This window comes from Chiroxiphia lanceolata, chromosome 5, assembly GCF_009829145.1.
Source record: "Chiroxiphia lanceolata isolate bChiLan1 chromosome 5, bChiLan1.pri, whole genome shotgun sequence".
NCBI classification, from domain to species: Eukaryota; Metazoa; Chordata; class Aves; order Passeriformes; family Pipridae; genus Chiroxiphia; species Chiroxiphia lanceolata.
The window spans coordinates 26,006,326-26,150,504 of record NC_045641.1 but is presented as its reverse complement, the minus strand read 5'-3'; the positions used below and the strand labels follow the sequence as shown (position 1 = coordinate 26,150,504).

The window sequence follows — 144,179 nt, the reverse complement described above, 5'->3', positions numbered from 1 at the left end:
ACTGAAAGGGATACTAAGCAAGTTTGCGGATAACACAAAACTCAGAGGAGCTGTTGACTCCCTCAAAGGCAGGGAGGCCCTTCAAAGTGACCTCAACAAATTAGAGAAATGGGCAATCACCAACCATGTGAAGTTTCTACAAGGGAAAGTGCCAGATTCTGCACCTGGGATGGGGCAACTCTGGATGTATGTACAGAGGGGAATGAGATGCTGGAAAGCAATGCCATAGAACAGAACCTGAGGATCCTGGTGGATGGCAAGTTGAAGATGAGTCATCAGTGCTCTGGCAGCCAGGAGGGCCAACCGTGTCCTGGGGAGCATCAGGCACAGCATCACCAGCTCTTCTCTGCACTGGTGTGGCCTCACCTTGAATATTGTGTGCAGTTTTGGGTACCACAATATAAGAAAGATATTAAGCACTTATAGAGTGTCCAAAGGAGGGCAATGAAGACAGTGAAGACCTTGAGGGAAAGCCATATGAGAAGCAGCTAAGGTCATTTGGTCTGTTCATCCTGGAGAAGAAAAGACTGAGATGAGACCTCATTGCAGTCTTCTTCATGAGGGGAAGAGGATGGGCAGACACTGATCTCTTCTTTGTGGTGACCACCGACAGAACCTGAGGGAATGACCTGAAGTTGCGTCAAGGGAGGTTTAGACCTCAGAAAGAGGTTCTTCACCCAGAGGGTTGTTTGGTGCTGGAACAGGCTTCCCAGGGAAGTGATCAGAGCACCAAGCATGAGAGAGTTCAAGAAGCATTTAGACAATACTCTTGGGCACATAGTGTGACTCTTGGAGATGGGCTAAGAGTTGGACTTGATAATCCTTTTGAGTCCCTTCCAACTCAGCATATTCTGTGATTCTGTGAAATGCTAACTGTTTACTGACAAAGTGATTATCACAGAAATTGCCATTTTTTATTTCACATTTGCAGAAGTGTCATTTCTCTATGAATAAAAGACAGTTTCGTTCCTTGGAGATATTTTGTTACTTTTATCAAATATTTTAATAAAAAGTAAAAATATTTTCTCTTAGAAAACTCCACAGATGAGGCCTAAAACATTCTGTTAGACAAAAAATTCTATTGAAAGGGGGAGAAAGTGGAAACAGTAAGTGTATTGTTTAAAGATAGCCCTGTAAAACTATTTTCTCAACATATATTTCCCAGAAAATAAATGGCATTCATGAATATTGTTGTTTCAGTATTCATATATAATAATATCATGTGCCCATAAGCTATTCATATTCAGCAACCTGTTTAAAATGCATGAACCAATCTTAGGCCAGCTATCAAAAGGTAAAAACTCGCTGTGTTCATGACACTTGATTTTAGGCACGGTCTATTAACATTCAGGTAGATGGATATTAACAGTTTCTTTTAGCTAAAAAAAAATACGCTATAGAGGTTTCAAACTGTCAGGCTGCAAAACTACACAAGAATCAATGTTCTGGAGAAGGGGAATGTTGGTTTCAACCACACCTGCGTTTTAAAGAAGTAGCCTTGAAACTGCTGAACAAGCATCTAATTGTTTTCATTGAAACTTGTACTTACTTATACCACCAAGTATATAAAGATCTGGGGGGTGAAATTCAGAGCATATTTAAATTAATGGCTAAACAGCATTTGAAGCTAAGAGAGCAAGAGTTCTGCTTTATCTTTTCTTCCATGTTCTGCAAAAACCTGAATGAACTCTGCCTCTGCTGCAATTCTACTGGATTCATTGGTACACTTAAGAATCCCCTTCTTCTAAAAGCATTTTATAAAACATGAAGTAAATTGACAGTTTTCAGTCATAAGGAAATGTATTGAGGGAATATCTGAGAAATAAATGAGGACCACATGCACATATAATGTAGAGGTTTGAGCATGATTTTTACCTTAGGGGTGATGATCTCTCATGATAAACTCATGCTGCAGTTGAAAGACACAAGAGTGGCATGTGTCACATTAGCCCTCCCATTCTCTGCCTATCTGGTTGATTTGCAGCCATCCTGACAACTACCACTTTCTTGGCTAATGAGACACCAAACGTTTTCCAGAAAAGGAAAATCAGAGCTCCTCCCTCTGCCACACCAATAGTTGTACATGTCTGGTCTACGTGACAGCTGAAGGACAGCTTTGAAAATGCAGTGTGGCTATGAAATAACATCATAGGTCTTGAAGGCACCTGATCTTACTTAGTCTAGTAAATATCAGAAATTAAATCACTATGATCAATTGTTTTTGCTTTTTTTAACACGACTTAAAAAAATTACATTCATGGAACTCCAGAAAATTAATTAATTGGTGCTATTTTAAATGCGTTTCATTACAAACAAGAATTTAAAAATTAAGCTTGGTATTTTTCTGATAAAAATGCCATAGTAGAATAATAAAATAGAAAATGAATAAACGGAATGGTGGTCACACTTTGACGTTTTAAAACAACAGGAGTGAAATAAAACCTAATTCTGCTCCAAGCACTTGTTAGTGAAAAGTGCAAAAATGAAAGACAAATGTAAAAAAAATCTAATGTGTTTTTTGACAGAAAGAAAATGCTTAATGGTCAGCTAACAGGAAGAGTGGAGCTCACCGCTGTAAGAGAGGCATTTCAGGATCCTGGGGAATGTCCTTCACACAGAGGCCTATTCTGTTGAGCAGAGGAAAAATGTTGTTGTGAAGATGACCCTCTAAGGAGACTTCCAAAGACAAGTTTTGGTTCTAGAAGGATTAGAAAGACCCATTGTAAGCATCACAATGTAGCAGATACAGACTTATTTTTTAACCTGAGAAACTCATTAGTGTTTTAGCATGTTCCATTTGGTACTTTCTTTTTTCTTAAGCAACTTCTTTGTTGTTATTGGAGTTTCCCAACAAAACTACAGTTGTATCCATTTTTGTCATTACAATTCCTACTTGAGTAAAACACAAAGGATCAGAGGAAAATGGAGGAAGCTGTGTTTTATCTCAGTCCTTATGGACCAATGTCAGTATTTTCAGATATTTGAGGCCATTTGGAAAAACTAGTAAAATCTTAAAACCCAGCAGGATCTTACTCCTGACTTGCACATAAGAATTTAGGAAAACGTCTATACAGACGGGTGCACACAGGCCTGAGCATCTATTGCCATGCTCTAAGCTGTCTGAATGGGAGCCAACTCCAGTCTGGCAGCCATGTAACTGGGCTTGCTTGGCACTGTGTTTGATGTAACATGCCCTGTTTTCCAGCATATGGAGGTGGTCCTAACCAGCCCCCCAGCAGGGCATGTTACCTTGCACACAGTGCCTTGCTGATTCAGCTTCACAGTTTCCAGACTAGAGTAGTTTTACCTCTAAGGCTCCTCTCTATTAATAAACTGCCACGCTATGTGTGAAATATTTGGAGAGGCCTGCCTTTAGTATTTTAGTCTGCTTATTCTTATCTTCTTAAAAAACCCATCACAGTGCAACAGTAACTGGTGTTCTGTAGCATGATTTGCTATGAATACAGCTTTGGCACTATGTTTGCTTGTCCAAACCATCTGCATATCTTCAGATCCCAAGGTCTGAAGTGACACAGCAGAGAAAGGAAAGCTTATAGAGCCCTCAGTGCTCTTCAGTTGAAACAAGACAACAAGCTGCTTGGGCAGATGCTGCACACATTTCTGCCTCGCAGATTGATCAGAACTCAAGTAAGTGGTTTGTGCCTTCTCCAGACCGACAGCACAATCAAACATGTTTGCACATTTTGCAGGACACCAGAGAACAGTTAAGGGATGGGTAGTTACTGGTTCTGCTGGAGCACTTTCTGTTAACAGCTTCTAGTTTCATACTGTGGGGAATAGGATGCAGTGTGGTCTCAGTGATGGTTTATTAGATCTTTAATTCACCTCCCTGCTGATCTCACCAGCACAAGGTTGTTCACCTTCAGATCACATTATAAGGCTCACCGAGATTTTGTTTATTTGGATTTTTGCCAATGGGAGATGGTTGGGTGCAATACTTGGGTATTTGTTCAAGTTTTTTAGAGTGGGATACTGCCCACATAACATTTTATCCAACCACTAATCTTAATACTGGCAATTACTGACACAAACCACAACAATACCACCTTACTTTCTAAGCTGATTAACAGGTGACATGTTTCCCTGTTTTCCACCATTACCTGATGTGGGCAAAGATAAACTTATTTCTTCATCTTCGGAAAAAACTATTAAACCAAAGTAGTTCAGAAATGGCTTTGCTAAATGAAATAGAGAATGTATGATAAAAAATTATGTTCTTTATTAGTTTCTACACAAAATCCTACAAAGACAAAGAAGAATGCCAAAAAATCTTGAAATCCTGTAGAAATAGGTTTCTAATGCATTGGTTCTGGAAAAAATATACAAAAATTTGTTGAATCATTGTTCACTTTTTTGGCACTGATTTGTAATCCAATTTTTTTTTACCTTTTCATGTTAGAAACATATGTGTCTACAAACATACGAAATATTGATCTATTTTTGAGTTAATGATGCCACTAATCTATATTTAGCAATTGATAGATGTTATCTAGAATAATAAATACAAAGTCTGAAATCATTAACTGGTCTTGTCTCTCATTAGAATTCCTACTGGCCTTAGAGGTAAAGTAGATTACTCTCCTTTCTGTCAAAGTAATTTACTAAGAAATTTTCTACTTTCTCCTTGCAGTTTTTCCATTCGGAGTCTCATTAGTTCAATAATTAAGCACCTTTGATGACAGATAACTAGCAACACATTTATTTTTCAGTTTCATGAAGTGTAATAAATATTTCCTTCATGTAGCCACAGAAATGGCCCTTCTTCCACAAGAAATATTGTTTACCTTTCTCATAATGACACAGTAAGGGCCAGGCCTTCCCAGAATGGCATCTTTAATGAAGTGTATACAATACAGACAAACAGCCAGGGAATGCTGCACACTTGGAATTGAAATACATGGCTGTCATGGAGTGAGGCCATCACACTCCAGCGTTTTCCTGTTAAGCATAATTGCTTTTCATAAAGGTTCTATGGAAAAAGTAAGCCAACCTCTCCAAAAAAACTCTGCATGACATATTTCTTGTAACCTTTCATTCTCTCTGTGTGTAATTTATAGCTGTCACAGAGAAACACTATTTTTAGGGTATTATGGTAGTACGATTGGTACTGGGTTTCTGGTTCATTGTCCCATTCTCTAGGGCTCCTGTTTCATAATGGTCTTCAGAAGTTCATGTTTTATATATTTATATATATTTTAGAGGCCAGCACAGCTTTGATCCTTTCCTGTGTCATATTCAAAGGGAGGCCTGGCAAGTTGCCACTGGTCTCTAAAAGGTCACTGCTGTGGGTGGCACATCCATAGATATGATGTGGTTATAAGAAGCTGTGAAAGTAAAAACAGTTAGTAAACTTGCTTAGGAAGTAAGAACCAATTCAGACTCTGAGAATTTTCTTGATTCATGCATTATGAGCCATCTACTATGAATATGCATAAGATTACCTCTTTTGAACTTCCATGAAACAACTTCTCATAAATAAACAAGGAATGCACAGTGCCAACTGACAGAGTCACTTAGACTAGATGTATTGTGCTAATGGAGTGAAAAGAATAAAAATTTTCAAGGGCTTCAGACCTCAATTTTAATAAATTTCATGGAAATCAGATCAAGCCCTAATTGCTAATTCATCTGAAATTATTAAAAAGAGATTTCAATTACATACTACCATTGAATTTTGATGTACCAAATTAAATTAGGACACTAGATTGTATCTTTTTCTTAAATCCAGACCTATTTAAAAGCCCTTTCTGTAAATTCTGAAAAGGAACTTTGTGTTCAGTTATGTTGTAAAAATCCAGCATTAGTATGAAATAGTAGGTTAAATCTCTTACTGAAGATTTTTAATGACATTTCAGTGTTCCTCTTATAATTACTCTTCATCTAAGATATCCCATAATGATGTTGGACATTCTTGGTTCAGGCTCACTGGCTTGCTTCATTAGCATGTCATTCCCATTCCACATCATAAGATTTAATTGTAATGCCGAATATGCACAGCTCTCTACAGAAGTCTAATCAAAGTGGATTCACTTGTATTATTAATATCAAAAATCAGTCCACTTGCTATTTTTATAAATAAAAGAATCCAGATACATAAATCAGCTGTCATTTATTAGCATGTTACTGGCATATCTGCCAGACATATGAGCAGCCCTATCACAGTTCCTTAGGATTATTTTCATCAAGATTAAAACCTTTCTACATTAAATATACATACTAATTCCTCCATAAAGTAATCAGATTACAGTACAGGTGACATTGTGTGCTGGAATTCAAATGATTTGCGGTAATGAGCTGGAAAGGTGTACTTAGAGACAGAGTGAGGAAAAAAGAGAGAAAAGGCTTTGGTTTTAAAATCTGATTTGTTATATCCCTGTTTTATTGCTATTGTTACCTCTTGTTCCTTTCTTGAGAGGTAACAGGTCTCATGCTTGGCATATGCAGGTGGCAGTTGATGGGGCTAGTTTTAAAGGGCAAATATTCCCCTGCTCCTCAGGTGAGTCGAGCAAGGCATGAGTGGGAGCGTGGAAGCCATTTCTCCGTCCTTTTAATGCACACATCTACATGTGCAGATATATCCACCGGCTTGTGCTTTGTTTCAGCCACCCACCTGCTCTTTTTCTTATGTTCATTATTTCTGAAAATTTATATTCATTTCTGAAGCTGGTATTCTGCAGAAGTTCTAAAATGTGCATTTTGTCAGGGCCCGGAGGGCACCAAAAAGCATCACTGACCATCCTTCCCTGCTCATGGTCCAGGACTCCAGCCTGGGGCTACCAGTCCCTGCCCCAGAGATGCTGCAAATCATCCTGTCCTGCTATTCCTGAATTGCTGTTTGGCCCTCTTTGACTGATTTTGGACCTGACTTGTCACCTTGCCGTGTCCAGATTGCTGAGCTGTCAACAGGTTGTGTCACCATCCTCACCTCTGCTTGCCCTGCCCTGATGATAAGGGATGGCCTCCTGCTGCAGCAATCATTGGTGTCACTGGTATGGTTTCTGTGTTGGAGTCATTTCTGGTTCCTGGCTCCCCCCCTGCCCTCATAGCAGCCCTGCTCCTGCTGATCCATACCACTTTGGTTTCTAACACGTACCCCAGTCTCAGCCCTCTGCACAGACTCATCCCAATCAAGGCAGCACAGAAACACTGTTATGACTGCCTGGGGGTCACATCTAATGATTACGCTGTTGCTGCTCTTGTAATGTACTGTTAAACTTGCTTGATGTCAGAAGGTACTGCTACCTCACCAAATCTCTTCCACAAGTCCACAGAGAATTTGGAAACCATCTTCTACACTCTTTGTAGGATGTATTCATCTGCCTCCAGTGTGGAGAAGTGGTGTATTAAATCTACCTGAAAGAGAACAGTGACCAGTGAAGATTTTACATAGACTCAGGATTTATGCTTTCAAGATGTGCTGTGCTTAAAATTAAATTTTCTATTGTAAATATGTATGTGGTTATTAAAGTTGGTACTGAAATATTGACAAGCGTTGCAGTCCTCTAAAAATGTATTTAAAGGGTGTTTTTAAATACATAATCTCTTTAAAATCGATGATGATGATGATGATGATGATTAGATAGATAATGTTTCCTGTGTTCAGGAGGATTTTGTTGCTGAAGACAAACTAACAGACATGGCAGAATGGGCCTGAGCAAGAACTGCCATAATTTTCTTTTCATACTTAAATGTGATAGTCTGGGTATGGGTTTTTTTGTACAAGTCCTTCACTGAACAGTCTTTTTTCATTCAGAGTTTTGTGTGCATGAAAAAGTAAGCAGATATTTTGTGACATTTGCTGTATTTACCCTGCAACTGACCTAAAATGCACTAAGTACAGATATCATCTGCTCACATAGTTGTTTCCACACTTCTACCAGAAAAATGTAGTCTCAAGACGGGAATTTTTTTTACCAAAATTGTGTGCCAAAATTAACTTTGAGTAGTGTAACTTGACCTGAACAAGCCCCTTTTCTTTGGCAGATGAGGTTAATGCAAATGTTTCATATCTCACAACAAATCCTTTCACTCGCACATATGCTATCAAGCATGCAAAAATGGGTGGGGATAAAATTATATGATCTTCTAGGACTCATAAAAAGTACATTTATTCCTGTCTTTATTTCAGTGTTATCTATGTTCCTTATTTTTTCTTAACTTATCCAAATGAAGCCAAGATTTTATCCCTCTTATATTCACTTTTGTTCTCTTTCTAAAACATTGTATTGATCAAAAAATTGAAAAAGACAAAGGATATAATCCCAGGTAATATTCTTGGCTCTGTATTTTAATTTTCCCATTTCTAGATATAATTTATACTTTATTTTTAGGTCTTTTTTTAAGAAGAAGAATTTTAGGAATATCTAAACATTTTTTTTAAATTATCAAAGGTTGAACTTTAATTTTTTTAAAAATTCGGAAAGAATTGAGCTGGTTTCACTGAAAAGAAGAAAAAATATTCCAAAAAAGCAAACAGTGACTTGTTTCAAACTGCAAGTTTCAAACACTTTAATTAACCCAGAATGAGCAGGACTTTCATACCTTCTTTTACAAGAAAATTAACTCTGTTGTTTACATACTGTTTTCCCCCCTACTTTATAGAACATTAAATGTAATAAGGCTTTTGTTTTCTCTCTGACAGGATTATTCATACTCTGGTGTCTGACCCTCTCTGCAATGAAACAGAAGACATTTTAAGTGTAATTAAATAAGAAGAGAGATAAATATTTTTTCTTTTTTACATTTTTTTCAAGTATAAGTACTTCTCTTCTTGTTATCCCTATGACAGTATTTTGTTGGGTTTTTTAAATACTAGTAAAGCAATAAGGAAAAGACTGAAATGACCTTTGGTATGATGTAACAGGGTGATTGCAGTGTTTCCCTCAGATTTTCACACCCCAAGGTCTGAAGGTCTGCTAAATTCTATAATTCTTTTTGATGGGCAAAATACTGCAATAATGGAAATTACCTGTAAATCAGATGAGTTTTCTTTTTCTCCTCTTTAATTTTGGCTGATGAATGAAAAATCACTCAGGCATATCTATTCGTGTCATCAGTATGACGAATTCAATGTATGTGATTGATGATATGAAACTTCAGTATAATGATAGGTACACATGCTTGACACATGAATTACTTTCTCAGTTCAGTGGTTGGTTGTCTCTTAGTATTAGATGTCCTGTGTTCAAAAATATTTCATGAACAATACTGGAAGTTATGTCAAGAAACTGTAGATGGGATCTCAGCTGGCATAAGATGGTACAACACCATGAGTACACTGGTTCATTTCCTCAAACATGATATTTTAATATCTGTTTTCTGTAATTTTTGGCCAGAACATGCCACTTTTAATGCTTCCAAGCTCACAAGAAGTGACCATTAGTACTACTACAATTTATAGGAGGTCTAGTTATGAGGTAGAGCTACTTGGAATTCCTTAGTATTCCACAATGGTTCCAAGTCAAATATGTCAAATATGGTGGAATTCAAGGAAAAACATTATAATACTGGTCAGGGGCAAGGTTACCAAAGGACATGGAGTCTAAACAGATGAGCAGTGAGGATTGAAGCCCCAACCTACCAGCACTGCCCTCCCTGCTGGAAGAAGGACTGGCAGCACAGCCAGCTGATGCACCATCAGTGGAACTGGTGTCCAGGTTTCGAGGCCCCAAGGAAAAGGGAATTTTAAGACATTATTGGAATGCACTAATGAGATGAAATGAAGACCTATTATTGTTTTGTATACATCTGTGGTGTTGTGGTGATATGGTTTGAAGTTGGCTCCCTGCCAAATCTCCAAACCTTACCACCAGAAGTCCCCCCTCCCCACCAAAACCTCAGGGAGAAGAGGGAGAAAAACAACCAACTAAGAAAACCCAAAACGAGAGAGAGACAACTAAAGTGATATATATAAATATATTTACACTTATGTTACAATTGAAATATATACAATTTAAAATATATACAATTTCACAAGGGAAAGGGAAGGGGAAAAGGAAAGGGAACAAAACAAAAATAAAATATATATATATCCCAATCAGTAGCCTGAGATCTAGGAACTAAAGAGTTAGCAAAGAAATATCCCACCACTCTCCTTGGGACAACCGAGAGTCGCTCCAGAGCGATCACTGGCAACCTCCACCTCCCAAGGTCGACAAGGCCTTACCAGGCCTCGCTCCCCAACACGGCAGACTCAACAGCAGGGAACCTGCACCTCCAAGCTGCCGGAAGGAAAGAGAACAAAGGCCTCTCCTCCTTTCTTCTTATAGTCAGGCTTACGTAAAAATCGTAGGGAATACTGGGTAAATCTGGAACCTTCCTTGGTTGCAAACTGGTCACCAAGGAAGGCCTAGCCCAAACCACCACATGTGGTTTGAGACCTCCAAAACTCCAATTTTTGAGTCCCAGCCCCCCTCCCACAACTCAACCCAGTGTGAGAGGGGTTTTCCAGACACAACACAGGACTCAATACAGGAGGAATGGAATTATATTACAATGATTACACAAATAAATATTATAATACATTATATACACAATCCTAACTATCTCTCCTACGGTAAAGCAGTATTTACATTGGATCAAATCTCTTTTCCCTCCAGTAAAAGTCCAGAAGGGAAGAAGGAAAGATCCTTTCCACGTTTAGGACAGCAGTGTCTCTCTTCTTCAATGCAGCAGTAGTAGCTGGAGTTGTAGCTGGATCTCTTTCCATTACACACAAGGGGGTCTCCTCTCACCCCTCTCGGCCCTTTGATTCCAAGCTAAGGTCTTGCCTGTGGACTGCCAGCAGGGACAAAAATCGCTTCACCATGGGCATATCACAAAGTACAGGGGCATCTTCGTGAAAGTCCCTTCCTCAGGGGATTCAAGTTCCCCCTGAGTCAGAACGTTTAGGGCAGCTTTCAGTTCAGTCTTTGCCCTAAGCGTCCTATCAGAGCTCCTTTGCTCTGTCTCAAAACTACCAGTGTGGCAGCAGCAGCAGGGGCAAGGCCACTTCCCCTGCATTCTGTCCAGCCGCCCTGGTCCAGCTTCCAGGACATCTCTGAACTCTTATCTCCTCTCTCTTGGCTGCATGCTGCATTTTAGGACTTCCAGCAAGTAGGAGTACACCCCCTCCTCCCAGGAGGGGTGTCAAAGGGATTCTGGGGAGATTTGATTCAGTCTTACCCCAAAACTGTCTTTGTTGAGCTTAGTCCTCTCTCTCTTTCTCCGTCGAATAGCTGTGTCTCTCAGCTCATGCTGAGAGACATGCATGCCATCTTTGTTGCTTGTTTCTTATTTTCTTGGCTTTCTGCCACAGTTCTCTGTTCTCTGCTGTCTCTGCCACTGCTTCTGCTGCCCACTCACAGTGGAGAAAGACTCCCTCGGCTCTTTAGCCACAGAACTTGGTCCAGTTTATCACTGTTTCTGAGTTTCTGCAACCCCAGTCGGAGGGCTGGGGGGCCTAGGCCCCTAGCAGGGCTCCTGGCCCCTCTCTCTCCTCCTGGTGAAAAACATGGCTACTTCTCCTCCAACTACATGATCATCCTTCTTTTCCAGTCTGGTGTAATATGTTTAAATTTTGCAGGGGCGCTGATTGGGTCAACATCTAGAGATACTACCCCTTCGGGGGTTACCATTTTTTTAACTCTGGGGGGAAACCCACTTTTTTTTCCCCACCACATGTGATTATAGTTCCATATGGAGTTGCTACTTTCATGAAACCTGTAAAAGAGTTAACTGGAAGAAAAAGATAAGTAATCCTCTACCATAAGAATATTGCTTCCTTTTAAGGTGATGAAATATGTGACTTGTGTGTCAGCGTGCCTTGTGATATGCTCAGCATGCCCAGTGTGCCAACACACAGAACTTTCACAAAACAGCTAAAACATTTTTTCTCTTTGTTCTTTTCCTGAATCCCTTTGTGCTAAGTCTCCGTGACATTGTTTCATTGTCAAACAGAGAAATTAAATCTGTTACACTATGCTCATTACTCATCCCTCAAATCCATTCTGGTCAAACATATTTTCCTTTCTTTCCTTTTATTTATTGTTAATTGAGTTAAAAATATGTACAGATGATTGCAAAATAACTGCAAGTTGCTTTCTGTGACATGTTCAATAAAACAGAGGTGAAATTCAGCCCAGTGCTCTGCTTTGGGCTATAGGCAGCACAGAGCAAAACAAATAGTATGCTGTCAAAACAAACTAGAAAAGCTCATCATTCTGTTCGTTTTATGGATGATATGTTGGCCAAAAAAAAATGCAAATTTCCCTCAGAAATGAGGGGTACCCCCAAGTCTGAGCATTTTTTCTAAGTCCATTTGGACCTTCTCCAGCCAAAATCAAAATGTTCTGATGCAGTTTCAGACTGGAGAGCCTATTGAGAACTCATTATCTTCAAATAGGATTACACTCAGTTAATATGAGAACATGCACATTACAATATCACATAAAATCAAAAGTTCCAATTTGCTCACTACATGTAAATCCAATTCAAAATATTTCCATAACATATATCCGCTGGATGTTACACTATTTGTATGTCACTCTAGAATGGATTAACTCCATGACAGGCTAGTCTCAGTTTTTCTGCATTTGGTGTTTTTAAACAGTTTATATTTGTTATCATATCAAAGACAGGCTTGCAGTTTTCAAAAGGAAGAAGAGAACACAGCGCCCAAGGCTCTTCCAGCATTACATTTCTTATTCCATTTTATCTTTCTTGGTTTTGACTAATGTCAGTAACAGCTACTGGTAATAAACTGCTTGTTACAGCTTGCTCTTGCCTTCAAGCACTGGCTTTGATACATTGTCAGCCAATTGGAAGCATTTCCTGATTACATTTCCAAATTGCTTGTTTATTGATCGAAAGTTAATAAAGCGAAAGACAACTTTTCGGCTTAAATTAAATGAAAGGTTCCTTTGATGTTCAAATTATCCAATCAACCAATGTGCAATGAAATGTAAGCATTTGAAAGTTTTATCTGGAAAGCAAAATGTACTAGATAATGGTTTCTGGCACAGCCACTGTATCTAACAGCTAATGAAAAACACCCATAACTTTAGATTTAATTTATTTTCTGTTGAAAAGTAAATGGCACTGAATTTTGTTATTTTTAAATAACTGAAAACATGAAAAGGCAGATATTGTATATCTTTTTGACAAACTATAATTCCTACTCCAAGAGTATATTGTTAGCTGCAATAAACAAAGTAATTTACATTACCATTTCTTCCAAGTCCAGCATTTGCTTGTGAATCTATTTGTTTCTGATGCTGCATTAAAAATCCCATGTTCTGTCAACTATTAACATCCCATACAAGAGGGGGTTGTGGCCTATCTGGAATATTTAGCTGTGCAAGAGATACCTTGCCTCCAAAAATGACCACTAGTCTCATCGTTATGCTGCTTCTTCAAACACTTTTACTTACACAGAAAAATTTAAACCATCTAGACCTAACATCATTGTGGTTTTTTAGAGAGTCGGGCACTTCTAGTACTAAAAGGTAAAGATTTTCAGTACAGTTTGAAGTGGGAAAATGGGAGTGGCTACTGTATGTGGTATGTACGGTAAGAATAAAGAAACAAATTAGAGCAAATCTTAATAAGTAAGAATGACACCAAATTAGGAAATTTAGGTGGTTTATAACAGAATAATCTTGAAATGGGCACTTTCTGCAAAAATGTATAATTATGCTAAAAATGACCATGGGTAATACTTCTACACGTCATCCTACAGTACTATAACAAGATTTGGGTATTTTAAGCCGAGACTTGTATTTATACACCAACAAACTCCTTTTAGCTGCACTAAAGCAATGAATATGATACTCACTCTGTCAAATGATTAATAATCCTTTTCTGTTTTTTTTTTATATTGTTACTGTTTAGAAGTTTATTATTTTATTGTGATAGCACAATAGTAGTTATTGCAAGTGTAAACATGCTGATGCATGAGATCTCTACATAGCAGAATTAAAATCTGTCTTTTCCTTGAAATAAAAACCCTAATTGAAATACATTTGTAAATGCAAGAATTCTTTCTGCCAGCATGTTTAATGTTTTTTGTCCTTTTGACACAACCCCACATAACAACTCTGAAGACCTTAATGTCAAATAAAGCTTACAAACACAGCCACAGCTAAACAAAGAAATTTTTGATGTGATGCTGATCTGATCATCAAGAAAAAAAGGGAAATATGGATTTTATTTTATTAGTGTGGCTATTGAAAATGTTACTTATGTTGCAGAAGACCAGCTCCATTTGGTCTGTTGGTCTTTTTTTTTTTCTCTTTTTTATTTCTCTGTAGATAGAGAGATATACATTTAGAATAGCTGGTGTAAAGCAGAAATTGATTTCTGTTAGAATCCACTACTGTGAATGCCAAACAAAATGGCAGTGGTCTAGATTCAAGATTTATCAATTTATCATCTTTTATGAGAGATAATCAACATGAAATCCAAGGAGAACAGGCAAACTAGCACTGAAGTAAGAGCAGAGAATTGAGTCACATCCTTTCACTCCTTGCAGAGAGCATTGGAGATGTTCTCTCCACTAACTTGGAACACTCTCATTCTGCTCGGGTGCTCATGCTTCCTAAACCTCTGCTGACACCATCAATCTGCAAGCTTTCCTTTGCTTTAGCCTTCGTGGTTCCTTTTCCACCATCGGCAAACGTCAGGCTCAACAAGCCACCGCCTGCAAAGCAATCGCATCTGGCAGTTCACACGAATGTAGCATCTCTTGGACATGTGAGGTACTGGAGACATGCAGCAAATTCCTTCACGTGGGGATCAGCATCCACACCCAGAAAACTAAGCTGACAGGTACAACTCTAAAAATACTGGAACAATTTTTAGCTTTTTTCTACACAAAAGTAGACAGGTGGAAAAGCAGTAATGACAGTCCCAAATAAGGAGAGGGCTATTTCTTTTTATTTGACACTTTTTCCTAATGTAAGTGTATCTTATTTGCAGTCAGTTCATGAGCCTTTGCAGCTTGTATTTTCCAGGTTAGTTTCCAAAGAAAAGAAGGAATAGAATGAAAAAAATTACCTTGATGAGTGAAAATTTATACACATATGTAATATGATGTCTGAAGCACAGACCTTAAGAAAAATGGCAAATACTACAAGATTCGGGATTAACTGAAAAAATTGAAAGCACTGCAAGCAGCAGGACTTATTTTGTGGATTTTCCTTAGAAATAATTGGTTTTAATTTTTTTGGGAGTGGGTTAAATTCTTCAGATGATGCAATATTGAAATCTGCCCGATGAGAGCTGTAGAAAAACATTCTGAGACTGATAACCTCATTTGGAAAGTTAAGCTTGATTACAGAGGTTGTTCTTTTCATAACAACGTAGGTTTTCCATTAATGTCTCCTTTTCCTAGGAGCAAAATGTATCAGAAAAGGATCTTAGAAATAAAATTACTAAAATTAGAATGAAGTAGATTTTGCTTGTGGTGTTACCCTGCTTTGGGCAATGGATGGAGTCCCTTCATCCAGGAGCTCCTTTTCATGTCAAAAGCTGTATTCAGTTATTTCAGCTAACTGAATCCATATTTTTTTAAAAAAAAAAAGGGCAAATAGCCCTGTGGATGTATAAAATAAAAACATTTTTATTGTTAATAACTTCACAGTGGCAACTCTGTAATTAATGAAGGAATGTAGGTTTTTCTACCTGAAACTGTAGTTATATTTTGCATACTAATTTCCCCTTACAGTGCATTTTGCACTGTCCAGTCTCCATCTATTTAGTACAAGAACATAACCAAACCCATGAACCCAGGTCCTTAATCACTTTCTAACTTCACTAATCTAATGTAGCACTTTAGGAGTGTTTATTTTTAATGACATAAGAGTGCAGGAAAATGTTCTGTAATATTCACATATATCCTTATTCTGGTCTTCTGAGTTTTAGAAGCCATGCATTTTTTAAGGATCTTTGTATTTAGTGTGCACAACTTTCTACATAGAGTTCTAAATCATTTTGAGAAGATATTCTATTTTTAAAAATAAATTATTTAAATGCTGCACCTTAACCTTAATCTTTACCAAATTTCCAGCAAATAATTTCCCTCTGAACCATAGATTAGTGATATATTAAATTTAAGATTGCAGTTAGGTTTAATTCTAAAACAAGTACAATACCAGAGGCAATTTGAAACTCAGGCCATTAATTGGATGCTGATTTTGTTTAATTTTAGTGAGAGTAAACTGCTAAGTACTGACAGAAGACAGAAGCTACTACATGTAACATTAACCTTTCTCTTGCCACATAAGAGACAGGCCCTGGGGTAGCCACTTTAAGGTATTGACTTAGAATGTTGTCATTAGAAAGTTGTAGGCGCAAAGTCCAACGAACTCTGTATGCACAAAGCCACAGCCTTGTCATTTTGTTTGATCTCCAGTGGCTGGAAATCTTACATTACTCAAAGAGTTAACCTCTTTAGACACATTTGAGAATTTTAGCCACAAGAGACTTTTGTTTGCATCTAGGCAATTCTTTCAAAAACCGAGATCTCTGAAAAGGTTTCAGCCATGCTGACTTGCAAATTGAGCAATGCTATAACCCACATACCACTCATTCCAGTTCCTCCTCCTCACTGTGTAAATGGGACTGTAAGCAATATTTTTATTTTAAAGACTGTATTTCAGGGCTGCTCCTGTACTACATAGCTATTTAGCAGTTAGGCAGTACCAGGCAAAGGTATTTCTCTTGTCTAATTTGTCACATAATCACCACAGAAGACTGAATCCTTCAGAGGGCTGAAGGAGTCTGAGGCATCTAATAAATTCACCCTTTGCACGGAGAAAATGTTTCACAATGAAATAATAAAATGGTGTTTCAGTTAGGGAAAAATGAGATAAACTAGTGTAGCAAATAAGTAAAGATTATACACATAGGCAACCCACTGATCAAATATTTCTTAGGGCTATCGGGAATCTATCAAGGATACTGAGCCAGTTAGATAAAGAAATTACTGAAGAGTGATTTACTGAGTTGTTTAAGAGTCATGTTAGAAAGATTAGTTTGCTCACAGCAATGTGCTAGCTCTGTTTTATTTAATGATTAGTTAAAAGCTGAGGTAGAATATTGCATAAACGAGCTTCAGTCATTTATTTAACTATTGGCTATGCTTACCCCTACACTGCCAACCTGAAAATATTAATCATGTTATCAAAACCTTAGCTTCATGAGTACTTCCTCTACTCAGAGTTAGCATTAAAGCAATGCTGTACATTAAAGAAAACACCAGCATGTCTCAGGACATTTCCATTTTGGTAAGATACTTCTGCTGTTTGGACTTTTGAGTCTGCTGTTCAGACATTTGAATCTGGCCAGTTTGGGTAACTGAACAGAATAGATCTGAAGAAATTGTCTGTACTTTGAGTCACAGGAATCAAAAAAAAAGGAGAATTATGATGTTGATTGGTTTGTATTGTTGAGCAGGCAAGAGGACAGTGTACTTCAGAGAATAATCCCCAACTGGTAGCTCCGAATGCTGACACTGTTCCCATTCTGCAGATCACTCATCCCCTGGGCCCTGCAAATTCAGAGTAGCAAGGAGTGGCCACTCTCAAGAATCAATATTTCCCTCAGCACTTCCCTGTCTGAAGTCAATGCCACCTTCCTCTTTGCTGCTAGACACAGAGGGAAGCCTTTGGCCCTGAGTAGCACCTATGATTTCAGAATTTCTGATATGTATCACTTTCTTTCCTTTGTTACTTACACTTAATGTTTCTCTTCACTTCTATGTGTCATCACGCAAAAACACAAGTGGAATTCTCATTTGTGTCTGTTTTTAATAGACATCAGAGGTTACTTTTTCTGCTTCAAAACCTTAATATTTTCCTGATTTTTTTGTTGTTTATTTTTAATTAAATCCACACTAGTTTCCTGAAATAAGGGAATCTAAACCCATAAATTTTGGTTGTCAGTCTTCAGTTTTTTTATTCTCTTTCACAGCATAAGTTGAGATCTAAACTTATTTGAGACCCAGTTAAAAAACTTTTGACATGACATACTTAAAAAAAAAAACCTGAGAAAATGAATTTACCTTTCTGCAAATGTAACTCATAACTAAGTATTGGCATGTTTGTTTCCCACAGAGCCCTCAAGTAAAAACACTCAGTTGCCCAAGATTCCTAATGATTTCTAGTAAATCATTATTAGGTAAGATTAGCTAAATTCTGAATACATCTCATCTTAACCTTCGTGATATGTGCATCTGGATTTTTAGGTGTTACATGTGAGAAAGTCATTAACTCCAATTTAGGAGCCATTTTTCTTCTAATTTGCTCTTGGCTCACCCTCTAAGCTATGATGAAGCACAGGGGCAACTTTCACATTTGCCCACATTTGTCATACTAGTTTGTTGATTTCATATAGGTGAACATGCTCGTTACTTTCAAAATCATAGGAAGGGATCTCAGAAACTAAATGACATCAGCATTTCAGCAAATCAACTTAAATAGCAGACATACATAGTATAAGTTCTGGAATGAATGCACTCTAATAACAGATATTTCCAGACTCTGGATTATGATGGATGTACCCAGCAGGGATAAATTACTTCTCTCCACAGCATGACTGTGCCTAGGAGACACATGCTCTGCCTTGTGTACTTTTATCTTTCGTTATACGTCACAGAAGCAGAGCAGCACCAACACATAAATGTTCTTGTTTGCTCACCCCACATAAAAGACAACATCCCACTAAGCTGGTCTTTGCAACACAGGGCCATACCCACTGAACTGTATGCCCTTCTTCACAGGCAAGTGCACAAGTGCATTTCATTTTGATGTTAGGTTTACTCTGCTGTGCTTTAGTTATTCGCTTGGGGCTGCTATCTAACATAGGGGAGCCTGACAGTTAATGGATGGTGTACATGCCCACATCCCAAGTCTGATCCAGTAAACACTTACAAATAGTGGCTGAGCTATTTAAAAAATAGCAGTGAGGAAGGGAAGTCTGTTAGGTCATATCTCTCTGTTACTACCATTCTTACATAGGTATATCCATGAGTGTTTAGCCTGCATTTTCTTGCCCATGGTTGGAAGGCTGAGACCAAGTTCAGAAAGGGAAAATATTGCTAAAGACCAGTGAAAATCCTGTACTTGTTGCGACCTTTTAAGATATGCAGTAGCCTCCCAAGAGAAATAGAAAAGGTCCCTTTGCTTGCAACATGTAGGTTTAGAAATTAGAGAACGTGCAAGAATGAATCATCCTCTACTCTTAGGAAGACCTATATCCAATAGCAAGCCTCCCCCATCTTTAGTTTTATGATGTTAGTTCCAATTTGCGCATTGCTATATTTAAGAATCTTGTAAGCAGTCACTCCTTGAGGAGATTACATACTTTCTCAGTGTCAGCAGGTAGAATGAGAAGTCAGCAGTAATATTTACCTTTTAGTTCCAATACTACATTATTTTGGTGAAAACTTCCACTTTAAACAGGCTTCTAATACAACCCTTCAGTGACTTGGGCGATAAGACAATGAACTTCCATCATAGGAAAGGGAGAAATTTCCCTGATTGTACAGAGATTGTCAACTACAGAAGTGCTTGAACTGCCCTTTAAAGCATAGGTTTTGAAGAAAAAAACCTAACAAATAAAAACATTTATAGCCATGACCAAAGAAGACAGTAGGCTAGAAGTATCACTAATACTGACAGAGTCCTCTTCCGTACAGGCAACAAAAAATTCAGTGGTATCTTAAGTTTTTGTGGTGGGGGCATAACGAAAGGGCTAGAAGAAAATAGCCTAGTATCAAATGATCATCAATTTATTCAGCTTGGGGCTGGAGGGGCTGCATCCTTTGCGCTAGCACCACTCGGTGTGGCGTGGGCGCCAACCAACATACCAGTGCAGCAGCTGCATCACAATGCAGCTGCCACCCCCACCAGCACAGCTGCCACCCCCACCAGCACAGCTGCAACCAAGCTTGTAAAGGATCTCAATTTCAAACAGATAAACTTTGCAAAATTAAGGAAACTAGTTAATGAGGTCAACCGGATTAAAGAGCTTAGGGATTTTAATGTGGAGAAGGCGTGAAATTTCTTTAAATCAAAGGTGCGAAAACTGTCTAGAACTTGCATCTTAATCAAGGGGAAAATCTTGTAGGGAATGGCTCCGGAGCTGAATGGATAAATAACCACTTCTGAAAGGGCAGAAGAAATAAGCAGTTTGCCTAAAGGGATAGGGAGTATTCTATGTCTGAGAGGCCAGGAAACAGTGAAGTAGAGATAAATGCCAAAAGTAAAGCTGAATTAGACCTTGTAAATTGAAGCAAACAGCAAAAAAATGGGAGGGGGAGTGTATTTTTTTTTCCCAGCCATGTATGTATAAATATAAAAGAGAACACAGAAGGAGACACTCAAACACAGTGCAGTGAACAGAGGGTCAAGAAAAAAATGATTCATCTGTGGCATCAAGCTTAAATCAAATGTATTGCTCTCTGTAACAACAGAAGTGCTGACTATGGGAGGGGAGAATGGGCAGTAAATTAGAATACCCAGGCTAAAATTATGGCTAAAAGCCCAATGCAATTACATCACATAAGCCTGACCATTTCCATCCCAAAAATAACCAAATAAGTAAGTGCATGAAAGTGGAGGTACAGTGGCAGTGATCTGAGTGCATCTGTCAAGTGGAGTGACCGAGCTGCTGACAGGGATCAGCAAAGAAAGCCTTTATATTTTACACGATGGTGGGGACATACAGTAGCTTAAAGAGTGGAGGTTAAATGAGTCCAATTCCAGTATTATATCAGGCTATAAGGGAAGTCTTGAAAGAGAAATTAAGGAACAGGGGGTTCTGCATAAAATGCATAAAACTCATGAACCTTCCAAAGGGATGTCTTGCCAGACTAAATTGACCTGTTTCTCTGCTAACTGATTTCTTAGATGAGGGAAATGCAGCAGGTCTAATCTACCTCTTCTCTGTGGTAAGCAGGGACAGAATCTGAGGGACTGGCCTGAAGTTGTGTCAGAGGAGGTTTACGTTACATATTAGAAAGAGGTTCTTCACCCAGAGAGTGGTAGGGCACTGGAACAGTCTTCCCAGAGAAGTGGACACAGCACCAAGCCTGATAGAGTTCAAGAAGCTTTTGGATGATAGTCTCAGGCACATGGTGCTACTCTTGGGGATAGTCCTGTGAAGGGCCAAGGGCTGGACTCGAAGATTCTTTTGGGTCCTTTCCAACTTGGCACATTTTGTGATTCTCTGATTCTATTAGGAATTCAGTAAAGAATTTGATTTATTGATGCTAACAAAGTGCTTCAACAATGTTTAGCAAGATGCAGGTAATCAGGTTTCTCAAAATAAGAAAGAATAAATGTAGTAAGTATGACACGAAAGCAATTTGCTCTCCTTTCCACCCACCAACTCAGTTTGTACTATTGGAAAGAGCAAATGTAAAGTAAACCCACCATGTTTTAATTTTGTTTTGCACTGTAACATAGAGCTAAATGATTTTGAGAGAAATGTGTGTTGCATTAACCAATTTCATGTTATATGTATTAATGCACTAGCTGGACACAATATTGCTTGTTTTTCAGTAGAATTAATGAAAGAAAATGAAATTATATCATTAGAAAAATATGTTCATTTTAAGTACATCATATGGAAAAAAAGAGAAAAATAGTTATCTACACTCTTACCCAAATTAATCAAACATAGCAATAGATTCCAGAAAATTTACATTTTTTGTTAAATGTATTAACTAAAGAGGCCAGCTGAGATTAGTATAGGCAAGTCATCCCTGGACACTGTCTCATTTACAACACTACCTTGGAGAATAACGTGCTGGCGCATATTTCTGTGTTGTTGACTACGGTTCCGCTTACTCTCCAGCTGGGAACATGTGCTCAATTTTTTATTGGTAATGGGTGTTTTTATGCTTTTACTTTCTCTGTTTACCTGAGCTTTTGCATGAAGTCTACTTATTTCTTGTTGGATGACTTACTGTGCTCAGACACTTTTGGTAAATCAGTCATGTTCTTTGTTGTTTGTTTTTGGTTTTTTTTAAAAAGAAAAGAAAAAGGGGGAAAAAAGTGGAAAAAAATAAAAAGAAAACCGAAAAAGCCGTCTATGTATGTAATGCCCCTTCTCACAAAGAGCCTTTTCTCTCTCTTTCCCCCATTACTTAATACCGTTTGGTATATCAGCATTTTTAAAAGCCTGGATTTGGGGAAACAGCCAGTGGTATTGTGAAATTCACCTTCCTTAGCAACAATTCCAGAAAACTGATGTCTAAAGAGTTTTCTCTCACTATAGTCTTCTACATATAGGGACTGAAAATGTGATGGGGTATACCGAATATTTTTAAAGTACTTAAAGCTTACGAAAACACTTTGTAATTCTCTTGCTTGCTGGAGATGCTCTGACACAGATTATGTTTTAACGGATAGTGATTTGCCAATAAATACTTGGCAAACAGTTGGGAGGCAGAGATGTGAAACAATCCATTGCATTAGCCATATTTTAATGATTTTTTTTTTCTTTCAGAGGGAAGCTCAGCAAAATTATAATTTCTTTAATAAATAATTAACAGTGTATTATTTCAATAAATAAATTAGTGTTTAGATAGTAAAGAATACAAATGTTTTGTGCATATATTATGACCCACTTCTCCAGTCCTTCTTGGCTCTTTCCCAAAGAATTATTTTTAAAAATTAATGATGAACATCAAAATATTTCTGTTTATAACATCATATCAATAGTAGTTAAATCTATAAAATAATTCAATCGTTTATCCTTCTTATCTTGGGAATGTTTAATCAAGCTTGATATTTGCTTTAAATTAGCACTGTCAAATGTACATTAGTATAAAATCTCCCAAATCATGAAAGATTTATAATTTGAAATGCATTTGGATTATTCTCTAGTTAATCAGCTGGATAAAAATTAGTGGTGCTATAACTAGAACAATTAATTGGATTTAAAAATTAAAAAATAACCAGCACATGCTACTTAATGTACTGCTTCACTTTGGGAACACAAATAATATCTTAACTACATCAAAGGAGTTTTGTGAAGTCTTCACTAAATTCTAAATCCCTTATTTTATCTTTAACAGGCAAAAGTTGTATTTTTTTCCAAGAGAGTTTTGAACAAGAACAGGAGGAATACATTCTTCAGGTAATGATTCTATAAAATTATTTACGTACTATAAATCAGTAAACCACATATGCATCAAATCAAAACTGAAACTTTAAATACAAAGAATTTCATATTTAGTTTAAGAGCTTCCTTTATTCATCATTGCTGTAGAGGTTTTTAGGAGGTGAGGACCATTCACAGAATATAGTAACTTTGCTCTGTACATTATTTTAGTTAGAAACCCTCATGTGCTTAGCATTATTAATGATGAAAATCAGCTTGTAAGTAAAGCACCAGTGGGCAGACTTCTGTACATCACTGGGAAATTACTTCACTGATGACTTGCGCAGAATGTCTGATGATCAGGATAGCCCCTTTCTGTGAGGGCTGGGCTGGACTGGTAGGATAATGGTGCCATGGAAAGCTTCAAAGATAGAACTACCATCTCTGAGCTGTTCAGAAGAGTGAGTCATGGAGTAAGGAGTTTGGTGTCTGGCAGATAGACTCAAGGGGGAAAAGGAGGTTTAAAAGGAGGCACATGGCTGTTCTTTCCTGGGAAGCAAGCCATGGGTGAGGAAAGGCTTAAAAATATCCTCTGCTCTTTATACTGAAGGAATGCCAGAATTCATAGGTTGTGGAGGTTTGGAGAACGATAATGGAGAAAAATATTAAAACAAGAGACAGCAAATAGTATTCTGATACTTGCCTCAGATCCCAGTGTCTCTCATGCCAGCCTGTATGTCACAGGACAGTGAATATACTTCTGTCTGTCTCACAATGCATTTGTTTAAAGGAAACCATCAAGGGAACTACCATTTGGGTGAGTAAGAATTCAGCCTTGGTAAGGGTTTCAGGAGACCACTGTTGTAGAAATAATCACTGATGTGTCACGTCTCTTGTGTTCTCCAGATCTGTTGCCGGTTCTTGCTACTATGAGCAAGTATTAGTTTATTATCCTTGCATGTGTCTAAACCTCCCAATATCTTTCCTTGTAGTCCAAAATCTTAAACTGAAAAAATGTAGGTCTTCTCATTCACAGCAGGATGTACTTTACTTATTCTAGCAGGCTAGCTATGTATGCTTTGTGCTTCTCAATTATTTAGGCCTTCCAGAGAAGTCAGAATCTTTTTATCCAAGCCTAGTCTTGTACACTATTTTTCCTCTCACAATACTGCCATTAGTCATCACAGGCAAGTTTATCGGCTAATACAGACCTTTGTTCACCTTCTAGCATCGGAAATGTTGCCTTGGGCCTTCTAGAGCATTGAAAAGTCTTTAGGGACCTTTTCCAATCCTCCAAGGCAGTTCAGAAAATTCTCTGGAGATGTGGGAAATTAACAAGACTATATAGGAAAGATGGAATTTCCTATCATTATTACATATACTGGGGAGGGTCTCTGTAGTCTGATCTAGGTTTCATGATGTGACAATTACTATGGATTTTCAATTGTGAAAGTATGTTAAATATTCACAATACAAAATAAAATGGATTTTTCTGAACCCCAAACTAAAATAAGCACCTGAGATCATCTTCTGAGATGATAGAAATATGAATCTGTATGTCCTGAAGGAGCAAGAAGAAGGCTGAGTTATTGTAACTGATACCATCTTAGAGCCACAGCAAATTTCAATACAGAGCCCCTTTGCATTGCCCTGTTAGTGTACAGGATCTATAATACTGTCCTAAGTAGACAAAGGAGCATTTTGAATTGGACAGTCTGGCCTGGCAATGAGAGGTATATTGCTATGCTGCTCTCCCCTACTTGGTGAAATGGGTCCTCATTTGACTCATGATGTCTTGAATACTGAATGTACAATTCAGGTCATCTTTCTCTTCCTTGATGAGTGGAATTATGTCTTGCCATTACAGTTAATGCCAATGCCTTTTCCTGGCTCTGTGACAGATGAAAGATGCAGATGCCACATCCACAACTGCAGCCTTGCACACATACCTCTGCCTTCCCTGAGATCCAGATGCAGTCATAGCCCAGCCTTCAGAATCAGATGGCTTGCAGAGGTCTATCAAATGCTATTGTGAATTGGAGTAAGAGCTGAAGTTGTCTTTAAGCAGCATAAAAGCTTGGAAGATTCCCAAAGACACAAAATAATTAGGATGTAAGGGCTGCAGTTACAAAATGAAAGTTGCAATCTGAATAAGAATGTCCTACCTTGGAAGTATTTTGTTGTTGGGACATAATGGTGTTGCTGAAGGCACACACTTACAAGGAACAAGGGAAGGCAGAATTGAAGGTATGGTGTTTGTCCTGGGCAGTCTGACCTGTTCAAAAGAGGAAATCATGCCCACAGCATGAAAATGCCATGAAAGCATTTTTCAGATACCTCTAGAAGGTGCTTTATTAGTTTTGTGAAAAGTTAGTTTCTACTTGGATTTATATGAGGCTTCAAAAACAATTAAATAGGAAAAACCTTTTGCTGTTGCTCTAGGTGAAGGCTATCATATCCTCAGATGTGCTTCTCCTCCATTTCCTTGAGCACAAAGGACTGCCACCTGCAGACAGACTGCCCTTTAACCCCCACCATTTTGAAGGGCCCCTACATTCCTCCCTGTCCTCCTGCAGGGATCAGCTGCACATTCCATGTGGAACCTTTGATGGATGTCTCAGGCTGGCTGACCTTATGAGTCTCACTTGGGTTGGAAGGCACAATGGAAACTGAGGAGAGCTCTGGTCCTCTTCAGGTAATGTACAAATATCCATGTGTACCCTCTACTGCTGGAAAAGAAAAGAAAAATCTCAGAATATCCTGTTGATAGAGTACTGTCTGGGCTCTGCTGATCTGGCAAGGTGTATTTTTCATGACAGTGAGTTCTCACACGTTTTATCAATTTAACAGCAGAAAATTCTGGAGATTGATTTGGGGTTTTCGTTTGGGTTTGGGTTGTCCCTGTCCCCATCTCCCATCTTTATTTCCCATGTTTTGGTTTCCTAGAAATACAATTAATTTTTTTTTAAAGGAAGGATAGTAGTTCATGTTTCTGAAATCAATGTCAAGATATAATGGTTTTAGTTTTCTTCTGTTTTGTATTTGCTCTGTGATATGGCAACTGCTGCACCACAGTTGCTCCCCAGCACTGCTGCTCTCCAGAATTTTCTTATTCCTGACCACCTCTTACTAAAACATTTCACCTTAGTAGGCCCCAAAAATGAAAACATCCCAGTTGTTTGGTTTTTTCCCATGTAACTGCATGAAAGAGGGCTGTATATCAGCAGCAAGCGGCTGTTGTACTAGTGCTCAGGAAATACCACAAAGCAGAAATATCTACCTATGTTGCAGACACTGGTTCTCTTTTCCCATCACAGGCCAGGAAATAGCACACATTCTCTCTCTTCGCAGTGGTATTAAGGTCAGAAAGTAAAATGTTATCTTGGAAGTTAAGCGTTGGAAAGCAGGCTGAGAAGTCACTTTCTATCTCCTGTCTCCATCCTCTCCACTTCACAATCTGAATACCCAGACACGCCATTCTCTGCCGAAGGAAGGGCTTTTCAGGCCAGGGGGTTTCTACCACTGTGTTATACTTCAGACATGGTGCAAAATTCTCAGCTTTAAGTGAAAAGTTATTAATGCTGTGACATTTGTGTTGCAGTCATTGATCAGCTATGGTGTGGTTTTCCCAGTCAAACAATCCCTAGATAATAAAAGAGAACATGACATAGTTGTACTTTTTACTGCTTATTTGACGTGACTGTTTCATTGGCAAGGATAAGATCAACACCGAAACATACCCATGGTTCTTCATAGGTTTTGGAGATAAATGCATTTTTGGTCTCTGGGTATTTTATTTCACTAATAAGTCTATAAAGGCAGGTTTTATTCCCTAGTTGCTGTACTTGTTCTCTCCCTATCAGACCAGCAGGTGTATGATAGATCTATGGGTTTGGATGTCAATTCATATTTTGAGTCTCACTAAAATTCAGGGTCTCTGGGCACACTTGGGTTTGGGTTTGCGTTCTTCTGGTAGCCATGCCTGTTTCTCTCTTCAAGAAATAGCAGCTCAAAATCTCTGATTATACAATTAGATTTCCCAGCGTGAATCTTAGCTCTCTTTCCAGTCACCATGCTAGCAGCATTTTGATATTGGATTCTACTTCCATTGTAATTCATAGCCTGGACAACATCAGTCATCTACCAGTTATCTTTATTTATTCTGTATTCTCTGTGCTTGTTTTATTGGACTTCTTTGCATTTGAAGGAAAAAGAAAGTGAGATTTCAAACACTAGCCAGGCTTTACTTTTGTAATCCACATTTACGATTCAGCTGTTCCTTTTGGCTTTCATCAAGAGAAGACATATAATATATATACTGGCATATATGAAAAAAAGAATCAAAAAGTGTGTGCCAGTGGTAACCTATAGTCTGAAAATATTTGGGGGGAGTTACGCCCAAGGCAGTGAACATTTACCTGGGCTGTTTGTAGCAGTGGGCAGAGCTATGTGGTGGCTGGGAACAGACCAGACAGCCTGCAGAAGCTCACACACACTGGAAAAGCAAGTGGGATGAGGAACCTGAGCCAAAAAGCTGGAGGGTGGATATCCCTGACACAACTGCCCAGCAGACTCATATATCAAATTTATCTCAGAGCTTATAGAAAGTGTGGTTAGTTCACAGTTTTCAAGATAAATTAATTTGGGTGTTTAATTTGTTTTTTGTTATTTCAAATTAATTTAAGCAAAGGTTTTCAGCTGAGGAGCATGCACTGTCAAATGAAAGCAAAACTTTACCTAGGTTGTTCCAGAGGAGATCGAATGTTTTCCATTTTATAAAAGTACAGTGCTAAAAATGTTTAGTTTTTTAATACACTGTCGTCCATAAAGTAACAAACACAGCTATAGTATTTCAAAGTTTATTGGTCTGGGTAGACTTGGATAAAAGGCCATATGTTTCTAGTGGGGTCTCTTCAGACCAATAAACATAATGTTGCTTTGCTCATTCAGAGCAGTGAGATTCAGCTGCATAACCGTTTCAGTTTACTACAGAAGCTTTTACTATAGAAACACACTTTTATCCATGGGGTACTTGCTTTGTTTCCACAATTTCCTTCTTTCTGGAAATGTAAGATGATTATTACAGCTGGCTGGCACTGCCTCAGAATGCCAAAGCCTTCTCAACCCTCTTACAAAATCTGCATTGGGTATTATTCATTTAGGTTTTAATTATTAGCATTTATATCTGTTTTTACATCTTTTGCATCTCATTCAGCTGTTCAAAGGGAGTATTCCCATGCTGCCAGTCTGAAGAGCTTCTGTTTGAAGGCACCAGTAGCCCAGGGAATCCTCTCATGCACTGTCTGTGGCCAATCCAAAGAGCTGCCAATTGGGTTCTGCCAGTGCACATTAAACTGACACCATTTTGAAAACACTTTATTTGTGATCTTAAAATCATGAGTTCAAAAAGATTATTTCAGTGTCTTTCTAACATACTATGCTTCCTCTGGTCTCTCTGATAATTCTTTTTACTATACACTCTATATTCCCCACTACATATTTACCATTTACAGACTGATATTTTCCAAGTAAGCCACAGGCTTTGTGATTGCTGTGGCTTGAAACCTCCTCCAGAGGTTGCTAGAGAGATAAAGTGCAATTACCAGCATTAGCTGAATAACATAAAAACTGCATTAGATAATATCTAGAACATTTTTCAAATAAATTACCCAGCATTTCCGCTACTTCCTCCCCCAGTTTCTTTGTACACAGAAAAGTAATTTCATCTGTAGTTTAAATGGGATGTAAACAAAGTTTTTGTGACTCTATCCCTCGATTTCAGGGTCAAAATTAAATTCCGTTCTTTAAAACTGTCCTTTTAATAGATACCTATACATTTTTAAATCTCCAAGGACAAGCTTTCTTCCAAGTCTGTATTTTCACTATTCTAGCTTATGCTAGCTTCTTTTGTTCTTAGTTTAATCTCTATGGACTCTGCTCACGTTGTACATGTTTGTCTTATGTGTATGGAAGTTCCAAGAACTACAAAACCTACTGAACTAATTATCTGCAAATGCCTACCACCTTCATCAAAGTACTTAAGATAGATTCTAGTAATTTCTCTAGTGCAGAAACAGTTGCACTGTTAAACTTAGTTTTCATTAGACACCAGAGAACCAACAGTTAAGCTGTGGGAAAGAAGGAGTGAACTTTTTCTAAAAATTAAGGACTTCTACAAAACTGATGTTGTCACTGTGCTAAAAATCAAACAATCTTATCTTCATTTATGTTTCTCTTTCTTATATGTTTTTTATTTTCTATTGGAGATCGTATCTTGACGTACATTTTTACTATGATTAGGTCATTTAGGTATTTCCCCCCATATGGATTATTTGATATAATCAAATCTGCTCACACTGCAGCCTTAATATAATTAAGCAAAAAATGTCAACCAACACAATTTCTTTTGAAAGCAGTCTGTTTTAGTTCCATGGTTCACACAACTCCATAGTCCCTTCTATTTGGTTTCCAATTTCCTTTAGTCCTTGAATCCTCTAGCTTGTGCTTATATCACATTATCATCTGCAGAATATAAAGCCCTTTCTGTATGACAGATATTTTGTTTTAGACATTCTATTTAACTTGAAGAGTTGCATAGCTTGTCCGATGTTTAACACAAGGTAAGTTTCCGCATGGGTGTTATTTTAGAGGAGTTAGAGAACCACAAACGAGCACACCTGCATACCAAACATCCATGTGAACTGAACTTATTCTGCCTTGATTTACTGATTCTGTCTACATGCTTCTCATCCCTCTTCATAATGAAATATATTCAAAACTTAAGTTTATATGATTTCTTTAAAATGTCTTTGTCTTGTCTGGTTGAAAATTTTTGACCAGCTACAGTTAGTGACTGAACTTCCAAAAGAGAATACTGCCCATGATTTGCTTCATGGCTTTTATGGCTTTTCTACCTAGTGGCAGAGTGTTCTATGGGATAGAATAGTCCTCTGTGATTTCAGAAATTTTTTGTGGGTGTTACTGCCTGCTGCAGTTGATGTACCTACACAATGAACTGCAAAAGTCCTGCTACGTTGGTGCAGCATAGGTCAGCAGAATTAGATTTTCTGTTGATGAAGTTCTACCAGTTTCCTGAAAATAAGCTGAACTCACTTCAAATAGCAAAGCTTTTTCAGCTGTGGGGTTTAATTTTTAGGATTTTGTTCCCAAAACACACCTGTAGCGGTAGTATGTTCATATAGCCTTACCTTTTTTATTTGCTGTCATTTAAATATATCTACTTATAAAAACTGAACCCAGCTAGAGTAAGTATCAGCCACGGAGACTCTTTGGTGCATTCCTTTATACTCACAAAGGAAACATGATTAGAAATTATTTTAAGATCAAAACTTAGTGTTTTTGTTAAAGATATCTCTAGTGTTTTCATGTTACTCAGAAAGTCCACAGGAATGTTGTGTGGGCACAATCCACTTACTTATTTGCAATGAAAGATGCTTGAGCATCTGGCACATGCCAATGAAATGGTGTAAAACCCTATTTCTTTTTATTGAGCCACTAAGTGCTATTTTTGTCTTAGCAACAGGTAGCTCTTCTGCCTTTTTGTATGTTTTTGGAGATAATTTTTCAAAAGAAAGATCCTATTCAGAAGCCAATTTCATTATTTTTATTGCTACATTTTTCACCCTATGAGATTTCAATATCAATTCGAAATGTTTTGTAATGTCGAGACAAGTGACACTGAGCATCTTTCAGAGGAGACAAATCAAAAATTAAGTGTAAATAGTAATTTAGAAAAAATTACTTGAAATGTTCTTTTAACAGTTTTGGGTACCTGTTGTTGCTTTTCCCTGGCTAATTTTAGTGACTGCAATGCTAAATAGGAAAAAAAATGTTGAAGCCTTTTTTGAAATCTTTAATCAGGTTACATACAAAAAAAAAAAAAAAGTCACATGTATTGTACCATGTTATCTCTGGTACATGTAGAGGTGTAGATATATTTGAAAAGAAAGCATGCTTCAAGTCCATACAGCAATGAATGGAATAAATGGTACCTGCAGAAGCATATAGTACTTCCAAATTTCCACTCTTATACATTAAATTCCATTGTGGACACAGATGGAGAAAAAAATGGTGAAAGATAATTTTACATGCCAATTAGGATAAGATATGAAGAATACTGTTAAGCTGGAGTTTAAGAAACTATTCAAATTCAGAATACTCTAACATGAAAAAGTAAGAGATGTGGTGCAAAGCTGGTATAAGGGTGAAAGTCAGCAACATGTAGGAAAAAAATAATAACTCTAAGAGGAACTGGTTCAGAAATATCATTTACTGTGCCCAGTTAACTTACTAGAGCTTTGCAAATCTGAAACATGTGTGATGCACACCATCAAATAGGGGATTTCTTAAATTACAGTTGTATGCTAATTACTCACTTTAGGCAGTGGTTTGTCTGAAGCAGTAAATGATCCCAGACTTCATGTCTTAGCAAGAAAAAAATCTTACCACTGAAATGTTGGGGACTGTTAGTCACCAGTGCAGGAATTGCCACTTTTTCTAAATCTTGAACAGAAATGAATTCAATAAAATGAGACATAATGACAGACTTATAAAAGCAACGTTCCTTTACATAACAGATCTTATATTCTAATCTTTCTTTACTATAATCCTTTAAAATTATGTAAAAAATTTATTATTTAAGTGATAGTAAAGAATTCATTAAAAAATTAATAGTTCTGGTTTACCAATTCACTTACCAGGTCACTTAATTATTTAGTTCATTAATTCTGTAAATGTCAGACTTACCATGAACTCTAGTGATTTGCATAAGTAAGGTTATAGTTCTGAGAGCAATTGTCATCTAACAATTTCAAACAAGAATTTGGCATTATTTCTACATTTCAAATGAAAGAAAGTGTCTGTGTCTACACACACATGCACACAAACACACACACACATGCACACACACACACACACACACACGCATGTACACACGTGCACACACACAAACGCGCACAACTACATATAGTGATGGGAAACCAATCTGGCTAAATGATCTTTCAGAATGGCTTGGTGGAGGGGGGAATATTTTTACCAAATGATCAAGAAGATACCCTCCAAGTTAGACTATATGAATAGGATCTCCTTTGGGAGCCACATTTCTCATTAAAAAAATAATCAGTCTTTGAAGAAAATATGAAATCTTCTAAAACCACATTTTTTTAAAAAAAAATTATTTAAATAATTATTTATATTTATTTAAAAATTTTACGTTTTGGAATAGTGAGATGGTTCATTGCAATTATCAAAAGGATCCTAGTGCTGAGGTGACAAAACATACATTTACAATATCCTAATGTGATCCCAACACTAGTGTTTACATATATCATGGCTAGGCTTCGCGAACGAAGATTTGGGAAGGCACTATCCACTTTTGCTACAGGTACGCTGGTGGCTTATGAGGCCAATACGTGACAGACATATCTGATTGCAAAAGGCACAGCAGAAAGACTCCTTAGATGGTGTATTCTGCAAGACACGGTTCTTTCTGCGTTGCCTTTTTTCCTCGAGAGTGATCCTGCGTGTGTTCTCGAAGGAGACAGCTGCGTTATACATATGTTTATGTATATAGATCTGTGTGTATACACACACATGTATACGAGTGTAAACACATCTAGAGATACAGAAGAAATACTTGTAAGAACATTTGAAATAGTCTGAGTAGCCATGAGCTGTTATTTAATCTTTAGTAGTAGCCATCAAGGCAAGACACTGCACAACATGGCATGATGAACCTTCCTTTAGCATAGGTGAAGTTTTCCATTCACTTGGTAAGCCTGAGTGGAGAACATCAGTAGCTGGTCATTATGCATCATGTAAAATAATTTGAAGTCCTGTGATGCATACGGACTAAGTAAGGCCATCTTAAATAATTTTTATTGTGGAATGATTTCTTCCATTACAGATTCTATGCACTGTAAAATAGCATGGGGCTGTAACAGTCACAAGCCAGTGTGTACCCATGTATCTTGCTGCAGTGAATGGCTAAATGTGAAAATGAATCCTTTCTGGCAAGCTAAACTCACAGCCCTCTGTATTAGTGGCATCCGCTCTGGCATGTGAATCAGCCTGGCTCTTAGTGGGTGCCTGCCAAGCAAGTACAGGTTTCTAGGGGGTAATACATAATCTGTTCAGACCCACTTCTACAGCCCCCATGAGTGAATCCATTAAGTACAATTAATCTTGTAATTAAGGGCCACAGTATTAGACACTTCAAGCATTATTTTTTTTCTCTTTTTGACAACACAGAATCAATTTTGTGACAGCTTCCCTGCCATACATTTTTAGGTCTGGATAAACAAAATGTGAGAATTATAGTTAAAATGATGTGAAAGCCAGCAAAGCATGAGATGCTCTTACACAAATTACACTTATTCAGATCTGTGGAGTAAATAGGCATAAATAGAAGCAGAATAAGTCGGTGGTATACATATCTATATATAGAGATATATATAGAGAGAGATATATAAAGGAGCTATAAAGGTGTAAAAATATGAGTTTTAGAGACAAGAATATTTGGATATTTTCACCTAAGGCACCTACATGTGTTGGATATTTCCTGCTAGACTAAATTGCACCCTTTGCAGTGTCAGTCATTTTGGGTGCAGCAATGTGAGTTTTTGTATGATTGTGGGAAACATTCAGTAGTTGTAATACAAAGAAAAGTAGACTGGAAGTTTTGTGGATTGATCAGCTACTTTACGATTTCCTGAGATTGTCAGTGTGTGTTTACAGACAGAGAGGTAGGGACTGGACTGTTCTCAGTGACTTTGGGACACAAATGAGCCACAAAATTCCTACATCATTTAAAAAGTTTTACCATGTTAAAATGGGGACTTTGAAGGGAAAGAGCTGAACAGAAAAAAAAAATCAACGTAACTCAGCAGAGAGCTGGCTGGGAACAGGATCCAAAGTTTATGGATATTCAGTAATGTTTAGGGACAAACTGAAATGATTCTCCAAAAATCGCAGATGTCTTATAATCTTCCCCTACTTTACTTCCAGCTAAAAAGTCAGGGTTTTGTCTTTGGTGGTAAGCAATAGTTACTCAAATATTTTTACTAGCTCTAAAACCTTTTGGGGAGAAGAACAGAAACTCAACCATACTGAAAAGCATTTAAAAGGGTTTAAACATGTTTACTTATACTTTAGACAACCTCCCCCATTTAGGTGAGAGGAAACAAGTTAGGTGGGATTGTTGCCTTACCCTCTAAAATATACTGTTTGTTATTCCCCAGATGAGTTTGTTTTCCTACATGCTTTGAACAATGACTTGAATAGTGCAAGCAGAATGACAGAATACAATACCAAATCCTCTGTAGCTCAGTTGGGTTGCTGTGATGTCCTATTAGTAATAAGTATTAATTTTCTAACTTTACAGAATTTGCACATGCAGAAATTCTCTAAATTTTCCTGACCCTTAGACATGTAAGAACAGCAACCTTAAATCTGTAACTGTGGTATGTTGGTTTTAAGCATGTCAAGTACAGAGGTGATACTGCACATCCAAAACTAGAAATAATCCAGCCTGTTAGGCAGCCTCCCAGCTGCTTGCAGATGCAGCTGGTTTGAGTTGGAGGCTGCATCTGAAAATGAAGTGTGGCTGAATGCAGCTTCTAAGTATCAGGCCAGAAGCCCAGCTAATGTGTACTGGCACAGCTCCACTGAAGTAGCTACAGAAGCTTATGCCAGTTAGGCTCTTGCTCAGGAGCTTTTCTGATACTCTAACTTGGTGCTGTTGGAATTTGTCTTTATCACTCTTCTGATCTAAATAAAATAATCCCGATTTCTTAAAAGTGCAACATTAGCCTTCCCAATGCAGGGATTGTTTGTATGTGTTATTTATCAAGTAAAAAAAAAAAGCTGTCAAAACAAAAGTGGTACTTCAGGGAAGCACAAACCTCACACAGTTGCTTTATGTTGAATTATCCAGCAGTCTGCAAAAAAATAGTAGTGTTGGATTAAGTATGCTGTAATTTGTGAGGTATATTTTGAAGGTGATGGATGTAGACATTTTATCAGCTTTCTATTATTGAAAAATTGGAGGACTTCCTAATGACAGGTAACAGCCAATGAGCATATATTTTTCACTATCTACTGGTCAATAGATTATTTTGGACGTCTATTTTTGGAATACAAATTAGGTCAAAGCTCTGCCTTCTCTATTATTGTGGTCAGTCTTGGGCATTTCTGGAGAATAACTACTCAGGCTTCCTGATTCTAATAGTTCTTTGAAGGGTAAAGCTTTAATAATGCTTGTAAATTATGTTGTACATAAATTTAAATGTTATAAATTAAAAATTGAGACCATTTATGGTTTTACAATTGTCTATGTGCTGTTTACATTTCATTCTGTATAAAGTTTTAAATTTCTTTTACTATGAAAACTGAAATTTGAAGCAAAAATATTTGTTCTGAAGAAGTGGAAATATATAACATATTCAATTTTATTTGGAATGATAGAGATAGAGCACTACAAAATAATCATTGGATTAGTAGTCAGCCTGTGACTATACAGACTATTGCTCAGATAAAATGACAAAAACAAATGTGAAAGTTCTATGAAAAAACATTCAAGGCTGTGAAAACCTAAATACAGGGGACATATTCTGTAGTATCCATTCTCCATCTTTCTATGGTTTAATCAAATACCATGTTAATAACTTTGATACTGTAAGACCTTTTACTAGCTTGCTCTGATGTTTTTCTGTCAAGGGCTAACTAATAGTTTTAGCTCTCCAAAGAACAACATAACAAAGATAAGGCAAATGCCAGGAAATGTATTCATTAAATAGTCAAGAGAATGCCAAGGACAAGCTCACTGTATAATGTGTTAGGAGAACATCAATATTTGAGAAAAGGAAGATGCTGCTTTGGTATAACATATTTGTGGAAACTGGAATAAGCATGTTTTAGGCAAGGCTTCTCTTTAATTATTGTCTGAGTTTCACATAAAGTCTGCTTCATCAACTGGATAAATATTTGACTGCTGTTCAGTAAATTGCATTAGTTTACTTTAACTGTATGCTCAGCCTTATTCAGGCATCCTACATTAGGCAATGTAGTGTGTAATGCATCTCTGCAGGTGACCAGAGCTATTCTCTGTATGAGGTAAATTAAAACTCATATTTTAAAAATTAAACATTCTTGCACTTCATGATTTCAATATTTAATTATAACCTGTGTCAGGGCCTAATCTCTGACTGAGTCAGGCATGAAATTAATCAAAAACGAGGCACAAGCTTAGCAGTTCTACTGCACTGTAAAAATAATTTTTTCAGCATTTCTGTGATTCTTACAGAAGTTTTATGAGAAGGATGCTAATGAACACGTAGTTAGGGCAACAATTAAAAGGTTTGTAGCCAAAATAGTGATGATTTTTGTTAGTTGCCTTGGAAGATATCTGGAAAAACACTTTACTCCTGAGGTGTGAGTGCACTGAGGACATTGTAACATTACATAGGTGATCAGACAAGGAAAGAACTCTTTGACTCTTTCTTAATCTATTTCAGGAAGAAAACTCAACTATTTTAACAAAGCACAGCTTTAACTTACAGGGTAATACATCCAATACAGGAGTAGGTTATTTTATGTGAAGCTAAGTATACTGCAGCTATAGGCAGTGCAATACACTTCACTTTGAAAAGTCCTTGTGCAAAATAATTTGCTGTAAATGTACTATTTGTAGTTATATTTTTTGACTGATGGAAAAAGTTGATGCGGAGCAGTGAGTTTCTTTTTCACTGTGCATAATAACCATATCTTTTCTCCCTTTAAATTCAGTGAGTTCAGTGCCAAACTTTGTAGCTAAGAAAAAAAGGAAATGGTGACGTGCTGAAAACGATTGAAAACAATTCTCAAAGTTTCATAAAATTCAAGCTTTTTCTCAAAAGTAATGAGATTCTGCCCTGGTTTTACACAAAAAAACATAGGTTCCATTTATTTTGGTTTATTTTCATGGATTTGTGTATTTTTTGCAGCCTCAGCAGCTCCTGAACCAAATCATCCATAAAAACAGGAAGTGCACATGTGACCAACAAAAGTGGAAAATTTTCCAAACGAGCTCCTAAAAGCTGGCTGAACTATTTTTGGCATAATATTATAAAGGATATAAATATGTTTGAACATACAGTGTAAACTTTCTCCCATCCTGGCACAAAGCTGACCAGCTTCTGAAGGCAATTATTCTGTTTAGCTCAGCTCTACATTCTGCTCAGGCACAGGCTGCCTTTGTAGTTTTAGGCTAATCATGTGTAACCTCCTTAGTTTTACCTGTTGTAAAACAGCTCACATTGCAAACGATTTGTCTGAGAATTAGGAGGGTGTTTGGTATATAAAAAATTTCTTATTATTGCTGGAAGAAAGATTTGGAAGGGAGTAGCCGAGCATGAACTTAACTGCTGGTTTGTTTATTTGGGAGAAGGAGCTGTACTGCAGGCACAGAACTTGAAGTGCTGCATTTTAAAAGGAAAGAAAAATTTTGCAGAGTTTATTCACATGAGTCTGATGCTCAAGGTGGCCAAGAACAAGTCTAGTCCCTGGTGACAGTTTGAGAACCACCAACATACACCCTCTTTGTCCTTTTGTTAAGATTATCCTTTAGCCCTAGAATCCCACTGGATCTCATCACCAAAAATACCTTGGCTAGTTGCAACTAGGAATCTAGCTGGCTTCACCTAGCCAAGGCAGTGTTCTTAGGGAAAGCCTCTCACTCCCTCGACATACACGATGTGAGGTAGCTAGTGTTAGTATCATTGCTTTAAATGCAGATGGGATCACTGCTTTCATTCCCATAAAATAAAGTAAGTAGATGCAGACTAAATATTTCTCTCCTGTATTCAAAAGCCAATCCAGCTGTCCTTGAGAAGCCAAATCTTGTGAGAGCCATGATGATTTACCAGGTGGGACTTTCTAGGCCTAACTCTGTCTGGTTTCCTGACCTTAGCTGAACACCACCACCTACACAGGATTTGCAGTCATTAACATACCTTCCAGTGAATCTACCAATAATTTTAATGCCACATATTCATCCTTTAGAATTAATTTAATTTTATGATAACATTAAAGAAAATACAGAAATACTGCGTGTAAAACAAGTTATGTGGTCTAATGCACTGGTAAAATAAATTATTACAAAGCATATTTGTTTTTAATAATGTTAGACAGCTTCTACTATGTGACATGAATATTACATATAGTTGTTGAGCGGACTCTGTTAAGAAAGATTTAGCAGACATGCTGAATATATATTTTCAGACTGGAATACAGTATAGAAAATCAGAACTATGTTTTTCAGTTAAGTGCATCTTAATTAATACGCTTTTCTGAGTTCCTTCAGGATTTTTTGTGTTGTTTGAGTCCTGGAGTTTTTCTTGTGCTTTTGGTTACAGGATAAAATCTGCTTCTTTATAGGTTTCTAATGTGTAGTGAATGCAAATTATTTCAATGAGTTTGGTGAGACTATATTAGCCATTGTAGTTGTTACTGTCACTCAAGGCTCCCCAGGTTGTTCTTGGAGATTCCTCAGCTGTTGATCAAGCAGATCAACTCCTCAAAATCAGAATCACATGTCTCATGCATGTTACTCCCTTTCCATGCAGGAGGAGAAGAACTTAGACCCAGGTCTCATCTCAGAGAAGAGATGTTTCCCCTACATGTTGAATAAAAATATCAGCTTAGAATAGGCCCAACTTTTAAGGAAACTCAAATAATTTATTCTTTCTAAAATAATGTACATTATCAATTGTCTTTAAATTTTTTAGACTTGAGTTGATATCCTAAAGAGTTATTGCAGTGAATATGTGCTTGTATTTGGTGAGCCTTAAACAATTACATTTTTTAAAACTTATTTTAACTTTTTTTTCTGGTTTTGAATTATAAAAAGTACACTGTATTCCCAATAATGGCTGCTTTGCTTTTAAAGCAAGATTTATGACAACAAGGATATTGTAATCCATGTAGTTATATTGTTAACCAGTAGAAGAAGGTAGCTGACAAAATATCTCCTCTTTTTCATACAATTCAAAAAGGCTTTTCTTAGCAGCCTGAGGGTTATTTGGTGTAACACCCTATTTACTAGGAAACTTCCATAATTTCCCAATATTTTCATTTCTAATAATGGCCTAAAACAATTATAGTTTTAGGAGTTCTATAGTCCTCACTGCTCTAGAGGATTTCTAAATATTTTCATTATCTGATATAAAATGGCTTTCTGCTCAGTATACCATACAAATCTGACCATGAAGTTACTTACTAGGGTAAGTGAAAGGTGTTGGTCTGTGCTTTTATTGCCCTATTTATGGATTGATTGCTAAACCCGACAGTACCTTATAACCTCATGAATAAATCATGGAATCAGTCACTGTATTTATAAAAATGTCTGATACTTCTTTCCAGTTTCCAGCATTTGAACATTTTTGGGTGACTGAAATATATAATTATTACATGGCGAGCAAATAAAGTTATCAGGGTTGGCTTTTGTTGCTCAAAATGACTGCAAGCAAGAGTTCCCCTGAATTAAGTAACTCTGAATGTCAAAGCTAATTCATCTGTGTTTACACATACACCCATCCATATTCTCGTGCCCGTCTGACTAGGAAGAAGTTTTTTTCAAATGCGGACGCAGCCTTGCACTAAGAGGCAAAAATCTCATATTTGAAATTGTGTCACAGTGCTATGCCTCCTTTCTAACACTTGCCTTCCTGCACAGCCTTTTGGACCAGAGGAATGAAGCTTATACGCATGAGCAGTGAAAGCAGTTCCCTAGGCAGGCTGTTAGAGCAACAAGACAGTACTACCATGGGGCAATGACAGCACTGCTGAGTGCACCCCTGGTCCCACTGCTTGCTGGCTCTGCACGGTGGTCCTCGGCTCCATCCTGCTCCATGACATCAGGGGATGGGAGCTAGCAGGGACAGCAGCAGAGCTGCTGCACAACAGTACTGAACTGAGTTTGTGCTCCTCTTGCCCCACTGAACCTGGCTTCATCTGAGGCTTGAGGAGGTAGCGAGATCTTGTTAACACATAAAGGCAGAATCAGAAGCATGGCATATGTGCTGGGAAATCTAATGGTGCTGCCAGGTCCTGAATGCTTTATCATGCTTCCTTCAACAGTTAGGTTGATATTGTCAGCTATTTCCTCTTTCATAGCTGAGTACATCAAGAAAATGGCTACAGCCACTTTGTCAAATGCTGTACAAAGATAATGCTGCATTAATGTTCCATAGACCCATACATTTGTTCTAAGCTGTATTTTGTATCTTTTATTCAAAATTCCGTCACTCCTGTTGATGACTTTACTAATGTGCTCCAGAAAACTGTGGCAATGATAGACAGCGTCTCAATTTCAAACAAATTGTTAGTGCTACCTCTTCCTAGAAGACAGGTCCTGAACACTCAGTGGTCCTGGAGGTCTCACTGAGCCTGTACTTGCTAGTGAGTCCTGCAGATGGTTGAAAGGGTTCTGTAAGAGATGTCATTTGTACTTCAAATAACCAGTGGATCCTGTGGTCTGCATCACAAAGCTATGACCATGGCTCTTCCTCACAAATTGCGTACTTGAGCCAGAGTCACCACCTACACTGTCTTTTTGACACCAAAGTATAGGAATATTGCTACTGATTCAGTTCCTTCACATAAGCGGGGCAAAACCCTGTTAACTCTCCTGTGCCTAGTGGTAGTTTAAACAGCTGGTTTTATTGATTGAAAGCAAGTGAAAAACTCTCATAACAGGGAGAGAGTGTTGCTCTAAGTGGAGAAGATTTGAGCTGGTTAATTCTTTGTTATATCTTTGTTATATTTTTGTGTGGTACATATTTGGCTGTAGATAGTCTAGTACTGTAAACAGTAAAATGATAAGTTAGTTTTCATTTCAGTACAGTAAAAAATAAGTTTAGATGATTTATCTTGAAGGAAATGTAAACATTTCTATGCAAATTGGGTCGACCTGGGACTCATTTGAAAAGGATATGGGAACATTTATTTCTTTGAATGTCAAAGATATCTAACCTAACAAAATGTAGATTCAGTGCTTCTGACAGGCACAGACCGTTCCTTGGAGATCTTGTGAACAGTTTCTCTCTGTGTCTGACTTGCCAAGAATAATTCCTTATCTATCTCCAGCACTTGCTGCATTGTTTCACTCCTCGTGAAACACTTGCTCTGGTCCTATTTTGAATTGTTTTATGTCTTCTGTATTATTTTATTGCAGGTTTCAGGTCATTAAAAGTAAATTTCCAGGACAAATATTTTAATATACGAAAGTCTGGATAAATAGATAGATAGATAGATAGACAGATAGATAGATAGATAGATAGATAGATAGACAGATAGATAAAGTTAAATTTAGATACACAGATAGGTAACTGAAACTTGGACTTTAACATCATGATATTTTTGTGCACTTCTGTCATTGTTTCAGTCTTTTCAGATACGATTTTCTGTATTTGTAAGTAAAACAGGTAGAAATTCATTAAAAAGTCCGCATTTGCCATCTTTCCCTCCCCACACATACTGTAGTGCTATATGTGTACACTTTAATATTAAATCTAATGACTGATTATTTTTGGAAGCATTGGCAGCATTCATCCTCCACCTGCTGGTATCTTTTCAGTGACAGTTTCTGCGCTATAGGCATTTTTTAATAGTTCCTGATATACGAGAACAGAATGGACTTCAAATGTAGACAGTTTAAAATGTAAGATTTGCCTTCATATGTAACATTCACTTATAAAAACACCAGGAATATGTAAAAGGCACTTCTCAAGTAACTGCAGTAGTATATATAGGCAAATGCACAGTTTTCCATGTAAATGAGGAAAAAATCCTTCTGGTAGTCTCAAGCTTATTCTCAGAGAACTGGAAGTCCATTTTCATTTACATAATTTCAATTACTTGTTAAGATTCTGTTAATATGTGGTGGGCAGAACCAGTATAAGGGATAAATATATTTTTCTTAGGGTTCTTCGTTGTTACTGTTTTTCATCTGATGTAAAATACCTATTGACAAAGGCAAACGGAGATTCAGAAACCAAGCATGGTTTATACTACACTTATCTAAAAAGAAAGAACCATTGCGTGCCTATATGAATTTTGTTATTAGTTTCTTCCAATGTTAGTGTCCACGCACATCATTTGGGCAACCTATTATTGCTTTTCAGATGATGGCCACCTATATCTGCAGTGTCAGTGGAAATATACTAAAATTAATTAATTTAGGGGCTAAACAAGTCTGTCTCCAGTTCAGATTTAAAAGCATATCATTATTTAAAGGCAAGGTAATGTGGGAACTCCCTGAGGCAAACAGAAAGTGTGTATCTCATATGACAAAAAGAAACTCCAGAAGATCTGAGTTTCAGATACGCATTCAGGACATTATTTGTACACTTAGACATAAGATTGCAATCTTTCAGGGGAATTTTTTTCTGCCATGGAAAGATTCATGATCAGGTTATCTTACCTGTAATGTGTCTGATTTAGTCTCCTCTGAATGTGGATGTAGAGCTATGTGATTGCATCAGACTAAACCTCTCAACCTTTCTGATGGTACCAGCCCTTTGGAATATTGGATCAAACAAGATGAATACTGCCCAAGTAAAACTTATAGTAGGAAAATCACTAAGACTAGGGAAACCCAGATATACAGTAACCTTGTTAAAGTTCTTGTTTTTCCTTCAGAATGTTTCTGGTCAGATACTCTGGTAAGAAAAAAATGTAATGTGAGATTACATTTTGTGGTTAAGTTTTATTTTTGCAAATCTGTATTATTTTAAAAATAAAATACCTTTCTATAGAAAGTTAACGTGTTTCCTGTATTGTAAACTCCTCAGTATTAGCTGTAATTGAAAAATTGGTTTCTCTGAGTTTAACTTCTTAACTCATATTTAGGGTCAATAGAAAGCCGAAAGTGTAGTTATTTTCCTAATATGTCTTTTTACTCTACCCTGCTCTCAAAATTTGTAATTCACATTGATTTTAAATAGCTAAAACTGAATAAATATGTCTTCATGTGACTTAAAGAACATTAAAACTTCCATTACCCGTGATTTATGGGAGTGCTGGCAATCTACAAAACAAAGTTACTATGATGTGATATGGTACTTCATTTCACATATTGAGAATATTTAATGAATAGCTTCATAGACAAGAACTTTTACATCTTTTTAGATACTTCCTCTTGTGATAAATCTTGATTAATATTTCTGTGGTCACTGCAAGAGTCAAGTTGGAAAAAAAGGTTGTAAGGAAAAGCCTGTAATATATGTTTAGCTATCTTAATGTAGTGGTACTGCAACACATGAAAAGAATCAGGCTGAAAAATGTAAGTTGTCATGAAGTAGTATTTCAAGTGTGCAGTGGTCAATTATATTTACTTTAATTTATCTTAGAGCCACTTGACAATCTCTGTGAGTAACTTGCTTGTCATATGGAAGGGCTGTCTGTGCTAGAGTGACAGAGGCCCTCCATTGCTGGACCAAGGCTGCTGGCTGCTGGGGTGGGTGCTGAACCAATGGGTGCTACCATTCCCCATGTACTTGTGTATGTGACCACAGTTGCTTTCTTATCACAGCAACAGCTGCCTCCTTTGCTGAAACATTGCTGGCAGTGTTTTATGCCTTTTATTTTTCTCTAACAAGCCAGCAGACAGGTTTACAGACTGATCAAAACATGTAAAGCAGATTTAGGCAGTTTGTCAGGGGTCTCTAACTGGCTCCATTTGTCAGCCAAATAGTAAACAAATAGCATGCTGTGGGCAATGTTTTGCTGTTGGCTTTGGTTTTACCTTTTTAATATATGGCATGAAGCACACTAGAAGACCTTACTGCCTGCCAGACTGTGAATTACTGATCTAATGGTTATAACAGAGATTTCAGAAAAGGATGCCTGGTGCCTCTTCCTACTATTTTCACTGGCTTTCTGTATGACCTTAACCAGATTGCTTCTCTCCTCTTTGTTTTAATTAACTCACCATCTCTGTTATAAAGATATTCATTCCTATCCATCTTGGCTAAATATCAATTATTATTATTCAGTGGTTTCATATGAATGTGCATTTATTAAGGGATATTTCATAAATAAAATTATTTTAATTACTTCCTTTTGTTTTGTGCTATGTCAGTTAGATGCTCTCTTCAAATTTGAACATGGATGACTGTCTCCTATATCTTAAATGATTCTTCTGTCTGACAATCAAAAAGAGCTGTTTCGATAATGATAAGAACCCCTCCATTTATCTCTAATAGGATCATTTTTAAGATTGGAAAAGCTGTTAGTCCAATGCAATCAAAAAACCTTTATATGCCATTTTGTATGAAAAGTAGTGGTTTTCTTTATTTACTGGGTGCTCAGAATGCACCCAACATCTTTTAGTACAAGAAAGGAAGTTGTTCTGCCTTTTTCCTTCATTTTCTCTGCTTCATTCTCACTGAAGGAATGGGTGGGATATGCCCTTGTTCTCACAGAATAGGATGCTGTAGTGCCTGAACTTTTTATTCCTTTTTATTTACAGGTGATTGCATAATTTCTTCCATTCAACTAAAATGGGACAGTGCACTTAGGTTTTCATATGACCGTGATATAGACTGGCAAATACGCCGCAGGATCTTTATTTTCCTTTTCCTCTTTCAAAGTGATCAGATCATCAGAAACTCAGTTGACGGATTTTGCAATAGGGCTAAGAACATTTATCAGACCGTTTCTTCAGGAAGATAAAAGTTAACACCCATTTTTTTTGTTTTGCTGTGGGTGACCAATTATGAAGACCTGTTTTTGGATGAAAGAAATAGGGAGAGAGGGCACCTGCCTACTTCCATCCATTTTATGCAGAAATATTTTGCAGTGCGGATCCTCGGCTCATCTAGGTGCTCGTTAGCTGTGCAAATACTTAAGTTTCAGCCATTGAGCAGGGTGGGGTGCTGATGCCCGTGGGTCGAGACACTTAATACCTGTCTAAATACCAACAAAATTCTCTACCTTGAGTCCAAAACACAGATTCAAACTTCAGAATTGTTCTCAGACCTTACAGGAATTGGACACTGCAACAGACAATATCTGAAAGATACACTGACTTGGCATGTGTCTCAATGTACAGGGCAGAACCTCCTTAAGATCCTGTAATTAGTGTAACTTGAAACAGGAATCTGAATCCAAATCTTCCAAATCTAGTGCCCTTAATGTTCTTACCATCAGGCTTCTTGAAAGGAAGGCAGAATTTCCTCAATATTTCCTGTTAAGGCTATTAAATGTGTTAAATGACTAAATATGGATTAGAAGAAAGGTTAAAGGGAGAGGAAGTAGTATTTTCCTGGGACATAGTAAACTTATATTTACATACCTGTTCCAAAGAATACTTAATTATTTATATGAAATGCTGGTCACTTGGTAGAGAAACTGTAACTGTCAGTTAAACATACAGAAAATGAGAAGACTGATTAGGAGACAAATACATTGCTGTTGTGACTTCAGACCTTGTGATATTTCATCTGCTTGTTTGGTAGATAATTTCCTTTTGATTAAATGGTGAAAAATTAGTCTTTTTTTATTACTCATTTGAGATGGAAATGATTTATCCCCATCCCCTTTTTAAAACAAAGTCGAATGTCATCCTGGTGTTGCATGGAGGGGCAGCAGGAGCTGTGATCTGGTAAACTAATTTTATTTGTCTAATTTACATTTAGCTGCAACCTCTTCTTATGGAACCAGCACTCCCAGTGAGTAATCAGGGAAAGATGGTTTACCTTTGAGTTTATACCAGTATGGCTTAGACTGAATAAATGCTAGGTGTGCAGAGTATCATCTAATTGTCTAGTTTTCCCTACAGGGGTCTACCTCTGTTAGGCAAACGCTGTGCCAGCCCAGCAATGGCTTGAACCTAACCTGGGTAATAAGTGCACATGAAATTTAGTAGCTCAGCAGAACCCAAAGCTTTTGACAATCAAATGGTTAACCCTTTCACAGATCTGTTTCTTGGGAATTGAATAAATGAGGGTATTGTAATGTAAAGAACATTTGTTGGCTGAAGGCCACCATGAGGGAGATTAGTGGGGGGTATTAAAGATGAAATTATAAAGTCTCAGTGAAAGAGATTCAGTTGAATTCAATGATAAATGACAGTGAAAGGAAGAGAGGGATATTTCTGAGATGAGCTGTATTTCCCTAAAGAAAAATACTTGTGAGATCAGATTTTTAAAGAAGGAGTATTCTTTTTTTATTATTGAAAAGGTTAGATTATATCATTTTTGAGAGCTCTGTTCTACTGAATGTAATAAAAATTGGCATGAAATGTTTTAAGTTTGTTGATAATTCCATACTATTCTGACCCACTTTATCTGAATATCATAAATTCAATTTCACTTGTAGAAGGTATTCTCATATTATCCTGCTATATAGGCTACAAAAGGCTGGTAAATCCATAGATGTTCACGACCACTCATGCAGAAATGAAATATTTAACTACAAGGGTATCTTGTATTTCAGAAGTTATTTGCTGACACTTCATTTTCTGATCCTTGTAGTCCATACAAAATGATTTGCACGTAGGAAATATAAGTAAGTGCCTTACAAATTGACTTTTTGAATATTTTCTCACTACTTCTAATAGATTTTATTAAGTGCTTTCTACTCTAAAATGTTTCAAAAGTTGGGGAGGGGTTTATCATTTGAAAGCACATTGCATGTATTAATCTTCTTAAAGGATTCTTCAGTTTTCCTTAACAAAAACAATAAGATAGGAGTGTACATTCTCATAATAAGACATATGAAAGCTGATGCATATTTATTATGTTTATTAATTTAAGTTTGTTAAAAGAAAGATTAATTATAATGATTTCATTGTCATTAGGAAAAAATCATAGGAAAAAATCCTTACGTATTTCACCTAGGTCTAAGCAATCAGTGATTTCTAACAATCATTGATTTTTTTTTTGCTTAGTTGAGTGGTTATGAATACGGAAATCTAACTAATCTTCCTTCTTTAACATTTAGAACAAATTACAGTGCACATTTTATCCAGGAAAAATGCAGCCTCATGTCATTCTAAATCACATTAAGAAACAGTTGAAGTTGGGGAGGTGGATGTTGAACTGTCAGATTTTAGAAAGAGTAGAAAAACTTGAGATCAGATTTTCAGCCTACAGATTCGGATGGAAGAATTTAATCAGCCACTTTCCATGTGCTTCACTGACTATCAGAAGTTCTGTCTGTCACATACAGATGTGGATGTGAGTGTCTGATGTGTGTTTGCCAGCTCTAACTAATTGGATAACTACAGAACTAGTATTAGAATAGACAGTTAATAGTCAGCACTGCAAACTGGACAACAGTCAAATTTGGAAGAAAAACTATATCTTTTCAGTGTACCTTCTGTGACAATAAACTGGGAAAAATATTTAGCAGTGAGTCAGCCTTTTCACATTAGATTTTAGGATACAGTTTCTATTATAGAAAATAGGTTTTCATTGTTTGTTTGAAAGAAAAATCTTCAATTTTCATGGTATTAAATAGCCTTTAGTTTTATTTTTGCACCCTGGAATGGAAGGAGAATAGAATGACCCTTAGTAAATGTTAGGAAATGCCTATCTCACTCCAAAGATTTCCATTCTTAGTCACATACCCAGGTAACCCATAGGGAGTCCCAAAGTATTAGTAGCCACTGCCGTGGATGGAAATATGAGCATTACAAATTTTACCACTGTAAAACATTTTCTGAGCCTACCTCTTGTGTTATGCAAAGGCTATTACCCCATCCAACTCTGCAAACAGACTGTCCTTTACTATGTGTGTGATAGCATTAACATCACAGACATTGTTCATTTTCTTACCGATGCCCACTACAGCACATGAAGAAAAAAGCTTCATGATTGAGGCAGACGCTGTTCAGCAGAATTCAAGCATTGACAGAGCAGGTTAAATAGTAACATACATTTGAGACATTGTATTGTAAAATTCCTGTAACACATCTGGTCAGCGCTGTTGCTAGAAGTCATAGCCTGACTCCACCGGGCACACTGTTTTGCCTCAGTTCAGTTACTTCCATTTAAATACAGCCTAGGCAGAATGGAAAGGCAATGAGATTTTTGAATAATTTGCTGGAGGGCTTAAAATATCTTAGTAGAACAAGACGACTATCTAAAAAAAAATAATTCTCCTGGGTGGCACATTCATGGCTTCATGACTAATTTGAGATGGCATAATTTTAGAGATACTATGACGAGGACAGAGCTGCTGCATCCTAAGACTTCAACCTACTGTCATAATGTGAGGCTATAAGGACTCCTGAAAGGGCACAATACTTGTCATTCAAATTAAAAGTGCCAGGATGGTTGTCCTTGTTGTTGAGTTTCTGAAAAGGCAATATCTCTTGGTATTTTTCAGATGTCACCAAAACTCATGCTATCGTCAATTCAGCTATGGAGTATTTCATAGTCTCTCTGGGGAGATACATTTTAAATCAAATTGTTAAGTAAAGCAGGATATTAATTGGTTTCTCGTTCCTATTTAATTTCGAGTAGAATTTAAACTTTTTGGTTATGCAGATCTAAACAGTTTGAAAACAAATTACTTGTGAGGATATTATCTCTCTGTGAGACGTTTTGCCAAAATTGCAGTTGAAAGGATCTTTAAAAGTTTATTCATTTGAGCAGGGGCTCTGGTACATGGTATTCTCCAAAGTGGTTCTTCAAACTGATTTGTTGCCTTGGTCTGAAACGGTGCAAACAAATCAGTTTACAGGGAACACAGAAAAATCAGATCTTAGTTAGGTTCTGAGGAAGGCAAATTGATGTGAAATGGCACTTACAGGTATGATGGAAAACTGGTAGGATTTTTCCCCCTTTTCCTTTTTTTTTTGTTTTTACCTGTTGTAGAGGAAGTATCTAAAAAATTTTTCTTTCAAGATCAAAATAAAAAAGATAAAGAAATGTGTAATTTAGGTGAGGTGCTCAAATTAATTTTTTTAGAAGTTAATTTATTAAGGGGAAGGGGAGTAAGAGGGCTGTGTGCCTTCTCCACACATTTAGTGCTCATATTCAGTGTCATGGCTGCATCTTGAACATATTCACACTTTACTAGTTGTAAAACTAAACAAAGAAAGAATTAGTCTTTTTAGGAATTTCCTGGAAGTATGAAGTATTTCAGATTCTGAACTTTGATATCATTTGAGAGTATGGTAGGTCTTATTAAACTACTGATACTACAGAGCATGTCTGAAATCTTGACACTGAGGACTTCCAAGCTGCAGCTATATTTATAGTGCAAGACAATAATAACAATAAATTAAAAAAATATTAAGCAGCATTGAAATACAACTTCTCTGGTAAACAAATCCTGGGTTTCTGTTGGATTATTACAGCTGTTCTAGGGATGAATGTATTGTTTTACTGCCTTGCCAACCACCAGAACACAACAATGCCAGATGGTTGGGGTTTATAGCCAGCAATTTTTGCATATTAAAAAATATCTAATGATACTCTAATCATGCTCATGAGTAGCCTGGATTTTGAAATAATGTCTCAGCCACCAATCACCTGCGAACAATGAATAACCCCTGAGAAAGAATGCCAGAAAAAACAAGAGAGTATTTATACTTTCCTGGAATTATGAACAGATTTCTAACTTGATGGAAATTCAAGTAATGTCAAAAGTTGTGCAAAGAAAATGTGTAGAAAGGCTATATATGTAATAACCCAGAAACACAGCTATATTATATTTCAGTTTAGCATGACAAGAAGTATAAAGAAATTGAGTTGAAGTGTAGCTAGATATGGAGATAGTGTCTCATTGAAATTTTTCACCTCCTGCCTCGAAAAGGTCTCTAGGAAATTTAAATAAGAAGAAAATGACACAAATATTATAGTGCTTGAGTCACACCAGATTTAAAGATGACATTTTCGTGTTTCCTGAAAGTGTTGGAGATCTTGAAAATATAAGTAAGGAGCTGAGTGCAGAGAAGTAAAGACAGCAGAGTAAGGTAAGTACATGGAACATAAGAAATTAGGCGAACACAGTTATTAAAAAAAAAGTAATTCTGTGTACAACCTCTTCATGCTCAAATAGAGAGAGCTCATCAGTCATTAAAACTGATTCATGGTTCCCAAAATAAGAGCCTATTTTCTTTACTTGTAATTTTGCCAAGCCTGAAACTTCTGTTCTAAAATTTCCCATACAGACTAAATTTTTGGAAAATTTCAATCCCAACAGATATGTTTCTTCCAAGAACAAGATTAGACTGAAAAATGTGATGATTTATCCAGGGCAACAATGGAAAACTGAAAAATAAGAACTAAGCCTGCACCTTATTGGAGCACAGTGCCTCAGTCACAAGTTAGCTCTTCTTTACAAATCGACATGATATGTATGTTTCATAATTGTGTGATTTACTAAAAGTCTGCACCCCTTGAGAGAAGCACTTGCCGAAGTAGTTTTGGCTTTTTTGTATTAACCTCTCCGCACGTTAAACATGTAGTCATGTGAAATTGCAAGAACATAACTAACTCTCATAACTAAGTGGTATCTCTTGGCTGCTACATGTTGCTACTTATCAGGATGTGATAATGTGGAAGCTATAAAGGAGGGAATTGATCTTGAAGGTTTTTTTTCTTCACATATTTCTCATTAATTACCATGAATAATACAAATGTGTTTTCAGTTGTGCAGTGTTGGAAAAATACAAACTGTGTCAGAACATGATGGAGCTGCAGAATTACTGCTGAGGGAGGTTTTATTTTTCTCACAAGAATGGTAGTTACACCAAGAGATTTCAGTTCAGTTGTCAAAAGAGATGACTAGAGTTCACTGCTAGTAGAATTGGAGAGGAGCCCTATGCAAACCCTAAATTTAGCCACCTCTATTAGGAGGAAGCCTGGATCATGAACCTGGCTTCACACTTTGGGCCCATTTCCATAAAATTCAGAGGGGTTTAGTTCAACATACACTGTTTAAGATGCATCTAATTCAAATAGCCTTCTGTAGAGAATCTTCAGTGCATTCATTCTTCCACAAAGAGGTTCTCCATAAAAGCTCTCTCTTTCAAGCCAGATAGCTCCTGCACATGAATAACTTTCACCATAGGAACTCACTCAGGCAGCAAACCCTGATCTTAGTGTCTTTTCAGAAATAACAGGCTCTTGGAACAATATTCTCTAAGACCCCTTCGGAAGCAATTAACTGCTTCCAGTACACCTGGAGCGTATTAAGCCTGAGAGAGGCCTTAAAGCTACAGTTCACATTTCACTTCAGTCTGGTAAGAAATCAAATAAAAGAGGGAATTTAAGAAGTCAGGTAATGCTTATTCCATATTTCTGGCAAGCAAAATACTCTATAGAAGGTGCTTGCTTCCTTTGGCAAGAGAAACCCTATTTCCAGCCTAGGAAGCTTCATTTTGTATGAATATTTAATTTCCCTTCACCTTAACTAGACAAAATATACAGTAGGACAATTTAAAGGCTTTTCTCAGTTTCCAGCTTTTTCTGATCTATACATCCACGAAAAGATCCATGATATCTGCTGTCTGCTTTCAGAAATGACACAGGTGTAACTATGGTCACCAGCTTGTCACATATTGAGTTATTAAGTGATAATGATATTTGATTATATACATTAACTCAAACCACCAAATTAATGACACCTGTGTCTCTCTAAATATTCCCCCTTTGGCTTTGAGTCTATTCTCAGCACATGGATGATTTGGAGAAAAATATAATGAAATTATTTGGTAACCTCTGTAAAGTGCATGTACATTCTCTGCTAAAGTTTGTGTCCCCTAGGCTATACCAATTCACAAAGGGTGGCCACTACCTGGATGTGAATTTCTCCTTCTCTGAGAAAGTGAAAAAAAATCAAAACCAACCAAACAAAATTCTTTGGAGAGATGAAAAGCAATTAAAGGATACCTAGAGCTCTAGCCTTTTTTAAAACTTGGATAAGGTTTTTGAATGTTCCAAAGTCCTGATAGCCAAAGAGGACAAGCAATGGCAAGTAAGCACACATGAGTATGTGGCACCGAACAGACAGTTTTCATATGCTGATCATACCAATCATATCCTTTAATGTTTGATCATGCTCTAGGTAAAATCTCAAAGACGTGAATGAGAAAACACTGAAAAAACCTTTTTGCTTTGGTAAACTGCAGGAATCTGAGACAGCTAGAATCCATCTAATAGGGATCTAGCAGAAAAAGTAAAATACTGATTCCTAATATTAAAGAGCCATGACTTAAATGCAAGCACAATGCACTTCAGAATAAATGTGCTGACCCAATGTGGTTGGCTTTATTAGCTAATATAGGCTATAGACAGCAGATCAGCTCCTTCCTGGTGAATGGATGAGAACTGATTGGCATTTCATTCTTGTTCTGTAGCTTGCCTTGCAACTGGTTAGGAGCATTTATACCTGTTTAAAGACTAGTAGGGGTTTCTTTTTTTTTTAGTTTAAAGGCTCCATGTAAGGTCGAGATGGTGTTCTGTGAAGTGGAAAATAATACATGATTGAGAAGCCAAGGACACTAAAGGACATTAAACTGGGAGAAGCTGTTGACTCCCTCAAGGGCAGAGAGGCCCTGCAGAGCAACCTCAACAAACTAGAGAGGTGGGCAATCACCAACCACATGAAGCTGAACAAGGGCAAGTGCCGGATTCTGCACTTGGAATGGGGCAACTCTGGTTGCATGTACAGACAAGATAACAAGAGGCTGGAAAGCAGTGCCACAGAAAGGGATTAGGGTTCCTGGTTGATGGCAAGTTGAAGATGAGTCAGCAGTGCCCTGGCAGACAGGAGGGCCAACCATGTCCTGGGGGGCATCAGGCAAAGCATCACCAGCTGGTCGAGGGAGGAGATTGTCCCGCTCTGCTCTGCACTGGGGCAGCCTCACCTTGAATATTGTGTGCAGTTTTGGGCACAACAATATAAGAAAGACATTGAGCTATTAGAGAATATCTGAAGGAGGACAATCAGGATGGTGAAGGGGCTGGAGGGGAAGCTGTACAAGGAGCAGCTGAGGTCACTTGGTCTATTCACCCTGGAGGAGACTGAGAGGAGACCTCACTGCAGTCTACAACATCCTCACAAGGGGAAGCAGAGGGGCAGGTGCCAATCTCTTCACTCTCATGACCAATGACAGGACTCAAGGAAACAGCATGAAGCTTAGTCAGGGGAGGTTTAGGTTGGATATTAAAAAAAGATTCTTCACCCAGAGGGTGGTTGGGCACTTGAACAGGCTCCCCAGGTCAAGTGGTCACAGCACCAAGCCTGACAGAGTTCAAGAAATGTTTGGACAACACTCTCAGGCCCATCGTGTGATTGTTGGGGTGTCCTGTGTAAGGCCAGAAGTTGATGTGATGAACCTGAGGGGTCCCTTCCAACTCAGCATATTCTATGATTCTCTGATACAGATATATATGAAATTTGGGTAGATGAACTTTCATCTGGAATTCCCTAATATGTAATTCTGTCTGAAAAACTGGCTATTCAACTTTAATGTTCTTTGAACATATTTTAAATAGGCACAATATAAATGATATTCCCTTCAATTGGCACTTCTCCTGGGATTTGCATGCCTTACAGCACTTTTAATAACTTACAGACATTATATGAATGTAATGGAAAACTGTCTATTGTTCTTCCACTGGCCAAGGAACATTTTACCTTTACAAGAGTACCAGGATATTTTGTGACTCTTTCTCTCTCTCTCTCAAAAAAAAAAAAAAAAAAAAAAAAAAAAAAAGCTGCTCCAGAAGGCTAAGAGTAGAAAGTAAGATTAAAAAAACCAAATGGCATTGGTTTAATCTCAGGTAATTTTTCAGACTGGGCAAAGGGACAGATCACAATATACACATATGTGTCAACTAAATGAAACTATCAACTTAGTTCAAAATTAGCTCAAAAGTTACCATTACCAGTAACTTTTCCAAGGCTGGCAAGAGGTTGCTCTGTGTGATTTCAGCATGCTCAGGAGAAAACAGTCAGTTTGGGAACATTGGGGAGAGTGAGTACGTGGGTCTCAAGGGTAAAATTGGAAGGTTATTATCTGAACATGACTGGTAGTTTGAAGAGTAACATCAGGCTTTTATTTAAATGTTTTCTGTTCTCATGTCTTTTTCTGCCTTTTTGATAATTAGCTGAACACTGCCATAATGAAAGTGTCCTGGAAGTAATGCTCTGCTGACTCTTCAACTCAAGCCTTCTCAACATATATTATGTCCTAAATTTAAAAAGGATTTTTTTTCACTCAACAATTAAATAAAAATGCATAACAATTTCAAAGGGGTTTTTTTGTTTGTTTCTGATATATTGGATAGATAATTTTAGAGACTTCCTGTAACCTTTTTGAAGTTCATATTTATAACATAACAGGAATGCAGCTAAATACTTTAAAATAGGACTGGAAAAGAGAAGTTGTGTAGGAAAAAGAATGGTATATGAACAGCACAAGAGACATAAGAGAAACCAGAAGAAACTTGCAAATTCATTTCACTATGGCTTTGTGAAAAACGCATGGTTTTGTGGGATTCTGTATTTTACAACCGAGACAGAAAAAGAGAGCCTATATATTTGACAATTAACTTTATCAGCTGTATATGTTTGCATTTATAACTTTGAAGAGAACATCTCCTTTTGGAATTGTTAAACTACAATAATTGCTAGAAACTAGTTACAGAATAACTTTATGTTCAACTATAGCAATAATTTTACATTTCCCATGTAATGTTTCTTTCTTTTTGCATTAGATTTTCTGGACTCATTCTCTCCCATTCCCTCAGATTAGTTTATTTCTGTTTTTTTAAAGAGACTTTAATAGAAGAGGAGAAAGTAGTTTAGATCTAGTCTCTGAGAAAGTGGTTTCATTCAGTAAGAAGTTGTCTTCTTTTAGCTTGTGTTTTTGTACTTATGTCAGAAAGGAAAAGGATGTGGTGTTAAGGTTTGAAGATTATTGCTTTCGTTTTGTCTGCTTTGTGTGATGTTTTGCAGCATTCTCAAAAAATCATATACAAAATAAAATTGCTTTACCACTTATTTTGGGTACTGGTTTTATGCTTTAAGAGTGCCTAGAAGACACTTTTTCAGCACACATGGATTTTTCACCAGTTTTAAGCTTTAATGCTTCTGGAAGATGGTCTCCAGGTAAGACTTGAGGTCCTGCTTCTGTAATTAGATTCACTGGAGTGAAATCATACCAGGCCTATTCACTTTAAATAACTTGCAGGTGCCTAATATTTTCTGTCAGATCTTCAAAGTTATTGTTCTACTGCTGTTGTATGTGTTCAAGGTGCTTCCTATAAAGTACTTGAACCACAACCAAACCAGGCCAAGGATTTCACAAATTTATCTTTTTTCCTCTTATATTTAATCATGTTGATAACCTCAAATTGTACTTACCATATACTTTCTTGCATGAAAAAGACCTGCAAAGAGGTTGGTTTTGTTCTCAGTTGCTCTAACAACTCCAAAGACCTGAGAGACCAAAGAGTTCCTACCTCAGAGGTAGGATTCAAGTGTGAGTCCTGTACTGGTGAATGTTCTAGTTGAGTCTACTGCATTACTTACATTTGCTAACTTCCTACTCCTGGCTTTCTGCTGTGCCATAGGGATTAACCTGTGTTAAGTGCCTAAAAGCTGAAGGGAGTTCACATCTGAAAACCTGAGGAGGGAAAAGAGTCAATCAGTGTCCAGCCAGGAGATGGGTGTTCCCTGCCTGGGAGTGCTGATAGATAGCCTTACTCACATTTCCTACCTTGTGTCATTTCCCACTTTGTGTCATTTCTCTGCCTTCAGTGAATGCTATTCTCACAAGCCTCTTCCTTCAGGAGCTTCAAGGTACCAGGAGCCCATGTGCCTGTCACAGAGTTACAGATTCCACCGAGCTGCAGGGTAATTAGGTTCAACATTGCAACAATTTACTTTGAAGTCCATTACGTGGACATAGCCTTGTTAGTTTAGTTCTGAAGACTGGAGAATGGAATACAGGGATAATTATCGGGAACGGTAGAAAAGATGACCCCAAGAAATAACATCAGGAAAATTAGGAGGTCTCAAAATCAAGGAATTGACCTTGTAATCTATAAATAATGACAAACAGTGGGACAAAGGTTGTGCTTTTATTTTGAAAAATGTGACAAAGGACCTGACAATACTCACAGATAAATAGAAGCATAACATCCACAGGAGCCCCAACTGTCAAAGGTCATTCTGGAGTTACATATTACAAGTCATAGGCTTCAAGCCTTCTTTGGTAATATTTCACCAAATAAAACCGAACTTCCAAGATTTCTCACTAACTGTAGCAGCTATTCATCATTCTAAATCTCTGCCGGCACTTTCAGAGCTTTCTGTCACAGTCACTGGAGTGGCAGGAAATTCCTGTATGGAGCTTGTCTTTTTACCCAGCAGTTCCAATTACTTCGGTCCTTGACTGCCGCTTTGACAGCATCAGTTCTGAGCCATCCAGCAGTGTGATAAAAATTAGGAAACAACAAAAACAACACGCGTCTTTTGAATAGGATATTTCTTTTAAAATTGTTTGAATATGTGTCACTTAATTACCATGCTCTGTGGTCATAAACCAGAGTGGATTTTACCATTTGTATTTCTTTCATCTATAGTCAAGCGTCTCTTCTTCAAGACCTGTCACAATAACTGATACAGTTTCCCTGTGTCTTCGTTGTTAAGCAGAGTTGGGTTTTTTAACTGTTATTGGAATTATCCTATACTTCATAATGAGAATAAATGGATTTTTAAAAATAAACGAGTATGGTTAGAAATTCCTTGATGTTTTCATTCATCAATACTATTATATTTTAAGCATGAACAACTTCAAGTACATGTATAAAACTATTTTTAAAGTATTAAAAATCTGAAATAGAAAATAATCTCATTTTCACGAGAAAATGCTGTTGCTGTTTCACCACATATGTGCCAATAAATTAATAGTCTGTGTTTTGAGTGTAATCATAACCTTAGTATTCCTTGGGAACAATTTTTGCAATAATAAAATTTATTCATGTATTTGCGTCCACTGGGCTTGTAAAGACCAATTTTTAGCAGAGTCTGAATAAGACAATGACAGTCCTGCTGAATTCTGTGAAGCCTTAAGACTGAGCTTCCCTTTGTTAAAAATCAAAATGTGTCAGAAATCTACTGACTCAGAATAAAATTGCAGGTTACAATTTCACCCTTGGGCTTAATCAAACATGTGGTGTAATATCAAATTTATTGTGTACTTTTGCTTTGAGCTTTGCTGACATTTCAATGCCATCAGCAGTAGAAATGTTGAAAAATGTGACTGTCTTTTTCTGCATTTGGATACGTTGCCAGAGTTCACCTTGGCTTTAACAAGTTTCATAATATTGTCCATTTTTAAGCTCATAGAAGCCATTTTAGAGATCATACTTGTGTATATAAAGAAGCTCATATCTCACTAATGTTATCATCATGAAAAACTACAACACTACTTTTCACATGCTACTACATAGTTGATTTTACAGTCCACATTCCTTGATTACCATATTTATGAATGCAAAGATTATGTGACAGAATATGATAAATATCTAAATAATATATTGGATACTTTTTTCCTTTCAGATATTTAATTTCTACGTTTTAGACCCCAAAGCACAATTTTTCTTGTCTTAATCAAACAAAGAAGTAAACCTGTACAAAATGTATACATTCAGTATCATGTTGCAATATACTTTGTTTTTCAAGCAGATAAAAAGCTTTCAAGTGGCTAGGACACATGCATTATGCCCATACCTGTGTATAATGTATATATATTGTTTTAGTGTATGAACATAAAAATAAAGCAAAGGTTTGAAATCTTATTTTCTTTCTGTATTATTTATATTGTGAAAAGCAATGCTCTTCTATATCTGGAATTAGTGTTGAGTTTATTGCTATTAATGTCTTAATTTATTCAGGAATCTCAATTTTGTGAAAAGATCTTAATAGTGAATGACATCTTTTTGTATAAATAAAAAGTAATTCTTACTCTGCAATGTTTTTTCTTCAAGTACCTCACATGCACTGGAAGTTAATTTTTGCACACAATGCTGAACTAGGTATTATTACTGTATTTTAAAAACGCAAGAGGTGAGCCACTGTAGGACTACACTGTTAGATCCACAGATCTCAGTGTCTAACTGCATATCTGTGTTGAAAGCCCTCTCAACTCACATGTTCCCATGCTGTGGCAATTGCAGCTCTCCTGTATATGGCAAACCTTGCTTGTCCCCACTGCCACTGGAACAAGAGACATAGGGGTGGCAACTCCTTATGATGGTTGTGTCTCTAAAGACCCTTTGAAATGAAGTCAATCCCTCATCTGCCATCTAATCAGGGTGGTGTTTGCACTCTTTCTAATAGAAACTTCCACCAGCTAAGTACATGTTTTCGCATAGGTCCAGACGTGCTTGTCTCTGTACTGTGACCTGGTGGACACACATCAGCTGCAATATCACAACTGAAAAGTGGGTTCAGGAACAGTGTTAATGTAGAACTGATGCAAAATTTGCTTAAGCATGCACAGGATCTTATGCCATAATAGAGAATACCCAGGTCTCCCAAAAGCCAGAGCTAAAACTTCAGAACTGTGGGTGTTTTTTCATATTTTGTTCCTGATGCTCTTTAGTAAATCAAATTCTTTATTTTCTTTCTGTAACTATGAAGTCCATATGAAATGCTACTTATTCAGTGTCGTGTGAATATCAGTGATTACCTCCTAACATAAGTGCAATTGAAAAAGATTATTACACTCTGATTAAGGCTTGTTATTATTGTTTGTTTCTAGGCTCTTGTTTTTCTGTAGATCCTCAGCTGCTGCCTACAGAGAATGCTAGATAGAACATGAAACAGAAATGAGCTTTAAGTGACATTCACACTTCCTAATCTGAGCTATTTGCAATTATTTTCTAATCTTACAAGAGAAGTATTAACAGCTTGAGACTACAAATGGTACAGGTAACAGCCACAAGAATGTCACTGTTGCAGGTCTGGTTGGGATCCTTCAAACTGTAAACCAAATGTTAAACATTTTCCATAACTGACTAAATTCTGAAATACTTTTTGGCAGTCCTCCTAAATATGAAATGACTCTGTAGCAGTGAGCATTTAACACCATCACATCAAACAAACTCCTGTGTCCAAATTCTGTCTTAACTATTAGGTGAGTAAAATTTAGCACTCTGTCAGGTACTACCATACTGTAGCATCCCTTAGTTTTTTTAACCTTTCTGTATAAAAGTCAGTGGCCATCTCTGTCCCATTTAACATCAGTTTTGGCAGTGTAATCCTGATTTCCTCTTTCTAGTCAGTGTTTCCTGTTATGTTTGGTTTAACATTTTGGGCTTTTCCACACAGTTTAATTTGTGGGGGTCATTCGTCATCCCATCTAGGGGGGCACAGGTTCCATATAGACTCTTTTAGGTTGAAGGATCATCTTGACATTTGGACGGCAGGTTGGCTGTGCTTGTGAAACGCCCAATACAATGGTTGTGGCCCCAACATGCTGTCCTTTATATCTTTCTAATAGCCATATTTTCTGCCCCATATGCAACCCACCACCTCAGCAAGCAGCTCTGTACAGGGACTCTGCCTGTCATTGCTCTTCACCACCACAGTGACCCGACTGCCTGAGTATATTGTGGAAAGACAATATAGATCAGAGGAAAGTGTCAAAAGTGAAGTTCTGGGAAAGAGATGAATGTGTTGTCATGTGAGGAAATATCTCAATGGTTGCTGTGAGGGCAATAATCATCTGTTCATCATCAGTCCAGAGAATTGCAAACTGGTGCTGACAATAGTGCTCAGCTCAGCAATATGCATGGGACATTGTCCCACTGCCACTGGCTGGAGCTGATGTGGTCAGTTGCACTGGTTCATACTAGTTTTTGCCTACTGTCATTTTGCATTTTTGGAATGATAAAGAATAATTTTAAATTTCAGTATGCTATCCTAGTAGCATCATACCGTGATCTCCCACCATATCCTTCCTATGAGCATGCCCTTTACTATGTATATCAAGAGTTCGTTAAATTTCCTCCGTATTAAAATAAAAGGCGTTAATGTAAATGTTATTGCAAGCAGAATTATAGCAGACTTTAATTTTTTAATCTTGATTTGCAGTCAACACAGGAAGCTTTGAATGACAGAGTGGTCATAATGTACCTAATTTCAAAATCACTGCCAGAAAAAGAAAGCCAAAAAACCACACTAAATTTTCAAAAAACGGAATTACAGCAGAATGAAAAAACTTCTAAAAAAGAAGAAATTGGAAAGGATAGCCTTAATATGAATTAAAGACAAACTTGCAAAAGATATAAAAAGAGATTTTTTTCAAACACATAACAAACAAGAGTCTTGCAAGAAAGAAATGAGTTTGTAGAGATGTTAGATAATCAAGGTACAAGAAAAAAGATATAGGGAAGATAAAGCTGAAACTAAAAGAATTTTCTTCTATCTGTGTTAACTGTGGAGAAACTTGGTCCCACGTCTGTAGCCCTTGAAAAACACGTTCTGACACCAATGAATCTGATTCAACAAAAGACTTTATGGAACAAAGTTACGAAATTAAGATTAAAAGATAACTTAGCATGTAGGAGACCAAGAACTTTAGAGTAATTTTGGTATTAAGATGCTAGATTATCTACTACACTGTGCAACCTTTTGTTTTAACCACTTTGCAGCCCAAGGAATGAAATCTACATATATGTTGCTGTTTCAAAAAATAAATAAATTCCGAGGAGAATCAATGAACCTACTTGTTCCTGTTTGAACTGGGCAATTACAAACAGAATAGAAGAAAAGTATTAGTAGACATGTGAATAAATATGATATGTTTGAGGAGAAGCAGTGTTGCTTTTGTAAAGCGAAGTCACATCTAAAATCTTGCATACTGTTCACTGGAGGAGTCAGCAATCACACAGACAAGAACAATCCAGCTGCTGAAGTCGTCTTGCAATGCCAAAAGGCTTTTTACAATGTTCCTTGTCCTTTATAGAATGTTCCTGTAAAACAGATTATGCTGTCATTGGATAACAGGGAAGGTCTTTGAATGGATGAATAATTGCAGAAAATTTGGAGACAAAATAAGTTTATACAGTCCATATAACACCACAAAAGTGTGTGGTAGACCTGTGCTCTTAAACACGTTAGAAAATTGTAATGTCAGGGCCTAAAGGACTGGCCCTCAGCCAAAGCTGACCTATAAAATGAACTCTTCAACCTAGTATTGCATTTAGCCATATATCTGCTTATTTACCAAGATGCTATATAATCCTTAGTAATGTTTTAAGAATACACATTTATGTTTGTTAGAACGGTATATTATTAATAATTAGTAAGGCTTGAGTGTGTTATAAATTTGCCTTTCCTTTCCAGCCAAAACAGTAGGCCTCATATAGCCACAGATTGCTCATATTTGAGATATCAATGTAGCCATAACTTCTGTTTTTAGAGACTAGTCAAAACCATGAGGCCATGGGGCATTGGATGGTAGCTAATCCAAACTGACCCCCTGATTTTGCCTTGGGCCCTGGCCAGGCCTAAGGGTAAAACCAGGGGCAGAATAATGCCAGATTGCTTTGCCACACCAAAGCAATCTGTGATGTAAGTTGGTTTGTTTAACACTATATAAGCTGGACCCTCTCACATCAAAGATAGAGGCTTCACCTGAGAGTGGACACACTGTGTAGGGTTTCCCAGTTACTGGGAAGAGGTTGACCCAGCCAGCACAGGTTTAGGAAGGACAGGTGCTGTCTGACCAACTTGATCTTCTTTTATGATGAGGTGACCTGCCTGGTGGATGAGGGGAAGGATGTGGATGTGGTCTATCTGGACTTCAACAAAGCCTTTGACACTGTCTCCCATAGCATACTCCTGGAAAAGCTGGCAGCCCACAGCTTGGACAGGGGGACTCTCTGTGCTGGGTTAGGAACTGGCTGGAGGGCTGGGCCCAGAGAGTGGTGGAGAACGGGGCTGCATCCAGTTGGCAGCCAGTCACTAGTGGTGTCCCCCAGGGATCAGTGTTGGGCCCAATCCTGTTTAATATCTTTACTGATGATCTGGATGAGGGGATTGAGTGTACCATTAGCAAATTTGCAGATGACACCAAGCCGGGGGGGAGTGTTGATTTGCCGGAAGGCAGGAGGGCTCTGCAGAGGGACCTGAACAAGCCGGAGAGAGAGTCTGATTCCAACAGGATGAGGTTCAACAAGGCCAAGTGCCGGGTCCTGCACTTTGGCCACAAAACCCCATGCAGCGCTACAGGCTGGGGATAGAGTGGCTGGAGAGCAGCCTGGCAGAAAGGGATATGGGAGTTTGGATTGACAGGAAGCTGAACACGAGCCAGCAGTGTGCCCAGAGGGCCAATGGTATCCTGGTCTTCATCAGGAACAGTGTGGCCAACAGGTCCAGGGAAGTGATTCTTCCCCTGTACTCAGCGCTGGTGAGGCCACACCTGGAGTACTGTGTCCAGTTCTGGGCCCCTCAGTTCAGGAAGGACATTGAGGTGCTGGAGCAGGTCTAGAGAAGAGCGACAAGGCTGGTGAAGGGACTGGAGCACAAGTCCTATGAGGAGAGGCTGAGGGAGCTTGGGTTGTTCAGCCTGGAGAAGAGGAGGCTAAGGGGAGACCTCATCACTCTCTACAACTCCCTGAAAGGAGGTTGTAGCCAGGTTGGCATCGATCTCTTCTCCCAGGCAACCAGCAGTAGGACAAGAGGGCATGGTCTTAAGCTGTGCCAGGGGAGGTTTAGGTTGGATATTAGGAAGAAATTTTTTACAGAGAGAGTAATTGGAATGGGCTGCCCGGGGGGGGGGGGGTGGATTCACCATCCCTGGAGGTTTTTAAGATGAGACTGGATGTGGCACTTAGTGCCATGGTCTAGTAACCATGGCAGTGTTGGATCAAGGGTTGGACTTGATGATCTCAGAGGTTTTTTCCAAGCTGGCTGATTCTATGATTCTATTCTATGATTCTCCAAACCTTCACTGTTACCAGGGCCTTCCCAGCTGAAGTGTGATCTGAATGATGATAAATACTTAGGGTAACTGGCGATGTATCTCTCTCTTAATCATTATAAGACTTTCTTTGTAGCAATGTAGCATTGCTAAGTGCATCCTTTCATACACCACTGTTTCTTTTGTAATTCTTTACTATTTTGCACTATAGTAAACTTATATACTTATTCATTAAAATTGGTGTCTGTATTCCTTAAATCCATCCTCATTACCGGGCAGGGCGGGGGGGAGGGAGGGGGTGCAAAACAGATTGGCAAAACAAAAATGAAATGGAAGGGTGGGTAGAGAGTGAGATAATAACATTTGCTAGTATTACAAACTTATTCAGGACAAGAAGGATGAGGACCAGCTGAAAAAAGTTGTAGAACACGATACTTGGTAATAAAAAACCAGTGAAATTAAATGTAAATAAATGTTAAGTGATGTTTGTGGGGAAAAATTACTTCAGCTTTAACTATATATAAATCCTAACTAAACATACACAACCTCTCACTCAGGAATGAAATCTTCAAGTTATAAATAGTGGATAACTGTAGAGAAACAGTTCTATGAAAATGTCAGCTCAAAACAGAAAATATCATTACACCTCTCTGTAACTCCACAGTGTGCCCTCATCTTGAACACTGTATATACTTCTGGTTCACTTTTCTCTACTCCCTCCCCAATCAGAAAGATACAGAGAAGACAACCAAGATGATCAAAAGCATGAAACAGTTTCAATAGAATTTTAAATTAAACATCTTAAGACTCTTCAGGCTAGGAAAAAAAAAAAAGACAAGTGAAGAGGAATGTAACAGCAGTTTATAAAATTGTCAAGGTTATGAAGGAGTTGAAGGATTGTGTACTGCCTCTTCTAGTGAGAAAAAGTTATCAGATGAAATTTGAATATGGTAAGTTCAAAACAACAACAAAAAATCCTCTTCATGTAATTAAGTTATTACAGGACATTTGTGGTATTAAAAGTTGATAAACATTTGAAAAAGAATTGGAAGAAAACTGAAAAAAGCAACTGAATAGCTTTTGGCTGGTTTTGAACTGCAAATATGTGTGGCCTGGAAGAGTAGACTTGAGAAGTATAACTTAATAACTTTCTCTACAGCTTTGCAGAGAAATACTTGTGAGATATAGTTGATGAAACACTCAACATGAGCTGGCAGTGTGCACTGGGGAGCACGACCAGCAGGTCAAAGGAGGTGATTCTCCCCCTCTACTATTCCAGACCCCACCTGGAATACCGCATACAATTCTGGTGTCCACAACATAAGAAGGACATGGAATTGTTGGAGCAAGTCCAGAGTAAGGCCATGAAGTTGATAAGAGGACTGGAGCACCTCTTCTATGAAGACAGGCTGAGAAAATTGAGGTTGTTCATCCTGGAGAAGAGAATGTTGTGTGGAGACCTCATAGCAACCTTCTGATATCTGAAGGGGGCCTACAGGGAAGCCGAAGAGGGGCTCTTCATCAGAAACTGTAGTGACAGGACAAGGAACAATGGGTACAAATTGAAAGAGGAGAAATTTAGGTTAGATACTAGGAAGAAGTTTCTTTACTGTGAGGGTGGTTAGACATTGGAACAGGTTGCCCAGGGAGGTTGTGGGTTTCCCAACACTGTCAGTGTTCAAAGCCAGGTTGTATAAGGCCTTGAGCAACCTGGTCTAGTGAGAAGTGTCACTGCATATGGCAGGGACGTTGAGACTAGATAATTTTTAAGGTCCATACCAACCCTTGGCATTCTATTATTCTATGAAATATAATTTTTCTTGCGTAGGTATCTTCTCCTAGCTAATGTTTGATGATCAAACAAGTCTTTGATCTTGTCCTGCCATTTTTCCTAGGCCTTCTGCAGAGCTGGGTTACAACATGCCTGTATGCATTAAAGGAGATATAAAAGAGACAAGATAATGAGGTACATTGAACTTGGTCTTACCTGGTACAGGGATGAATGGTCTATTATGTTCTCTACTTATTTTATAAATTTAATAAAATAAACATTCCTTCCCTTATGCATCTCTCTAAACAGAATTAATGAGTGTTTAATTCTGCTTCATGTTGTATTCGGTATAGTTTTCGTTCTAGAAAAGTTTATTTAATTTATTAAGATATGCGAAAGTACCTCAATTTTCATGCTATGGATGGAGCACAGGATATTGTTATTGCAGACAAAAAGAATAATGACATTTTGAGTTTGAGGTATTCATTGTAATATTTCTATTAATAATTAGCTGGTTTTGTACTAAGATCTGGCTTAAAACTGCTTATGTTTGAGGAGGCACGGATTTCTAAGTGTTTCTTTTTTTTAAGGAGTCCATTAGCCCCACAAATTAGAATTCAATAATAAAGTGAAACATGATATATGGGCTACACCTATACAGACAAACTGATCATCCTTTGTTTTGCTTGAGGGTCAAGTTTGTCTGATTAACATCTTTGCGTATACATTAAGTTCCAACCTGAGCTAAAAGTACTTTTGACAGAGAAGCCCAGGCAGGAATGAAGTAGAAATTTATGCAAGGCTCAACACCTGACCTTCCATAAGGACATGGAAGCAGTCTGCACAAGTGTCTTCTGGCTATGGGCCACAGGGCATTTTTCTACTGTGGATCAGAAAGAGAAGGCCATCCCTGAGACCCTTTCCTTTCTGCACTGATTTGTTCTGTGAACAGTGACAAAGCAAGGAGCTTAAAGTCAACAGACACCATCAGGCAGTTTGTCCTGGACAGCTTGCTAGCAGCACTCTATCTTCCACAACTGATATCTGTTACCCAGCATATATATCACACGGCATGCAAACGAATTAATCTTCAGAGCATTCCTATGCTGTAGGTAAATGTTGCTCTTAAATAAAAAAAACCCAAACAATGAGCCAACTCATCAAAAGACAGGAGACAGGCAGCAACAGGAAGGCTTCTGAAATTGCCTGGCGGCTGGGCTCACAATTCAGGAATTCTTTTCATTCCTGGTGTTGCGTAGAGGTCATCTTGCTCTTTGATGTAACCTAGAAAATGAAATGAGCTATTAAAGTCTGGGTACATTTCCCCATTAGATTAGAAACATTTACAAGCCCAGCATTGCACATAAAACATAGATAGCACTTCTCATGCCAAAACCATAACTAGACTTTGATTCTTGTTCATTTTGGATAGCATGACCTGTGGTCTCTCTTTCTCTATTTCGCTTGTGGTTTACTGCATTATGTAATTGTTACATCCACTTAAAGGTCAGCCAAAGTAAAAGTATATTTTGTTGCAGGTGAGATATAAACAAATGTTTGCTCTTGTCCTGCCATTTTTCTTAAGCCTGCTGCAGAGCTGGGTTACAACATGCCTGTATGCATTAAAGGAGATATATTTTAGAAACCAGATTGTACTGTTCATAAACACTTCAAGGTACCTGCAAACCTAGGTTAAGAGCTATCATGTCTCAGGAACTGCCTAAATAGGTAGTTATTGTATACAGTCATTGAGTTCTTTACAATAGAACTGTGTTCAAGAGCAAATGGACATATATGAATATTTATTTACAATGCCAATTTTCACCACTGCTTCCACATGCTAGCTTAAAAGTAATCACTTAAACAAAGACAGCAAGGAATTCTTACAAACCTTGCTGCTCTACATCTAAAATCTAAACACCAAATATAAATTATTGAATACTGTTTTATAAGAACTTAAGCATTTTTCCCCTGTATTTTTACTTTAAACAGATGCTGTAGATATAGATGTAGTCTTTTTGCATTTATATAGAGCTGGTGTTATTAAGAATACCCACATGAGAGAAGGTTACAAAGATGATCCTTGTAAGGAGGTGAATCAGATGGCATATATTGTAATATAGGGTACTTCTTGCTGTAGCTGATTGACACGTTTAGAAAAGCTGATACTTTGATGAGAAGATCAACTGTACAATATTCTCACAGAATCTTCTCCAGAGTCTCAATGCAAACTAACATAAGGATGCAACGTCTGTGTCAAGAGAAATAAACACACACTAAACCAGACATTTATTTTCCTCAAACTAAGCTCTGAAAGTACATGCAACAAAATACTAGGAAAAGGTAGAAATGCCAACTTTACAGCAACAGTCACATTTCAGATAAAGAAAAGCTTTTATATGAAGTTGTATCCACAGTTCCTGGCATAAAATATAAATAGTTCCCGCTATAACACTTTATAACTGAGAAGGAAGCATTCCTGGGAGCGAATAATTTGATTTAAAAAATTCTGCTGTTCAACAAGCATTTAGTATTTGTAATTAAAAATGCATATCCATCAGCTAATATGTAGGAACACTAGTGAAATATGTTTGATGATTTTATTCAGGTGCATGATCAGAGCTTAGCATAAAGACCGTCATATAAAATTGCAAAGGACTAATGTTGAGCTCATATACTGAGTCATTAATTTATCTTATTTTTAATAACTTGATCAACCTATGCTATTCCTGTTTTTCATGTGAGGAGAACTCTAGCTAAATGTTCTATTTGTTAATTCTCTTTTCTTAAAATAGTCTGGGAGGAACTGAATGGCATTGTTCTTCCCCTCGCTATATGCTGGAGGTCAGGGATTTTTGTTTTGCACAAGGCACCTTTGCTTTACTCTGCCTCACCTCCCTACAATGCCCAGAAGAGGTGGCAAGCTGCTTTTGATCATGTGAAACTTACTACATTCAATGGGAAAAGGGAGCTGGTTGTGGTCAGATGTGGGCATCAAGTTGTCATTTAGAAAAGAGTACCCGACTAATGGATAAAGTATTTTTAAGCATGCTGGAATGGTTCCACAGCCAAGCTGTTATAAATGAATAGGACTTCTGTTATAAGCCTTGATCTCTTCCCTCCCTCCTCCCTTTCTACCTCCCCCCACCTCTTTGTAAGGATGAGTCAATATCCTTCTAATTGGGTGTCCTTTCTGGACTCTTTTTTCCAGTTTTTAGGCATTAAGAAAGTTCAAATCCTTAAACACATAGCCCAAGTGACCAGAAACCATTTTTTTCTTTAACAGATTTATTGCTTCAAGAGGTTATTCATTTCAGAAGGTTTAAGTATTGTTATTGAATTTTTTGTTGCACATAGAAAATGTAAAAGGAACTCAGTTGTGCTTCAGTGAAATGGCATTATCATCCCAAGAATGAACAAGCTGATTTGTTATGTCCTTAACAAGAAGCCAGTCAACTTCTAAATAGTGTTGTGAGATTGTTCTCAAACCATGGTCCAGTATGCTTTCACAGTTAACTACCCTGGTATCTCAGTGGTAGCTCTGATTTTGTCATCACATCCTTTCTGACTGCCTAAGGAAAGCAAAAGTGCGTAAAGCCATCTCTGTCAATAATATGACAGACGAGGTGGGCCAAACTTGAATGCTGATAGTCTGGCAAGATTAAAAATCTGGTAATGGAGAATTCTAATGGAGACTTCTAATGAAGACTCCTGACAAGGTCCTGGTGAAGATCATTGACAGGTGTGTTTACTGATTTTGCAAATTTTTGTCTTGAGAGTTTTAACAAATAATTTCTGCTTGGAATTCACCGGTACCTGCCTTCCCAGGATCCCAGGTGAATATAACCTTCCTGGAAAGCAAATACTGCCATTCTTATTTCACAGATAATAAAAAGCAGGCAAGCAAAGATTAAGTGCTTTGTTTGTAGATATAGTGAAAGTTTGTGGTAGATTTTAGAAGAGAGTTGAGGTTTCCTGTGTTAAAAAAAAAAAGAAAAGAAATTTATCTGGGACTCAAAATTTATATGCACCGAGACCAAGTTCAGTTTAAGGTTGAAGTGCTTTTTAGAGAACAAAAATGAAATCCCTCATAATATTAGAGTGAAATTTTATACATTCCTTTGTGAAGAACAGAATGTAATGATTGAACTGTATAAGCCATTTATGTGTAGGGGTAGTCTCTTATATGGACTAAGTCTGATGTCTAGGGTAAAGAATCAGATTTGCTCTTTGCAAATTAGCATAAGATCTCATTGTGTGTAGATGTGAAGAAATTATTCCACACTTCTATTACTGAATTCTTGCACCTATCCCTGAAATATCTGGTGTTGCCTGCTCTGAGACAGGCGGCTCTAGGAAAATCTATGGAGTGATTCAACATGGCAGTTCCTCAGGTCTGCCCTCTCACCATGTGAGACTGCATGTGTGATGGGAATTGTAGAGCATCTGTGAGCAAAGAGAAGTGAAAATCAGTGCCCTTCTGCAATGATGTGTTCCTTGGTCTTCTTACCTCCTTCTCCTCCTTCTGAAATTGCCTAGGGAGAAGAAACTAGACACTGAAATCAGATACCTAGCAACTGTAAATAAAAGTACTCTTTTGCTGTTCAGTAGTGTCCATCTCTTATCTTTGCCAGAATGCTATTAAAAAACACTATTAAATATATTCACCAATTCAGATTTCCTTCCTGTTACCTCTGTGAATCATTACTAGTGGATATGAAATGAGAACGTCAGAAAACTGAAGACAGAAAACTGTTGGGGTAAATGAGGCCTACAATTCTTTTTCTCTGTAATGGTCAGTGAAAAGGACAAACATGCTATATTTCTTTTCTGACTAACAGTCAAGGAAGTGTTAGCTTTCCAGTGGAAGCAAAGTTATCTGCTTCCTGTGGAGTCTGCTTGGACAGACCCTCCAAACCTGCCCAGCTCTTCAGCATCTTCCTTCCAATTTCCTTCCTCATTTCTATTAAATGAAAAGAAGGTTGAATTTTATGCAGATTTAGACCAATGCATATGAGTTTAGAAGACGAGCAAAAAGGAGAATGATGATCAGAAATGTCACCAGGCGTGTACAGATTGGTTTCCCCAGTTCTGGAAGTCATCAGATTACAGACTAATATTCTTGGGTTTAAAAAAAAAATGAGTTCCCCAAACTCTCAACTTGAGCTTCCTCTCCAAGCTCTTAGGAGGGTTTTCCACCAGAACCTCCCTTCTAATTCTGCAGTGGAGGTAAAAATTAAATAGGCATGTTCCCACAAGACTGGAGATTTGTAACCACTCTGGACTTGATTCCAACATGTGCTAACAGGCCAGTTTCACAGATGATAATTGTTAACCTTTTACAGTAGCAATATGAAAATGAGTCATAAATCCTAACTCAAATCACATATGTTCATACTGCAGTCTCAGCCCTCAGTTTCTATACAGGTAACTCCCTCACACAATTATTTGTCCTTAGCCCTGCTCTTAGGGAGAGGAACACATTCCTTCTGAATTCTATATAAATTTTACCTGTGCCTGCCCTTCATGGGACATGAGGAGGGGCTCTCAACTGCTTTCAAACCTTCATTTATCCAGAAAAATCTGTCTTTTTAATGTTGTTTGTTAAGTGTGCTTCTCTTACTGGCTGATGGGAAAAACAGTCATGTGGCTGGAATATTCCAGGAATAAATAGCTCTTGTGATTATCGAATGCCTTGGACCCATTTCAGCATTTAATCACCCTCAAAAGCCATAAATTGCCTCATATACTCCTTTACTACGAACATTGTCTCTTAATCAAACTGGACTAATAAGTTTAAAAGAAATTACCCACTTATATGTGAATTTTGGTAGGTTATGAGAATAACGAGCCAGATGTACAGGAGATGTAAAGAGCAATATAAGTTGAAAGTTCATAACTTACAGGTTATACAACCTGAGAAGGGCAGAAACATGTGATATTAGCAGAGAAAGCAAACAACAGGTTCATGGTCATTTACAGTCAACATGAAAATATTTACATTACTTCTAGTCCTTAGCAGTGTCAAAGACAAGCTTAGACCTGTTGACAGGAGTAGGTTTCAGTACGGTCTGATACTTGGTACTGCCTATATTTTTACTTGGGAAGGTCTTTGTGTCCCAACCCAGAGATAAAACTTTGCTCCAGAAACCCTTCTTGTATTGACTTTATAGAATTGTGAAAGAGATTGCTTAAAAGGGAATTGCCATAATTGTCACTTCTGAAGTTTAAATTTATGTATCAATTTTTATTATATGTTATTTATCCATACTTAAAGCAAATAGTCCAAATAATTGCTTTTTTTATTCTGTTCAGGTGCTGTAAGCATTCTTGTTGATAGTTGTCTATAAAAGTCTACTGTACACACACCTTACCACTGTTTATTAACTGCATTAGAAATTAAAGTTTTTAACTGATTCAACTACAAGGGCTATCACAAAGTGTGACATAAGCAAACCTCATCTGTGCACAGTAGCATGGAGTGTGTGTTTGTGTGTTGAATCATAAAGTTGTAGTGAAAATATTTTTTGGTAGGATCTTCTCAGTCCCAGCTCAAGAGCTTCAGATCCGTGACCTATGATACAGGCTCTGCTAAGCTAAATATAACACTGACTTGGTTTGGTAGTGTGTGTACTTGCAAATGGAAATTAAACATCTAGATTTTGCTAGGGGATTGTAGGTATAGCCTGTGTTTTGCAAAGATAAGTGAGGTATCATAAACTGAACAAGTGGAAATCTTCTGATTTTGCACAGAGTATAGCATAGGTGACAAGAGTACAACTTTTCCAGTTTTAATAGAGCCACATCCCCTGTAACTGATCTAGTTATACAATCAATCTCCCAAATTGCACATGGCATGCAGAAAACTGATTCCTTCCCAATGGTGATATTTTATGAGATTGGCTGTGGATTTATAAGCAGGTAGAATATTTTAAAATGCAACCAAAATCCAAAGACAGAAAGATTTAAGCAGAAAGAACCTAGTAATAAATTAATGAAATTAAACATTCTTTATACATGAAAAAATAAGTTTTAGCATTGATTAAGGCAGTGAGAAGCACAATTCTATCCCATTGCTACCATATTATTGTCACTTCAACCTGAACTTGCAATTTTCACAAGTTTCAGCATTAATCTTTGAAACTGTCATCTGTTATGCTTAATGAAATTAAGTGACAACTGTATTTCTTGTATTACATTAGTATAATTAGAGTTTTTAGAAACATACTTTAGGGTTAAAATAAATCATAAAACTTCATTAATTATTGCACGATAAGAAGTCCATCTTGCCGGTGTTTTTACTAAAATATTTTAGGTTTGTGTTACTGTTACTTTGTCTCTGTTAATAAATATTGATTAGGATTAAATACTTTATAACATATCTTTTTCCATTCATGAGTTCTGGGCATCCACCTTCACAAATGAGGATAAATGTATAATCTCATGGTCTAGTGTAGCATATCCTTTATGCATGCACGTTGTGAGTGTAGTTAACTACGGATGTCTAGACAGATACTTAGACAGACATTAATGGATATGTATAGAAATCTGTTGTGTATTTCTTAAACACTAGCTTTGTTTTACCAAATTCCCAAATTGTATATTTCCCTGCAAAGCGTAGAGCAAATTAATGTAATAGTTTACAGACTGCTGTATCCATGGGTCAAGATTCCAATTTTGTTTGCATCAATGTGAGGCCTAAGTCATTCAATTGTTCCCAAGTTCACTCATTTGAGAAAACGAGATAAAATACTTTCTGCTTTATTTTAAAAAGTAATAATACAACTGAAAGTATTTAAAAACTAATAGTCGGTATGGTGACTATCCTTGAAATGGCATTGGTAATTTCCTATTGTGTCTTTCTAGTTATTTCAGCAACTCTATAGGACGAGGAAGGGAACTGAGCAAAAGCCAAGTGCTCCTTAGCTTTTCTTTCTCTTTCTGGGGAAAATCCCCATTCTAACAGTGTAGTCACAGAATTAAATCAAACCTAGACCCAAGATTTGTATTCATTTCATTTAGCAAAGTAAGAAACTGAGGCAGATGACTATTTCTCCTTCATTCCTCATTCCTTGTTTTAGAGAAATGAAGTGTCTCTTTCCATTTTTACTTGCATGGGTTGCAAGACAGCTTGTCTGTCAATGTAGACAAACTAACTTTTTGATCCAGATGAAGTTTTGTAATCATGTTATTTTGTAACATTATTTTTTAATTTTAGTTCTGTTCAATGTAGACAATTGTATGTTCCTGGCTGGCAAAAGCCCCATTATTTTAGGCAAGTATACAAACAAATAAAATCATGATAGTTAAAAATACTAGTAGAACTGACTGAGGTTTATTTTTATGTTAGTTTTTCCTATGACTTACGTTTTACATGAACTATCCGAATGAGCACTTGATGATAAGACTTTAGTCCAGTCATTTATATGGATGCCAAAATGAAAAGCTAGGAGGATATATTCAGGCAATGAAAGAAAATATTGATTATGAGATAGAACAAAGAGAGGAAAAAAACAACCTCATTAAATACTTTACTTCAAGAAAACTATAATTCCCAGAATTACTGTGGTACTGTTTTTTTTTTTCCAGTTGTAAAGATATGAGTGAGAAATAACTGTGTAAGATGGCACAGTTGTGAGTGAGAAGCATGAGAAAATAAATTCTATGTGTAGCAATGACTTTTTATCAAAGATTTGTCAAAGGTTGTGCATTCAGTATTATGGACTCGTAATATGCAAATGCATTCAGCTGTTAATACACATTCACAGAATACATGTTAGTGATTCCAAAGGAGCTGTTACAATATGTGCTCTGAATATGTATTAGGAATAATACACAATATGTAAGTAAGAGTATTATGAAAATATAAGATAGAATGCACAATGTTTTTAATACTCATTCATAGTGTACTCCCTGGTAGCTCAAAAGGAGCAACTGTACTCTGTATTATGAATTCATATTAAAGATGCACAAAATTAACTAAATTTTTATAGATCTCAGGATATGTTACCATGATTTCACACAGCAATATATCACAGTCTTCTGTTCCACTGTATTATTGATTCTATTTGTAAAACATGCTTGGTTTTGTGTTCATAATTTTAAAATTTTTGGGAAGGATTCACTAGGTATTCTTTTCACATGGAAATATTTTTGGGTTTTTGTAGAATTCTCGATATGGTATTTTTCTAAACATCATTTGATATAGGTGATTAGTTTGATACTGCTGAGAAAAGGTAATGTAAATTTCATGAATACTCACAATTGTAAGGAATTAGGAGAAGCAAAAGGAACCTTGTTACCCTGAAAAACATCAGAAATATTTGGCTTAATTTTTGTTTGTATACTATAAATACAGCCTCTAGGATTATTAGGACTTAATGTTTCAGGTAAATTCATTACATGTTTACAAATTTAATAAGCCTCTATATAGCTCACATTACAATATTCTGTGTTCAGCTAGCTTTTTAATCAATGTTCCCTTAAAATTCCTGCCCAGTTAGCTCAAAAGATGCTGTTGTCCATTGCTTGCCTTTGCTGAGATGTTCTTTAATGTGAAGACAAGTTCCAAATAATCTTGAGAGCATTAAAAAATCAGTACTGAGTTTGAAACATTATTTTTTGCTGAATGTTAAGTTTCTTCTGAAATCCTAAATAAGCTTTTTATTAATGAAGGAACAGTATTAACTGCAAAGTGAAACACTGAATAACTGAAGGAATATATGCAAATAAATTAACTGTTGCAATCCAGTACACTTAGTTGTAATTGAATACTGAATACTTCTTCTTGACTTATTTGTAGGAAGGTAATGAATTACTAGTTGACATTTTGTTATGATGAAACGTCATTTTGCATGCCTGAATATATGATCTGTTATTTTTCATGGGGTCTATTACCTGCTTGAGTGAGCTACTTGCTTGAGCTTGCTAAGTAATAGCTGAAACTACCATAAGCCATGTCATGTGATGTGTTTCACCCTAAGCAGGACAAAGCTTGTCGAGCTGAATTCGTCTTCATGCAACTCCTAGGACTTCACTGGAGTTACATCAAAAATAATTAATCTCAGAGATTTGTTTTACTTAATCATTTATCAATTTTAATGAAATCTTTGCCACCTGTGTGAGATGTTTTACAGAAACAAAATATTTCTTACACTATTATGCTTACTATAAACAGAAGAATAAAATAGAGAAAAATCCCTTTTCCTATTTTAAATTCATATTTACACTGAGTTTAACTCACAATTGACAGCTTGAGCCAGCACAAAGCAGTCATTAAGCCTAATTTCTCCCCACTATAGAGTCCATCCTGTTGCAGGAAAACATCAAACCCGAAAACGTATCATTTATGGTAGAAAACCCTCTTGCTCCCAGGTCAATATACAGCAGTACTGGAACAAGTTGCTTCTCCAAAAGAGAATGCATTTCTTTATTCCATTTCTGGTTATGGAAGGAGTTAAATCAGCATGTCTCTAGTTTCATTTTAGATATTCAACTATTTATTTGCTTCTATGTTTGTGCACTTTGGAGGTGGATTTTTCCTTGGCCTAGAAGGGGTTGATTGCCCTGTTAGGACCAGTTGGTGTCTAAGGTACTGGCAATCCCACAGCACTTTATGCTTTATGAAGTACAAATCCTCATCTAGAACACAGCTGCAATCAACTCTGCTCTGGCACCTGAGAATTTACATGTCTTTAAACAGGACGTTTTGCAGAAGGGTAGTATACAAGCTAGGCCATGAACACCAGGCACCAAAGGTACTCCAAAGCAGGAACTTTTTTTTTTTACTGTGCTTTTATGCATATACTGCACATATTTCTGCTTTTGATCTAAATTAAAAGAAAAAAAATAATTGTAAGCTTCACTTGTATATCTTTTTATTCACCTGTTGTTTTACAATATAATTTGGTTTTAACTCCAAGTTTTTTATTTAGCCCTTTTAACTAAAGCAGTCCTCCCATTTCAGAATTTCTGCATTACAAAATATTTAGGACAGAGATCCTGCCATGATCCTAATACTGAAAAGAGCGATGAAGTTTAGAATAATATAGATATTTTAAAAATGCGTATTGCAAAGTTGAAAGTCATATTCTCAGACATAGCAGAAGGCTAATTTAAATTCATGGGTACTAAGGTACAAGCAATCAATCACAAAAAGATTCAATAACATTACTGTCCATTTTTCAGAACTATTTAAGTGATCTAGGGTGTTAAGATTGATGGAAAATGTTTTCAGCTTCCTGTGTTCCTGCTGACAGAAGGAAATCAGCATCAGTTAAAGAGTAGCCTTAGGGAGGAAAGAGTAATGTCAAGATAGGGAGAAAATTTGGATACTTAGACCTGCATTGATCCCTAGTTAATAGCTATTGATCATATTTTTTATTGGAAGAGTTATTCATTGTTGAGATGAACATCTCTGCTATCCACAACTTCCTCCAAAACAAACTATCTGATACCCAAAAAAGCACAAAGACTAGAAGTTTGCCTTGGAAAACTCAAGCTAGAAATATAGCTCCAGATTTTAATAATGTGAGTAAACTTTGCATCATTTAATTTTGTGATGTTATGGGTTACTTTAAACAACTTTTGTCTTTCTAAAACACTTTTTTTGTTCAGTGACTAATCTATTTTGATTGGAGGTAATATCTATTGCATGGTTTGTGTAGGAACTCAGGCTAGGAAATGGTGATAAACAATTTTGTCCTGAAGACATACGACTATATTCTACATTTTGTGTGCTTTTAACAGAGATGTGTTTTCATTTTTTTTTAACAGAGAAAAAAAATTTGGAGGGTTTTTTGTTGTTGGTGGTGGCATGGTTTTATTGTGAGGTGTTTGTTTTTTGGTTTTGGGGGTTTTTTTTGGACGTTTTTACCTGCCTACAAACTGTACTTATTTTCCGTTTAGAAACCTTTTGAGTTTCTCTTCACATCCACTCCAAAATCTGCCATTACTTGCCTATAAGACCTGAATTTTATGGTCTAGCAATGGAAGACTATACTGGAATACTTATGTGCAACAGCCTATAATTCAGTTGCTATAATAAGATACAGCATATCTCATATTTGTAGCTGACTTGAAAGACTGCTGGTGTTAATATCTGAACTGCCCACTTTCTGAGAATTTTCAATAACATTTCAGAATGATACGTATTACACAGGAAAGTAACACAACAATTATTTTAGATTAGCTGAGTATTTGTTAGAAGCGTGTTGTACTGCCAGGAAGTGCTTATGCCAATGAGCTTTGCCCATCTGTGATATCTTATTAACAGTGACCACATCTGGACCCATCTTTTTAGAATTACCACAGTCTCTGGTATGTAATATATTATGTATTGCACAATATTTTTAATGTGCTATTTCAGTGAATTGCACTTTTTGTGTATTGAATTCTCTTACCTTTTCTTAATCTGATTTTGTCTAGGATTATCTCCCACTACATCAGCTGCAATGTCTGCTGGAGATCCTGTTAATTCATCTAGTTGCTGTAAATTCTACAACTGAACCTTGGGAGGATGAGCTCATCCAGTGATCTTTTAAAAGAAGATAAACTGAAAGTCATGGAGTTTACCATATGGTTTCATAGATAAGGTTAAAAAAACCCAAATCACCAACCCTGCACAGTGTCATCTTTTCACAGGCATTTATTATCCAATGAAATATTTTGAAGGTAGGGTGTGGCTGGCTAAATTATTGCTCCTCCCACTCCTCTCTGCTGTGTTTCCAGTTTCAGAGGGAAAAACACAAGCTTGTATGTCGAGAGTGAGTCATAACCTCTCTTCTGCTACTGACTCACTTGGGAGTTTGAGGTAAGTCATTCTACCTTGTGTCTCAATTGCTCTGCCCTCAGGACAGCAAGGAGAGGACTATGGAAAGTTATGCAATGTTTTCATAGATGAGAAGTGTAGATATTGAAACCAATATTATTATTATTCCACAGTACAATAATAACTTTGTGTGCCCCAAAATGGATTTTTTTACACAGCTTATTTCCTACAAAAAACATTCCTTTTTCCCCCACTTTGTTATATAAAAATTTAAAGAAAGACTTAGGTTACTGAAATGATTTAAAATTATATTATTTCTTAGAGGAAAGTGTATGCACCTTTTGTCACACTGTTCTCTTTTGCACCAACGTCAATAATAGTGCTATACAACGGTGCAAAATTACCGATGACTTCTGAAGTCTGAGTTGGCCCTGAAGAGTGTGGAGTTACACGCAGCACTGGCTTCTAGTCAGGTATTTACACGCTGTCGTGGTTGTTTTGCAAACATGGCAGGGAAATGCTAAACTTTAAAACATGAACTTTTAATACCTGAGCATATTCCTTAGCATGTGTGATATCAGAATAAATATCCACCAGTTCTAATCTCATATGTTAGGATGCAGATAATCTATGGCTGTCTTCCTACTTTTGTTTCCCAAAAAACATATCTATCTAACTATCTCATGGTAATGAGATATATTAGTAAAGTATATTTACCAAAAAACCTGCTTGTAAATTTAAAGGAAAACACATTTTAAACATAGACAAGCTTTGATAGCACAAGGTGACATACTGTGACAAGCAAGGCAAAGCATGTAGGTTGGGGACACCAGCACACACATGAGCAATAATTGCAGTACCCCACGGTGTGGGCAAGAACGGAGCATGAGGCAGATGATCACATCAGTCTGTGCCACGGAGAAGAAATGTATTTCCTATATGGAGAAAGTCCAGGTAACACTGGCAGATGACAGCACAGGAAGTAGTTTGCACTCTAGGGTTTTACTTTTGAAAACTGCTTGTTGTATTCTTCGTGTTCTTTGAATATTTCTGTGTGCCCGCTGTGGAGTCCTTTTTATGGATATATGTGCATGTTACCAGACAGGGGAAGGTGAGGGGTGGAAGAGCAGGCGGGGGCCTGCGGCGCTCCACGTGCTGCTCCCCGCGCCGAGGCGCAACTGGTTGCGGGCGATCACAGCGCCGCGGCCAAGTCGGGAGCAGCGCTGCGCCGTGCGCCGTGCCCCGCACCGCTGCCAGCGCCGCACTGCAACCCCTGCCCGGGCGGGAAAGCCTCCCTTTCACATTATCCTGTTTTTTTCCCTTCTTGCCTATTTCTGCCTGATGGGTTTGGGTCTCTTGGGGGAATTTCCACGGCTGGAGGCCCGGCTGGGGGCAGCGAGGCGCCCCGCGGCCGGCCGGCCCCCCAGCCTCGGCCCCACGCAGCCCAGCCCAGCCCAACCCGCGGGCCCGTCGCTGGCGGGCGGCAGGACTGCAGAACCGCCGCCAGCCGGAGTGGGATGTTTCATTGTCCGGAAATGATGGAGAAGGAGTGACTGTGGCGGCGAGGGGACAGCGGGTGCGAGTGCCAGGCTGTGCGCGCCACTGGCCCGGGGGAAGGCCCGCGGGCGCGGGGCGGGAGAGGAGGCGGCAGCCGGGGCGGACGGCGCGGCGGCGGCAGCAGAGCGGGAAAGCAACGCGAAGGATCCCGCGGCCGGGGCGCGGGGGAGGGCCGGGCGGCGCGGCGGAGCGGGAGGAAATGCGGAGGTAGGGCGCGCCGCGCAGCCGGCCCGCTCTGCCGCGAAGGACGGGCCCCCCCGGGCACCCCCCGCGGCCGCCCGGCTCCGGGCCCGCGGCCGCTCCCGCCCCGCGGCCGCCGCCCCCTGGCCCCACGGGCGCTCGCCGCAGGGGGCGGGGGGCGCGCCCGCAGCCGCGCCGCGAAGTTGCCGCCGCTTCCTTGCTCCCCCTCCGCAGTCCCTCGCCCCGAGCCGTGAGTTTTCTGCATAAAATACGTTAACGAGCCTTTTCATTTGCTTGTTCCTTCAGGGTCGCGTGTTAGTTTTGTTGGAGAGGGGTGCAGGCTCACTGTTATTCGACGCGAGAGCTGGCAGATGTCCCAAGTGAGAGAACCTCTTCCTCCGGGGCCTGGAGGGCCAGCGCAAGCTCCAACTGAAAACAGCTCTTTGATCTCTCTCCCTCGAGGTAAGTTGCTTTAAAGTTTCTCTGTAATTGTTGCGCCTTTTATTTGAATGGTACATTTACTGATTTGTTTTGAGAATTTTAACCCCTCTTTTCTTTCTCCTTCCCCTGCCCTCCACTCTTTAGTGTATCTCTGTAGCACTTTCACTTCACCTCTTTATTGTTTTAACCAGAAATTCCCATATATAAAGAAAAAAAAAAGGTGCAGTGATCTCAGCACTGGTTTTCAGTACTTGAAAAACTGCAGTCGTTCAGAGGCAGATGCTGCTCCTTAAAAATCCCTTTCCTGTTTCTCAGCCTTGTGTTTGTGTTTAGAAGCTCTTTGCTCTTTCCTGTAGAGCTCTTGTTCCAGGTCGTGAAGTAAGTTTAGGAAGGTTGATCCAACAGCAGGAGTGTTCTTCAGGTTGGAGGTCACTTTGCTGTTTTTTTGTTAGATTACTCTGTGACGCTGCAGCTCAAGTCAGTTTCTGAGAATATAACCTGTTTCATTTCAGCTATTAAATAGATTGTTTAAAAGTACATTCATCTTAAAGAGAAATTCTTTAAGTTATGTGTTATTTGCATTTGCAGAAAATATATTGGTACTCTGATCACCTTCATGTAGGGAAGTTTGACAAAGAGTACTGCAGGTTATCCTCAAAACTGGAAGTATATTTGCCTCTCAAGTCCTGGTCTGTGAGGATGAGGAGGTTTTTTTTTATTTGTTTACAGCTACAACCTTGTTTTCCAGAATTCTACAGGAGTTTAAAAAGTCTCCAAAGAACAGATAAATAAGCTTGTTGAAGAACTGTAACTTTCTTCATAACTGGTTAACTGGAGCAGAGTCTGGTAACACAGTTGTGCAACTGTGGATTAAGGATGTAGTCGTGGTTTTGTAACTTGGAAAATCAATAGCTATGTGAAATCAAAGCTGGAGACTCATTTGAGAAACCAGAAAGTATCCATAGCTAAGTAAAAAATGTTTTGGCAGGGAGACATAGCAAGTTGGCTTATACTTATCTTATTGTTGGTTGTTTTTTTTTGTCCTAGAGAATGACTCATAACTTCTAAACAGTAAAAAATAATAATAAAAAAGGATTAGATACAGAAGATCAAGCATGCAGAACTGAACTGTTAGAATCATATTTTTGCCAGAACCATCAGTACCTGTGATATGTGTTTATTTTCAGTGTGTTGTTCTTATCTGTAATGTGATCAAGTGGCCACACTGGTTAAATTCTGCATATAGGCCATAGATCAAAGTTACTCAAGTTGTAAGTCAGTGTACTAACAAGCATGGAAAGTGGTCTCATTCTCACAGTACCACTTTAAACTGAGTTTTTGCTATGAACTAAAATCTTATGTAAGATTTTCAATCCATGCCCTTCTGTTTTTTTAATGAAAAGTAAGTAAACAAATACTGATCTGTCCACTGACAAGTTATGTGCAAAAAATCTGAATGACACAGTTATAGGTGACAGCTTTCTTAGGGATCGGTAAGATACAAATAATGATTCAGGTTTGCTCACTGGCCACACCTTTTAAGGCACATGCTCAGTTTTAAAGCATATGTACAATTCGCATAAAGACAAGGTTGTTTTTAAAACAAATACATAATTTTTATTCTAATGAACTTAGATTTAAGGATAACTGTGGATATTTGTTGCTTTTTTCTAGCTTAAGTCTGTTGGGGAAATGGGGGTGGAAAGAGGAAGAGGTGAGTTCATAACATTTCCAGTCTATATTCCAGCAGTTCTGTTGTCAGCTTTGCAGTGTGTGGTTACAGGATAAGGTAGTTCAGATATTCCAGGGCTGAAGATCTAAGACTAAGTCTAAGACTTTCAACAGCCCCTATCCTTTTATTTTACCCCCAGAACACTTGATATTGTGATTTCTCTAGAATTTGGCGATAATTTTAAAAGCTGTGATTGAAATTCGTATTATTTCTGGAAATGATTCCATATATTCACAGTGAGATACTTGAAATCTGTGTCCACCTAGAAGTACAGATTCCTTTATCAGAAGAAGATGGCTTATGTTGTATGAATATTAAAGTATTAAGGGCATTCTAGTGGGAAGGAATTTTTGTTTTGTTACGCCATACTTTAACGTGCTTTCTATATTTGTTAACTGGTATAGACACCTCATATCCTGAGAACAAACTTCTCCTCTTCTGTAGTTCTGTAAAATATAATAAAAAAATCCAGATATTCAAAGTGTTCCTTTTGCTTGCTATCATATGCATTCAGATGCTGAAGATTAATTGTATTTTTCCAGGAAAGGAAATGAAACTTCAATTGAATTTTGAATATTCAAAAATAGCTATCCCACAGCCTAATTGAAAATCAGACGAAAGTAATCAAACTTAGGCAGATTGCAGGTATATTCATCAGGTTGTGGACGTGGTGAAAACTGTGGGTTTGAGACATAGTTTGGCCTACTACATAGGTGTGGCATGCTCTGGCTTTCACAATTAAAAGAATTTTTGTGTGTTACTTTAACCAACATGCTCTCTCAATGTCTCCCTCATCACAGTTCTTCCTTGTTAGTTCATTTTTTAATGAATGCATAAATATTAGTGAGAGTATGGAACTTTACCCCTCCATAATTAGTGTGCTGTGAGAGAGAGCAAATGGAATCAGTGTCCTTTTTTGTGGCGATGTCAAAACTCAACTTCAGTCTTCAAACCATTATCTGTGTCAGTGGAGTCTGCTGCTCTAAGATACACACTACAGGATAAAAGGTTTAACCTAATTTCTGCAAACATGTTAATTGTTGCTACATGACTCCAAAAGTGGAGCTCTACTCATACACCCTTTTTCAAGATCCTGGTCATGCCCTCTCTTTCTCCTGTAGCTCATTGCCCTTGGAACCAAATTATGACTGCTTCTACCTGTGTGATATAGTCAGCAAATAGTGTCATATCTATACTCAGACCACTGCAGTTTGGCTGTGATCAGGTATTTTCTCAACTGGTACATACCAAAATAATGGTACTAAGGAAGGAATGTTACAATTAGTGACCACTGCACACTCTGCTCAAAGGAAAATGTTCAGTGTGTTAGAGGTTGTGATGTGATTATTGCCTGGACCGTGGGTAGACTTTTTTAATTAAATCCTCTGCACTTGAATAAACCATGGAATATAAGAGAGATATTCAGTGGACATAGAACTGCATTTAGAGAATCAGACCATGTTTTAGAAAATGTAGGACTGTCACCTATAAAGTATTTGGAATGCTTTTACCTTTGCTTATTGTTTACTAACTGTAACCTAGAATAACAAATGAATAATATTTGGGTTTCTAAATTCAGAAAGAAAGTAAAAACAATAATAATAGTAATAATAAACAACTTATGAAATTGAGACTGATAATTGTACTTCAAATCTTTAGATGATGGAAATCCACTAGAATTTTTTATTTTAATGGGAGATGGGGAGGAGGATGGAGAGGTCTAGTAGAAATATGAAGGGTCAAATTCTTTAAGTGACTTTTCTCTCTGGTGCAAATCATCTTGTGGTTGCTGGATACCAGTGCAGTTCCGAGTTGGTGTCTGAAGAAACCATATTCACCAATACTTCCATTGAGAAAAAGTAAAAAGTACCCTTCTTCAAGAATGTGATTCAGATGTCTTTGTGTTTTCTATACTTAACTATTTTCATGATGGGGAGCACTAAATGAACCTGCTGAGACTGGGTGACAAAAGACTTAGTGCAGGGAAAGTTTGGATGTTCTTGAGGCAACAATGATTACTATCACCATAAGTATTCCACTTTACCAACAGTGTCTCAGTGTTATGAGTAATAGATTTTTATTTTAACCGTTAACCAGTGTACTCAGATTGCTCAAACTTAGCAAATACTTCCTCTATATTTGTGTTCCCACTTGCAATCTGACAAGAGTCGAGAGAATCTGTGTTAATTTGTTTCATTGCTGTGTGCCAGTACTGAGGCATTTATTGAATATTACTGACTAAAATATCTAAAACTTTGGTAAATAGATGTCTGACTCTAGTTATAGTAGATATATATACTACTTCTGCTTTCAGTTTCACATGCATACCGTTCTAGTAAAATGATTCATGCCCACATGGGTGTGATAGACTTTTACTTCATAGAGTTGACTGTAAAGGTCTTGCATCAAATTTGAAATACTTTTTTTCCATCTCATAGGCTAATTTTGTATCACAGTAATTCTTCTTAAATTCAACTCCAGGCCCTCAGAAGTTAGATTTCTCTTTGCTTTAAACTTTTTTTCCCCTCTAATAAGTAACATCCAGCACTGAGTGTGTTATCCTAGTGTTTGTATTTGGATCAGCAATGAAGTTTTGAAGTAAATCTGCTGTTCACCTCTGCTTTTGTTTATGTTGCAGAGTGATCCCAGGGAGTGACCTGGATTGAATTCCTTTTGCATAAAATAGTCTGAAAGATGCACTGTAGGAATGTGCCTAATACACTCTAGCCACTAATAAGCCTTGAGTTTTTGAGATTAATTCTGAGACCTAGTCCAAAGTAGAAAGCCCCTGGAACATGTATAATATAGAATGTGTCCTTGAGATTAACTCTTTCACTGTACAGGCCCAGTTTTACTGGCCCATGCTGTTGCTAATATAGCCATAGCTACCAAGTATTGCTTAGCCCTTCCATGAGGCTGGTTTTGTATGCATGTGAAACTTTGTTGGATGAATGACATAAATTTGTAACTGACAGCATAATTAGTGTGTTTATTTGTGAAAAAAATGTTTTCACTTATGTATTTATTTAATATTTCTAATAATGCGGAGTACCTATTTGCATATTGCTATTAAATTTTAAGTCATCATGACTGACTCAAATTTGGTCTAGGCTGTCAAATCTCTTCTACATTTGTATAATGCTGCTGCTTCCTTTGAGAACACACGCAGGATCACTCTTGAGGAGAAAAGTCAATGCAGAAAGAACCGTGTCTTGCAGAATATACCATCTAAGGAGTCTTTCTGCTGTGCCTTTTGCAATCAAACATGTCTGTCTCGTATTGGCCTTATTAGCCACCAGCGTGCTTGTAACAAATGTGAATAGAGCCTTTCCCAAATCTTCGTTCGTGAAGCCCAGCCACGAATGAATGAATGTAGTTGCTCCGTAGCTTGCACCTGGAAAATTCTGTGTAAGAGTTTTCCAAGAAGCTCAGTTAAATTACTCTAATTTTGAGAGTCTAATTTTTTCAGTGGCATTTTTGAGGTCATTGAAGTTGCAATGAGACTTTTAAGTGAAAACTACTGAAATGAAATTAATCCAAATAAAGTGTTTTTTTTTTTTTTTAGTTTTAAAACAGTCAAACATCTAATTGGAGGCTTCCAGCTCCATAATTTATGGTTTATCAATATTAATTAGATGTTACAACCAGCCCTTAATGAAATGACATTGTTTCAGGCAAATAATGAACTGGAATAGGCATGCTGTTAAAAGAACTGTTGAACTTAAAAGTTTTAGGCATTTCATGAAGTAGATGGTAAGTGTAACTGTTAATGGTTACACTGTGAAACCTGGTATTATCATGGTTCCTTTGTGTTATTGTTGCAAACAGTGGAATTTTCAGTAGGAAATAGCATCTCAGTGGTTCCTTGCCAATAAAGATATTAATGAACAAAGGAAGTGTTAGAAATTCGTCACATGCTCTTCAACCCCTCCCAACAATTGTAGACTTGAGACAGAGAATTGATTGTTATATTTTCTTTTGGAAACATTCTTTGACTTTTTTATTCCTCATAGATCTACTTTTGTGTTTGTGTTTTGGGGGGGGTGGTTTATTATTTGTTTGTTGGTTTTTTTTTTCTTCTGTAATTTTGCTTTTCTTTGAAGGACAAAATTTTATTTGGGATGATTTGAGCTTTGCACATGTAGTTTTAAATCTGCATCTGCTTGTTCTAGGATAACTCAAGGCTTCTGAGGATTCATGTTTACATCCCAACAACTGGGTCAAATGTAGGTGCCTAAATAAGCTTTGTCCTGTGCTTCCATCTTTTCTCTGCCCCATAACAATAAAACTGCTGGGCTGTTAGTGACTCTGCATTTTTTGAAGGTCACGATGACTCCACTGTGCCAGTCTGTTTTGCTTATTCCTCTCTCCTTGAGGAGAATGATGCACCCAAGTCTCCAGAAGCCTTTTCCACAAGTTGCTTTTGCTTTACTTCTTATTTGGTGCAGTCCACCACATCGCTGATGAACAGAAAAGTAATGTGTCATAGCAGCAAAGCCTTCTGTCATTGCAGCAACAGCATTTTAAATTAATTTTATATACAAACTCCTACATTTTATAGGTAAACTCTAAACCTGTTTCTCAAGTACAATTTGTCATTTTACTAGTCATGCACTCTTATGGTTCATATGCCTCTAAGAGATGGCTGAATCAATGTATAGGCTTGTGTGTCATCTAGTGAACAGAAATCATCTGTCAATCACACCCTGAGGACATGCAATCCACTTAATGTGGGCACTTGTTTCCATGTGTATGTTACATAGTTACTGATGCATTAAGATATGATACCGTGTTTGAACACAGACCCATTTCTGACTAAAGAGATGTTGTGGGGCACGAGGCAGCAGCTGAGGTGGGAACATAGAAATGGACAAGCACAGAGAGAAGAAAAGTTGGTTATTTGTCAAAGACTTGAGCTCTTTGAGGCATCTTGTGAATGTACATTCATTACCTATCTTTTCTGTATTTTCTGTCAGTTTTGTGTATTAATTTGACCTCCTCTCAATATGCTCTTTATTATAGCAAAAGATAGAATAAATGTAGCTCTGATAAGAGATGTACTTCTGAGCAACTTTCCAAAGGCATAGAAGGCAGAATTGGAATGAATCAGGGGAGATTTCCTTGTATATCCTTTTTATTCAACTATACATAGGTCTGTCTTGACAGTTCTGACTATTTGTTAAATTTTCTTTTTGACAGGGCTTTTGTAATAATAGTCTTATTGTTGACCCAGACTGCTGACACTGTTTTGTTGGTGGAATCTTGTAGAATGTATTTGTCATGTTGCAAAGAACTCTGTGTAACCAGAGGCATAGTCTCCAAACTAAAACAGAAGTTAACAATCAATGTGGCAGTAGTCTCAAAGGTGAAAACAAGTTTTGGTTCTATGAAATACTTGTATTGCTGTGTAATTTAAAAATACATATAATAAGATTATGGTAAAAAGCATGCATGTACTATAAAAGTGATTTATATATACTTCAGTAATTCCAAATTAAAAAAAAAATCCAGTAATTCCCTTTATTCACTTGCTTAATGAAGCACTAATTTTGAGATGCGTTAAAATTTTAATTTTTTTTCAGTAAGTGGCTTACCAGTGGTCTGTGTCTTAGATATGATTTGGCTGTTAATCATCTCAATTCTATACTTTGCCAGCATGTCATATCTCTTGTTTATTTAAACCTTAAACTTGCATTAATCTCTTTGCACAAGTAGAGTTTTTGCCTATGCTTACCTTCGGGATAAATTGCAGTGTGTTCTGTGTGGGTGTCACTCCCTGGGGCTTTTGACTAGAAGCTCTTCAGCCCCAGCAGTGCTGTAAGTTTAGGGGAATTACATAGCCACCCAGGTAGCTGGTTTGGGACTCACCTGTGGTAGGTAAGAAGTCTGTGTTGCTTTTGTGGCATGGTCTAGAGTAACTTACTGTAGTTTTAAAGAGAGATTGGATTTATACTTCAGCACTGCCAGACTCAGAACATAATGAGTCTTTTCTTTCCATTATATGAACTACTGAGAAGAGTATCTCTCTTTTTCTTCTCGGCTGTCAGTTTTGGAGAGTAGTTACATGAGAGTGGAAGGGTGTACTAAAGGAAGAAGAAGCTAAGAAGTCTTACACAAAAAATCTTTAAGGGTAAGCTTGATTGAAGCAGAAAAGTGTTATAAATTTACTTGAAGATGCGGTAGAAAAACATCATACTTGTCTATGGCCAGATCCAGTCATTAATAGTTTTGTCAGCTATAGGCTTCCACAAGCATGGCACATTGAAGAAGAGTAAGATTTTTGTGTTGATTCTTCATAAACTACTGTTGTCATTATTCTTATGCACCTAACATAAAAGTAATGACATCAACAAAAGACAGACTCAGGAATGTTCTTGAGGCTGTCTTCAGGTGTGGTTGGTTATAGTGGGTATGTTGTAGTTCCACCTCTAGTATATAAAAAAATTCTTATCCCTTCTTCAGCTGTTTATTATAAGGGGATAATCAGTAAATTCCTTGATACTAAAACTGAGACATAGTACGCATTTAAGGAAAAGCAGCAGAATCAAGATAACAGAATGTGTCTGTTTTCAGTATTCTGATGCATCAGAAGTGATGTATGAAAAAAGCTCAGATAAAGAGAGCTTAAGGTCTCTTTCTATTTCTAAAGCTCCATTGAACTAAATTTAGCTGAGATGGAGTTAATTTTCTTCATAGCAACCCCTGTGGGGCTGTGTTTGAGATCAGTGACTCCGATAAGGTTGATAGGACACCAGTGATTTGGCTATTGCTGAGTAGTACTCGCACAGCATCAAGGTTTTCTCTTTTCCACTTTTCCTCTGAAATGACTGTACTGGGAGTGGGCATGGGGCTGGGAGGGGACACAACCCAGGCAGCTGACTCAGGTTGATGAGAGGGCTATCATGCCATATAACGGCACGTTCAGCAATAAAAACTGAGGGGAGGACGTTTTAGAGGACGTAGCCGTTACTTGGAGACTACCTTTTATGTGTTTGTGGGAGATGGTGAGTGATTGCCTTTGCATCACCTGTTTCATTTTTCCTTACTCTTTTCTTCACTTATTAAACTGTATCTTGACCCACAAGTTTCTTCCCTTGGGCTCTTTCTGTTCTCTCCTCTAGTCCTGCTGGGGGCTGGAGAAGGAAGGATTGGCTGTGTGGTCGTTAGCTGTTGCCCAGGATGAGCCCACCACCCCATAGAGCAGGATCTGTAAGGATGAGGTGCTCCAGTGGGCAATTCTGGAGTGCAAAATAAGATAGCATATACTTGTTTAGTGGTGTAGGTTTCTGTTATGCGCATTCATGGGGAAGTCTTCATGTGAATTCAATAGATCAAAAAAGAGATACTCAATGCTAATTGTTGTAAATTTTCTATAAAAATTTTTTGGTGCTCAATTGCTCCATTGTTCCTTTTTTTGAAAAAAACTTTTCAATAGTTCCTCTTACTTCTTTCTTGTTAACTGCTAATATAGTTTACATGGTTTTGACTGGCCATTTACTGTATCCAGCTAGAATAATAAAAGAGCGCATGAAAAATACAGATACAACCTACATAGTAAAAAAAAAAAAGGGAGGGGAGAAAAAATACTGAACTGAAAATAAGCAAAGGGATGAAAACTAGATTCATATGAATAATGATGACAGATTGTATTCTGCTCTCCTTTTCAGATTTCTTAGATAAAATTGTAATCTAGAACACTGAGGGCCCCATATTATTAACATTATTGTTTCCTTAGAGCCATTCATTGTTTACTACATGAAATAACAGGGCTCTGCAAAGTTGCATCCTATACAAGAGAATTGTATACAGTAACTCTGCAATTCTGTACTGGCACTGCTGGGTGCATATTGTAATTTTGGTGTCACTACTGCAGTGAAGTAATTTAGGAGCAAAATCTCTTAAAAGAGCTCATTTAAGCTTAGTGTTTTTGGAAAGCAGAGTGCTTTTAAACCAGCTCTGTCCAGGACACTACTTATTTTTTATTCAGTCTATTTCAGAGCACTTTTCAAATACTTAGAAGTAGATTTGCACCTAGTACTTATCTTCACAAGCAAAATCATCATACTTCAATACAGTTGCATTTGTATTTGATAGACAGCAGGTAGAAATAATTTGTATCTGATGTGTGTCAAAGGGGTTGAAAAACTCTATGCTTTTTTTGGTTTTGTTTTTTGTTAATAGGACTAGGATGAGTATCTCAGTGAGATTAAGTCATCAGGGCAAGGGCAAAACTCATTGAAGTCAAGCAATATCTTCCCAATAATTTCAATAACTATGCCAATCCCAGTGAAACAGTTCCTCTCAGGATGGGTGTGAGGAAATATTGATAAGTTGTTGAAGAAACGGTGGTTGAGGGAGGCCTGAGAGAGAAGTACGATGGAGGTAGCTGGGTCAGACATTTCATAGGTGGAAACGGATAGAAGGAGAGCAGCAGTGCTTGAAGGCACATGCTACTATACATACCAGGCAGCATATATTATTTTGAGTGATGTCCAGTGCCTCAGCTAATAGGGTGGATAACAAAGGCAGAAAGTTACAATTTAAAATCAAACTGCTGTGGGTTACATGAAGAAACTAACCTTTACTATGTCACAGTAGCCATAAATGATTTTTCTGTGTCTCAGGACTGGAGTAGTTGCTTTACTACAGGATATGATATCATTACATTGTGAGAAGGGGTTTATAAATGTGTTCTCATTTCAAACAAATAAATAGAGCTCACAGACTTCTCAACAGTTGCTCATTTGAATTTACTGTAAATATGCTAAAAAAAAAATACATGAGACTGAAAATATTTAATGTTTTACAGGTCCCATGAGTAAGTGATATAAGCTGATAATCTGTTGCTGTGAATAATGAACAAAGTAATTCCAGATTTGAAAATGTTTCCTTGAATGCCGGCAGGAACAATCTGTAGCAATCAAGAACAAAAGGATCTATGTGTGTGAATTTGGTTATTAAAACATTAATGACAGTGAAGATGAAAACTGTCACTTACCTTGGTTTGAGGAAATGCTGGTCTGCATGTGTTAGCTGGCAAAATCATCAAAAAACAGAATCTGTTATATTGTAAAATAAGAATCCCTCAAATAATCTTACTATGGAAATGTACCTGAATCTTGTGTATACTTGGAGAGAAGAAATACTTTTCTTTTTATTATGGGCTAAATATTGACTTTATTCATCAGTGCCTTTTAAAAAGTTTTTTTTCAATGAAAAATAGATACTTGTACTATAATAAATTTTTTTAATTTCTGTACTAGTCGGTTTTGAAGTTTCAACTATATTTGTCTTATGTTTAATTGTAAACAAGAGAGAACAGACTTTTGTAAAATTCTTTTAGTTTTTATATGCTAGAACCACATGTATGTGGGCAAAAAATAATGGGTTTTTTTGTGTGACAAAACTATTCAAATTGTTATATGAAAATTTTGTGGAAGATAACTAAATATTAAAAAACCCTCAACCATAACTTGTTACAAAAGCTGCTGAGTATTATTTGCTCAATTAGATACAATATGACTAAAAGACTTTCTTAAATAGAAATTATTTTGACGTAGACCTGAAAACAAATTGAAAATCAAGTTTATTAGAAAGTAATTCTAAGGAAACAAAATTAGATGCTGTTATATTTTATGCTCTCTTAATTTTGAAAAATAAGTTTTACACACACGGAGAAAAAATATAGAAACTAATATCTTAAAATTTTTTCTGACTTAGAAAAAACTGACCAAGAGAATACTGTGGCAGGAGATAAAGATATAAACCAGCCTTCCAGTAACCAAAGTATACAAGCAGAGATACAAGAGCAGTCCATCTGGGGAAATCACACTGATGGTGACCTCATCACAAGTAAGTATTTCCAGAACAAATTGCTGCCTTTTAGGCTTGCTTTCGCAGTGTAATGGGATACTACTTGTTGACTCTGTTAAATGTGTGTAAATGCAATTGGGTTGCAACTGTAATGCACATCTACTGAATTTTTTTTCCAGATTGACTCCTGTCAGCATGCATAAGCAATGAGTACAAAGAAAGGTGTGATTCGGGTGGTGCAGTATGGTACAGACCTCTGTAGCATCTACATTTTAAAGCCTTAATGTTATATTCTTCCCTTATCATTAATAGCATAATTAGCAGGCACATGAGTTGCGGTGTGCAGCTGTGCTAGGTGTCATCACCCTCGATTTCCCAGGCTATATATTTGAGTGGCAGAGTATGATGAAAGCAGTTGTTTCCAGATGCACTGAGTACTGGTCAGGTGTAGGTTTTTTAAGAGTTTTGAATCCTAAAGAAGTTATTTCTTTCAAAACTAGAAGACTGCTGTAAGACAAGATTTTAGACTTATGCTATAGAACTGTGGAGGTTTTTAATTAGTTCTTATAGGTCCACAGTCCTAGTGTATGTTATGAATGCTTTAAAACATGTATGCAATATTATTCCCATTTTCCTGTCTTGAATTGAAGATCATATGCTGTCCAAATGCTCACCCACAATTGCACCCTCCTAAGGCAAAAATATTTCTGTCAACTGCCAGAGCTAAACTGCTTTAAAATTCTGTGAATGCTTGAACGTTAGTTTCTAAAGGGAGGGGCAGCATGAGAAACTGTTCTCTAATTATAGGGTGTATTCAGAAAGCAAATGGACTAAATGCTGAGTGGTGCTCCAGCTCTCTAAGGTCATTGTCTGATCACACACTTCAGTCTGTCTTTACACTGCACACAGACTACACTGTTCACAGGGGGATAAATTCATGTTTCTGAACTTGCTGTTCTCAGAACTGGAATTTTTGCTAGAGTTATCTATTTCTTTTTAGTTTTGTTTTGTTTTTCGGAGGGGGGAAGGAGGGTGTTTTGCTTTCTTGTTTTTTATTCTTATCTATACACTCAGCTTCTCCTGAGCTTTGTGTTAGTATTTGAAGTTCCTTTAAAATCTTAGTTAATCCTTTTTTTTCTAAATAATGAATCCCAATAAATACTTATACCCCTAATGTATTGAATAGTTACATAGATCCTTTACAGGAAACCTACATTTAGCATGTCAGATATTTATCCGACAATTTAAAATTCATTCTCAAATGGCTATAAAGTGGGAGACTTGTCCTGCACAGATTAAGAGTTTACTTAATACCAAAAGATTATTTTTTTAGACTTAACTGTCCCTGGACAAGCGATTGCTTTGCACTTATGTTGAGTATATGGAAAGGTGCGTGTGGCATCATGTGCTTTTGGAATGGCCTCCTCATTCCCTCTTTTTAGAAGCTTCCTTATTCCCAGACTCATGAGAAAGCAGATTTATTTCATAGCAGTTAGCAGCATACCTGAACTATGGAGGAAAGGAACAAGGACTGTAGGGTGGTGCTGTGCTTCCTCTAATCTGTTCACCACAAAGACACAGTACAGTGGCTGCACTGAGGGAATGTGAGGGAATGATATGTTTTTTCAACACACAGTAGAAATGGACGCAGAGTGTGCAAACCCCTGGTAAAGTAACTTGATGATTGTATTTAGTTATATCTCTATGATGGGAGGGTTATTTGCTGTCAAATTAAAAAAAAAGTAACAGGAAAAAGGGCAAAGATAGGATAAAATTCAGAGGTGTAAGGTACTGCTGCAGTGTGCACAACTGTGCTCCTCTTGGAGTCACTGGTAGTTTTACCTTCGACTTTGTGAAAAGCAAGTTTATGTGAAAGCTGTAAGTTTCTAAAACACTTAGTCTTGATAACTGTGTAGTAGAGGCTTTATTATGGTTCATATTTGATTAGATGCTATGATGCAAACCTCTCTTTTCTTCAAATTAATGATTTTTTTAACCTTTAATTTAAAGTCTTCTAGATGGAAGAAACAAAAATGATGAAATTAAAGCAACTTTTTCTTCCTTTTTTTTTTGATAGATGAGTTATTAGTGTGGAAGTTTGTTCTACTTTTAAAAATTGAGGTACAGTGCTTGACTCAATTACAAACACTTCTAGTTTGCAGAAGTTTTACAACTCGATATACCTAGTAATGAAAGTTTGAAAACTAGAACAAGTGGAGCAAGGAGAAGCTTGTTTATGACAAACATTACTCAGGTATTTCACTTTAAGTAAGTATTGAAGCTCAGAATGTTCTTGATTGAACCAGATCTATTACCCCACCGGACTAAATTTCTCAAATTATTGCATATTGAAAGAAGCTTTCTTCAAATAATTTTAGACAGGCTATACTTCAATTTTCTGAAACAGCTGTTCACCACTATCCTAATGATTCGGTTTCTTTTTTTCCCATACAGATTGTTTTCCGCCCCCACAGTTGATGCATACTCCATTTGTCTTAGCATTAGTTTTTACTGTATAAATGTTTCCAGCATTTAATTTCCAAGATTTTCCTTGTTTGCAGCTGTTTTATCCTGCTATTATATGGAATTAGATTAATCAGTCAGTTTTATTGGCACACCAACAACGAAGTCCAGTGTTGGAGCCCCTTCAATGACTTCATTATGTATGATTTGTCATTTGCACTTGTGAACTCAGTTTACCAGGCAACACCAATAAACTAAAATGCTGCCCTGGTTTTCCACAGTGAGATGTTTTACGTTCACTTTGCTCTGCCCTTTCAGTCCATTTTGCAAGGTCCCTTTTTTTAACCTCTACATTTCAGATTTCCTTCAGATTAGCCTTTCCCCCACCTCCTTTGGAGCATCCCTTCTCTCCATGAATAAAAATGTTGATAAGATGCTGGTTAATCTTATGGGAAGCTTCAACCAAGAAATTAATTGTTTTCGAAGAGAGCTTGCGAATCAAGAAGTTACTGTATACTGATATATAAACAAGGAAGAGCTATATAAACAGGAAACAGTTGTATTAACTTTCTGTATTAATTGTTAATGTACTTGCATAACTGTTACTGGAATACTGTGTTAGTTGGAGAAGGGTCAGGGGAGAACCACAAATATCTCAGGAATGACTGGAGTAGTTGAAAACATGCCTTATTGTGGAAAACCTCCTGGAATTCAATCTGTATAGTGTTAAAAAGGAGGCTAAAGAGGGCTTTGCGTAGTCCCTAAGAAGCATACCACAACAAATAAAAATTTGGTAAGACAGTTCTTCAAGTGTAGCACACAAAGGGAGAACTAGATATAATGTCTGGAGGTTCAATTAGACTAGAAATAAGTTGTGTATTTTTTAATAGAGTATTTGAGAACAGGAAGAACTGCCAAATATTTGGTGCGTTTAGGTGTGTTAAATTGGCTTTATTCATCACAAGGTGTCCATTGCTATCCATATCTTTCAATTTTAAAACCTGAGTAAAGGAGAATATTTCCATAATAGTTCCCCCAATTGGGATGAGCTCTATCTTTTTCGGTGCAGATATTTTTCAAGAAAATATTAAGACCTATTCCCTTCCCTTCACAGATACACATATATTTTCTATTTTATTTCAGGTTGTAGAGGTTCTGCTTTTAAAAGAGCTTTCAAATAGCTCCATCTGCTATCTTCTTTTGCAGTGCATTTTAAATATCTGCAAACACCTTCTGCCTGTTTTCATTGTCTGGTCTGGTGGCCTGTAATGCAGTGGTTCTGCTTCTGCTATCACTCACCACTGACAGATGAGGAAGAGCATATGTTAAAACAGCAGCAGGGTAACCTGTGGCTGTAGGAATGAAGCCATAGCAGTTTTTGCTACTCCATAGTACCACAGTGCCTTGCTTTGTTCTCTGGAAGAGGTTGGGGATTTTTTTTCCCTCTTAGAGAAAAAAGGCTATAAAGGTGGATTTCAGAATATTTAGGGAGAATTTTTGCAAAGGGCACTAGGTTATCATCAATTTGTGCTGTTATGCAGGCAAGGGAATGTTTAGGAGGGAAGAAAATGCCAGTCTTGAACACTATTTGCTTGTGAGGGTTTAATCTCCTTTCTAGTACTCAAGTAGAACCTTAGCTAGTGATATTTAAGAAAACAAAAAACATCTACCATAGATTCAAATTTTCATGAATAATTGATTAATAATAATCCAATTCTCAAGATTAAATACCTAAAATATGCCCATGTTTTACAGATAGAAAGGTCATTGCTATCCATCATTTTCTAGCTTCAATTGCCTCTTCTCCATGGAACACCCCTCTCATAAGTGTGATTCTTCAGAGAAAGGGATGCTTCAATCAGCTTTGTGGAGATCAAATAGTTTTACATGTTCTTGTGCCTACTATTTTATTTACTGTATTCTTCTTTATTTTGTTTTGTTTTATTGCATATAAACCTAGATATTTTTCTCTTTTGGTTTTCTATATTTTTATGTTGACATTTTACTTTATTATTTATGTAATTTTAAGGTCTGGAGATTCCCTTCATTTGCCTGAGTGACTTCTGTAGTTTAAATTATGCTGTTTGGGTTTAGGACTTTTTTTTCCAACAAGAAGAAGATAATCTGCTGTTAGAACTGTTCATTTTGTTTGATATTAATCCAAATATTTTTTTTGCTATTTTATAGGGCATGCTCATATTACAATTACTGTGATTTCAGATGATCCTGTTTATTCTGTCTATAAAATAATGCAAAGTGTTAGAGATAACATACATGGTTCTCTTCAAAGCTAGAAATTATGATAAATACAGTCTTCTTGCAGCAAAATAAAGTGTGTGAGTACAGAAACTGTGCAGAATAGATTAATGGGAATTATCCAAAATATATTGCTGAGCCTGAAAGGTGCATTCTTTTAGTTAAAGAAGTGATTCATATACAATGTTCCAAGTATACCTAGGTATAAAAAAGTGTGAACCTATGAATGAACAAAACTTAAGTCAGTTCAATACTTACATGCAGCAAAACAGTATTTGATATTTCAAACCTTCTTTAAAAAAGATAAATCTTTGAGGAATCTGGCTACTTGAAGTAATGGAAGAGTAGAGGTTATCCCTGAAAGCTCCTTCCCCAGAGATATTTTTTTAATCCTCTCCCCAGCAGAGAGCTACCTTGTGTTACTTCTGTTTCTCCCCCCAGCCTGACAAATCTCTTACTACTTCTGTTCCAAAAGTCCTCAGAAAACCTCTTCTCATGCCTATTGAGAGGCCTGGTGAGTTGCACAGCCGTAGCCTTTTCTTTTCGTTTTCACAGAATCACAATATCACAGCATATGCTGAATTGGAAGGGACCAACCCTTAGACCTGCAATGGACCATCCCCAAGAATCACACCATGTGCCTGAGAGCATCATCCAAAGGCTTCCTGAACTCTGTCGGGCTTGGTGCTGTGACCACTTCCCTGAAGAGCCTGTTCCAGTACCCACCCACCCTCTGGTAGAGAGGGATTTTCACAGATAGCTGTACCCTTACAGTTACAGTCTTCAGAGTTTAAGACAGAGTCTTTGGTGTTAGGCTGGAGAAGAGGAGTTTAGGGGTGACCTTATCGCTCTGTACAACCACATGAAAGGAGGTTGTAGCCAGGTGAGGGTTGGTTTCTTCTCCCAGGCACTTAGCAATATGACAACAGGACATAGTCTCAGGCTGTGCCAGGGGAGGTTTAGGTTAGACATTAGCAGGAATTTCTTCAGAGAAAGGGTGATAAGACATTGAAATGGACTGCCCGGGGAGGTGGTGGAGTCACTCTCCTTGGAGGTGTTTAAGGAAAGACTGGGTGTGGCACTTAGTGCTGTGATCTAGTTGACATGGTGGTGTTTGGTCTTGATGATCTCAGAGGTCTTTTCCCATCTAATTGATTCTGTGATTCTGTGGGATTCTGTGTTTACAGAAGTCACCTGTAAAATGAGCCAAGTGTTGCTGAAATTGGTAGTCCCTTACTTACAGAGAGATGCTAAGATGCAGATGTTTTCTGTGTAGCCTCTTCAGCTTTAGCTTGAATGCTCTAAGGCAATGCAGTTAATGATGGACTGAGATAGATGAGGAATTTGTATACTCTGTGGTGACTCCATGTGGAGAAATAAACTTATTGCTATTGTTGGTCCATTTACAGAACAGTAGTAAACTTCAATGAGAACTTTACACTGCTCCAGATGACCAAAAGGTAGACACATGTATTCTGCATATCACTAGTAGCCAGAATTACCTGGAGCCTTTTGTTTTCAGTTTTACCTTACTTGTGACTCTCAAACTGTCATCTGAATTTATGGTCTGAGGCTGGGGAAGTTTGGATGGTGGTAATCATCAGTATAAGATAAAGGTGAAATTCTTTAGTGACATTGAGGTTACTGTGCTTGCTGTGTTGGGGCCTGAAGTAAATTGTATCTTAATTTCAGAATATTTTTCTTTGTTGTATTAGTACTGTCATAAGAATTAATGTGCTCTTATGCCTGGATGGGAAAGAATAGTGTTTCCTGATTAGTTCCACGTATAAGGAGAAAAAGTACAATATGCTCGTAGTAATTCCTTAAAGAGGAAGAGTAATAAAATTCTTGACTGCGTTCTATGTGAAATATAAGATAGAAACCAATGAGTCAGTGTGGTTTTAGGCTCCTATTTTCAGTACAAATGGTATTCAGTTAGCCATATTTAGCAAAGAAAACACAAAATTACAAAGTGTATGAAAGTATCATCGTGCAAGTTGTACTTTTATGAACCTGTCTACCGGCAAAAATGTTGAACTTAAACCATGGCAAAAGTTCTCTTTTTCGCTTTTTAGATTTAATTTTGTATTCACAGTCATGCTTGTGAAAAGCTTGGAGTAAGTTTATGAAGCTGAAAAGTAGTTCTGTGTGCTGTGTGTACATCAAAATAATTAAATGAATTCTTCAAAATTTTAAGAATCAAAATAGTTTTTAATATTTTGATTTTTTAAATTTACTGATAAAAAAGTGAAAGATGAAGAGGGACTCATGGTCACAGCAGAAGCCTTAGCTAAGTAATCATGGTTAAACATTTTTCTTCTTTATATAGCTATGCAGAGGAAAAAAGGTCTGAATACTGTTTACTTCTTCTGCGTTCTGGCAATATCTCTAGTGCAAAAGTACCCACAAGTACCTTTCCCTGAAAGTATTTTTATAAAAGACAAGGAACAACAGGAGCCTCTGACCTATTTGTGTGTTGTTGTGTTGGTGGTTTTCTGTTTTCCCTTAAAATATTCTTCATGATCCAAACCCAGAGGAGCCTTTTGAAAAACATTGAAATGTCAAACAGCTGCGGTCACTCAGGCTATTTCTAATACTGGTTTTGTTAAATCATTTTACTGTTGAGGTAGGCCTCCAGACATATTTAAGAGAATGGTGAATTTTTTACCACCTGAGCCTTAACTATTTTTAAATTAACTCTAGTGCTCTGGCATGTGAGAAACGTATGGAGACTGCTCTTCAACTTTGTCATTATAAACCTCAAACCTGTGCCATTCTAACACAAGAACTTTGAAATTCTGAGTTTATGTCTGGGCTCATGAATTTTAGAGTCTTAAATTTTACTTCTAAACCTCCTTCCCTCAAGTTCTGTGCAGTATCTCAATTATCATGTTTTCACTTTGAACTATAAATATTATGACACTTGTTTAGAGAAAATTTGGCAATGCTAATGTTAATTACAGCAGAATCTCAACTAAGAGACTATTTCCTGTTGCAGAGCTTCCTCAAGCTTTAAGTGAGCTTTATTGATTTGTAGCTCAGACTTTAGGTTGTATAATGTTTGCATAAAATGTTACGAAGTTTGCTTTTGAGACAAGTCAAGTAGAGCAAACAGTTAGGCAAGCCTATAAAAAAAGTGGCCTGTGAGTCAGATTTGACCTTCAGGGCAAGATTTTGTCACTGAGACGCATAAACCTTTTGCCAGTTCCTTGGTTGAACAGGGGCAAGCCTCCCTTAAAGTATGGGTAGCTCTGAAATAGATCTTCAAAAATCAAATCTCTTAGCCCATTAGAAGGCATCTACCTTTCCCATCTCCTTTCTTTATTAGGGCAGGTGCATATTTTAACTGTATTCTCTAAGTTGCAAGATGAAATAAAATTCACGTTTTGACAGAAAAGCAATGAAAGATTGTTATGCTGACCAGAATTGGTCATAACATCAGTGTCAAACCACAATAAATATCTTCTAGGTCTGTACAACTCAGAAATACAGATTGATGAAGAATACTCTTTTTGCTTGAATTTCAAAATGAAGGAAACTAAGTTTTGGTGAGGAGATTTGGGATGAACCTGCCTGGAAAGGTTTATCTGAAGGATCGAACTCAGTTTTTCACAGAGATGACATAGAAAAATATTTGGATGATGAGGTAGGATGCACAGCTAACTTTGGGTAACCACATCTAGTTTTCTTATAGGTGATTTTATCGAATGATACCATCTCATTTAGTATTTCCCAGCTTACTTTGTAACTATGACTTTGTGAAGTTTTTCCCTACCTCAAGAGATATTCTTTTTACTGTGTGATGAGTTTTTAGTGATAATGGTCACTATCATATTTATAATGTAAAATCAGTATTGATAAATATTTTTGTACGGTAATAGATCTTTCAGTGGGACTAAACACTAATCACTATGAAGTAAGTAGCAGTGTGCATTAATGCATCTGAAGTAGTTATAAGGATCTTATACATTTTTCTTAACAGTCTTCATTGTAGCCTTTCTATCTTGGAAACTTGAAACCAGTGTGAGTTTTATATTTGCCACAAATAAGACAGTTTTTAACTTTGGAAAGCTATGGAAAGGAAAAAAACAACTTGCCACATCATTTTAAAGGAGGAATTCTAATAAAAGATATCTTTTTTTTTTATCCCTTTCTTTTCTTGTTCCCTTCCTTTGACTGTTACTTTTTCTACTTCACCATCCACTTGATTTTCTGATTCCTGTCTATAGCAGTGTGTTATGCCTGCGGAATCTTTTCCACACAATTTAATTGATAAACTCAATCTTAATTGTAAGTAAATTACTATTTGGTTTTGACTCTTTGTGTGTTACAGAGCATCTGCTACTCTAACTCTATGAGAAGAGCCTAACAGCAAGACCTCATTTGCTGTGCTGTGCTCCCTTGTTGAAGAGAAAATAACCTGGCAAAAGCTTTTGTTCGTTATCACATCCACACCAGGGACTCTGCTGGGATAGCTGAAATAGGGCAAGAAGTTCAGGTCATTAATATTTTGTTGAATATTTGTGGGACAGGTCCTTATGGAAAAGATTTGTTTGGTAGCACAGGGAAGGTTCCCATAGAATAATACACTTTGCTTTCAAAACTTAGAGATAGAAATACATTTCGCAATGGAATGGCACTTCAAAGTTTTGATTTTAAAAAAATCCTTTAGAATTTGGGGTAACTTTGGAAGAAAGTAAAGGTTATATATAAGTGATATGGTTGAGAGTAGTGGTTACCATGGTGGAGTCAAAGTTGGAAGAGTCCTGAAAGTTTATTCCCATTTTTAATAAATTATTCTGCATCCTCTTCCCCATATTTGTTTTATAAAGTAAAAACAGAAAAGACTGACCCATCCCTATTATAATTCTGGCTCCAAGCCATTTTTCTCTTTTCTGTTTGTATTATTTGCTCTAGTGCCCCCTTTCCCTCTTGTTTATTTGTTTGCTTGAACAGTCCTTTTTTTCTTTTACCCACTTTTTTCTCTATTACAATGACTATTTATAAGCAATGACAGTAAGGTTATGCTTAGAGACCGACTGGAAATATTTTTAAAATGCTTCAGTATAAAAGCCTGTTTCAGCATCTCAGTGTTAACATCAGCATTTAAGCTGTTTTGTAAGTAGCAATGAATCTTCTTATTAGAATAAATATTCTGACTATTGGACAATTAACAGTGAATTAAACATTAGGAAAAAATACTGTGCAATTCAGGCAAAAGAACCTGAGTAAAATTTTACTACACACTATGAAACTCGGTGTCTAATCATGTGATTATGTGAGATTTAAATTTTCATAAAATAAAAAAATTAACCTGGTCCTAGTTTGTAGCTACTAACAAAAGTGGAAGGTTAAAGACTGAAAACTGAGGATGCCAATAAAAAGGATGTATTAAAAAATAAAATATTGATGATTTTTGAGTATTTTGGCTTCTCAGTACTGCACTGTATAGAAACAGGAAATTTTGGCTAAATTATCATAATGCTAATTCAATATAAGGGGGTAGGGAAACACTCCCACTGTGAGGTGTTAGTTATATCAGCCTAAGAAAATGTTATGGCACAATAAAATGTAGCCAGTTATGCTGAAGGAACATTAAAGAAAAGGGTGCTGGAATTAACTCCAAGGGCAGCAATGCAAATAAAATGGAAGATGTGACTCTTCAGCAGTGGACAAGGTAATATTGAAAACGGTGGGGTTCTATCCTTGTAGCAGTCACTTGAGTGTTTCCTAAGCTTTTTTGTTTGGTGCTGAGAAATGCACAAAGTGAGGCTGAGATGTTTCCCAAGCAGAGAACAGTTGCACAGCACAGAGGGATGGAGGCAGCAGTTTCGCTCACCCATCACCAGCCTGGTCAAGCAGCTGCTGTTGCTGATGATGCCATGAATGCTTTTGTGGGGCTGAAGGCTTGTGTAAGCAGCAAAGGAAGGTTGTTTGCATTTGATGTAGTTGCTGTCTTCGCTATGAGGTTGCTGCTGTATTTTGGATCTTTTTGGGTAAGAGAAGCTTGCCGACTCAGCTGTGACTTTTTAAAGCTGTAGAATTGCAAAAGGACAAAAGAAAAGTATCTAAATTCTAACGCTTTCACTTAAAATGCTGTTTCTTTTCTGTGAAATCCTTCAGCTTATTGCAAAACCTTGTAACAAAATGTTTTAAAATGTATAAATGGACATTTTTCAGTATTGTGAATAATACTGACACAGCACAGATTTCATCACTGTATCTGCACTCCATTAAAAGTAAATTGTGATTAATGTGCAAAAAGATTTTCTTTTTTCTGTGAATAAAGGGAAGTATGTCTTCTAAATAAGACAAAACAAAAGATTTTCATTAAAAAAAAGATCCTTGTTGAATCCAGAATTCCAAGCATGGGCTTTATTCAAATTTAAATACCACTTAGAGGTATTTTTTAAAAAGTGTTAATTAAATAAACTTCAGTGGGTCAAATTACATAGTTTTGTAAGTTGAAAGAAATATTTTTAATAGAGACTGGAAATTATTTCAAATGTAGTGCTGAATGCTTTGAAACATATTGAAGTAAAAATAGCTCCCACCTGAATGTTAGAGATAAAAACTAGTATTTTACTAAAAACCAGTATTCAGTCACTTCTGCAGTTATAAGGACTTGGAGATGCTACTGGCCTCTACTATGTTAATATCATTTAGACACAACAATTTCATAGAGAATTGTATCTTCATGAACAGAGTGAAGAATCAGAATTCTTCACTCAGCTGTGGAATGAAAGAAAAATGTTTTACAGGTGATTTCATTCCATTAAGACAATTTATCTGTTACTTCAGCTAATCTGATGCTTTCTTCTTTGCATTAATGCATTTGTTTCTCTGAATTTTTGTGCTTGTAGCTGTTGGTCACTGATGTGACACTATTTCTCTAGCAGGACAGATTTGTAACTGTGTGGCTCAGATATCAGAGCTTTCTTGTGAATTGTTTGAGCTTCTGCTTTTCTTCCTTTCAGGAAACCAAGTGCATCATTACTACAGGAAGTTTGGTCTTTCCCAGGCACTGTCAGCAGTCTGATTTCTCTACTGCTTGAAGGGATATGCCTGTGAGCAGCAGGGAAAAGCTCATTTAGCTTTTTTTTTTTCTTACTATATTGAATTCATGTAGTGGAGGTTATGTATGAAAACACAGTATGAGTGGGTTTTTCCAGCTGAGTCAGAAAGAGGTCTTCCTAGATCATTTTGGTATATTACAGTAAATTAGCAGTGAAGTAAAAAACATATGCCTTTATGCGAAATATTGATGACAGTGATTGCATGCTAAGTGCATTCAGTTTGGAATTTAGCACACAAATATCTTTGTTGAAAAGTGTTTATATTCTGATATATTCCATTGCCTTTCCCTTTAGCATACGAAACTACCATTCTTCAGTAAAACAAAGTTAAACTGCCTGTGGAGTGGGGAAGGGAAAAGGCAATTAGCTGTGATACAGAAATGCAGGCTTTAGTCCTTGGTTGCTTGCGGTTTTGAATCTAGGGAAGAAAAAAGAGAATTTAGGTTTTTCAAGGACTCTAGTGTTTTCTCAAGAATCTTGTTTGTACAGCTTGCAAAAAACCATTTTGATCAAGGGAAGCCAGTTGATATAATCTTTTTAGATTTCAGTACAGCTTTCAATACTGTCTCTCACAGTATCCTTCTGGACAAACACATCATGTGGTGGGTAAGCAATTGGCTCACAGGTCGAGCACAGAGGGTAATAGTGAATGGGGTAACATCAGACTGGCGACCTGTCACTAGTGGGGTTCCTCAGGGCTCCATCTTGGGCCCTGTGCTCTTCAACATCTTCATAAATGACTTGGACACAGGACTGGAAGGGATCCTAAGCAAGTTTGCAGATGCCACAAAACTGGGAGGAGCTGTTGACTCCCTCAAAGGCAGGGAGGCCCTGCAGAGATACCTTAACAAATCTGAGGACTGGGCAATCACCAACCGTGTGAAGTTCAACAAGTTCATCCCAGATTCTGCACCTGGGATGGGGGTTTGCACAGACTGGAGAATGAGATGCTGGAAAGCAGTGCCACAGAAAGGGCCCTGGGGCTCCTGGTCAATGGCAAGTTGAATATGAGTCAGCCCTGGCAGTCAGGAGGGCCAACCATGTCCTGGGGGGCATCAGACAAAGCATCACCAGCAGGTCGAGGGAGGTGATTGTCCTGCTCTGCTCTGCACTGGTGCAGCCTCACCTTGAACATTGTGTGCAGTTTTGGGCACCACAACATAAAAAATATATTAAGCTCTTATAGATTGTCCAAAGGAGGGCAATGAAGATGGTGAAAGGCCTTGAGGGGAAGCTATATAAGGAGCAACTGAGGTCATTTGGTCTATTCAACCTGGAGGAGACCGAGGGGAGACTCATTGCAGTCTACAACTTCCTCATGAGGGGAAGAGGAGGGGCAGACACTGATCTCTTCTTTGGCGTGACCAATGACAGGACCTGAGGCAGTCGCCTGAAATTGTGTCAAGGAAGATTTAGGTTAGATATTAGAAGGAGGTTCTTCACCCAGAGGGTATTTGGGTGCTGGAACAGACTCCCCAGGGAAGTGGTCACAGCACCAAGCCTGACAGAGTTCAAGAAGCATTTGAACAACACTTTCAGGTACATGGTGTGACTGTTGGGGATGGTCCTGTGCAGGGCCAGGAGTTGGACTCAATGATCCTTGTGGATCCCTTCCAACTCAGCATATTCTGTGATTCTGTGATTTTGGATTAGATTGTGCCATATCACTTCAAGGCACACCAAAACAGTTAGTTCAAAACAGGAAAAAGAGCTCTCATTTCTAGGTCATCGTGATGCCAAGCTGTTGAGTTAGTAGCATAGACCACCCCAAGAGACAGCTTTGGTGACAATAGCTCTGCCTCGACTTTCTGTGTGTGACTCAAAATCTGGGGTTCCTGGAGTTCTTTGGGATGGGGAATCCCCACTCATCCTGCCCGTGGTCATAGGAGCCATAGGACCCCCAGAGGAGGGTCCTGTGCCCATCTGCTAGACCTGCTTGCCATGAGGGAATTCCTGTAGCTGAAGGACATCCATATCAGAGACTAACCCTTCTCAATGTGTTTAATGTGATCTCTGCAGATACATGCTGCTTCTATTTCTCCTCACACTTTGCTTTTTCAGGATCAGGAAATGGATGGACACTTGCTGCTCTCTTTACTATGTTTCCACATCTTTTTTCTCCTACTGACAATCACTCTATAAACTATGCAGTCGGTAGTAATGAAAAGTCAGGTCATGAAGAGTTATTGGTGTGGACCTCAAGTCCTCACCCTACTTTCTAACACAGAATTTTCATTTTCCATTATGCTGCTATTGCTGAATGTGACTGATTTTTAGCCTGGGCTCCAGGAGCCTTTCTGACCTCAAGCAGAAGGGGAGCTATTGCTTCAGCACTAGATCACGGTATAAGTATGACGTGTTTATCTTTGTTTTATTTCACTGCTTATCAACTAATGATTTATCATTTAATTCTTTTCTTACTTATAAAATTTGTAGCAAATACTTCAGATCTAGTGGGATTTTACTTGTGATTTTTTTGTTTCTTCTTCCATACTCTTTTGTACCCTCATAGACTGAAGTGACTCAGCTCACTATGTGTTTTTTCCCTTTGTCTCCTTCCCCTCCAGTGCTGTCTTTTTCTGGGAGGTTGCTATCTGCTCTTTTTTCTTTTGATGTTTTTGCCATACTATTTTTTTAATAATTTAAAATCCTGAGTTTTAGACTGTTCCTCATAGTTGCTGTCCATTTGCTTCTCCTGTTCCATTTTCCTTGCCGCTGTACTTGCTTGCTTGCTTTCTTTCTTTGGTTTTCTGGAACTTGCTATCAGCTGATACAAACTTAGCATCAGCTATAGATTGCAAGAAAGAATATCAGAGAGAAAATAAGTGCAGCAATGGAATCAGAAACTCAGTTATCAATGTATCTGTTTTGTTTCTTGTTTTGTACTAATGTTCTATGTTTTCCTGCTACCTTTTTATATTCTCTCTTTGTTGCTGTTATGTCTTTATTTCTATTTTTGATTTCTGCATCTAGTCAGTATTGTTAATAGTAATATTGGGTATTACTTACAGTTAAAGAGATTACAAAAGAGAGTGCACTGAGAGCAGGTGGTCACACTTCAAATGGAACAGTTTTTGGGATCTTCTGAAATTCTATTACTTACATGAGCTGAGGACTAGAAATCAAGGGAGCAGTGAACATTAAGGGAATTGCTCATTCCAAGCATTTGCCTTCATGTTCTTTTTAAAACCACAGCCAGTTTATATGCATTTTTGTATGAGTTTGGCTGAGCATTGTAATCTTGACATCTGAAAACTCAGTATATATGGTCAGTGGAAAATAAACCTGACCTCTGTATATTTTTTCACTCAGAGGCAAATGATGAATAGGCTAGCCTTGAGAAGCTGTTTGCCTCACCATCCCACATTCTTTCCTGTAGTGAAACAGTGTCTAGTTTGTCAGTGGTTGCTGGGGTTTTGAGGAAGGGAGCAGGAGATGCTGTAGGCAAAAGGACCTGTTTGTGTACTTGCTCAAGTTATGGCTGTTAATGACATTGAGGTTATCTCTCCTGTCTGGTATATCCTGCTGTGCTGCTTATGAGGCAATACCCAGCAAGTGATATCCTGTTGTTTGTAGCTTCTCTTTGATGTTTATTATTTGATTTGGGAACAAGTAGTATGATGGCGAGGGGCATCAAAACTGTTTCAAATATTTGACTTAATGTCTTAAATTCCGTGGGATACCAGTGTGTCTTTATACAGTGATATAGCTACATGTTGTAGTAGGTACTAATTGCATAACTACTGTAATGTCATGCCAACAGCTTGGATTACCTTTTTTTTGTGTGTGTGTCTAGTGGTTAATTAACCTTCCTTTTAAAATTAGAGCTCCAGAAGCAAAGCTTTCTGTTCCTCAATCAGATGGGATTGTATTGGGTTTGCACCCCTTATATCCCATATCGTTTCAGGGACTGTCTTCACATTTATGAAATTACTGATTATTTGTGTTGGAGAAATAGATCAATTTCATCACTTTAAGAATTAACAAAAAGCTAATTCTCCAATTCTTAATTAATTGATTATTTTGTTCTCAGATCCAGTTTCTACAAGCCACTGTGCATTATAAAGCAAGATTTAACAACAAACAAAAACCCTCTCAATTAGATTAAGGTTCCTCTTAATAAATTCCTTATGTAGAAAATATGTAACAAAATAACTAAGCATTTCACCTTTAATTAAAAAAATTTAAATCAGTCAAAAACCCAACAAAACCCCACAAACAACAAACTAGCTGCAGTAGTAATGAATATACTAAACACCATAAACATGCCCTAGGAGTGTTGGAATGGTGACCATGAGTAAACCTGTGATTCCACATCTGTGAAACTTTTACCACTGCCATATATAGTTGTAATGCTATGAAATGTAAGAACAAATACAGTGCAATTCTTTTCCAGTCCTAGCAGAATGTATGAGAAGAAAAATGGATAGATAAATGCTGCAAGTGGAAAGCTTGCAGTAAAATTTCCCACTTCTGAACACAGCTTTATAGAGAAATTTATTCCCCAAGTTTGTGGGTGTTTGTTACCTATAATGCCCTGGTTTGTGTTTGGTTCTTGTATTTTATTGTGGTGAGTTCCTGCTGTTTGTTCTCAAGAAGCGACAAACTCTATGCTACAGTAAGAACTATATTCTGCTTTATGTAGGTGTAGCTTCACAATCATTGCATTATGTGAATTATCTTTATTTCTAATTATATTATGATTTACCAAGGATTTCCAGATCATCTGCAAAGTTTATCATAGATGCCAGTATTTGCAGTGTCAGAAAAAACATTGTTGATAACAGCAAGATATGTGTATGATAAAGAAGGAGAATTTACTGACAATCTAATGGTAATTAGAAGCCAAAGGATATTTCGATTCTGAGATAACTGTTACAAGATAGGTAACTAAAAATGTTAGGGATTTACTCAGTTTAACAAAGATTAAAAATTTGCCGTTGCTATCGTTAAAGAAAATCAGCAGGCATTTATTCATTTTGCAAAATCACATCAGGAAAGAGGATTTGTAAATAGAGAAATTCACTCCATATTTTCAGTGGGAATATCTATCAGTTTTGTAAACGTCTGGCTACCAGCCCTTTTCATGCTTCCCTGTGGTAACTGGATCTTTCTGGGTATGTCAAAGACATCTTTATATAATTCCTGCAACCCTTCAAACAGTGTGTAAGGTCCTGCAGTGCTTCCAAAGGAAGGCTTTGGTGTCTTTACAGACATTTAAGAGTACTTTTGGCCCCTTCTTGTGCACTTGTGTTGCCTTCTAAACCCATGAACATGCATGCACACGTGTTTGCCATTCTTGTCCACCCTTCACCAACTGGGAGCTAATGGGATAAAATGTCTTTTCCCTTTGTCCTCTGTCAGCCTCATTGCTGTTATACCAGGTGTTCCCTGGATGAGTTCTCAGACATACTTTAACAAAGTGTTCTCAGTGTGGGTCCTGTAAAACTCATACCAGCAATTTTACTACAGTATTTTCATTACAAAGGACATCTTGTTTCATAATAATATGTTGTATTCATTTTGAAGATGTCCTCACATCTTACAAGAAGCAATTCTAAAAAGGTGGCTGATGCTGTTAGTTGGTACTTTGTTTTCCTTGTAAAGTCAGCATGGTATAAAAAATTCAGTGTAAAAAAATGATTTTAAAAGATAGATTGTGCCTTGATGGTACCTTGTTATTTAGTTAATGTATGCCTTCTGTGATATGGTAGCTGCAGTATATGCTATTTATGTCCCAGAAAATATTCAAAAATAATTGCTGACAAAAGCTACTTCACAGGTTGACTCAGAGGTACATCTTGTAATCTGAATGTTAATATTCTGGATAGCTAGGCAGAGAAAACTATTGATGTGGTTTGAAGATTGTGTAGAGACTAGTCAGAATTTTAGTTAGAGAAGTGGGGATGGAGAGGGATTGAGATACTTGAGTTCTCCCAGCTTCACTGAAATTTTATGTCTATTGAGTGTATAATTCATACAAAATGTAAAATTTTTTACAGGTAAGATTTTTTGCTAGTCAGTTGGAAATGTTGACTTTTATATCTCAAGAATTTATGTCTTTTCCAGAAGCAATTTAGAATCACCTTAATTTTACTCTAGAATCCGGGCAGCCCCTGGTTTTACTGTGCAGTTCTTGACTATCTGTCATCTGCTTTATTTTTTGCCTTAAGCTTAGGTTGGTGTTACAAAGAAGCACTGATAAAAAACAGAGGTCTGAATCTCACGTCCATTACATATGGTCTATTCCCGTGTGATCCATGCAAAGGGAGTAGGAGCAGCTACCACTGAGATCAAACAGTTTTTCCAGCTCAAATTATCATGTAGGTCTTGGCTTTAAGTTTTAATGGACTCAATCAGGACCTCTGTATTTCCAAAAAGGAGATCATCCTTTTAATTGGTGTTGCAGCTGTTTTGGGAGCAGAGAACTGCTGAGAATATTGTCAAGTGAAATGGTATGTTGTATTTTTTCAGTAATACAATTTTTAAACCCAGGAGTTGAACATTTTATTCCTCCCTCAGTCACCTGCAAAAATATTGATTCTGTACAGGCCTTTGTTATCATAAACTATTCTGCCATAGACAAAGGTAAACAGCATTCTTACCTCTCTGGATGTGTAGTCAGATAACCCAGGCTGTAAACTGGAAAGTATTTTTCCTATCAGGCTCATTGGCCGGCCTAGCAAACTCCACCGGTATCTGTATCAGCTGCCTTGGAATTGTTTTTGATGTGATTAGGCTACTAGTTAGCTGTCTCAATTCTTTTCTCCCTCCTGATGTTTTCTTTTGATTCACTTTGACTCAGAGGAGTCTGCATTCAATGTATGTTTGTTTTTGTGTTTTGTCTAAAATCCTTAATGATAGCTTAGACTGTCCTCTTTTGGTTGAGAGTTTCCCTCTGTAGACATAATTTTTCTGTTAAATAGGTGCATCAGGATTTTTATCTTAGATGGTACTTTGCAAGGTATGGTCAGGGTGCATGTATATGTGCATATTCATTTAAAGTGTGCTAAGGGTTTTACAGTCTGAAAGAGAATGTGCATAGTTACAAAACCATCAAAACCATAATACATGTTTACTACTTAAATTCATCAAATAGTAACCTTACGATTAAATTGTTATGTAAAGTTAGTTAAATAACAGCAGAAGTTATTGTATTAAGGCCCACTTTGCAAGGAAACCAATGACAAGAAAACCATGAAACACACTAATAGATTATATGCCATAGCAATATATTGCCTTTTTATTACTTTTCCACAGGCAGCAGATTCCTGTACAGTTATTATTACCTACATTATCTGCTAGTTTTCTATCAAAAAAGATTCAGTCTATTGAATCATTAATCTAATATTTATCATTCTTATTGAAAATCCACTAGTGTTAGCACTGTATAAAATATTGACTCAAACCACGACAACTGGTTTTGCTAAAGATTAAAAACATATTAACCTGAAAAGCACAGTATTTCCTAAGACATTTTAAAACTACTCATTGTGGATATTTGAAATGGCAATTTTTCTGTGTTGTCTGAGGAATGATTTTTTCTTAAATCTTTAGCATACAGTAAGTGACCAGTCCCATCCTGATTTGAAGATGCTGAGTGTTCATCCAACACATATTTGAAATTTTGATGTGTATTGCATTAGTTACTGAATATCAAGAATAAAATTTTTGCTCATACATAGAGTGTAAAATGGGATCTTTTGTAGCAGCACACGGTCTGTTTAGAATGATATAACAGGTGCTGAATGTTCAGATATCAAACAAAATGCCATCTTTCTGTAGAAAAGAGGTGTCAAAAAGTTTCTTTGTACCTTTAACGCATGTGATTATGTAGTACAAAATGCAGAGTTTGTAAAATTTCTTGAATATACAGGCAAAAAATGAATAATTCAAAACAACTCATAAGTTCTACATTCTATTGTATCTTTTATAACGCAGGCAGAAGATAGCATTGTGTTCCCAGTAGAGCTGAATTTGCACAAGTTACACCTCGGAAAATGCCAGATGGTCTATGGTCTACTTTTGAGAGCTGTCACATATGTAAAGATTTGAAAAAAGAAAGACAGCTGAATGAGAGCAGTGGATCATTAAAGAGAGAGTGAGAGTCCCTGGGTATCACTGTGTTTTAAGAAGCATTGTGTCGTTCCTCATATTACACCTTTTTTTTTTTAAGATATACACAACCTTTAAAAAATAAGGTAAAAATATTTCTGTTTTAAACTGAGGTGGTTGTGGTTTAATCTCAGAACTGTCAATTGCTTTTGTTCTTTATGCTAGAATGCGGTCATATGGTTCCTAATTGGTTTCAAGTGTGTTTTAACCATAATATTCAAGTCTCCCTAGTGCAAAATTATCAATAAAGTTAAAATAAATTTAAATTGAGATAACTAATCCATTTGGGGTTTTATTCCATTTTGATTTGACCTGCATATAACATTTGAATAGTGTAAAGCCAGTCAGCTAAAAAGTTGTATGTTAATGCTAGAAGACTCGAGTACTTTGGGAACAGGATAAGTTAATAAAAAATTAAAATTAAAAAAACATAGAAAACTCCAAACCCTTAGTAAAAATAATAATAAAATCAAAACCATAACTGTTTAGATTTTTCAGGACTTTTCATTCACTCACAGTTTGACAGAAACACACCTAATTTTGCAGCTTGAATTTTGGATAATTTGTCAAGTTATTGTATCGTAGCAAAGACCCAAAAGTACACAAACAATTGTAAGCTACTGCCACCAATTTAGCTGGCTTGGAAAAGGTCATAACTGTCAGTTTTAGAAACTGGCATCAGACACAGAGAATTTTTAGAATAGTTCTTTAGAATAGTTTAGAATAGCTTTTGTTTATTGAGGAAGGTTAACCCCTCCCCAGTAATTCTACTTTATTGATGCAATTGCACCACTTCACACTTAGAGATCATAGGCAGTGCAGACTGAGGAAACATCATTACATGGACCATGAAAAACACTGTTCCTTAATTATGCAATTAAATTTAAGTGGGATAATGAAAATAAACTTCTGGGGTGCTATGGACATAAACATTGAATTTTGATTTCTAATGTTGACAGATATTTTTGACTGTGGTTAGGTCTTCATTGCCTATTTTTAAAATGGAAGGAATGACTTGATTTTTAACAAAATTAATTTTGCACATACATGGAAAGGGAATCTACAAAAATCTGTGTTTTTAATGATATTTATTCAGATAGGGAAAAACTCCCTAAAAATTTGTTTTGGGACCTTTATATAAGTCTGGAGAAGTTAACCAAATATATACAAATTGAATTTCAAAGTGAAGAAAGTGCCTTGCTTATGCTTCTGTTTGTAGGTTTTGCAAACACTAATGCAAAATTGAAGAAGCATTAGTGTCAGAAGAAGCTTTGAAGAAGCATTTTCAGCATTGTCAATAAAAAAGTCTTTGGGCAATAATTAATTGTTCAGGTATCAGATAGCGTTGTGCTCCTACTCTGTTGGCTTGGAGGTTTGTGAGCAGTTACTGCTGGTAAAGGAAGTGAACAATCTTTGATCTTTGTCTTCCCTGTAAAATCTTTGAGGAGGCTACAACCTAAATGTTTCCCCCAGCCCTCTCTTTATTTCCAGCAACAGAAAATTATCATTTTGGTAAAGTAGGTTCAAGCATGGTTACTTTGACCTGGATTGATGTGGGCAGTCAAGTTGATTTGCTGAAAATCTTAGTGGCGATGAGCGAAAAAATCGAATAGCAAGAAAAAAAATGAACCATTTCATATTTAAACTATTTGCCTGTGACTAGGTGTAAAGTTTAAGATTTATATGAAGTTTAGTCTGAAAAAGTTTATGATAGTTGAAGGAAGCAATCTGAGAATGGTGTCAGTGTCCTGAATAAAAGGGAAACATTGAGGATTTGTTAGGCAAATTTAGAACTGAGAGTCTTTTTAGAGACCATGTTGGTCTGTATGACCCAGTCATATTTGTCTGAAAATTTGGTAACTTGTACCTGAAGTGATCAATGGAGATGTTTCTTTTTAGAGAAAGCTAATTATAATTATCTATATGTGTTGTTACCCTGTACACAGCGAGTGTAATATGTATATGAACGTGTACTGTGAAATCATCTGAAAATGCATGTGAACCATCTGAAAAGAGAATGAACTGCAGCACTGTTTTTCTTTACCCTCGACACTAATTTCTTTTCAGTTGAGTCTCTAGTAGAATCTGGACTTTCTCCTTGACATAAAATTTATAAATTGTTGGAGATTGGACTGTCCAAAAACTTATGTCCAAGCATGATACAGTGGTGTTTTGATTAGGAGAGATGATTGAGCTTATGTTTTTTGATTGTGAAATCTTGTTGTGATACTATGTGTATAGTTTAATTAGTTTTCCAACAAAGTCTGCTTTTTTTTTCTATATGAGTTGTTAAATTGAAACCACTTTTGTATTACAAAGCTTTACATTAAAAAAAAAATCCTACATCTTTTCTTTAGTTACAGACTTTAGATACATAGGCAGTCTCTTTTCTATGTTATTATAATTGTGCTTCTGTATGATACAGTAGCTCAACACAGAATGATCAAGTTTCATGCTTACTCATTAAAATGAGTTTATAGTGTGTACTGTCAGAGTCTTAACTAGGTCACTGCAGATTCTTGCCTTGACAGGTTCTGTATTTTTTTATCTTTGACCATTTCAGTGTGTTGCCATTAAATTCCCAACCGACCCATTACAGCTATTTCTAAAATTGTGATTCTGAGTTGAGTAATATGGAGGGGGGAACTCTGGCTTGCCACAACTGCTTAAATGCATGTGCCTTCTGGTTGCCTCCTCCACAAAACCAGATTTTGTTTGGTTTTGTACTTCCCAGCAATCCATGATCTTTAGGAAGTAAGCTCAAAATGTTGTTAGTTACCTGGATACTCCTATTCTTCTTTAATATACTGGTCTGTGGTGGCTGTGTATCGGGGGACCCCTACTGTGTCACTAAGGTTATTTTCTGAAGACTTGCAGGTTGGCCAACCTGCAACTGAAATTCTGTTCTGCGGTCTGTATGTTCACTCCAATACCTTTTTCTCTTATTTGATTGCATTTCCCCTATTATTCACTTGGCTCCCTTAGTACAAGTTTATCTCAGTTTTGCTACTTTGTTTGCCATGCTTGACTTTTTCTTCAAATTGCTTGTCTTATGCTCTCCGTGTAATTCACAGTCTTGCAAACCTTTCCTTGCAGTGCTGAATGGGGAATCTAGGCCTCATGCGTACATGATGTGCTTTTTGAATACCTAATAATTATTTTTAATTTAGAGATATTTTTTGCTCTGTTGTTTTGCTTTCTTGTCAGTCTAATATTAGATCAATAAGAGCAATGACAGTTCCATTCCTGGTCTAGCCTAAAGTGTTTAGTTATCAATTTACAATTTAAATTAACCCTTTCTTTCTTTCCTTTTAAGCGCAACCTCAGCGTTTGCCTCAGCCGAATACTTCAGCACTGGAAAGGGGTGAGGAAGAAAGTGGCAAAATCCAAAATGGCCACGCGGGTCTGGGTAATGGAAGTGGACTTCACAACGGGGTCAAGCACATACCTGCAGACAGCAGAACACTTTCAGCTCCCGTTTCAGAAAAAATGCACAGAAAAATTCAGTCCACCTTGTCTGTCAACAGCAACAGCAGCCAAAAGAGTAAAATAAGCTCTGTGTTTTCTCAAAAGCCAGGTACTTCACCAGAAGGTAAGCTGATATTCTTAATTTAAAAACCCCAAACTGAATAAAGACCAACCAAGCACCATTCTCACCAAAAATTACACAATTAACAGAAAATAATTGAAGAGTGTGAACTCATGCTCTAGAAGCAAATAGAAGCCATTATGATAAAAGATGATTCTTTCCCAGAGGAAAATATTAAGTATTTGAAGGAAAGGAAAGCAATTGGAGAGTTCTCGCTTTCAAACATTTGATCAATATAGTCTGATAATGCGTAAGTCTCTGTAGTTAGTATCCTGAACTGACAGAAACTCCTGTCAACGTTGTCACATATGCACCAGAAAAAACCATTAAAGTACTACTAGTTTAAAGCATAGTAAGTATTTAAATCCAGTAATGGCAGGCTCCATGAGGGTGGACTTTGCTTTTGAAATTCTGTTAACAGATATCCTGACTAACCATGAAATCTGAACACTAGATAATAAAATTTCAGTGTTTAGCATGCCTTATGCTATATTTGGACAGTAAATAATGTGCATGAAAATGCTTCATAGTCCTTCTGCACAGCTTAAATAAGCAAAAGTAAATAATTTCCCTTATGTTTTAGCTCTATCTCTGTGTTCTCACTGCTTGCAATTACACTCATGGTCCCAGAGTTCCTGAGTCTCTCCTCGATCCACTGCCTTCCCATTAGCACTAATATACTTGATGGGCTTTGCTACTTTCCATTACAAGAAGGGTGCAGGCACGCTGTAAATTTTATTGGTTTGAGGCAGGCATAGATGTGACTGGTTAAAAAAAACCCTCCAGACCGTGGGTACAAACACAGATTCTTAGAGAAATGGGAGATGGTACTGCTCAGTGAAATGGGGAGGATTCTCGGCCTAGATGAAAGGAAGAGGGATCAGAAGGACTGCATGTAGTGGCCTGAATGAAGCCTACTGATGTCAGTGGAGTGAGTTCTCTTGACTTCAACTACTTCAGTCAAACTTACTCAGTGAATCTGTGTAGTGGTATCAAGAATGGCTTCACTCAGACTATTCCATGGGCTGGTCTCCCTTGCTGTTGTTTATTTTTATATTTATCTTCAAGAACCTACTACTGTTATTTTTCTGTTGTACTTTCAGTCCTCCAATGTTTCTTTCCAAAATCACAACATCATACTTCCTGTATTCCCTTTTCTGTTATGTGAAATACAGTTCACCCTCCAGCCTGATATTTTTCTTATATCTTTTTCTTATATCAAAAAAACTAACTTACGAGACCTAGATCTGTTCATGTGACTGTAGAAAGTCAGTCTTTAAATTCAGGCCTCTGAATTTAAGAAATTCAACCTCTAAAAAAGAAGAACCTGCAGAGTTCTAAAGAGACAGTGCCTTCCCTGTCCTTTCCCCTATATAATTAATTATGGCAAACACTTCTTTTTTTCTTCTAAAATTATATTGCAATAAATACAGTTGGTGGGAATTTTTTTGTTGTTTAATAACCATGAAAATAATTATGTCAAGTTACTGCATAATTTAGAAAATGGATAAGATACCTTCAGATTTGGCTTTAAATTCTAATGTCTGATTTTAATATCCAACACATGATTGCGTTAGTTGCCTGAAACTGCCAATATACAGTATTTTTATATACAGTCAGAAATGTTATTATTTTTAAAGGCATATATGAGTACAATTTAGATAATTACATAGTGTTGTCACACTGTATTACTTGCATTCTTTCAAAGTACAGAAGTACAGGGTAATCCTTACTGTTACACGTGGTTTCTTGAGTCACCTTAATAGCTAAAATTAACTATAGTTAATATTGTACATCTAACTTTGTACTGTTCTCATTTTGGATGTGGGAACTTGGATATATGCTCTCAATAGCTTGATCGGTGCTGCTAACGTCTGTAGCTCTAAGTTTTCTGTATCTGAGTGAAGCACAAGTTTTATTGTGCAATGATTAAAGTATGTCTGGTGTATTGGGATAGGCCAATAAGAGAATATCTGGGTTTTTAAAATAATTTTGTGGTTTTGAAATTTATTTTACTTTACAGTTTTTTGACAGACATGTTTTATATTTGTGTAACCACATCTGCATGCACACATATACAACCCTTCTGACGGTTTCTTCAGCTTTTCAGTGATGTACCCTGTGGGGGGCATCATGGGGGAACTAAAAGGTATAGGTAATACTCTTATCAAGCTGTTGCCTTGCAAGAAGTATCATTACATACTTTATTTGTCCTATCATCCTACAGTGTTTTTTATAGATTACACAGTCAGAGACTCTAGAAATGGTCAGTTGAAATATCTAAATATTTCTATAATAGATATATAAAATGATATAAATATAAATATAAAATGATTTTTCCATAATTTTAAAATAATTTCGTTATTACTATAAGTCATGATAACCCCTTATGACTACTTCTGGAAGATTTGCTCTCTGGTATCTGGTTCAAAAACCTTATATACTTAGCCAGCTTATTTTTTCAAAGGAGTTTAATTTCATTTAAACCATATATGTGTTTGATGAATGCATCTAACTGTACTAAGCCAGAAGAGTATATCAGGAAGCTCAGTGACTGAGAATTGCATAAACACTCTTTCAAAATGGTATACATAGTTTAATTTGAACATAACTTCTATAACTTCACTGTATGATGAATCATACTTTTGTGGGCAAAGAGACATTTTTCTGATCCGTTGCCTCTTCTGACGTTTCTGTAGCAACTATTGAAAAGACTTACAGGAAGATGGAAAAGATAGGAAGCTATTGGAAATTATTTGCAACATTGCTTAACTGCTTGGCTTTGCTTTAACTTGTACCATGTTAACCTCATAAGCCACTGGTTACTGCTGAAGAGCTGCTGGGTTTGAATTTCCTTGAAGGTGTGTGTTTGTGTTTGGACACATCTATATAGTAATGTAACTTCTATGCAGTATCTTATGTAACCTTATGGAGAAAGAGACAAACTATGTTTATTTTGTACTGTGAGTATCGAATAATGAATCACCTGAACTAACTCACCAACTTAGTTTACTGTAGTATCCAGAAAATTTTAGTACAAAAAAGTACGGGTAAACTTGTACACTTCCAGATATTTCAATTAATTTTATTTTTGCTATTTCTTATGTAGCACTTTGGATTTTGTAATCTAATTAATAGAGTTTTAATAATTAATTAATTAATAGATTTTCTAATTAATAGATTAATTAATTTCCAGATTAAAACCTGAAAATACACATCCTGTATTTTTACTTCATCTGCCTTGTCTTCCTCCTTGAGTGTTCTGCTCTGTTGTCAGTCAGGAGGATAGCTGAAATCAAGTAAAAGAAAGTGGCCAGAGAAAAGAAATATGTTATGTCTTCAGAAGGAAGAAGAGTGAGAATTCTGAGTTTAGACTATAGAAAAGAGAAAATATTTTTCACCTTTTCTTACTCCCTCCCAAAAGCTGCATTCTTCTTGATTCTTCTTAAAAGACAAGATGTGAATATTTCTGGAGCACCACAGCTATTTGTAATGCAAAGGAAGTCCAAATCTGGTACTTACTTTGCTCTAAAATATCGTATCTGTTGGCAGAACAGAAAGCCTGGAAGGGCTTGAAGCAGGATCGAATCAAGAAACATTTGGGCTTGCCACCCATTCTGTGCAGGAGTTTATTTGGGCTCTTGCTTATTTAAAATGTAGCATGCTGCTTCATATACTGCACATTTCTGTATATGCACTAGAAAGCTAAAAGAAGTTCAGTATTACTTTACCCTGGTTATCTCATCTTCTCATGAAGATCAGTAGTGCTCCTGTTGGTCTCCAAAGTACTAGACAGTCCTAATGCAAGCTGTGAAGACCTCCATCCTCCTAAATTTCCCCCACCGTAGTTAAGAACTCTTATTAATTGTTCCAGCTGCAAAATCCACTTGTGCATATCTTATGAGCTTTTGGAATTGAAGTTGGATTGCAGATTCTTAAAATGTAGCAGAAATTTTGGTAGCAGTAGTATAAAAGTATTAAAAACTCTCTTTTTCAAATGAGTCGGTAGTATATGTGACCCTGGGATTAGCTCATTTGGTTCCAGCATGGTGCTAATAAAGCCAAAGTTGTGGGTTCAATCCCTATACAGGCCATTCACTTAAGATTTGGACTTGATGATCCTTGTGGGTCCCTTCCAACTCAGAATATTCTGTGATTCTGTGACGTGCAATCGTGTCAGCATTCCAGAATATGCTGTTTAGAAACACATCCAAGGATACTTAGGAGGGTGTGAGTGCACTCACCAGTTCTGCTTTTCCTCTGCATCTATTATTAATTCATATTGTCCCTGAAGAAATCTTACTCAGCTCCATTACTTACACTACAAAAACCCAAAGTATTTATGAAATAGTAGGAATGTCGCTCTTAAAAAGCAGTTTTTAAACACTGTTTCAGTTCTAAAGATTTTTCAAAGGTAGTGGGTAGGTTTCAGTGCATATTGGGAATTAAAAAAAAAAATTAACTCAAAGAAATTTTAATAATGTTTTAAATTATTGATGCCATAGGTGTCACAGTTCATCCAGAATTTTGGTTGGTAGGCCACTAGCAAAGAGAATTGTTCCTGTCTTGTACTTGTTATGAGTAGTGGAGAAAACACCTTGGAAACATGAAAAAGCAATTGTAAATGAGTAAAAAGGAAGACAGTCTAGCTGCTGTGTTCAGAAGCATTTGTATGTGTCCAGAGCAACTTAGAGGAGATCTAAAGGAGACAGAAGTGAGGCAGCAGAGCAGTAGATCTTGATGTCAGGAAACGAAGAAAAATGAGTAACTGAATGCCTACATATGTGTATTAGAGTAGTGGAAGGTAAGTAATAATGACATATGCAGATTTGGAGGAGGAAAGGGAAGAAGTTGGGCAGGGGGAGGGATGGAAGAGGAATTTAATTAAGGGGGTGGAGGGGGCCAAAGTAGGTACTTATTATTTTGTAAAAACCAAACTGAGTTTTCCTACCAATTAGGAAACGATGTTATGCATTTTTTTGAATCAAAGCAATCCTTTATGAAAAATTGAGGATGGAGAGAGGGTTTAATTCAGTTTTGAAATGGAGCTCTTGCTCTTGGTCAAGTTGTTGGGACTTCACAAGTTACTATGTTTGTCAGGGAAGTTCCCACACTTTGAGTGATAATTTGAGTTTAATGTGGTATTTCACATATTCAAAAGGCTTTGAGCATACACAATTGCTGTATTGATTTGGAAACAGTAGATGGTTAAACGATGCTAAACAGATCATGAGCCTGCCTCCTCTATGTACGGTTAGATCTACTCTTTATTCCATCCCAGGCTTTCGAAACCAGAAAGACACTAGAAGGCATCTTCTTTACAATGTTTTGTTTTTCAGGACAGGTCTTTAGGAAGTGTAATAAGGCTAGATACAGGAGTGAGGTAGATAAAGCCTGCAGCATAGAAGTGAAGCTTTGGAAAAGGACAGGCAATGCAGACTTGCCAACACATTGAAGTTACCACTCATGCTTTTCCAGAAGAAAAGCCTGAAACAAGCTTCCTCAACTTTCTGGACTGTATATCTTGTGCTACTGAGCTTAGAGATATGATGAACAATTTCACCCAATGTGTGGGGGTTTTTTAAATCCAATGTTTAAAATGCAACATTTCAGGGTGCATTTGGATGAGACTTCCCTCACCTCCTCCCTCTTCTTTTTAGTATAATGCAACTTCATCTGTTCTGGATGTTGAATGCAAGCATGGGGTTTGTGGGCACTGTTTAACTCATGCTGCTGACTACATTAATTTATTAGAGTATCCCAAGTGATACTGATGGCTTAACTGAAGACAAAGCAAGTCCACCAAGTACCCTTTATGTTAAGCTAGGGTCTTAACAACCACTAGGTGCATATACATGGAAAGTAATGAGTAGTCCTAGCACAGCAGCAGACTTTTATTTGAACTAAGAGTGTTTTACTTTGGTTTATATAATTCTATATAAACAGAAAAATTGTTCTCAGTAAACTTTCCTTTTGGGAACATGATTTTCAGTAGGGTTGGGTTGGTTTTTTTTCCTCTTGAGTGACACAAGAGCAGCAGTAAGTTTTCTTTTATAAACTCTTCAGTCCTTTGATCAGTATTATTTACTGACATTTGGTAAGAGCAATGAATAGCATGACATTGCAGAAATATCTACTGGCCATCTTTCTCTCAGTCTTTCTTTTTTTTTAAGCATACATACACTCTGAAATCCGTTAGGTAGCATTTGGGCAACTACTTGTTAGTGTCCTGCCAATCGCTCTACTTGGGCAAAAATTTTCATTAACTTTTAGAAATTGATTGAAAGTGGATTTATGTCTGAGCAGGAATTACTAAACAGAAATTTTTTTTGTTATACAAGGTTGTATCAGAACACAGTTGTCAATCAGGCAGTGAGCAAATAACATTATCATACAGTCAAATGTGTGTTTTTTTAAGAAGACATTTTGAAGAATGTTGTGTTTTAAGCAAAGTTTACTTTTTTTTACACAGAAGTCTTGGAAGGTAATTTATATATTGTTTAAGAGTAGTGAGTGGAAAACAGGGCCTGTAACAAAAAAAAGAGGTCTTCCCATGGCATCCATTTTACAAGGTCATGGCCTAGCGAGCATCTAACTAGTCTCAGTATTTGCAGTGATGAGCAGTGGCAACGAAAGCTTCAGATTCAAAGGAAGTCTTAGGTATTGGAAATGAGGAGATTTCTTAGTATATATTTATGTTTGAAATGGATCATTTTACTCCTTGGGTTATATATCAAGAGTTTAGAATATAAGCTGTGATGAAAGTTTCCATGTGTTTTGCAGTGTGATTTGCCTGATCAGGCAACATTTTAAGTTTCTTGATCAACAAAGATAGTTTTTTATTTGAAATGCTGAAATACCACATATACTAGGCTTTGTAACTGTGTTTTCCCCTGTCTAAAAAAAAGTCGCTCTATTATCTAGAGATAACTGTACTCCTTGCAATGTGTCAGTTTATTTTTGTACCTTTCTTATTTTTCCGTGAGCATTTTCCTGGGTGCAGTGAGTTTTCTTGAAAGAAAGGTGATGGGTAGCAGAGGCTGCACATGAGCCCTGTATGCTGCAGGATCGGTGGGAGGCGTGAAGGCTGCGTGCCACTGCTCGGTAGTTTTACGCCTCACCTCTGTGCAATGCCCACTCTTAAGAAACCTGTGCCAGGGTGGTTTCTTGTTGGCTGACTGTGCTGCTCTCGCTGTCGGTTGTCTCAGCCGTTGGCGCTGTGTATTCATCCCTGCCGCTGCCAGCCCCACACTGCCAGACTGTGGGATGCCTGTAGCACCTGCTGGGGCTTCTGTTCAGGGCTCTGCAGGGGCCCGGAGTAAACCCCCGCTGAAGACCTCAGCTTCACTTTGATTGCGGGTTTGCCCTTTTTGATTCTCTCTGTGAGACAGCACAGTGCCTGGAGATTTGTTTTGAGTTGTCTGAACTTGGTGAATATAGTTAGTAAGAAGCTGACCAAGGTGACCATCCTGTGAGTGAGTTTATTTACCATTGCAGACATGAAAACCTTTTATCATATGTGACCTGCCTGCTTAGTATGAAAGCTTTTTGGGTCAGTTTGTGACAGATTAGTGTCAAACATTATAAAAGCAGGAGATATCAGCCTGTACATGCATTTCTCTGTACCTTTTTCAATTCTCCCTTTGTGTCCATTGTATAGTTTTGATGGCCTCTTAAAAGCCTGTTTCTTAACTAGAGCCGGACCTTTTCATAAAAATGAAGAGGAAGTGATAAAAGGGAAATTGAAATAAAAAAAATATTTACTTCAGTATTTGAAAGGAATTGGATACCAAGGTATGCAAAGATTTTAGAAATAAAAAGTGATATGTCCATGCAAATATTTAAAGACGTGGACAAACATAAAAATAGTTTTATTGTTGATATTGTTTCTTTTCTTTTAATGAGCGTAGCAGTTATAACTGGAGTAAGTTATAAGTGAATAACAGTGTGTAAACAGTTTGAAGGGATTTTAGGCCTATATCTTCTCTGGATATTGTCTGTGGTAACATTTATAAGCCTGTTAATGTAGATGTTATATGTACTGTATACAATCTTTGGTTAGATCTGCACAAAGTAGCTGAATGTATGCGTATAATATAAAGCAGCAAAAACTTGGATGTGTTGGTTGTGTTTCTCTTTGTCTTGGCTATATTTAACAGTTTTGATGAAGTTTCATAACAAATCTGTAACTTTTGGAGATTTGCCAAAAGACTAAAAAACAGCTTCACTTGTTTTGCTTTTTAAAAATGCCGTATGGGATGACCCTTTTAGCATCAGGTCTAGCTTTCATCCCAGGCAAAATGAAAGAATAATTGAAGATAAGCTTGAGTGTCTGAAAGCTCATCTTTTTTTCCCAAATGTGACTTGGTCTAGTAAAGTATGCTATCACTGCCTACAGAACAAGTCTATTGTAATTTATACCATTTAGCATAGCTTTTGGGAGCTTGGATCATAGTCAACAAATGTGATACTGTACTTTGATGAAATCAAATGCATTTGATAAGGGAACTGAGGTAGATATACTAGTTCAGAGTATTTTTTTTCCTTTCAAAGTTTACCTCTATACAGTGTTTGCACCCCACATCCTCACTTTTGTATAGTGACAATCTGTAGTGCAGCATTTCTTCACTAATTAGAAAAAAAGTGTAATAAAGAATTGAAAAGTAATGGAAATTTGAGACTGCTGTGGTGTAGTGTGGCAGTCCTAAGGAAAAGGTTATCTTCATTAATGGTTGGCCTGTGTAATGACACTTAAATACATTCACAGAGAAAGAAATTAGTTTAATGAAAACTCAAACCTCAAGAAACTTGAGAGTTAACTTATAACCAGCAGTACTGCATCCTGAACATCAAGGCTGATGGAGTTTGGTCCTCAATAAAGACATACCGCTAATTCTTAATTGCATTAATATATCTAATGGGAAAAGAAGAATGAGAAAACCTCTAATTCTTAAAAAAACCAACCAAACAAAAAAGAACCCAAAGAAATAGATAATTTTAAGATAGCACCAGTGTCATAACTGATACTACTATATCATTTCTTCATTAGAAAAGACTAAAATATACTCAAAAATGCATTGTCAGACATTAAAGTAATCCAGTTTACAAATATATAAATGATGTTTAATTCTGGTTAGATTAAAATGTTCCACTCCTCACTCATCTGCAAAAAAAAAAAAATTAGGATTTTGATGTGGTAAAGTCAATGAGTGGAAGTTAAATATAGTCTTTATTCTTAACGTGTTGAAAAAGTTTTTAAATTTGGAATAATGTGTAATTTAAAATAGTCTCCTTGGTCTTGTAATCACAAAAAAATTATTGGAGTGTCTTATGCAAGCAGTGAAATATATTGTAGTAGTCTCCAACATTGTAATGAAAAGCTTGTGGTCATCTCTTTTGGAGCGAGCTATATATATAACACCCTCATGGCTGCATTCCACAGATCATGCCACCCAGCAACAGCAGTCAAAGGAAGTGGTTTTTTAGCTGTAAAATGTTTTCTGTGGAACAGACAGGTTGCTGTAGGAATATGAGTATTAGAAAAGGATGTTTTGTGTGGCATGTAGGTTTGTTATTACTACAAAAACACACTGCGACTGTATTTTTATCTTATAATTGCCTCTCTAGATAAGAAGCTAAGAAAGAGGGGTAATTTATGGAAGAAATTATTCTTCCACCCATTTTATCCAACTGTATTACAACCCTTTAGAGTCATGATTCTGAACTCAGCAAGTTAGGTAGGACTAGGTAACAGCATGCTTTGTCATGTGTTAAATAATTGCTACCTGGATAGCTATTAAAAGTCAATAACATGAAGAACATAAAAGCATGATTATTTCAGATTTGTCCTTGAAATGTGGATCAAAGTTTATGATCATTGTACAAATGAGTCATTGCAAGAATAAAGAGAGCAGTAAAGGATATCTCTACTTTATGTTAATTGTTTGTGGAGGTTAAGTAAAATTGTTATATAAAGATTTTCTGAATGGAAAATTAGTTTTGCTATCTGGGAAGAAGGAAATAAAAATAAAAAGGGGGTAAAAAAATCCTTTTAGTGTTTTAGTCAGCGAAGAAGAGATGGAAAAAGAGATCCTCTACAGAATTTCCGTAATAACACTAGTGGCCAAAATTTCTCACCGGGTCTTGGACGATTTTTGATAACTTTTACCTTTGAAATACCTTTATTTGAATCAACACAGCCTCTCTTATAAGTCTTGATTAGGTGGATTTTATAGATTAGGAGGGAAAAGTTCTTTTGTGGGTCCAGAAAGTGCTTTCTGAATGTAGTCCCTTTTGTTTAACCTATGGACTCTGTCTCTTGCCTGTCAACAAGTACGTATAATGTCTGTGAATGTTTATTTCTTCTCCTGCAATTTTTCATATGCTGCATGAAGCAGGCAAGATTTGTTTGAGTGTTTTATTTTTCAGTACCAAAACACATAAATGTTGATTATGGTGTACTAAAACATTTGTAGAAAAACATTTGTTGTTGTATTAGCTTCTTTCAGCTGTATTTTAAGGATGCAAAATAGTAAAACCTCAATTCCTCAAATATGAAGGCTTCTTAGATAGAACTCTTGGCTTCTTTAGCTTTTTCCTTCATATTAAAAGAAAATCTGAAAGGAGATTGTACCTGAACAAATTTAACACCATCTCCATGACGACCAGCTGATTAATCGCTATCGGTCTGGCTTTGGTCCTCTTCAGTGAACTGATACTCCCCAGGTTTTTTTTAACATATCCTCTGTGTTTTCTATGAAGGTCATTTATTTAGTGACGGTTAATCTTACCTGTGGTTTCCTCTCAGTTTTACTTCCTGCACAGTAGTAGGGAGTTTTGAAGGTTAGGGGGTTTTTTCCCCATCTTGCTTTTTCTGATATTTCAGTTCTCTTTTGAGCATAAGTGTTCATCAGTACATTATGAGTGTGACTAGTTGAGGCTTAGGACCTTGCAGTACAAGTATATCCAAGCTAAGTGTTGTATCTAAGTAGTATAGTAAGGTCTGAGCCTCTGTTGCTGCATTGCTGAAGTATTCATACTTTCTTGTGTAAAGTCATCACTGCACTACCCTGCAGTCAGAGTTTCTGCAATGTTAGAGGTATTTTGAATCAATCAAGATACTTGTCATAGCTACTGCATAATTTTTTACATTTATAAATTTGTTTAGAAGGCCTGAGAATAGTACAACCGTTGCAAGTAATTGCAAGTTTTCCCCTATAACAGAAGTAACAGCCTGTGAACTGTAAGAACATAACCTCTATAGAACATAACATCTGTAGGTGGTCAGACCAATTGTCCATGTGGCTCAATATCCTGTCATTCCTAACAGCCTCTCACAGAAGATACCAGTGATAGACAGGGAAAGGGTGAGATTGTGCATTATATTTTCCCCAGAACATTTTCCCAATCTTCACCTGTCTGTGGCTAAAGAGTTCAAGGTTTGCAAGCAGTAAAAAGAAGAATGAAAGCTGAGGCTAGGAAGGAAGTATTTCTCCATCCTGAACACTTCTTCTATTTTTAAGTTTTTGCACGTTTGGTTCCAATCTTTGTGTTTACCTGTCATGTCTCATGGATATATTAATTGTTTGAAGTTATTCCATATATTTACTCTTTGAGCGCCGTATTTTTTGCAGATGGTTTGTGGGACACCTTAATTATCTCATATAATTTCGTAGTATTTATAAGACTTGGATATTGATGTTCAGGTGTAGTTATGAACTCTATGGAAGATTAAAGTAGTACATTAAAAGGTTTGCCAATAGATTTGTATAGAAAAGCAATAGAAAAATCTGTTTTGACTGAATATTTTACATACTGTTGAAAGTAAGAAATGCATATAACATGCTATTATGCTGTTTCTAAGGTGTGCATAAAACAATACAGAAAGTAAAAATGTTGAGGCAACTCTTATTTTCCTTCATAATCACCAAGTCAACAAAACAGATTTAGAAGGGTGAGATGCACTTGGAGAGGCTGAAAATAATTTTAGGTAATTTCCCTCACTAGCTGTTTTTCTAATTTTATTATTTTCAATCACTTTGTAGAAGAAGTTAAAACTGAAGATAATAGATACAGATATTTTACATAATAAATGACTGGAGAAATTTATCTAAGCAGGTGTTTTGTGCTTGGGAAGTGGTGATAAGAAACTTGCACCAAAACCAGTCCTGAAAAGATGGGAAACATTTTTTGTGGTGTTAGTTTATATCTAGTCTGAATAATTTTCATTCAGCTACTTATTTGACATAGTGATATATCTGGATTTACAATAACATATTAATTATTTCCTCTTTTTTCTTTCCATTTTTTTTTTTGTGTTTTTGTTTGTTTTGTTTGTTCATGATGTGCTACTGAACTATTACATATGAAGATTGCTGTGTTCACTGTATCCTGGCTTGCTTGTTCTGTGAATTTTTCACCCTCTGTAACATAGTTCTGGGACAAGCATCCTGTGGCATCTGCACATCAGAAGCCTGCTGCTGTTGCTGTGGGGACGAGATGGGAGATGACTGTAACTGCCCGTGTGATATGGACTGTGGCATAATGGACGCATGTTGTGAATCTTCAGATTGCTTGGAGATCTGCATGGAATGCTGTGGGATCTGCTTCCCATCATGAAATATTTATCCCTTTTTATTTTATTCTCTGTAAAACTGGAGAGCTTTTCTTTAAAAGCATTTAAAGAAAGACAAGGTAAGATTTTCACACAACCAACTGGTATTGCACTGCTAATTCCCTTTATATAAATGTTTTTTTAAAAAACAATCCTCAAATCTGTATTCTAACACAGGTTGTATAGTTTTGTATGTGAAACTAAAGCTACATTCCAGCTTCCTTTTGTCTTTGCAAATGGAAGACTTTGTTGAAACCAAATTATAGGCCTGATACCACAGGCTGTATGAAGGCAAAATTACCATTTGAATTGAGTGATAGGTTTTGGTCAGAGAACAGACTGCAGAGCAAAGCCTTAAGTATTTGCCTTTACCTACTTTAGTGTTTAAACACTCAAATGCCTCCATGCATAACGTGCCTTTACAGACTTTCTGAAAATCAAAACATCTTTATTTCTATCTCTTTGGGTTGAAAGCAACTTTGCTCTATTATTTTAAGCTTAATTCAAAAGCCAGCATCAGAAATCTGCTGTTGGTTTTGCTAGAGTGGTCAAGTAAGCAATATTTCTTTTGTTTTTAATATCTCACTGGTTTGAGAGAGAGATTCCTGGTATTTTGCATTGTCAATATTGATACTATCAAAAAAACTGTAGTCAAGTGTAAGTTTTGTGAAGGACTAGAAGAGTACCAGGATTTCTTTGTTATCAATCAAGACAGAATAGAGAACTTATTTTTTACTTCAGTACTATTATTACTTGAAATGCTTCTTTTTAGAAAGAGACTTTTGAAATCTGTCTAGACATGACATATATCCTTAGAGTAACAAACTAATAGACTAACAAATTTTCAAAATTTGGTTGTAAGGGGGAAATTATTAGAAGTTAACTCAAGAATCTCAACTTGTGCATTAAGTGACCCAGTCAGTGTTTGTGGCCTTAGAACCAGTGTCACAAAAGTTAGTATTTATTTCTTCACTGTATGAGAAAGATCCACAGAGGGTAGCAGAGTTTAAACCAAATGTAAAGACCAAATTAAAACTCACTTGACTAAGGAATTCTGTCATTGAATGCAAAAAGCAAGTGAAAAAATATTTATTCTCAAATACATTTTAAGTGTTATTTTAAAATAACTGTATAAAAAAGGACATTTTAAAAATGTATGATAGCCTTTGAAAGTAAAAGGACTGAGATTTAAAATGTTTGAAAAATACAGTTAGAATCTGTTGGACAACCTTTTTGCTATTATACCATCAGGGTTTTCCGAGAAATACCTCTCTTTGTAATTGTAATTGTGAAATGAATTTTTTTCAGCACATAAAAAAAGTTTATCACATTCCCAGATTTAGGTAATCAAGATACCCATTTTCTTTACCACCTACTAGTTTCTTCCCTCCATGTCTGTAGCTCGTGAACTTTTCTGTGTAAACCACCTACACATCTTGATCTCACATACTTAAACTTTCCTATCCACACTTCAGAATTTCCATTTGTAGATTGCTAGATCTCATAAATTTAGGCCTTGTTACAAGAATCATCAATAGCCAATAGCATATATGTGTTGAGTGAATTGACCATAAATGTCTCTTTATTGTATAGTGAATTCAGTTTATGCAAATGTGACAAGCTAAAGATCACAGGAGTGTGAAGCTAAATCAACAAATTGTCTGATATTAACCAAAGCTTCTTCTTGTGAACACTGTCTAGTAGTGCCTACTACTGCAAGTTATCACTGAAGGTAACATAACCAAATCCTCAGCTATACTGGGGAGCTGGGAAGTGTTACATTTTGCCTTAACATATACAATATTGTGGTGTATTCTGATGCAATGTGGATTCACCTGCAGAGGGTGTCCTACTCTGTTTTTTATGGTTACTACAAGGATTATTTCTTATTATGTTTTTTTTCCCATATATTGGGCCAGATTCTGATCTGCTTGGCATCAACTACGCGCATTTCCATTCATGTCAGAATTTTCCATTGGTTTAGCTCCAGTTAGAGAGCAAAAAAATATTATGGTAATAGGCAGGCTAATAAGGAATCACATAGTTAAACTGATAAATTCCCAGTGCTCAGAATCTGACCTATGGGGCTCAATTATGACTCCTAAAAGTCTGAACCACACTGGGAGGGGGGAAGAGGTGCCTTGGCTGAGTGGCATTGCCTGGAGCCGTTTTACCTTTGTAAGACATAATGCCTCTGGGGAAATTGGGGGCATCACAGTAAGCACTGGGACTCAATGCACCTTGGGAAAAGTCAAGACAGTGCTTTGTCCATCGTAGGTCTGTAGTTGACACCGTCATGGTGGGACGTTCTCTGGGGCTAACCAGCACCATGAACTGTCTTTCCTCATGTCCTTCTGGTCGCAGAGAGGTGAATTATGGCTGTTTCTTGTCTGAATGTGCCTTTGGGGACAGGAAACTGGTCTTCCAGTCTCTTGTCCTACCCCAATATCCATGCCTGCTGGAGCAGTTCCAGTTTTGTGCTTGGAAAACTGCACATTTGTATATGATGCTTTTAAAATACTAAATCTTACTAAACGTTACTTTTACCACAGGATGATATGGTTTAAAAAAAAAAAGAGAGAAAATACCAATCTAGGGAGTCCTGTGTAAAAGTTATCTATACAGTTTGGCCTGTACAAACCCTTGTTTCTACTTATAGGAACTCATAAGGGTTCTTGATTTGTCAAAATTATGAAAACCTGGGAAATGTATTTTTTTTTAAGCATTCACTTCCATTACTGTTAAAATACAAATAATAATTACAAAAACTTGGTTCGTGCATATATGCATATGTGTTCATACTCTGTCACGCGCATGGATGCACACATGCAGACATGTCTTTCCCCACTTCATTTGTGAAATACTAGGAAGTGAAAATAGTGTTATTAAACCTCATAGTGATTAGAAGTATCAAAGTATTACAGACAATTGAAAAAAATAAAAAATTGTGTGTTTTGTTTGACATTTAAATGCAATCTGCTACTGTTTGTCATAGAGATATTAGCACTTTTGGAAAATGTATCTTTGTAGCAGAGAATATTAGCATGTAGTTTAAGGAATTCCTTTCTGTATTTATATTCTTAAATTCTGTTTTGTAGTTTTCACTCTATAAACAATCTTGTAAGCACCTTGTGTAATTAAAACAAGCAGAATTAGGAGTCAAATGTGAAAATAGAGTTTAAATAAAATTAAAATATCAGAACTTAATTGTCTATTTTATAATAGTTTTTCTAACTTGTACAGTGTTTCAGTATATAGTTCTGCAAACCGGCCCATTTGAAAAACTTGCTGTTTGTATTTTATATCAACTGGATGTTCTACTTACAAACACTATTTTGAAATAAAGATCTTTATTTTGAAACTTTGGGACATCTTTTTCTTCTAATCTTGCATTGTTACTCCTCTGAACATTACTTTCATATAATTTCATGTCTATTTGTGGTTTTTCTTCCGTTATGACGCTTCCTGAAGGTGTTATGTTGGTCTTTGAGTGATTTACACAGAGGGTGAACCAGTGTACACAAGTTGTCTTACAGGTGGAGCTAAGCCAACTCAGGTTCTAAAAACAAGCTGAATCAAGGGTGTAGTCGGTTCACAGTATTGCAAAAGACATACTATGGTCTAATTGTCCATGTGGCCTGGGAAACAAAGGCTTGCACACAGTACCACTATTTTAAATTAAGGTATGTTTTTAAAATCAGTTAGTTTAAACACAGATGGAGTAGACTTCCAACTGTGATTTAACCAAAGATTTTTTTCATGTTGTCCTAAGCTGTGTGAACATGCTTATGTTACTTTAAAACTGCAGAAACTGCATGTCTATAGTCTTTTACACTAATTTTTCTATGTCTATTTTAAGTTTATTGAAAATTCTACCATGTCTGTGTATATGTGGGCCCTTGGAGGGTCTAAAAAAATTGCTTCTCTGGGTATTGCAGAGGAAAGATGATAAAACTGGCAGAAATTATGCTGGAGTGTGTATCATGAAGTCTTGCCGTTGAGACCATTTGCGAAAATAATTGTTTTATTAAGAGAAGTAATAAAAACATAGACAAATAGCATCATTTGAGAATTATTACAGGTGTTCTATTTCTAGAAAAAAACGGCTGTTGTGAAGAAGGATCAGGATCATTCAGGAGCTTTTTGATTGACTAATTACTCTATTTCAGCCATAATACTCAGGTTAAGAACTGTTTGTTGACTTTGATGAATCACTGTATTTATAATATTCTAAATGATAAACTTTTCTGAGCTCTTCACATATTTAGTTTTTTTTTTAAATTGTCTTAATGGTTGCAATATTTGATGTATGTTCTTGGAGAACAATGCCAATTGCATCGATGTATCTCCAGATAAATCTCCTATTGTCTGCACTCTTGTAACTTTCTGGAAGGCAACATATATATCATCAAATGAATCATACATCTGAAATCTTACTCTTGGCCCCAAAATTAAGCTAAACCTTAGAGAAATATCTCCCTGGTGTCTTTTCTCTGTTGTTCTCTCTGTCTTTATTTAAGTGCATACACCGTGTGTTGGAAGACTCCATATAGTGTTGATGGTGACACTAGTAGCTCTAGAATCCTACAGGCATTAATCGTACTTTTTCCTCTACCTTCTAACCCTTCTGCCAGTTCTCAGCACTCCCAAAGAGAGCAGGGGGACCTTAACTCAATTTCAGTGTCAGGGTATTGAAAGAAGTTTGATAAAAATAATACTGTGCCCTCACTTCCATGATGCACTTGTTGAGTGTGCTCAATACACTTGAATGTGAAGTTGGTTGCTTGTACAAAACGCTTATGCTATTTACCCATGGTTTCATGGCATAAAAAGATCGCTCTTCTCTTCTTTAGAAATCTTTAGTATGATGAGCTACTTTTACTATAGTTGGAAAGAGAGAGCTTTCTCCGAATCATCATTCTGCAAGAGTTTCATTAGGTCATCTTAATCTCTATATGGTTTTTAATGACAGATTCATAGAATGGCTTGAGTTGGAAGGGACTTTAAGCATCATCTAGTTCCAACCCTTCTGCTGTGAGCAGGGACGCCTTCAACTTGCCATCCAACCTGGCCTTGAACACTTCCAGGAATGGAACATTCACAACTTCACTGGGCAACCTGTTCCAGTGCACTGCATACAATCCTGTTTTCTTCTTTTATGTATGCATGTTATAGCATTTGTTAGTACATAGCCATCCAGTATTCATAAAAATGGGATGTTAGATGAAAGATTGTGTAATACCTTTATACCTTTAATACTATCTTATTAATTTTTATTCTGATATGCATGTGATATTTTAACTGACAAAATACTCCACCTTAATTGAGGCTCTTTATATCATCTCAGTAGGGTATGTGATTGGTGCCCAAGCACTACACAATCCCTCTTCAATCAGTGATGTAGAATTCAGCAATTTGTCTCATCTCCAAGTTGCATGAAGTGACCACACTGTGAATGGTCTGTACTCTAACTTGTGTATGTTTCGCATTACAATCCTGCTTTTTTAGGCACCAAATCCACAGTGTCTACCTTAGTTTCTTTAGCTTTATCACAAGGTGGTATATTTGGCTTTGTTTGTCTTTTAAATCTTTGTTGTTCAAAGAGAACAGAAAGGGCCTTCCTTGTGGAGGTCTAGGACAATACCACAATACATGTTACATTGTAAGTTATTTCTTCATCTTTTTTACATTCACTGCTATATGCAACTTCTAGTCAAACAGACTTGTAAAAATTATGTCTTTGGAACTCTGGACTTCATCTAAGTAACTGTAGCTCAATAGTTGTTTATGTTTAAACATATGGAAATCAAAATGTATTGATTCTGTCTTGCTCAAATAAAGAACCAAAAGTTCTGTTGAGTTGGATTCTGCAGAGTCTTGCAGATTGGCAATATTCAAAATAGTTCTGCTCACAAGAATAAGACAAGTACATTAATTTCAAATTAATATATTTTACAGTAACAGATATGTATATATGCTAGTTTTTACATTCTGTGCTACTTTCAGTTACTGAGGACTATTAAGAAGAAACAGGGAAGAATAAATGTATTAAAAAACATGGGTTTGCTTTCCTCCCTAGGAAATGCAACTCCATTTGTCTGTTTCTTCATGTGAGGAGGAGACACCTTGCTTACATATTTAATGTAGACTAACAGCAGCGATTTAAAATCTACAGTAACTTCAAGGTCATTAGAAGTAGCATGTGAAGGATAAAGGGAAATGTGGTGCAAGGGACTCACTTCTGTTGACCACTGCTCTCTCTGTATCAGTAATCTGCTTTGCAACTACCAGGCTTTCATGGAGTTAAGTTTAAGAAAATTAAGGTATCCATGACTGAAATTTTATATTCAGTCTTGTTTCTTCAGAAAGAATAATTAGACATATTTACACAATTACATTTTAGTAAACTATTATGTCAGCCTAACTGTAACACATATTCTGGTTAAAATACATTAAGCAGCAATCCAGAAGTAATTTAGCTGCTGAAGGCATTATTTTCTATCTAATTATTCACAAATTAATGAATAAAATTAAATTCCAATCACTGAAAAAATGAAGCAATGGTGAGAATCAGAACTACAGATTAGTTAAAGGTATGCAATGCATAACAGAATTAAAGCCTTCTTTTATTCAAATTCAATGCTTAAAAAAGAACAAATCCATCATCTTGAAATTTGACTTGTAGCTTGACATTAAAAATAATATGAGTAGAATTTTCAGTGGGGTAAGCACAAAACTAGTTCAAGTAGTGTCACTCTCAATTAATGTACTCAGGTGGTGTGCCCATTAAAATTCCCACTTGTGGGTTCAGCTCTCTATGCAAATGGGGTCATTACCTGGAGAATTTAATTGGGTATGACACTGGGAGTAGGAATTGTCCTTTCAAAATAAACCTTCTTGCATACATTTTCACTAGAAATTTGATTGTTACATATACTTCATATTGTTTGGCTCTATAAATATTTACCAAATTGAGAATGTCCTCACTTATTTAGTTTTTTACAGGTGATTCATAATGCATCAAAATGATTTTTAAATTGTTCCATGTATTGCATATGCAAGTCTTGTAACAAAAACCTGTGGTGAAAATGTATTTTTTGGTGTTCCACATCCTTTTAAAGTTGATAGTAATTTTTATAGCATCTGAAAACAAAACTGTAATATTTTTGTAGTATATGTACATGTAAATAAAAACAGGTTACTTCATACTGAACTCCTATCTCACAAATTGTTCGGAAAGAACAAAAACATACTGTGTTTCTAAGTTATATTAACTTCTAGCTTTTGCTGGAAATTACTTGGCATAATCATTTGTATAAATAAGGCTAGTACTGAAAGAGATTAGTCCCCAAATGTGCACACAAATCTTGTGGAAACACAGGAGTACATGGTTGGAAAAGACTTCTAGAGAACTTCCAGTTCAGCAGTCTAAGCTGAAAGAATATCCAGAATCATGCTCTTGGAAACCTCTGATGGAGGGAATTTTGGACACTAGAGATAACTGTCACCAGTGCTACAGTAGTTTTATAGATAGAAAGCTTTTTTCTAACACCCCATTTAATCTTATTTTCATTTCTGCAAGTAAGACTCATGTACCTATGTTCCATTCCCAGTGGATGTGTAGAACAATCACCATTCTCTTGTATCACTTTCATATATTAACCTTTCATATAGTTTGTATACTCCTATTTGATTTTCTCTTGCCTAATCCAAAGAAATCTAGTTCCATTTTTTTCAACCTGTCTTTTTCAGTGCAACATTAATTTCAGACACTAAAAACTGTATGAGCTATGCTTCTCATTTCACACTATCACAAGACTCAGAGAGCAGGCATTTTTTTTCTGCTAATAAGAAACAGAGATGTTGGATGGTAGATTGAAATAAGAGATATATTCATGTCTATAAACGTGCATGGATTTCGGTAGCATGAAAGGTGACAGTATTTCAGTTGCACCTTAACTTCTGTAAAGGGAGCAGTCCAAAGAATCAACATTGTGATCTTCTACATAAACCCTTGAAAGATTTTCATGGGGTTTGTAGAACACTTTTTAAAATTTCCAGGATGGAGACCTACAAGTACTGTCTTAGCAAATAAACTGAGAAAATGATTCTACCATGTCATTAAAGCTTATCTCCATTTGTTACTTTTGTATTTTCACTCCATCTCAGCTTTCAGCTGCTTGCCATTTCTTTTCAGCACTCAGTTTACTAATCCAGCATCCTCTGTGTTTTCACTAAAACTTCCTGCCAGTCCTGTTGATTCTCACTGCTTCTTTGATGCTTAATACATATTTATGAATTAAAAAAAAAACTACTAAAGACTGATGTTTTTTCTTATTAAATTTACCTATAGCTTTGTAGTAGCCTTGCACTATGGTTTTAAGAGCATGGGTTAGTGTGGATTTTAACATAAAAACTGTATTTCAAAAGGTTGATGCTACCTTACTACTCCTCATGTTCAAAAATGGTGATTAGAAGCTCATTTCATTCACAGGCAAAATCATTGGTAGCTTGATCTGAAAATAATGACAAATTAAACTATAGAAAAGTACTAATGTATATCCATATAGTTTTATGGAAAATACTTCTCAATTATTCATTAATGAGAATAAAAGTTTGTCTGAAAAGAATAGTTGTATAGCCAGAATGTACTTGATTTCTTAACACTTTTGACTGAGGATTTATATGACATCCTGATTTGCAATATTACACTTTAATATGTGCAGGTAATGTAGACTAAAACCAAGTAACTGATAGGTCTCAAACAGTAGTTGTCAAATGAAAATATTGTTAAAAGGGTGATTTTAGAGAGGTTCTGAGGAAATTGGTACTGTGCTCTCTTCAGCATTTTAATCACTGATCTGGAAACATTTCTAGCAGAATTTGTAGATGAATCAATAGCTGATGGAACAGTAAATTAAATACATACCTTTTCACAAGGTGCTTATTTAGAGCAATGTGAACCTGGTAGGATGGACCTCTTCTGAGAAAATGTTTTTCCATGCTATGAAAGGGAAAGAAAATATTTAGAATTTACTTCATAGAAAAAAACTATTAATTTTCAACACTTTGAAAAGATCAGAGGGACATGGTGAAGAAGGTACTGAACAATGGTTTTCAACTGAAATGCTGTGGCCTTTTGTGCTGACCTTTCAATATTTAAATGGATCATGCAGTAAGTGGAAGCAGGGAAGAGCACGTGCTAAGGAAATCAGTTTCAGAACACTACTTTCTGTTCTTCACATTTTGAAAAACAGAAATAGTCCATAACAGAACAATAAAAATTACTTAGAGACATAAAATCACTTTAAAATAGAGAATTGCATAGCTTATTCTACTTAGGTTTATGCAGCAGAAGACTGAGGTGTGACTTCATCACACTGTACTGGTATCTTTACAGGCACAAATTACAGTGCTTTGAACCTCCTCTTGTTCTGCCAAAGAGATGCAAAAAGAGCTAAAATGTAAAGCCAAAATAAAATTGATGTCCGATTTCTTACCTGAATGTAGCTGTGAAGATAGTAATGAGTTGAACAAACTATCAAATTCAGCATTTGATTACACAGCTCCTGATAGTCTTGGCCCACAACTGATGCTTTTCTGAAAGATATGCTTACCCTTAAAAGTCTGTGTGTGTGTATGCATACATACATACATACATATATATACCATATATAGAGAAAAAAATGTAGTGAATAAATGCTGAACTGGATACTCTTTTTCATATTAGAGAGGTTAAATGAGATGGTGCAGTAATACCTCATGGATTTGTTTTCTAGAGGCAGGAATAGATTATCCTAACTGCAAATGGGGTTCATAGAATTCTTACTTATGTCAAACATTAAAATAAATAGAACTAAATATTTTTTAAAAAAACCAACTTTATTGGCACAATATCTATATATTTTAGGTGTGTAAGGAAAGTAGTGATATTCTGTACTTTTTATCAGCTGTGCTCAGAGAGATTATCTAATGAGGAGGTGACGTTTTCTGACCTGTGCTCTACAAGGAAGATACATGCATCAGATGCAGTTCTCCTGGGTCCACAAGGTGGATTGCTCCTTGACTGTCTTCCCATAATAGGTTCTACAGCATCTCTGTGGGTTGGGGTTTTATTTGCTGGGATTTTTTTGTTGCTTTTCTTCTTTACCCTTGCTGGTGGGAGCATGAGAAGTACCAATATCTAATATTGTAGTACCAAAGTCTAATCTAATAAAGTGGACTTTAAATGGTGCTGGGATTTTTTTGCTACTGCAGGATTTCCACAACACAGATATGTATGTCCTCTCTCACAGAAGCTGTCTGGGATAATGTGGTGGTCACAGATGATTAGATGATTCCCATACCAACATTCAAATACAGTGAATGTAGGTTATAATTCTGGACTAATAATTCAAATAAAGATTAATTTCTATTGCAAAAATGTAAAACACATTAAATGTTAATTTCAAGGGCAAAATGAAATTGAAGTCCCTAAGAAAATACCTTAAATTGGATGAATTACCTGTAAAACAAACATCATAGATAAAAAGCGAATTTACTTAATATAAAAAAAGTTAATAAAATGGGCTGTGAAAGGAAGATAAGCACCAATGCTAAGATAAATAGTCCACTCACACTGAAATAAAGCATGAAAGTTCATCTATGCTATAAAAGTTTATGGAAAATTTACAAGATAAAGTGTATTCCGGTGTATTAAACAAAGGGCCGATGGGATTTGTGTGTTGTGAGCTGCCAGTAGGCTCATCATAACTGTTACAAATCTACTCTGAAATGTTAAAAGAGCAAAAATACAGAGCTAGAAGGTCTAATTCCTCTGGGCTGGGGAAAGGAAGTGGGTACTGACTCTTTTCTTTGTACACTATCCTTCCACACGTTGCAATGCAGGAAATTATAGAGCAGGTGGAGAGGTCAGATGTGTGTAGAGACTTAACTGCATATTTCACTTCCCTACTCCTTAGTTAGAGGTTAATATAATGCTGTGTTACATTGATTCAGCAATACTTTTGCATTCCCCTACTCCAGGAGAAATTTAACTCACAAACTATACCATTAGGTTTATTTATTTATTTATTTCCCTCAGGTTTCCTTGGTCCCGGGTTATCCTTAAGGGAGTCAAATGATAAAATGAAAATTGACCCCTATGGAAATTATTAGTAGTTTGTTAGACTGCGTTATGAGACATACGGGGATTTCTCCAATGACCAAAATGAATTTTACACTTTTCTTATCCTGGTTTCCAGAGAGAAAAGGGCTAAATAATCCACTGTGATGTATATGCTTCCATCTGTGTTTAGCCATTTTTTTATTCAGTACTAATAACTTGTAAGCCTGTTGGTCCCATTTAAACCAAGTGTAAGGTGAGAGCAATTGAAAAAAAAAAAACAACCAAAGCAAAAACAAAGGAGAATGGCCTTATTCTTACCCCACTGGGAGGACACTTGTGGAATTTGATCAGCTCTTATAAGCCATCAGGGAATCCATGGAAGGGAGACTTACTAAAAATGTTTAATTGTGGAAAAACCTACAGCTGAAACTGACATTTTATTAAATGCACAGGAGTCAAACTAAGTGACTGAAATCACAGAAATGAAAAGTAATTCTGCTCATGGAACAAGCCGCTTTGCATAGTTTAAGCTTGACTCTCGTAAATATGAATAGTGTAAATTACTTTCAAAATAATTCCTACTTCTTTGTCTCCGGTTTTGTAACATTTACTTTTGGAAAAGTTATGGTATTCCCCTTTAATGATTCAGGTTCCCCCCGGGCCCTCTCCCGTGCAAATAGCTTTCTAAATCCATTGTTCGAGGGTAGTCTTCAGGAATAAAACTAGAAATTACTGAAAAAATAATTTGGTAGTAGCTAAGAAAAAAAGCCCGAAGGATTAAAAAAGAAACTTTGTTGTTATTAACACATTTGCTTGTTTATTTCTTTTTACCAATAACAGTTTTTGACTAAAGACTAAATTTATAAAATTTTTGATCCACATAGCATGCTGAAGCAAGTTTTTGAATTAAATGTCTTCTACTTAAAGCAATAAATAATATACTGCATAATTGTACTCACAGTTAGCATTAATAAAATATTGTATGTGTAATTTTTACGACTAGAAGTATCGCTGTGGTTGTCATATTTTACTGTACACATAGCTTGATTGTTGCAGAGTAGACATCTGCCAGAAACGTTTCAGTTTAGCATGATGAATTTACTGTAACCCTGTCAAAAATCACATTGCAATGCCAAAGTATCGCTTTGAATATAGGTTGAAAAACAGAAATAAGTGTGTTGTGGAGGGTTTTCAAATTCTCTCAGAATCCAGTCATTACTGCTGTTATGGCTGGGCACGTAGGAATGCTATTGCTCCATGGGGGATTCCTGGGAAGTGAGCATTCCTTACTTAATCAGGTTAATGCAAAGCAAGGTCCTGTTGACTGTAGATGCCCTGCATAGTCTATCAGCACTCCAACGAGGATGCTGGTGCACAAAGGGCAGGCAATTTGCAAAAAAGTGTAAAGACTTTTTGAGGTCTTTTGTGAAAATTTAAATGGAAAAGGCACAATTGTTTGTTATATCTTCTGTGCTGATTGTATTTCAGATACTTTATTTTTTTACTACTTATGTATTAAACACTTTATCCAGTGCTGCTTGGGTTAATATGTATGTCAAACTCTTGTGTTTGAATTATTTGGGCCCAATTCTGAGCTCAGATAAGCAACAGAAGAGACTAAGGAAAAAGCTGACTGGAGGCTTAATGGAAATTCTCTAGGATTCTGACATTTCAAGAAATAGTGTATCAAGAAAGGTAAGTAGCTCTGCATCTTTGATAAAAGATGCTTCAGTGTTGTATGTGGTTTAAATAAATGCAGTATAGCTCATTTTTTTTTCTCAGGTTAGATCTTTTTGTATTTTCAATAGAGGCCAAAGGTGTTCTAGCAAGTTTCAAATAGAAGCTAAGATATGATCCTGGGATGTAACTCAAACACCACATTTGTATATTTTATAAAACTATTATTTATGAAAGGGAATTATAAATCTGCATCTGCGTAGGCCCCCTGTCTGCCTACCTATATGAATATTACCATAGCCTTCAGGCTTGAATTAAGAGGATCATGCCAATATATAGTCTTCTTTGATGGGCTTTTAAACCATGGACAGCAGAACTGATTGCTCACATGTAGATACAATTAGTGTAAAGGACTATTTCCTGACATTAATATACTAAACAATAGACATGCATTGTTTTCTTTATTATAATTTTCTATTGTTAAGCTGATTTCAAACACTGAATATAAAGGTCTGATGGCAGAGTAGCAAGGGGAACTTCGTATAAAAAAAGCTTCACAGTTGAAACTAACATTAAATGGATGAACCTGTATTTTCCTCCTACCTTTCCTTTCTCAGAAATGTGCCTCAGGGTGCTGGGACAGATGGAGCCAGGCAACTGGAAAGCAAAAACCCCCAAAATCCAAACCAAAGTGAAATGAAAACCAAAACCTCTTGAGAGGTAATAGCCTGGAAAACTGAAAACCATGTTCAAAAACAGCCAAAGAGAAAATTTCTTTGTTCCTTCAAAGTGCTTTGGTGAGGTATGTGGGAAAGTGTCTGTCTGTAAACTTTCCTTTCAATATCTACAATCACTGTATTTATGTCTATACAATGTATTGCTATGTGCCTGTAAATGTTAATATTTACACTCATGTACATATACATGAGTTCCTCTCCAACTAAATATTCTTGCTTGGACTGTTTATGGCTCACATCCTACTCTGCCTTGCTCCTGTGAATAACCAGCCCAATGTACTGACAGACTGACAAGACACCCTATTCTGCTACAGCTGAATTAGGGCTAATACACATTACGCACAGTGCTGCCTGACAAATTGAATCAGCTGCTCTAAGTGATTTTGCCTGTTTCAGAGTACTGGGAAACTCAAAGGGCATCAAGTCAAATTACACATTGATCGCTGTTTGCCCTGTAGCTTTTGCACACAGAAGGAATCACATACAACACTTAGAAGATTAGTGGAAGAGACTGCATCAGGGGAATATCACATGTAAGCATGTACAAGTTGGACTTCTCTGGTTGGTAGTAACATTGCAAGTCTAGCCATCCAGGAAAGAGCAAAATTAATGTTAATGTGTGCCTCCCATTTGACACAGACTTAGACTTCATCATCCCTTCTGTAGAGTTTCTAATTTCCAACTTAGCCATACAATAATTTGTTTGTTTTAGGGTTATTTTTTCCTTCTTCAAATAAACAAAATGTCAGAGTATCACAAATTAGAGGTGTGTCTAGATTTTTTTTTAATGTAGAAATACAAATCCATATGTATTAATGTTTATGAGATGCTCTATATTAGAATATCTTTAACAACAGACATCACTGATCTACAACTGTATGATTTACAATTATAGAGAGTCTGGGTGACAGCCTAGTAGTCAGATGCTTGAGAACACAACTTTTATTTTCAGTCTTTTCTTTGGAACAGCAGAGGCTAAATGGTTCTTTAAAAAGCAGTAGCAAAAAAGAAAAAGTCAAGAAAGCAAAGATTCTCATATGAAAGGAAGTTGTAGCCAAATGGGGGGTCAGCCTCTTCTCCCAGGCAATTAGCAACAGGACAAGAGTATAGTCTTAAACTGTGCCAGTGTGGTTTAGGTTAGACATTAGAAAGGAATTCTTCACAGTAAGGGTGATTAGATAGTGGAATGGGCTGTCCAGAGAGATGGTGGAGCCACCGTCCCTGCAGGTCTTTAAGGAAAGACTGGCCACGGAACTTAGTGCCATGATCTAGTCGATATGGTGATGTTCCATAAAAGGTTGGACTCCAAGATCTCAAAGGCCTTTTCCAACCTAATTGATTCTGTGATTCTGTGAACTATTTATTCCAATAGCTGACATTTAAAAGAAACCACTAAACCACATCACCGAGCACCAGATCCAGGCATCTCTCAAACAAAACCAACTCACAGCATGTTTCTCAGAGGAGTTTCATAAATATTACTAAAATAATTTAAATAAGCCTCTGTGTACTGGATCTCAGTTTACTGATTTGTTATTTATGTAGAGTAGGATAAAGTTCATCATGAATCTATGTGTTTCAGCCTTTATGAATGGTCTTCCAAGCATTTAGTCCACTAAATGATCATGAAGTTTCTAATTTCTGTCTATTGCTGTGTAAATATTTGTTCCAGTTTTCTTACAGTTAGTTATTAAAAGCACTAACACAATTTCTCTAGAATTTCATTTCTATTTCTAAGAAATGAGTCACTTCATTTCTATTCTTGCTGTACTTTTTTGCAGTCATAGACTTGGTAAACATATCAAGAAAACATGTTCTATCCCTGTTTCTATGAACTGAGGTTGCAGTCACTGAGAGGTGACAGCAAATGAAGCTGAAGTGTATGTACACACTTCAGGGTTGCTTCCTGTCACATCCTGTGTTTTGGACACATCCTTTACTTCTTTCACCTAATGCTTGCTACTCAGTCATGATCAATATTTTAGGAAGAATATGCTGCTCAGAACTCTTCCTAACACAATTTCTGTTTGTTTGCTTAGGTTGAAAGCTTTTTTGTTTGGTTTGTTGTTTCAGTGAATTCCTTCCACAGAAGGAAAGAAAACTTTCATTTTCAGTAGTGTTCTTCACCAGATATGAAGTGGTTTGGATTCAAGGACTAATAGTCTTTTGACTTGACTTAAAAATCTACTGTATCTGTTGTTTAAGGTCAAATGTCTCAATAAAACCTTCCATAGAAGTGACTCGTTATCTTGTACTTTTATCAGGTCCCTTCTGCAGTTTTTCCCCCAGCTTTCTTTATTTCAAAAATGACAATGATGGTATTTGAGTTTTCTGGAAATGTCTGCACTGTGATGCATGTTGTGAACAGAGGTGGTTTTTTTCTAGTTCTGCTTCTGGGCTTCCTCTGATCTTTTTAATGTACAGTGCAGCGCTGTCTTCCCTAGGCAGTTCTCTTATCATTTTCTTAACTTGTTCTGTTCCTCATGCAGAGGTAGCTTGTGGAGCTATGTAAAGGAATCATTCACAATAGTAGCTAAACTGCAGAAAAACATTTCTAAGGATTCAACAAAAATGAAGAATTATGAACATTTGTCCTTTTTTTAAGCTCAAAATGAGGAAAAGTGAAGGTCCCACAAGCCTCCAAAAAGCCCTGCACCTTGACCTGTCAAACCAACAAAAGTTTTATCCATTATAAATGCAGCATTCTTCTCTAGGAATTACTTTGCTTAGGGTTGTATTAAGGTCATAATGAGTAAACAAAAAGACTTGGACCAAAGCTAAACATTTGTTGATAAACACATATTTTAAAAACTTAAACACCTTTTCTTTCCTCCCCCTCCCTGCATGCACCAGCAAATCACCAGCTTTCTTACAAAGCTAATACACAACAGGAGTAGATTGATGTTCTCTCTGGAACATAAGATATTTCATTTTTGAATAAAAATTCAATTGTAGGGGCTTAAATCTGTTTTTCAGTTATTGGTACTATATGAATTGCTGAATTTGATCCTCTTGATTTAAGTTTGAAGTTTTGCTCCCTGCCTTAAATCACAGTTGTGGGTGATAGAGCTTCTGTGGGCCAGACAACCTGCCTCCTCATGGGGCTTGCAGCATGCATCCTGCCAGCTGGCACTGAGAGAAAATCTACTTTTTATCTTCCCCCCCATTTTGGCTTCCCTGGTACATGTGTTGTAAATATTTACTTTTTTGTGTTGA

General features: G+C 36.9%; 1 protein-coding gene and 1 long non-coding RNA gene across 6 annotated transcripts; one reads left to right on the top strand and one right to left on the bottom strand.

Annotated features, from left to right (window-relative positions):
* Nucleotides 1-64,800: 64,800 nt before the first annotated feature.
* LOC116786979 lies at nt 64,801-77,356 on the bottom strand. Its single transcript, XR_004357127.1, has 4 exons — nt 77,240-77,356; nt 74,101-74,141; nt 66,896-67,089; nt 64,801-66,122 (listed from the first exon to the last, which is right to left on the bottom strand). It is a non-coding gene; the product is annotated as an uncharacterized LOC116786979 (long non-coding RNA).
* Nucleotides 77,357-77,535: 179 nt separating this feature from the next.
* MDFIC (MyoD family inhibitor domain containing) lies at nt 77,536-130,803 on the top strand. 5 transcript variants are annotated; one of them, XR_004357126.1, is made up of 6 exons: nt 77,536-77,649; nt 79,651-79,806; nt 91,238-91,369; nt 114,557-114,832; nt 127,200-127,522; nt 129,036-130,803. XR_004357126.1 is itself a non-coding variant. In XM_032688160.1 (5 exons), exons 2-5 carry the CDS (start codon nt 79,716-79,718, stop codon nt 127,445-127,447), a joined length of 747 nt encoding a protein of 248 aa, XP_032544051.1. In that variant the 5' UTR covers nt 77,536-77,649; nt 79,651-79,715; the 3' UTR covers nt 127,448-130,803. The 5 variants fall into 5 exon arrangements, 4 of the variants coding, with proteins under 4 accessions (XP_032544051.1, XP_032544052.1, XP_032544053.1 ...); XM_032688160.1 differs by having other exon boundaries at nt 127,200-130,803; XM_032688161.1 differs by lacking the exon at nt 77,536-77,649 and adding an exon at nt 79,076-79,183 and having other exon boundaries at nt 127,200-130,803.
* The last annotated feature ends 13,376 nt before the right edge of the window (nt 130,804-144,179 follow it).

Bases quoted from the DNA above. Each gene is read 5' to 3' on its own strand.
- MDFIC (XM_032688160.1), top strand. From the start codon at position 79,716: ATGTCCCAAGTGAGAGAACCTCTTCCTCCGGGGCCTGGAGGGCCAGCG. The intron at 79,807-91,237 runs GTAAGTTGCTTT...TTTCTGACTTAG, and splicing joins TTTGATCTCTCTCCCTCGAG to AAAAAACTGACCAAGAGAAT. The intron at 91,370-114,556 runs GTAAGTATTTCC...TTTCCTTTTAAG, and splicing joins TGATGGTGACCTCATCACAA to CGCAACCTCAGCGTTTGCCT.